At 38.6% G+C, this 144,179-nt stretch overlaps 1 long non-coding RNA gene across 1 annotated transcript in view; it reads left to right on the top strand.

Annotated features, from left to right (window-relative positions):
• Positions 1–3,968, top strand: part of LOC129635938 (uncharacterized) — a 4,822-nt gene extending 854 nt beyond the window's left edge. Inside the window, exon 3 of the long non-coding RNA XR_008706551.1 lies at positions 3,867–3,968. This is a non-coding gene — a long non-coding RNA (uncharacterized LOC129635938). The remainder of the gene's footprint in view (positions 1–3,866) is intronic.
• The last annotated feature ends 140,211 nt before the right edge of the window (positions 3,969–144,179 follow it).

A 144,179-nucleotide genomic window follows, 5' to 3' on the forward strand; every position in this document is an offset into this window, starting at 1 on the left:
TGCAAATGTACATCTATGAATACAATTTAAGTAAAATTAGGCTCCATTGTATTTTCCACTGATAATGCCTCATTACATTTCTAAATATATTTTGCTAAGATTACAAATTTCAATTCTGGCTCTACTAAAGATTTTGAATTTTTACTAACCCAGTACATCTTTGTATTTTTTTTTCTGCTCATATTCTCCCCTTTGGTAGATATAGGGCCTTTGCATTTATGTGAAGAATTTTCTCTGATTCTATTAAGGAATCACTTGAAAACAAATAAAACAACATGTATAAAAAATGTCTGCTTCTTACTTTCAAATGGTTCAAAAGAAAAAATGTATACATAGATGATTGATGGAAATAAAGCAAAATTTTAAAAAAAATAGCTATTATACTTAACATAGAGTACAAACTGATGTTATTTATAAAACTTTCAAAGAAAAATAAAGTGATAAATTTTATTGATATTTTGATTTAAATTTCTGCTTTATTCTACTTGTATATTTATGTTTATTCTATTATAAATTATATAATACCAACCATTAATAGGGTTGGGATATATATGAGTGTATGCATACATATCTATATGCAGGTTAGGATGTTAAAAAGCTTATTGATAGCAATACAAAAAATAATTAAATGACTATAGTAATTTCTAAAAATGATTTATTTCTTTGCTTCCTTGGTGCTAGTATTAAAAAAAGGAGTGACCCTGGTCTCGATGGGTTTCAGGGAAAAGAAGCAAACTTTACTTTTGGCAATAAATTCCAAAAAGGATTTATTACATACATCCTAAAGTTTAAAAATAAAATAAAATTAAAAAAAAAATGAAAGTATGGCACAACCCTATTAAAATCCCAGTAAACTACTTTGTAGATATTGGCAATCTGATTCTGAAATGTACTTGGAAAGGCAAAAGCCTAGAATAGCCAACCTTATATGAAAGGTGAACAAAGTTGAAGGATTCATGCTATCTGATTTCCAGAATTATTATAAAGCTACAGTAATCACACAGCATGATATTGGTCAAAGAATAGCACATAGATCAGTGAGACAGAACAGAGAACCCAGAAATGCACCCACACAAATATATTCAACTGATTTTTGACAAAGGACATTGGGTACAGAAAGGACAGTCTTTTCAACAAATAACACTGGAACAACTGGATGTCCATATGCAAAAAATAAACCTAGACCCACACTCCACACTTTCCACAAAAGTCACTCAAAGCAAATCTGTATCTAAATGTAGCATTGAAAAATTTCCAGGAGAAAATCTATGTGACCCCGAGATTAACAATAAGTCTTTAGATAAAACACACACAAAAAATCATGCTACATAAAGTAAAAAAGATGATTATTTGGAAGTTATTAAAGTTAAAAAGCTCAGCTTTCTGAAACACCCTGTTAAGAGAATGAAAACTCAAGGCACAGACTGGTTGACAACACTATCAAAAAATATCTGGCAAAGCATTTGTCCCAGAAATACGCAAAGCACATTTAAAACCCAGTGATAAAAAACAAGCAGCCCAATTAAAAATGGGCCAAAATCTAAACAGACATTTCACCAGAGAAGATATAGAGAATACAGAGAACACATGAAAAGATGTTTGATAGCGTCTGTCACCAGGGAAAGCAAATAACAGTGATGAGTTACTACTATATACCTCCTAGCGTGGCCCCCATTGAAAAACTGACAGTACCGATCGCTGGTGAGGTGTAGGGTAGAAGGAACGTCATGTATTACTGGTGGGTGTGCAAACGGCGTAGGAACTTGGAAAGCAGCTGGGCAATTTCACATGAAGCTGAATTCAATCATGGAGCACTATCCAACAGTCACGCTTCTGAGCATTTACCCTACTGATATGAAAAATCTAGATCCACACCGAAACCTATTTGCAAATGTGTACAGTAATTTTATTCACAATTGGCAAGAAAATGGGAAGCAACCAAGATGTTCTGCAATAGATGAATGGAGAAGTAAACTTTAGGATATCCCTAAAATACAACACCACTCAACAATAAAAAGGTGTGGGCTATGAAGCCATGTTTTTGTAGACATGGATTTATCTTAAATGCATGATGCTAAGGGAAAGAAGCCAGTCTGAAAAGGCTGCATGAATTTATTTATATGACATTCTGGAAAAGGCAAAAACATAGAGATGGTAAACAGACCTGGGTACAAGATATTCTGGGTTTAAGAGGATGCTGCAGACTAGATAAAACACGGAATTTTTTCAAGACCAGTGAAACTATTTTGTAGTCTACTGTAGGGCTTCCCAGGTGGTGCTAGTGGTAAAGAACTTGCCTGCCAATGCAGGAGACATAAGAGATGTGGGTTTGATGCCTGGATCAGGCAGATCCTCTGGAAAAGGGAAGGGCAACCCACTCCAGTATTCCTGCCTAGAGAACTACATGGACAGAGGGGTCTAGTGGGCTGCAGTCCACAGGGTTGCAAAGAGTCGGACACGACTAAAGCAACTTAGCACACACAGTCTACTAGAATGGTCTATACATGACATCATGCCTCTCTGGAACTTAGAAAGAATGAATCTTGACATATACAAGTAATAACAGATATTAAGAAAACCTGTAGGAAGTTGGAGAATCTCTTGATAGAATGCAGAATGTGTCAGAATAATTTTACTGGATTAAAAATGTCTGAAACAATCTTCTCACTAAATGGGGTGGGGGAAAGAGCTGTTACCTAACTACCATTGTGGAATCTGTAAGGCTAAATGCAAAAGAACCTTTAGTCAAGCACTAAGTTATAGAATATAGTTATTTCCCGGGTTGGGGGAGGGGGGGTTCAGGCTAAAACTGCTCCTGAAAGTGAACCATGAACTCAGCGGCCGGCAGAAGGTGGTGGCCAGGTGTCTTCCTGTAGGGTGAGAGGTAACAGGTATTGGGGTAGATACAAGCAGTCTACATTTTTAAGGGATAATAATGATGAAAAGAAGAAGAAGAACAAGCATAAGTAGAAGCAGCACTGCCACCAGGCTGTGTGGTCACAAAATCTAACATATTTATTATCTGACCTTTAACAGAAAATGTTTGCAGATTCCCAACCTGAAGATATGGTTTTGTGGTTTCACTTTTCTCTTGTTGTTAAATTATGACAACTCTGTCTATGAAGGCAGGATTGTGGTTTCAGGAAAACTGAAAATAAAAACAGATAGAACTGAAGTTGATAAATTGATGAGTAATACACATTAGAAAACTACAACATGAAAAAAAATACAGCAAAGACGTCTTAATTACAATGGGGAGAAATTATGCTTGAAGCTTAGAAACTGTAAAGTTAGTCACTATCAAGAGAACCATTTAAGGAAGTATCAACTTTTGGGGAGTTATTTCCCTGAGATGTCCTATAGATATATATAGATTCAAAAATGTCTTGCATCTTCCGTACTTAGAAAAACACTAAAATCATAACTGAGATATCCGTTCTAGCAACCTGTTACTTAGATGTGTGCTTGACTGCACACACCTTTTTGCCAAAATCATATATATACTGACCCCCAACCCTCTTCTCCAGGGTAGAGCTCCTCAGAACTATCTGCGAGGTGTTCTCCTGGGCTATAGTCCTCAATAAGACAGTGAAAAAGCTAACTTCAGAGCTCTTTACATTTTGCTTGTTTTTCTTTTTTTCCCCAAGTTGCCTTGGAGATACCATGTCTCTATTCCTATGGATGTTACTGCTGATGGTAAAGTCTGTTATTTATGATATGTAGGGAGGAAAAAATAAACTTCATTCTATCCTTCTAAGTTCTCAGCTGATACTCCTTTGAAATAAAAGAGAAATTAACAGGAAAAAAAAAAAAAAAACAGAAGTGTAATCACATGTTCACCTCCATTATACATGGGAGATCACCAGGAAAACTGACCAACACCCTGATGACCCAAGCCATCACCTTAAATATTGTCACTGGATATAAGAAGATGTTGGAGTCGGGGCAAGCCAGGGGAGGGAGGGGACCAGGAAAAGCCTAATGAACACAGGTAAGGTTGTAACGCAGATTTAAATCCTTGCTTGCTGCATGGATTCGCGTCTCTAGAGATATGGTCCTCCTCCTCTTCCTTTTGGTGCAGAGGAAGACATCCTTCCAGATGGAATTCTCTTGATAAATGTCAATTTCTCTTACAAACGGATAACTTCTACTCAACTTTCAGAGATTCTCTGTGTTTACTGTTTCTTAAAAATAATGAGCCTGAAATACTCCTTCTGCAGCAGAGGTGTATTTTGGGCCATCAAATTCTACTCTCCTTCAGATGGCCTAATGAAACATATTTGAATATGCCAGTTTTAAAAATAATAGATTTTACATAAAATAGGAAAAGCTACTCTCAACACATTCTGAAGGGTTAATATGTAAAATTGAAATTTTAAAAAATATCACTTTTTCTTAGTGGAGTTTGGAAATGTATTTTACAAAAATAATCATTAAAAAACATACCATATATTCTGAGCTATTGAAAATTATTTAAGGCTGTGGGGCCCCTCATGACTAATACAATAGAAAGAATAACAGTAATAAAATATTAACATGTTTCTCTATTCCTGGCAATCTTCTTGTTTTGGCTCAGATTTGAGCCTCTCGAACATCCCTGAGCTGTAAAGGAAATGATTTTTGCATGTTTCAAGCCCATCTGAGTAATGTAGATTTCAAACCTAGAAATGAGTTTAAACTCCCAGGGGTTTGAGTTCCATTTACAGTTGGCAAAAATCTACCTTTCAAAAAAAAAAAAAAGGGTACTGTGAGAAAAGCAAATTTCTGCTACCTGAGCTGTTGAAAAATGTGATAACTGCTCTTTTGAAAGACCTGGAGCCCACATCAACCACCTGCTATGCAGCCCAGCACTGCCCTGAGAAATCGGAATAAAAGAACACAGAGGCGAGGAGGAGAGCTGAAAGCTGAAAACTCTCTGCAAATTGAAATCTGGGTAAGAAGGATGGAAGATGTTCTCCGAGATAAAACCCTATGCTTTTATAAGAGCTAATCCCTCGTTCCGAATTACCTTCTAATTTATTTAAAAGTTCAAAATTATCCCCTCTGCCCTCAGTTTATTAGCAGATTGAGGTAGGAGGCACAATTTCTAAGCCAAATATTAAACCTCTGAAAATATCTTGTAAAAAGTTTGAGAAGAGTCAAAAATGAGTTATTCTGCTTTCAAAAATGATTTCATATTCTGGAACAAGTCTAGGAGATGATATTGAAAACACAAGAACCTCAGTATCATAAAAACTTGGGACACAAAAGATGAGTTTCCAATACAATTGTATTTCTGAGGACTCATTACCTAACATGATGATTAAAAATACTGACCCTGGCTATGCTAAGCTATACCAATGAAAGCATACAAGAAAAACATGTTATAAACTCTGTGCAACTACCCTTAGGCAAGGCTGATGTTCAGCTGGGGTTCACTCTGTGGTCTTACCAATTGTTGATATCCACTGTCTACTCTTTAATATATTAGTGAAGTATAGTTGATTTACACTGTTGTGTTAATTTCTGCTGTACAGCAAAGTGACTCAGTTATACATATATATTCTTCTTCATATTCTTCTCCATCATGGTTTACCACCGGATATTGACTATAGTTCCCTGTGCTCTACAGTAGAACATTATTTATCCTTTCTATGTATACTAGTTTGCATCTGCTAATCCCAAGCTCTCAATCCTTCCCTCCTCCACCCCTAAACTGTCTGTTCTTAATTGTTGAGCCCCACATTGCTCCAGTATTTAAACATTTTAAGTATTACCTTTGCTTAATGGTATGTCCGTTACCACCCCTGTCTACTTGAGATTATAAAGTCCTCGATCAGCAAAAGCTTTACTTAATCACTGAGGAATCCTAGTGTGCGTGCTAGTCGCTCAGTTGTGTCTGACTCTTTGCAACCTCATGAACTGTAGTTGGCCAGGCTCCTCTGTCCATGGGATCCTCCAGGCAAGAATACTGGAGTGGGTTGCCATCTCCTCCTCCTCCAGGGAATCTTCCTAGTCCAGGGATTGAGCCCAGATCTCTCGCACTGCAGGCTGATTCTTTACTGCCTGAACCACCACAGTATCCCAAGGAACCCTTATGGTACCGTGAAAAGACTCAAATTTATGGAGTCTGTGAACTGCTTCTGAAGCAAAAAATTTCTCACTGATTCCCATGATTACTTCCCTGAAAAACACTATTAAAACATGTAGAAATGTAAAACTAGGTACAAACACTTTTTCCTAAAATTGGTACTCAGGTGTTCCTAAATGGTATCTCATAGTCCCCCCACCCCGTATTCCTCTCCCGGTCTCCCTCAGACCTGCAGCCCGCCCTGCACCCCCACCCACAGGGCGCTGCAGAGAGCAGTGTCCTTGCTGGCAAGACCCTTGGTGTGTCAGCCTATTGAGGAAGATAGGTTTTGCACAGAAACAAAGCAGCTTACTTTTTTTTTCTTCTTCTTTTAAGGCTAGAAAGAGGTTTCACAGTATGGGAGGTGGAAAGGAGAATGGGCAGAAGGCTTGTCTTTGGATCCTGGAGACTCCTATTCCTCATTCTGGAAGCATTCTGAGAGAGATTGACCCCAAAAATGGAATGGCTTTTTTCTAGGACGCAGAAAGCAAAGAGGATCACATCCTTGGGGGTGGAAAAAAAGACTTTCTCGTAGTTGTACCACAGAAGCAATAAGGCTTTTAAAGCTCACCAAGGAATAATTTCCAAACCATGATTTGTATGTCAATGATCATAGAAGCCTTATGTTTAATAATCCCAATGGGAAGTAGTCCAAATATTTGTCACTAAGTGAATGAATTAAAAAAAAAATGGTGTATTCAAACAATGAAATACTACTCAGCAATAAAAATGAAGTAAATAACAATTAGCACAACATGAACGAATCTCAAAATGATAATAATTTTCTCAGTCAACTATAAAAATATTGCCATCTTTGTTCTTTCAGTACCATGTTATTCGGGTGGTAATTCAGTTTTCCTCTGCTTCCACATTTATAGCATTGTTCACTTGATCTTCATGTGCTGTGAGGTTATCACCTGGATACTAAATGCAGTGCCTTGTTTCTTGATTTGCTAAGAAATAAAACATAGAATCATTTGGCTGCACAGTGATCATAAACACAGGTGCAAAGAAAAGCAGTAGACTCATATCAGCAATAAGACATTTATTTGGTGGTCATTCTCACCATCCACAGTAGGCTTATTCATCGGTTTTATATTATAATCAAAATGAAAGCATATAATTAAAAAAGAAACTTCTCAGAAAGAAAAATGAGCTAGAATACATCCTTGGAACCCAATTTTAGAATCAGTATTATATTGGGAAGAACACACATATAATCTGAAATGCATCTGTATAAATATATAACTCCACAACTAAATAGCTGCATAACCTTGAGAAATTACTTAAATTCTTTGAGTATTGTTATCCTTGTCTGTTGATAAATATAGTATTACCTATCTCATCGGACTTGGTGTGAATTATATTAAACTGCATAGCCTTTAATTATATTAACTAGCTAAGCATTTCTAGATCCAAATACATTCATTAATATGCAAATTAGAACTGAATTATCATTTTCATCTAAGTTAAATACCTATTTTAATAAATTATTATAGCTTGAGACAATTTAAAATGTGGGACTATGGTTCATCTAACACAAAGGCTTTTCTTGGTGTTTCCTTTTTATTTTATTTAAGAAACATTTAAGAAATAATGGAGCATTGAGTTGTAACCTCAAAAGCAGAAATTAGAATTTGCTCAATAAATTTTGGTCCTTAAATTCTAAGCAAGCTTACTTCTTCCTACCTGGGGGAATAGTGATATTGGTGTGGTGGTTTAGTGGTGGGAGTGGTTTAGTCAGTAAGTCGTGTCTGATTCTGGCAACCCCACACACTGTAGCCCACCAGGCTCCTCTGTCCATGGGATTCTCCAGGCAAGAATGCTGGAGTGGGGTGCCATTTCCTTGTGCAGGGGATTCTTCCTGACCCAGGGATTGAACCTGCAAAGCCTGCATTGCAGTGAATTCTTTAATACTGAGCCACCAGGAAAGCCTTCCTAGCGATATTATTAAATGTCAAATATATGTTTTATATTTTTCTAATTTAATTTTATTCACTATATACTTATAATCTAGAAAGTATGAATATTTTTATTAAATAAAATGTTCTTTGAAACTCTTGACTAAACTAAACGAACTTAATAAAATGGAAGTAGTATTTCACTGTTTTGTGTGTATTTGTCAAAAAATACTGAAAATAGGATATGATGTTCAAAGAGAAAAAAACAACCGGTTTCCAGAAAACTGACTATTTCCTGTCATTTGTCCTGTGGCATCTTGTCTTTAAATCCAACTTTGCAACGGACATTGAACAAACACTAGAGGGAAGAAGCATCAGGGTGGAGTCAGCGTCTCACCCCTGGGTGAGGCAGGCTGGACCGAGTGTGTATTTAGTGAGGCTTGTAGTTTGTTGCAATGGTTATTGGAAGTCCAATGCTTAATTTTTTCTTTAATAATGTTAATTTGTAGGAAATTATAAAAATATCCATTTGATAAACATCATCAATGAGAAAATATTTAATGACGAAAGTGCACTGAAATAAATCAAAGAGAGGCCACACGATAGTACATGAAAGTGTTAAAATCAAAGAAGTCTTATTATTTAGGCTCTTTATGAGATGTAATGGAGTCCCATAACAGGCTTCATGAGTTCACGTGCATTATTTTCCTTTGGGTGATGACACTTTAACAATTGGGTTCTTAGGGCTGCTAGAAACAATTCTTAATGCTACTGAAACAATGGTACATTTTCATCTCAGAGGTGATATGGACACAAGTCTGCTTTGGGACACAGTCCACCTTCTGCCTACAGTTGCATTTTGTTAGTACTGGATTTAAAATACAGGAAGGATCGACTGACTTAATTGGTCCCAGATTTTCTCAATAACCATACACGCTTGGAAAATTCATTCAACCTCTGTTGTTATTGTTTAGTCTCTGAGTCATGTCCAAGTCTCTGCGACCCCATGGACTGCAGCTTGCCAGGCCTCCCTGTCCTTTACTCTCTCCTGGAGTTTGCTCAGACTGATGTGCATTGAGCGCTGTCTCATCTTCTGTGGCCTGCTTCTCCTTTTGACTTCAATCTTTCCCAGCATCAGAGTCTTTTCCAGTGTGTCAGCTCTTCGCATCATATGGCCAAAGTATTGGAGCAGGCTTTATTTTTCCCTTTGTCTGTGTGAAATGGAATGATCTCTTAAGATGCCTCATAGATCTAAAAATTCTAAGTTACATAATTTTTCATGAAGTCATCCTGAATGATAAATGTATTAGTCCAGGTTCCCCAACAAGCATGCACCAAGATGGAATTAAATTTGCAATATATGTGGTGGAGGCTTGGTACCCATCTCTAAGATGAATTTGAGAGGACACTGGAAGAGACCAGGAGAGCTATCAGATGCTGCTCTGACCCGTGGGCAAGAGAAGGGAGGCAGATTGCAGTGCAGTCCAGGAAAGTCTTGGCAAGTCCAGTGGAGAGCCATTGAGTCAAAGTTCCCCATCAGTGGGATCTCCTCTCTGCTGATGTGCTGTTTTATTGGCTGGGAGACTTGATCTGAAAGCAGTACTTGCTGGATTTCAGAGCTCTGTAACTGGAGCCCTTAACTGCACTCATCATGGTAGGCACAACCTAGAGGCACATGTTTATAACTGCTATTTCTTTCAGTGAAATTTCTTTTAGTGAAAATAGTACTTTTAAGCAAAATTATAACCTAAATGTACTAATGAATGCATACAGAAACTAAATACATGCAACATAGACATTACTCTATAGTCATAGTCCTCAGTCACTTAGTGAAAATTGTTCATACAGACAATGTGTGTGTGTTCTGTCACTGAGTCGTGTCTGACTCTTGTGACCCCATGGACTGTAACCCAGGGGTCGAACCCAAGTCTCCTGTATCTCCTGCATTGGCAGGCGATTCTTTACCCCTAGTGCCACCTGGGAAGCCCATACAGACAATATTGGACATGATAATGCTTCTCTTAACACTAATGCTCATTTCGGTGAAAATGGAATATAAGATTATTGCTAATTGCAAATGTATAAAATTTTAAACCATTTTTGATTCACACTCAGTAAACACTGAGTAACTAGGCGAAAATAATTTTATGATACATGGTCTCAGGTCATAAATCCCTGGGGAGGACTTGCGTATTTTATTAAATATGCAGTGTCCTTGATATGCAAAGCTATCACCTCAATTATGTTACTCGGTTTCTTTGTCAGGTTGCTAGAAAATCCTTGGACATTGTCCATTACAATTGTTCTCACAGTTTACTTTATTAAGTATGTGATGTTACATTACCCAAAATAATTTGCTTGAATGATCATGGTAAAAATGAGCTTAATTATAAGGATGAGATGATTTTTCTTCAGCAAAATAGTAACTAGAACTTAATGCAATACCCTTTTATATTCATTTTAACAAGTTTTCTAAATGCCATTTCATTGGCATGCAACTAAGCTTCCAAAATCTTGTAAGACATTTTGTATTATTTTCCTCATTAAGCAGCTACCAAAAAAATATGATTTGACCTAGGTCAGACACTAATTGAGACTGGTGTCTATTTGAATAGATCTGCCTTTGGATAGCCTCAGCTAGAATAAAATGTAGGACATTTTTAAACCACATTTTTTTCTCCAGGAAAATAATTGTCCCTCAGAATACTCTAGCAACGATATGTACTTATGAAATAAGTCTTTATAATTGATTTTTTATTCTAGTAACTTTATATGTCCAAATAGATCATAATGTTTTGAGGGCTTTGACTTATATGTCATTGCGAAGTGGTCTGATATAATTAATATGAATTATGTAGCTTTCCTTTCTTCTTCTACTTCTATATTTTTTTCCAAAAAGACTGCATCTATTGAATATCATACAAAAGAATCCTTCACAGATTTTTAAAATTTATATATTAGACTACAGTTTTAACAGATCTTTTCTATGATGTCTAAGGGCATTTCTGTTAACATTGAATAATTTGGGTAACCTAGTTTTTCTCAAGGCATCTTTTTAGGCAGTATAACCAAACTTTTCTAAAGAGTTTGCTGTGATCTGTCTTTTCTCCCTGCTTTTCACATATTCCTCCTCATACTCAAATTGCCAACCATTTCTCTGTCAAAACTACTTCCACTAAGCTGGGAAGGAATTTACCCACAAAAGCCAATAGTCATCGTAATCAGGGTTCTCCAGGGAAACAGAATATATATATATATATATAAAGTATATTATATATATGAACATGTATATATGATTATAGATACAATCATAAATTATGATTCATATATTCATAATATGCACATATATTATGCTTCATATATATACATATATGATTCATATATTCATATTATATTGATAAATTTCATATATTATGATTCATATATATAAATAAAGAGATTTATTATGAGGAGTTGCCCACAAGATAATGGAGGCTGAGAAGTCCCCCTGCAAGAAAAAGCCCAAGAGAGTTGGTGGAGTGATTCCATCTGAGTTTGAAGGCCTGAGAACCAAGGGAGCTGATAGTGAAAACTGGAATTAAACAGCAGGAGAAGAGCCATGAACCTGTTGAGACAGGCAAGCTGGAAACAGAACGGGGCAAATGCCTCCTTCCTCAGCCTTTTCGTTATATTCAGGCATCTGGCATCTGGAGGGGGTGGATACTAGAGGAAACTAGATACTAGGTGATACTAGAGGAAACGAACTAGAAACAGGCAGATGGGAACCCCAGCTGCTCTGTTCCTCTCTTTCCTTGGTCAACTATTCCCTGATGTGGATTTAAGTTCTCCTGGGATTTCAAACAGAGAAGGCAATGGCACTCCACTCCAGTACTCTTGCCTGGAAAATACCATGGCTGGAGGAGCCTGGTAGGCTGCAGTCAATGGGGTCGCTAAGAGTCGGACACGACCGAGCGACTTCCTTTTCAGTTTTCACTTTCATGCATTGGAGAAGGAAATGGCAACCCACCCCAGTGTTCTTGCCTGGAGAATCCTAGGTGCGGGGGAGCCTGGTGGGCTTCCGTCTATGGGGTCACACAGAGTCGGACATAACTGAAGCGACTTAGCAGCAGTAGCAGCAGCAGGATTTCAAAATACATTAAAGGTTACCCTCAAAGCTGCCAGATCTCATGGCTTTTAGTCCAGGCTGGGAAGTGGCCGAGACTGAGGGTGTGTTAGCTACTGGCCTAAATGACAGTCATTCAAATGGGGCCAGCATTCTCTGTATTTCAGATGATAAAGAATCTGCCTGCAATGCAGGAGAACCAGGTTCAGTCCCTGGGTCAAGAATATCTCTTGGAGAAGGGAATAGCTACAGACTCCAGTATTCTTGCCTAGAGAATTCCATGAACAGAGGAGCCCGGTGGGCTAGAGTCCATAGGGTCACAAAGAGTCAGACACAACTGAGTGACTAACACTTTCTTTCCATTTCACTATGGAACAGGTGACTGACAGTTACTTTCCACATTGCCACTGCAGTGCTCTTTGCAAGTGTAAATCTGATTATGACAAAAAGCCTGCTGTAATTCCCACTGCTTTCTGACCGAAGATCAAAAAGTTAAGTGGTCTGCACTGGCTGACAGGGACCTCCTGCTATTCAGTGCTTTCTGACACCACCTGGAATCCGTCCCTTTTGTGCCCCACTGGCCATGGTCTAGAAGTTTCCTTGAATTAGATCACTTCCTGTTTGCCTAGTCACCTCCTGCCCTTCTTTCTACTCATCACTTTCTCTGCAAAATTTCTCCCCAAATTTTTCTTACTTTTAGTCTAAAATGTATCATCATATGGTCTTAGAAAATACAACAACTTTCTGGGATACAATTTTCAAAGTTTAAGCTTTATATTTATTTGTAATATTCTCTGACTGGTTGCTTCTCTGATAGATCTTTCATAAGAAAGGCCAAATACACCTGTTTTAACTCTTCTATTGAACTCAATGTGGTTTCACCACTGCCCAGCACAGTGAAACAGTAAAATTGAATACGTGTCTTTGAATTAATAAGTAACTTAAATTCTCACTTTAGATAGTAAAACTGAGATAAGATATTTGACATTTCTTTAAAAAAAAAATCCTAAGAACAAATAGCTTCTTAATATTTATTTCAACCACCAAATAAACAAAATATGTTTTACATAATTTTTCATATATTTTAATATGTCATAAAAGATAATTAATATCAGGATATAAAGGTGTCAACTATTAAGCCACCAATATCCCAACTACTGGTTTAGATCCAGGTAAGTAATATATTTTGATTTCCTCTCCTTCAGAGAATATATCCAGCTAAGAATTTTAATTGAAGCTGGTAGTTGGTCCAACAACATAAACAAAATACGAGTGTTCTTTTCTTTGACTTAGGAAAGAAAATATCAGAACACAGATGTGATTTTTAATGAAACTATTGTAAAGAGTTGGCTGCCGCCATTGATTTTTCCTAGCAAAATACCAGTATATGGGTTGGTATAATTTGAAGCAATTGTGCTGTATTGTATTCCCCTTAAGAGCTTTTTCTCTGTCTAAATAGAAATTGAGTTTCAACAAGAAAATAATCTTTGAACAAATCATATTTGGAAATATATTCAAAAGAATAAAATTGATAATATTTGGGACCTAATACTGTTTGTCTTGCTTTTGAGTACTACTTCCTATGCCTTTCCATATTTATAGTTATATTCTCTCCCCCTAAATTGGCATTTAACTCACTGGAAATAACAATAGCTTGGAAAATAAACCTTTTTTAAAGAGTATGTTTTCTACAGACAACTATAAACATTTGGAAAAAATTCATGTCTACCCTCTGAAACAAATACAATAAAGAATAAATGTGTTAACTGTATTTCATATGGTTTAAGAATATGTGTTTAGAATTTATATTAAGCCTTAGCTAGACTCAAAATCATAAACTGACTTTTAAGTGAGGTATTTCTTGGTATCTTCCATTTATTTTCTTACTAATAAAACTTAAACCACATGTTAAAAATATTCTGTTCTATAGGAAATCTTTTTGTATGGTCCATTCAAGGTTTACCAAACTTCAGAAGTGTTTTTAGTCATTTTACAGTAATATATCCTTTCATGGAATAAGGCTTGAATACTATGACTAGTATGGGAATTGTGTATAAATGTGATTGTCTCTAATATCTTTCACTATTTAAAACCATAGTTACATGGGCTGTTCTTTCTCTTTCATCTATCTTATAAACTGTTTAATAAGAAGCAAAGAAGTATACTGCTTTAGTTGTATCTACTTTTATTAAAAACACTGCATTTTTAAATGATAGAAAAATTAGAATTAAAACTTTTTGCAATATGGATGGGAAGCAAACCCACAAAGCTATGGGTGTTACTGAAAAGAACACTTTTTGAGTGCTTTTGCTACAGTGAAATTTCAAACTATGGGGGCTACAGTCCTCATCACTACCAGTAATATGCATATGTAAGCATGTTTAGAATTTTAGCTTATCTTATCAAGCTAAGGTCTTCATTTATCTAAAGATCCAGCTATTTTTTCTAATCTTTCAAAACAGAAATGTACTTTTGAAATCTTTGTATTCAAATACAGTCTTGGTATACTTTTACTACTAAGTGAAACGATTTCAAACCACATCTTCATGACTCCCTTTTGCTCCCTGAGTTGGCTGCCTGTAGCCCTGCTACTCCCCAGGGCTCTGCGTGCTGAGCGCAGCTCCACCCTCTGAGATCTTTATACTCCTGGGAGGGCCGCTCTGACCCAAGAGCTCAAGGATTTGATCCGGTGCCACATTGTCCAACCACGGGAATCATTTCTCTTCCTCACTGAGCCGACTGGTCGGGTTCCACTTGTTCACCAAGTTTGGGAATAAGTTAGTTCTTCCATGTTCCTCAGGCCTCTCACCCATCAACACTATCTAACTAGGGCTCTGAGGTTCGAGGCTGGGGCTAGAACAGAGCAATGGGGCTTTTTTCTGTGAGCTCTTATGTGTCGGTTGCTATGCTGGATGCATCGACATGCCCCCTTCCCCTAACCTCTCTGAGCTGATTCGTACTAAGCCCCTCCCTGTCACGGCCGTTGCAGGCTGCCTCACCTTTCAGGAACCCGGCCTCCCCACCACAGTACAGGGCCTCCTCCTGGGGGTTTCTCCATGTGCCCGTCTCCGGAGGCCACCCCTGCCACACCTCCAGGGCTTCCGGTCTCTGCTTAGACCTCCCCTTCCAGCCTGGAGACTTCCATGGACTCTATCGTCCATGGGGTCGCAAAGAGTCGGACACGACAGAAAGACTTTCACCGTCACTTTCCAACCTGTCTTACCTCATGTGCTTATTTGAAGTCCCAAGGTCAACACAAGGCCTGATCCGCGGCTCCTTCGCATCAGCCCTCTCTTAGTCCACTTTTCCCCATGGACAGGCCATTTTCACCATCTAACGTGCAATATAGCCCATGTATTTACTTTCTAAAGATTATTATGTGCTTCCCGCCAACCATAATAATAAAAAGGCTGGGGTTTCTGTTTATTTTGTGAACTGCTGTTTCTCAGACCTGAAGCAGTGACTTAGAACTACAGATGATAAACAGATAGCTGCTGGATAAATGCATTCCTTCCGCAGTGCTAAAACAAACGATTTTGGCATCTAGTTAGCAAGAAAAATCTAGTTAAATAGAAGGACAGATGGTGAGTGTTATTGATTACACTGACCTGTGAGCCACATAATGAGCTGTAAAGCTGTTGAGGGTACGGAATCTAGCATGGTTTGTCCTGAGCATGAGTTCCTGATCTGTGTGGCAGAAAATTACCTCCAAATTGCTGTCCCAAGAAGTGCAGTCTTTCACATCATGACCCCACGACTTTGGCCACTTTTTCTTATTTCACATTTCCCCCTGATATTGTTATGCCTGTATCATATTTTGCCTGGATGATGACAATAAATATTTGACTTTCTATCCATAAGATGGCATATTTGAAAATACTCAGGATAAAAACATGTATTTCAAAGTAGTTAATATACGATTATGTTATATCAATCTATTTTCTAATAACTAAGCATAGATACAGAATAACTGTTTGGCCTTGCTCTTTTATTCTTTTAATGTAGATCTCCATGCTTTATTTTACACAAAGTGACTAGATGACTGGCTTATTAAAAATTGTACAAGAAAATATACAAAATATTTGTACAACAAATATTCAACATAACAAATCTCATAAAAATTTTTAATAAAGAGAAGTCAACACTTATCGGAAAGGGATACAAATGGATATGTATATAAAATATTTGGTTGAAGTATATTAAATAAGCACAATGACAAAGGCAGAACAACAAAAGAGCAGCAACAATTCCCTACAAGCACTTTTATATGACGAAACACATCATAAAAAGTGAAAAAGAAGCTTACAAAGTGGAGAAAGAGTAGTTCCAACATTGTAGTGAGGGGGCACTTTTGCCGGTGGTCCAGTGGTCAAGAGTCTGCCTTGCAATTCAGGGGACACAGGTTGGACCCCTGGTCGGAGAACTACGATCCCACACACCACAGAGCAGCCAAGCCTGTGTATGCAACTACCGAGCCCCTGAGGCACAAAACACAACGAGACAGCCCCCAGCCACAGGGAAAGATCCCCCAGGGTGCAGCTAAGACCCGAAGCAGCCAGACATTAAAAAATATCGTCACAGAAAAGGTGTTCACAACTTTGAAAAATCAGATAGTTGGGTAGAAAGATGTAGATTTAGCAGTAGCCTAAGTCACACACACACACAATGCAGACGTAAATAGAATAAAGGTACAAATGATGAGGAAAAGGAACGCATATTCTAAGGAGCTTGTACAAAAGTTGTTCGACATTCTTAATCTTGTTAATAAATGCAAGTAGAACCATGTTCTTTCTGACATTAGCAAATACATATAATTCCATTGGAATGTTGAGAAACAGTCACTTTGGGGCACTGACAGAGTGCAAACTGACCTGTGAATCCTGAATGGTTTTCTTTCTATGATTTCTATTGATGCATGTTTTCTAGTCATTTCTTTTCAGTAAATAATCTCTGACTTCCCTAAGATTTAGTTAAATTTAATTAAAACAGAGTTGGACATGACTGAGCGACTCTTTCACACACTTTCATTACAACATATTAGAGTAAATGTTTGCTATTAATACTTCACAATCACAGTTCTGAGAACTTTACATTATTAACTAATTTAATCCCCAGAACAAAACTAAGGTATAGGTTTTATTGTTATTATTATTTTATTAAAATGAAGTTAAGGCATAAAGAAGTTTTTATCCTAAAACCTACAGCTAAATAACCAGAATAATGGTGATTCAAATTCTACAAATTTGAATTAGAGCTTGTTCTATGAACTGGATAATGTTAGATCTCAAAGGCAAAAAATGGATAAAATCTTGGTAACCTACTCCAGTATTCTTGCCTGAGAAATCCCATGGACAAAGGAGCTTTGTGGACTACAGTCCGTGGGGTCACAGAAATTATGGGACATGACTTAGTGACTAAATAACAACAACAGCAATGGTACCTTATCAAACATTGATTTGATCATAGGAGTTCTATGTAACTATTGAAGCTGTTTTACATATGAATATGTATAAAATTAAGTAATATTTAAATAAATATTTTTAAACTCATATTTACTAAATTCACTTATATTTAATTAAATTTAACTAAAATTATGTATTGTATTGAGATTAATTGTTCTTATTATTTTTTATATCTATTTTTGCTTTACTCTCTAAAGTTCAGATGGCTTCATTGGGATACAAGTTTTTTAATAAAAGAAAAATTAATTGAAGTTTTTTTTCTAGGTTGTAGATTTATATTCTACTATTTTAAAAATATTCATAAGTCATAAGTTTATTTTGGAATTATAACTAACAGCCCCCTATAGGCTGGTAAACCTAGTAATGATTGTTATAAATAGAAGTTATCAAAGGCCTAAAATCTTTCTTAATTTTGCCTATAATGTTTATTGATTTATTTTTAAAAAATTTAATTGAACTAAACTGGTAATTGCTATTGGTTTTGTAAAATAGAATTCTCATTTAACATACCGGGAAGAATAAAAGTCATTTCAACATAAAACTGGAGTTATTTACAAAACCTGGAGAATCCCATGGACGAAGAAACCTGGCTGACTATAGTCCATGGGGTGGCAAAGAGTCAGACACGACTGAGCAACGAACACATATACACAGAGAGCTTTGATTTAGACTGAATAATATGATCATTTTTTACCTGGGAATATATCCTAAATATGTAAGTAAATTCAAGATTTAAACTACATAAAAATTTATGAATTTATGCAGAATATTTTAAACAAGTGTTTGTTCAGATCAGATTTTAATTCTAATGAAAACATTAAGGAATTTTGACCCACTGGCTCGTTAGCAATATGGAGTAACTAATTCCAGAAAAAAAAAATTTCTTCAAGCAATTAATTCACAGGGGAGATGAATGAGGACAGTGTAAATCATTGACTCAGCTAACAGGATACATCATAAAGTGTTTTTTTTTAATATAAATAATACACTTAATATTTTAAAAAGCACTGACAATATTTTTTAATATTAAGAATTCATGCCTTCAAACTGTGGTGCTGAAGAAGACTCTTAAGAGTTCCTTGGACCACAAGGAGATCAAACCAGTCAATCCCAAAAGATATCAACCCTGAACATTCATTAGAAGGACTGATGCTGAAGCTGAAGCTCAAATACTTTGGCCACCTGATACCAAGAGCAGACTCATTGGCAAAGATCCTGGTGCTGGGAAAGACTGAAGGCAAGAGGAGAAGGGGACAACAGAGGATGAGATGGTTGGATTGCATCTCCGACTCAATAGACAGGAGTTTGAGCAAACTCCAGGTGATGGTGAAGGACAGGGAAGCCTGGTGTGCTGCAGTCCATGAGGTCTCAAAGAGTCAGACAAGACTGAGCAACTGAACAACAAGAACACTCTGTTAAAATTTTGTCTATTAATTAAATTAAAACCAGAACAATGTACACTAATACATCAATCCTTTTGCTTGACTCAGTTTTCATATTTTTAATTTATGGCAGGACTTATTTGAAAGTAAATAAGCATGATTTATTATATGATAAAGTGTTCTTGAATTACTAGATGGGCGGCTTCCCTGGTGGCTCAGTGGTTAAGAATTTGCCTGTCAATGCAGGAGACTCGAGTTCAAACCCTGGGTTGGGAAGATCCCCTGGAGAAGGAAATGGTAACCCACTCCAGTATTCTATTCTTGCCTGGGAAATCCCATGAACAGAGAGCAGTGGGCTACAGTCCACGGGGTCACAAAAGATTTGGAATTCACTTAGCGATTAAACAACAACAAAATTACTACATGAAAACATTTTATTTACATTTATACACGTTAACCTAAATTTAAATTATAGGGGAATAGTAAAATATGTGTCTCTTTTTAAAATATTTATGCCTATTCTCATACATCCCAGAAGAAATAATTGATTTCCATTTGTACCCTGCTATTTGAATTTATATCTACAGGAGTGTTGGGGGAGAACTAACCTACCCTCTTACTACTATTTCTCCTGGTTCTCTATGTGATCTTTCTAGTGGTCTATTTCATGCCATTGTACCTTAAGACTGCTTCCTGAAGAATGATTCTATGATTTCCAGTTCTCTCATTCCTCAATTTTGGCAGTGTTCTCACTTTAATCCTATCCAACCAGAAAGGTTTAAAAATTCCTCCATTTCTTGTATTATACAGAAAACCTAGAAATTCCCTCCTAGAGCAGATTGCTAACCTCTAGTTTTCAAAATTTGCACAATGGTGACCTAAGCAACGGACCAGGCAATAATGGTGATCAGGAGGCATACTGAGAGCAGAAAAATAATTTTAGTGCCACTGTGATTTTTCCATGATCTGAAGCTTTTCTGCACTAAACTCTTTTATTATGAGTAATAAAGAGAGATGATCCAAAGAATATCTTAATGCACCGACTCTGGGTCATTATAGCCACATTTCCACAGAGACATCGTTTCATTATAAGAAAGCACTCAACTTCATATACATTGATTATAATTTCAAGTCCTTTGCTAAATCACATAAGTAAGTATGGGAATTTTATCACTTAAACAGTTTTAGCATTTTTTGAATTATTCAATTTAAAAAATTAAAGAGGATATTTCAAATAACCTGCCCTCTACAAAATATAAATCTTAGCAATGATATTAAAAACACTAGTAGCATCTCCCAGTTATTAAATATTTACTCATTTTAAGCTTAGAGTCATTATATTATGCCTAAGTAAGATTATCGTCCAGCAAAATGATTATCCCTGTTTTTAAGAGTAAAGAAAAAAAAATGAAACTAAAAAAAGTGACACTTGGAAACATTTTGATAAAGTGTTATAGGAAGCATGAACCTGATAACCTGAGCTTTGAATCTGCCTTCTGCGTCATGAATCTCTAAACACCTCAACCGGCTTTGACACATCCTCCAATTACTGGTCCAAGAATGTTTGGATGCTATGGAACAATGCATCAGAGACAGTGACACGCTTTTACTCAACTCCCTATTCTTCCTTCATCTCAATCTTTTCTTCGGCTTGTTGGAAGCCTTACCACTCTAAGTCTTTACTAGCAGGGCGGTTCATACTTCCCCAAGGACTCAGCATTTCTCTCAAACAATTCAGTCCATGGGAGAACAGTACCGCTGAGGAAACTGAGGCACTGAGTTGTCATTTGTCCAGGGTCACCCAGCCAGGGAACGCCGGACCTGCAATTAGAACCTGGGTGGTGTGAACTCAAAACTCGTGTCCTTAATCTCTCTGTCCTAGTTTTATCTCACCCCGTGCATGTCCATCTCCTTGCTGGGGAGATTTAGTGGCCGCTCTCACTAGTCTTTACTAGTGGGGCAGTTCACACTGCCCCAGGGACTCAGCATTTCCCTCAAACAAATTAGGCCAAAGGAGCAAGTAATAAAAGTAGAACAAAAAAATATTTTCTATCTTGACTCTTTTCTTTTCCTACATATCAGTAGGCAATCCTTTCCCATAGTTATAAAAGTGATTATTTAAACTTAGTTTCAAAATGTTTTCTTTCTGTCTAAAAGCGTCCACTAATATTTTCCAGCTCTTAAGGGGATGATAGGAGGTGCGCACTGTAATCTTTGTCTGAGAACGGCGCTCTGGGGGGAGGGTGAGCATATTTTTCACTGGCACTCTTACAAATTATGATTGTTTCTTTCTGTGTCAGTACTCAAAAGCAAGCCTGGACATGATAGCTTTACAGATTTAGAAAATAATGAATAAAGTCTCCCAGAGGAGACACCCATGGGGGCTGTTTGCTCACTTTAATGATGACATTTGACAGCAGTTTTGGTTTAGCACGAGGTTCCCTTGGCAACTGTTTTATTGGAAAACTGGAAACTTGCACTGAAAAAAAAAAAACTGGGAAAAAGAAAGCACTGAAATATGCATTTTTATTTTAATAACATTGTTGATTTTTTTCTCTCTCTCTCTTATTTTTTGCTCCTTTTTACTGTGGTGTAATAACTTAGGAAGATTGACCATTAATCTACCTTAATTTCGGCAAAGCATAGCTATATTGTTAAGGAATGAAGAGAGGCAGGAAGTGCTTTGCTGTCCACAGATTTACCTGGTGCGTGTGGTTCTTCTTTAGGGCTGCAGCTGTCATGATAAAAATGGTGCGAGGTCATGAGGTTCCCCACTTCCCATTCCAAGTATGGTCGTGCGGATTTTTTTTTTCATTGAGCGGATGCGTGCTGTAAATAATCACTATGAAAGCCATACACGTCAGGGAGGAGCCAGTCTTTTCTTTGAAATTTGGATCACTGCAAGAAATTACTTCTTGTGTTTAAAAGAAAACGGTGAAATGATTAATGAAAAGTAGAAACAAGCGTTGCACCATAAAACCCAAGCCGAAGTTTTAATGCGGGTATTAAGTCTCTGTGTAATGAGACTGCGAGCCAGAGTATAATAGAACATTTCTTAATTATAGTCAGTTTAAATTGCTTGCTGGTTTTATCTTCGGTCTGTATGTAAAATATGCTTGCCGATGCCCTAGGAAAATAAACTTCTTACAGCAGGTAGATGACTCTCTAGAACGAGGGTATATACTCCTGAATCTAACACTTGAATTACATGCCTAACATTCATTCGTGTTTGTTCAAAACCTGCCTGTGTCAGCTGAGTTCGTTATTTCTAATATTAACTGAATTAAATATTTTATAATATTATGAACTATACATTCAATAAGAGATCACTATTTTCCATGAAAATTAAGTAGAATCTGTTGGAAAAGAATCAGTTAATGTAAAACTCTCAAAAAGGCAGTTCTCAAAATAGATTTTGAAGGCACAGCCTTGGTAAAATCACTGGTAGGATGTAAAGTGGTGTAACAGAAACTATCCAGGAACCAGAGCTGCAGTGGGGATACCTGAACTTTAATGGATGAATTGCTATAGGCTCAGTATGGAAAAATTTGAGAGTTAAACATTCCTGGGGACCCAGGTATAGGGAGGGCTCCACAGTGTCTTGAGGTTTAAGGCTAGACCTTGACCAGTTTCCCATATAAATATCAGAGAAAAATCCCCTTGGGCTTCCTGAAGGAGGAGGAGAAAAGGAATCGTTTTGAAGACACCAGAGCATTCTGTTATTACAATGCCTTAATGTGAGCATTATCAAGTTGTCATTTCTTCTATAATTTTTGAAGAATTTTATATCATTGAGAAACAATTTACAATAAACTATATATGTTTAGAGTAAGTGAAAGTCGCTCAGTCATGTCTGACTCTTTGCGACCCCATGAACTATACAATCCATGGAATTATCCAGGCCACAATACTGGAATGGGTAGCTGTTCCCTTCTCCAGGGGATCTTCCCAACCCAGGAATAGATCCAGGGTCTCCTGAATTGCAGGTAGATTCTTTAGCAGCTGAGCTACCAGAGAAGCCCATATATATATTTAAGGTGTATGATTTCATACATTTTAACATACACACCCATGTGTTCACCAATGAAAATGAGCATGATCAAGCAAATGGTAATATTAATCATTCATAAATGTTTTCTCATGCCAGCCCCTTTAGGTAATATCTCCCTCTCCTCTTTCCCCCTCCCATCTCAAAAAATAAATATATGAAATAAAGGATATTTTACGTCTTAAAGGTTTGATTTAAATGAAATTGTGGAACTCTTGTTCTTTCTGTCATGTTTCCTTCATGGAGCCTAAATTTTTTGAAATTTATTTATGCTGTGTGTGGTAAAGATTCATTCATTTTCAATTATAAGTAGGTTCTGTTACATAGGTAAAGCATGACCCCGTGTTCACTGACTTGTTGGTAGGTATTTAGCTTGCTTCCAGGTTTGCTTGTTACAAATAGAGTCACAACGGACATGCAAGAGCAGGTTATTGTGTGGTCTGTGCTTTCATTATTTTCAGGCCCATAGGAAGAAAGTGTTTGGTTTATGTGTGTTTACCTTTTTAAGAAGTTGCTAAACTGTTTTCCAAAGAGGTCCTCCCACTTTACATTTCACTAGCTGCGTTTGAATTTCAGTTTTTCCACATCCTCACCAAGGTTGACATGGTCTGTCTTTTCAATTTTAGCTACTCTAATGCAGGTTCATTGGCATCTTATTGTTGTTTTAACTTTTATTTCCTTCCTGATTAATGATCTTGGTATGTATTTTCATGTGCTTATTCGCCATCCTTCAGTTCAGCACAGTTCAGTCGCTTAGTCGTGTCTGACTCTTTACGACCCCATGGACTGCAGCATGCCAGGCCTCCCTGTCTATCACCAGTTCCCGGAGTCCACCCAAACTCATGTCCATTGAGTTGGTGATGCCATCCAGCCATCTCATCCTCTGTTGTCCCCTTCTCCTCCTGCCCCTAATCCCTCCCAGCATCAGGGTCTTTTCCAATGAGTCAGCTCTTCGCATGAGGTGGCCAAAGTATTGGAGTTTCAGCTTCAGCATCAGTCTTTCCAGTGAACACCCAGGACTGATCTCCTTTAAGATGGACTGGTTGGATTATGTATCTGATAAAAGGGCTATTCAAATGTCTTACTTGTTTTTTAATTGGGTTGTTTGCTCTCTTCTTATTAAACTTTTTTATTATAAATTTATTTATTTTAATTGGAGGCTAATTACTTTACAAAATTCTATTGGTTTTGCCATACATCAACATGAATCCACCACGGATATACACGTGTTCCCCATCCTGAACACCCCTCCCACCTCCCTCCCCATACCATTCCTCTGGGTCATCCCAGTGCACCAGCCCCAAGCATCCTGTATCCTGCATCAAACCTGGACTGGCGATTCATTTCTTATATGATATTATACATGTTTCAATGCCATTCTCCCAAATCATCCCACCCTCTCCCTCTCCCACAGAGTCCAACAGACTGTTCTATACATCTGTGTCTCTTTTGCTGTCTTGCATACTGGGTTATCATTACCATCTTTCTAAATTCCATATATATGTGTTAGTATACTGTATTGGTGATTTTCTTTCTGGCTTACTTCACTCTATTATATTATTATAATATAATATTATATTATAGTCTCCAGTTTCATCCACCTCATTAGAACTGATTCAAATGTATTCTTTTTAATGGCTGAGTAATACTCCATTGTGTATATGTACCACAGCTTTCTTATCCATTCATCTGCTGATGGACATCTAGGTTGCTTCCACACTCTCCAACATAAATCACAGCAGGATCCTCCATGACCCACCTCCAAGAATATTGGAAATAAAAGCAAAAATAAACAAATGGGACCTAATTAAAATTAAAAGCTTCTGCACAACAAAGGAAACTATAAGCAAGGTGAAAAGACATCCTTCAGAATGGGAGAAAATAATAGCAAATGAAGCAACTGACAAACAACTAATCTCAAAAATATACAAGCAACTCCTGCAGCTCAATTCCAGAAAAATAAATGACCCAATCAAAAAATGGGCCAAAGAACTAAATAGACATTTCTCCAAAGAAGACATACAGATGGCTAACAAACACATGAAAAGATGCTCAACATCACTCATTATCAGAGAAATGCAAATCAAAACCACTATGAGGTACCATTTCATGCCAGTCAGAATGGCTGCGATCCAAAAGTCTACAAGCAATAAATGCTGGAGAGGGTATGGAGAAAAGGGAACCCTCTTACAATGTTGGTGGGAATGCAAACTAGTACAGCCACTATGGAGAACAGTGTGGAGATTCCTTAAAAAACTGGAAATAGAACTGCCTTATGACCCAGCAATCCCACTGCTGGGCATACACACCGAGGAAACCAGAATTGAAAGAGACACGTGTACCCCAATGTTCATCTTCTTATTAAACTTTACACATTATGGATACAAATCTTTTATCCTATATATGATTTCCAAATATTTCTTCCAGACTCTGACAGGTCTTCTCATTCTCTTAGTAGTATCTTTTGAAGAGCACAAATTTTTAGTTTTCATGATGTCCAATTTACAATATCTTTTCTATTTGACATTTTTACCTTAAATGTATATGCCTAGCCCAAGGTCCTATGTCTTCTTTTAAAATGCTTGTTATCTTAAGTTCTACATTTCGGATTATGATCCTCTTTAATTTCTGCATGTATGGTATAAAGGTTAATGTTTGTATTTATACATAAAGAAGTCCAGTTTTTCAGCAAAGTGTGGCTTGAAGAGACAAACTCTGTCTTGAAAGAGGCATATGGATGGGCATGTGGTCGGGGGGACAAAGCATAAGCATCTTCATATCACATGACACAGCCCACTGGAGCACACCCACGAGAGAGGTTGATGGAAGTAATGCCCCAGTGATGCCCGTCAGTCTACATCATCCACTCTGGGATTTTCTAAAGGGCCTCCTGGGTGTAGAAATCACACGGCCAGCAACAGGACCAACATGTAGGCCCAAAAACTCATGGCCCCCACTCACATAGGCTGACTTAGCCGCTGCTGCTGAGGAACGTCCATGCTTCCAGCCATTTAACCCAATGCTAAGCCCTTATGTGACACTATCCCATGGGGAAACCAAACCACTCTCTGGTGGCAAGTTGATAATGCCAGGCCCCTTTCATCGTGCCAAAGGACAATGATTCACTCTGACTTGGATATGGCACCAGATCAATACAAGAACTTGTATTTCCTTCCTCTAGAGTCTCAGCCAACTAGGCTGAGGACGTACAGAATGTTTGGTCCACTGAGTGTCAGGCTTGTATGTCACACTGCCTTTGGACCAAGGGATTCCCCTTTACAGCACAATAGGGACACTAGTTCTCTAGATAACACACCACTTAGTGATGATGGCCTGTTGCAGGCAAAGCACTAGCCTTTGAATGCTGAAGCTGAGACATCAGGTGGAAGATCAGTTCAGTTCAGTTCAGTTGCTCAGTTGTGTCCAACTCTTTGCAACCCCATGGACTGCAGCACTCCAGCCTTCCTTGTCCATTAACAACTCCCAGAGTTTATTTAAACTCATGCCCATTGAGTTGGTGATGCCATCCAACCATCTCCTCCTCTGCCGTCCCCTTCTCCTCCTGCCTTCACTCTTTCCCAGAATCAGGGTCTTTTCAAATGAGTCAGTTCTTTGCATCAGGTGGCCGAAGTATTGGAGTTTCAGCTTCAGCATCAGTCCTTCCAATGAACACCCAGGACTGATCTCCTTTAGAATGGACTGGTTGGATCTCCTTGTAGTCCAAGGAACTCTCAGGAGTCTTCTGCAACACCACAGTTCAAAAGCATCAATTCTTTGGGGCTCAGCTTTCTTCACAGTCCGACTCTCACATCCATACATGACTACTGGAAAAACCATAGCTTTGACAGATGGAACTTTGTCAGTAATGTAATGTCTCTGCTTTTTAATATGCTGTATAGGTTGGTTGTAACTTTTCTTCCAAGGAGTAAGCATCTTTTAATTTCATGGCTGCAGTCACCATCTGCAGTGATTTTGGAGCCCCCGCAAAAAAAGTCTGACACTGTTTTCACTGTTTCCCCATCTATTTGCCATGAAGTGATGGGACCAGATGCCATAATCTTAATTTTCTGAATGTTGAGTTTTAAGTCAACTTTTCACTTTCCTCTTTCACTTTCATCAAGAGGCTCTTTAATTCCTCTTCACTTTCTGCCATAAAGGTGTAGTCATCTGCGTATCTGAGGTTATTGATATTTCTTCCAGGAATCTTGATTCAAGCTTGTACTTCATCCAGCCTGGTGTTTCGCATGATGTACTCTGCATATAAGTTAAGTAAGCAGGGTGACAATATACAGCCTTGATGTACTCCTTTTCCTATTTGGAACCAGACTGTTGTTCCATGTCAGGTTCTAACTGTTGCTTCTATACCTGCAAACTGATTTCTCAGGAGTCAGGTCAGGTGGTCTGGTATTTCTATCACTTGAAGAATTTCCCACAGTTTGTTTAAATCCACACAGTCAAAGGCTTTGGCATAGTTAATAAAGCAGAATTAGATGTTTTTCTGGAACTCTCTTGCTTTTTCCATGATCCAATGGATGTTGGCAATTTGATTCCTGATTCCTCTCCCTTTTCTAAATCCAGCTTGAACATCTGGAAGTTCATGGTTCATGTACTGTTGAAGCCGGGCTTGGAGAATTTTGAGCATTACTTTACTAGTGTGTGAGATTAATGCAATTGTGCGGTAGCTTGAACATTCTTTGGCATTGCCTTTCTTTGGGATTGGAATGAAAACTGACCTTTTCTAGTCCTATGGCCACTGCTGAGTTTTCCAGATTTGCTGGCATATTGAGTGCAGCACTTTCACAGCATCATCTTTTAGGATTTGAAATAGCTCAACTGAAATTCCATCACCTCCACTAGCTTTCTTTGTATTGATGCTTCCTAAAAAGTCCCACTTGACTTCACATTCCAGGATGTCTGGCTCTAGGTGAGTGATCACACCATTAGGATTATCTGGGTCATGCAGATCTTTTTTGTATAGTTCTTCTGTTTATTCTTGCCACCTCTTCTTAATATCTTCTGCTTCTGTTAGGTCCATACCATTTCTGTCCTTTATTGTGCTCATCTTTGCATGAAATTTTCCCTTGGTATCTCGACTTTCCCATTCTATTGTTTTCCTCTATTTCTTTGCATTGATTGCTGGGGAAGGCTTTCTTATCTCTCCTTGCTATTCTTTGGAACTCTGCATTCAAATGGGTATATCTTTCCTTTTCTCCTTTGCCTTTCACTTCTCTTCTATTCACAGCTATTTGTAAGGTCTCCTGAGACAACCATTTTACCTTTTTGCATTTATTTTCTTTGGGGATGGTCTTGATCCCTGCTTCCTGTACAATGTCACAAACCTCTGTCCATAGTCCTTCAGGCACTCTGTCTATCAGATGTAATCCCTTGTATTTATTTGTCACTTCCACTGTATCATTGTAAGGGATTTGATTTAGGTTATACCTGAATGGTCTAGTAGTTTTCCCTACTTTCTTCAATTCAAGTCTGAATTTGGCAATAAGGAGTTCATGATCTGAGCCACGGTCAGCTCCTGGCCCTGTTTTTGCTGACTGTATCGAGTTTCTCCATCCTTGGCTGCAAATAATATAATCAATCTGATTTCAGTTTTGACCATCTGGTGATGTCCATGTGTAGAGTCTTCTCTTGTGCTTCTTGCTAGAGGGATGGTCATAGGACCTTAAGACTATGTAAAGCCTTTTGTCTAATCTTGATGGAAGTGTTTACTTTAGTCTGTGTCTTAGACCCGGTCACCTGTGGATAGAATAAAAATATGACGTTGCCCCAAATTCCATGGCCCGTAATAAATGGGGAAGACTGACAGAGAGCAGAGAGTAGCTTCAAATCTTTTGTCTATTAACTACAGGACTAAATTTGCAGTCAATCATTTTACATTAGGAACAAACAGATTTCAGCAGGTGTACAGTACTGTTGTCGACCATGATTTTATTTTCTACCACTGCTTGAAGAAATGCGATAAAGATAACTTAGCAAGAATTGTTTCTCCTATTGATTTTTAAATGCCCTTCGATTTTGGACAGATTCTGACTATGGGCCAAGTAATGTCAAAATTACTTGGACTTTTCACTTAATAATGCTTTTGGAAATTAAGCTTTTACTACCATCAAGGATCAATGAAAAGAGGTCTGCTCTTGTGCAGATAGAGAGATCAATAGATAAAATACATTTTAAAGCATCCTACATACCATTCCAAATATTATGTTAAATATTTTAAAACACTTTAGAAGAGTCGGACACATTCCCATCAAGAAAAGATAAAAGAAAGATAAACTTTGTCCTTCAATATAATGCTATCCTTTTATTAATGTACAGCCAGCAGTGCAGCAAGGAAAAAGGTTGTCCTCAGTATTTTAGGCATGAAAGAAATCGCCAAAGATAAAGATATGACTCTCAAGTATGACATCCCTAATTCAGAATTCAGTTGATGGATGGGATTAATTGTACCCAGTTAATTAGTGTCATCACTTACACTGTGCTGTCTTTTCCAGCTACTTGCCTCCGTTGGCAAGCCAGAAACAGAGTGGCTGGGATGGTCTGTGGAAGCACTGCTGGGCTGGCCTGGACCATGAAAAACGGGATGCGGCTGACACCTGCTTTGATCTCTTTCCAGGCTTAAGTTCTCTCCCTCCTGCTGAACGGGTGCAACACGGGGGACTCAATCAGCGTTTGTGTAAGAGCTAGTGCAGCACACACGACTCCCGAGCAGACTTCTCACCCTGCTGTCCCTGAAAGCCCGTGGCGACGCCTCTACACCAGGGCAGTCTTTCCATTTTGGAAAGAAAAATAATGCTCAGGCTCGAGATAGATGTCAATCTTACCACTTGCTCATTTGCTCTTCCAAGGGTAAAAGCCGTCACTAATTATTAATAGCAACACAGAACACCGGGGAGTTGTTTTATCAAAAGTATTCAATTGCTAACTCTAGGGATGTTATTTTATAATAAAGTATGCAGACTAGAATAATGACTTTATTTTTGGATCCCACAATCCTAGGAGTCCTAAGTTATGGAGAATTTCATGATGAAGAAAAAAATATTCTTTATAAAAACTGTGCTTTCTTTTATAGGACCTACTTCTACAAGTAACTGAGGATTCCATTAAAAGAGATAGTTGATCAGAAAATGAAAGCAAACATGTTAGTCTCTCAGTCGGGTCCAACTCTCTGTGATCCCCATGGATTGTAGCCCACCAACTTCCTCTGTCCATGGAATTCTCCATGCAAAGATTCTGGAATGGGTAGTCATTCTCTTCTTCCATTCCTAGGGATAGAACACAGTTCCCCTGTATTGCAGACAGATTCTTTACCATCTGAGCCATCAGAAGGAAATCACATATTCTCTTCCAGAGTAAAGTGTTGGTCCTAGGCTTCACAATTGCCTCAAATTTCATCAACCTGGTTCTTTTGGCAATAATGGAGAATTATTGCCAATTACTTAATTTCTCTGCACGTACAAATGATGAATAACATAAACTTGCTTCAACAAAACATTTAATTTTTTAACCAAAGACCTCAAATAACCTGGGTTGCACTAATTTTTTTTATGAATTTGCCATTACACTTTATTTTAATTTAGTATTTAAATTTAAAATAATTACTCAGAAAATAATATATTATTAAAAAAGCACAACTGAGCTTCACCACACATGCAAAAACATACAATACCCTTTGGCTCCATGTGGCAGTAACTTTACATGCCGTCTCCTGCTGATACAGAAAAAGGATGAAATAATGGCTTTAATTTGCATCTTTTGCTGCTGGCGTCTTGAGCTCCAAACATGATATTAGTTAGTCATTGCTTTCAGTGTTTCATAATGAATTATTACATGCACATTGGATCAAATGTTATCATTTCTCCAGGAGAAGAATGTAAAAGTTAGGAGTGTGCCTGTCATTAAAAGACCTGAAGGACTCTTATGCAAATTATGTGATCCACAGTATTAAATGGATGCATATACAGCATTAACGCTTTTCCTTGTTCTTCTCAAGTGATTATTAATATAAAAATAAAGCATCAAAATTAGCATTGTATTGCCACACCATCTTAGGCAAGCTTTGCCATTGGTAAAATCATGCATTACTAATCCTATTTTAAAATAGTTACATTATTTTTTAAACTAATTTAAAACCAAAGAATTATGACTATGATTAGATTTTTACATTCAAAAATACATTTGACTCCTTATCTCTTTCCACTATTAACTGGTTCTGGAGAGCCTTCTAGCCTTTTCAAATTGGTTTATTTGCCTGTGAAACAATGAGAATAATAACTGATTTTTCCCTCATTAAATGTGTGTTTAACATTTCCCATGGGCAACTTGATAGTCACCAATACGGTGGAACAATAAGACATATTTCCTTTATAGCCACTCAGCTTAAAATCTGGGAATACTGGTCAGTAATGTACTATACAAGGCTTATAAACATGCACAAAATGTGAATTAATATTATATGTAATTATGTTGAGCCATCAGTAAATAGATACCTGTAGAGTAGTTGCTATGTGTTAATGAAACATCAATAAGCTGCTGCTGTGAAACAAATAGGGTACCAGATATTTTTCCAGCAAAAGTTGATATATTCAGGATCAGCAGAGAATGGCTATTCTGGGGTCTGCAGCCATGGAGAGCCACATGCAAGTCCCCTCATGGGCAGGGAAGGAAGATACTTTACATAAAGGACAAGGACATTGGGAGCGTCCCAGCAAACAGAGTCCAGGATTCTTCATTGGCTGAGTCCTTGCCAGGAAAGAGGAGTCTTTCTTCTTCCTATTGGGCTCACTTATCCTTATAGGATGGGAGAGCTCCCCTTTCTGGCAGAAAGCTCTATTTAATTGAGGTTTCTACTTATTCATTTTTCTCAAAACAAAACAAAGATTATCCCTCTTGTGGCTGTTAACATTCTAGCAGAGAAAGGTAAAAAATTATCAATAGCCACTGTAATAAATAAAGTGTGGGCTTTCCCACTGACTCAGTGGGAAAGAATCTGCCTGCAATGCAGGGAATGTGAGTTCAATCCCTGGGTCAGGAAGATCCCCTGGAGAAGGAAATGGCAACCCACTCCAGTATTCTTGCCTGGAGAATCCCATGGAGAGGAGCCTGGTGGACTATGGTCCGTGGGCCCACAAGAGTCAGACACGACTTAGCGACCAAACCAACACCACCATAAATAAAGTATGTATTATGCTGGAGGGTGATGAATGCCATATGACAAGACAAAGTAGATGGAAAAGAATTGAGACTGCAGAGGTTACGGCAGTTGACAGTGTTCAACAAAGCAGTCAGGGAAGTGCTCACTGAGAAGGCGATATTTGAATGAAATACTGGAAGGAGGTGGGAGAGTTATTCAAAGGATGGTTGAGTGAAGGGGGCTGGAGGGAGGGGAGAGCCTGGGAAAAAACTCTCAGGCAAGATTCTCACCTATGTGTCTTGGGAACCACCTGGGGGTCCGGGTAGCTGAGAAAGTAAGCAAAGTTCTGAGTAGTCGAGGTTGAAACTAGAGAGGTAGCTTGGAACCAGGTTGTGTGGGACCTAGAAGAGCATTGCCAAGGCTTTGACTCCTCTCTGAATAGAAACAGGGGCCCACTGTTGGATTTTGCTCAGAGGAGTAAGATCTGCATACATTTTGGACCGCAACGCAGCAAGGGGAGAAGCAGGGAGAACTATTACCTCCTAAAAACCCAAGGACTGTTTCTTGAGATAAATTTGGGAAAGTCAGAAGATCCACATTGTGGCTGAGTCATCATGGTCTCCCCAGGTGGCGCTAGTGGTCCAAAGAATCCAGTTGCCAACGCAGGAAACACGAGACACAGGGTCAGTCCCTGGATCAGGAAGATCCTATGAAGTAGAAAATGGCAACCGTCTCCTGTATTCTTGCCTGGAGAATCCCATGGAGAGAGGAACCTGGCGGGCTACAGTCCATGGGGTCACAAAAGAGTCGGACGCAACTGAGCAGCTGAGCGCGCACATAAAATGGATATGTGTGTGTGTGTGTGTGTGCGCGCGCACGCGTGTGTGCGCACGCACACACACACACACATATCCATTTTATGATCTCTGAAGAGAACACCAAAGTGATTGGCTTCTTAAATATGTGTCAAATACACGGTCACAAGAAAAAAGATCCTCATTGAAGTAGTATATAATGTAAACTTATTTTGGGAAAGATGAGAAAATCATAAAAATGGAAACGTGTTTTCAACTAGCGGGAAATAATTCTAAATGTGTCCTTTATATATAACTCAATAAATAGAAGGTTACAACAGTATTCTTGCCTGGCACATCCCATGGACAGAGGAGCCTGGCAGGCTCACAAGAGAGTCAGATGCTACCTAGAGCCTAAAGGAACACATACTGTTCTTCAGACATTGATTTAGGTAAAAGTCTCAGGGACAGTTTTCATTAGCTTTCCTTTAGATAATATAAAATAAAACACATTAAACAGACTGATATGCGTTTATATAAATTTACTTAAGTTAATTCCAAACTCATTTTCTAAACATTTTGAAAGTCAGGTCGATTCAAATAGCACTCAGTGCCCAGAAACGAGCCACATGAACGGAATAGTACTTGACCTCAAGGCCAACTTGAGAGACTCTGTACAGAGTTCTAATTTACTCCAAAGCTGGTAGCCTCATAGATTCAATTTTTCCATGCTTTTCAAAGAAGTCCTACATTCCACATCTTTTTTTTTTTTTTTTGGTTCTTGAAGCTTTATTTATTTATTTAAAATTTAAATTTATTTATTTTAATTGGAGGTTAATTACTTTACAATATTGTATTGGTTTTGCCATACATCAACATGAATCCACCACGGGTATACACGTGTTCCCCATCCTGAACCCCCCTCCCACTTCCCTCCCCGTACCATCCCTCTGGGTCATCCCAGTGCACCAGCCCCAAGCATCCTATATCCTGCATCAAACCTGGACTGGCGATTCATTTCTTATATGATATTATACATGTTTCAATGCCATTTTCCCAAATCATCCCACCCTCTCCTTCTCCCACAGAGTCCAACAGACTGTTCTATACATCTGTGTCTCTTTTGCTGTCTCACATACAGGGTTATCATTACCATCTTTCTAAATTCCATATATATGCATTAGTATACTGTATTGGTGATTTTCTTTCTGGCTTACTTCACTTTATTATATTATTATAATATATTATATTATAGGCTCCAGTTTCATCCACCTCATTAGAATTGATTCAAATGTATTCTTTTTAATGGCTGAGTAATACTCCATTGTGTATATGTACCACAGCTTTCTTATCCATTCATCTGCTGATGGACATCTAGGTTGTTTCCATGTCCTGGCTATTATAAACAGTGCTGCGATGAACATTGGGGTACACGTGTCTGTTTCAATTCTGGTTTCCTCAGTGTGTATGCCCAGTAGTTGGATTGCTGGGTCATAAGGCAGTTCTATTTCCAGTTTTTAAGGAATCTCCACACTGTTCTCCATAGTGGCTGTACTAGTTTGCATTCCCACCAACATTGTAAGAGGGTTCCCTTTTCTCCACACCCTCTCCAGCATTTATTGCTTATAGACTTTTGGATCGCAGCCATTCTGACTGGCGTGAAATGGTACCTCATTGTGGCTTTAATTTGCATTTCTTTGATAATGAGTGATGTTGAGCATCTTTTCATGTGTTTGTTAGCCATCTGTATGTCTTCTTTGGAGAAATGTCTATTTAGTTCTTTGGCCCATTTTTTGATTGGGTCATTTATTTTTCTGGAATTGAGCTGCAGGAGTTGCTTGTATATTTTTGAGATTCATTGTTTGTCAGTTTTGAACAAAGGAAATGAGGTTTTCATTTCAAGAAGGACAATTTTTCTTTTTTTTAAAGAGGGGGAAGATATTAACTTTAGGATGTATTTCTGAGCACAATGTGCAAAAATTTTTTTTTTTTTTGGTTGATGCACATTTCAATTGTTAAAAAAATTAATAAACAAAAAAGTGAAAAGTGTTAGTAGTTCAATTGTGTCTGACTCTTTGCCACTCCATGGACTGTAGCCCACCAGGCTCCTTTGTCCATGGGATTCTCCAGGCAAGAATACTGGAGTGAGTCGCCATCGCCTTCTCCAGGGGATCTTCCTGACCAGGGATGGAACCTGAGTATCTTTCATTTCAGGTGGATTCTTTACCCTCTGAGCCACCAGAAAGTGAAAGTGAAAGTTGTTCAGTCGTGTCCAACTCTTTTCAACCCCATGGACAATACAGTCTATGGAATTCTCCAGGCCACAATACTGGAGTGGGTAGCCATTCCCTTCTCCAGGGGATCTTCTCAACACAGGGATCGAACCCAGGTCTCCCCCATTACAGGTGGATTCTTTACCAGCTGAGCCATGAGGGAAGCGAATATTAGTGTTAGTTGCTCATTTGTGTCCAACTCTTTGATGGCTCAGCTGGTAAAGAATCTACCTGCAATGCAGGAGACCCAGGTTTGATCCCCTGGAGAAGGGAATGGCTCCCCACTCCAGTCTTGCCTGGAGAGTTTATGGACAGAGGAGCCTGGTGGGAGAGTCAGACATGACTGAATGACTAAACACTAATGAGACACCAGAGAAGTCATTAATTAAATTATCAGATCAGATCAGATCAGATCAGTCGCTCAGTCGTGTCCGACTCTTTGCGACCCCATGAATCACAGCACGCCAGGCCTCCCTGTCCATTACCAACTCCTGGAGTTCACTGAGACTCATGTCCATCGAGTCAGTGATGCCATCCAGCCATCTCATCCTCTGTTGTCCGCTTCTCCTCTTGCCCCCAATCCCTCCCAGCATCAGAGTCTTTTCCAATGAGTCAACTCTTCGCACGAGGTGGCCAAAGTACTGGAGTTTCAGCTTTAGTATCATTCCTTCCAAAGAAATCCCAGGGCTGATCTCCTTCAGAATGGACTGGTTGCATCTCCTTGCAGTCCAAGGGACCCTCAAGAGTCTTCTCCAACACCACAGTTCAAAAGCATCAGTTCTTCAGCACTCAGCCTTCTTCACAGACCAACTCTCACATCCATACATGACCACAGGAAAAACCATAGCCTTCACTAGATGAACCTTTGTTGGCAAAGTAATGTCTCTGCTTTTGAATATGCTATCTAGGTTGGTCATAACTTTCTTTCCAAGGAGTAAGCGTCTTTTAATTTCATGGCTGCAGTCACCATCTCTAGTGATTTTGGAGCCCGGAAAAATAAAGTCTGACACTGTTTCCACTGTTTCCCCATCTATTTCTCATGAAGTGATGGGACCGGATGCCCACTTTGAAACCTTAATAAACAGACTCTTGAGAGTCCCTTGAACAGCAAGGAGATCAAACCAGTCAATCCTAAAGGAAATCAACCCTGAATATTCATTGGAAGGACTGATGCTGAAGCTGAAACTCCAATACGTTGGCCACCTGATGTGAAGAGTTGACTCACTGGAAAAGACCCTGGTGCTGAAAAAGATTGAGAGCAGGAGGAGAAGTGGGTGAAAGAGGATGAGATTGTTGGATGGCATCACCAACTCAATGGACATGAGTTTGAGCAAACTCCAGGAGATAGTGGAGGCCAGGGAATCCTGGCGTGCTATAGCCCATGAAGTGGGAAAGAGTCAGACAAGACTGAGCAACTGAACAACAACAATAAACAGAAACGTGAATTAAATAGAGTGGGGAGACTACTTTCTTACCCTGTGAGGGAAGCAGAGCTCAGCAGTTGGAAGAAAAACTCCTTTCCTGGCAAGGACTCAGCCAGTGAAGAACCAAAGACTCTCGTCACGGTATCCCTCCCAAATCCCTTCATGAAAGTGTCCTTCTTCCCTTGCCATGAGGGGACTTACATGTAAGTTTCCATGGTTGCAGACCCCAGAATTGCAATTTTCTGCTGATTCTGAAAACACCCATTTTTACTGGAGATATACCTGACAGTCTATTTGCTTTAGATCAACAGTCTTGGAAGGAGTGAAATATCGGGATGGAGAGAATAAGGGGCTGTACTGAGGTCTTGCTGGTCCCTATTATTTTTACAATAATCTTTCATTAGAGAAGTGAATCATTGCAGACTTTTTTGTAGCATTCAAGGCATGAGTAAAGGCCTCTATAAGATTTGACAAGGACTCTCAACACTTTTAATAAAAGAATTAGCTGGCAGTTACTTGTGGATTTGTTAGTTAACTACTGGTTTAAGGCACATGACAATAAAAATGATGAAAATACATAGCAAGTCACTTTCAGATATGAAATGTACAGTTCTTATAGGAGGTAAATAGATTTCAGAGCTTATAAAATGACTCTTCTGAAATGGGAGCACCCTTCTTTCATCTACTGTGTTTATGGTAAATGGCTCCTTTTTTTTTTTCCCTTCTTTCTCTTGACTAATGTGAAATAATGTTACTTTCCCCTGTTTTTCATATGATGTCCCTTTTATTTTTTCCTCTGTTCAAACACTCTTAACAATTTCCCCTCCTCTTTTGCTCTGGGCAGGAGAAAGAAAAAGATAGAGAAACTGGGTAACTGACAGAGGAACAGAGTTGATTAATAAAACAAGTACATAAATTAAATGCAATATTTTTTATTCCTATCACTCTTGACTATTTCGGCTTTGCTGTCAACCTGTGGACATGACTATAAGCTTCTTTGAAAAAACTCAGGACGATCAGGATCAGAGTAGGTTCTGGTGTCCATGTTGTGTATAGGTGAGGGGTGTGTATTTGGGCACTTGTGTATCTGAGGTAGGCCAGCTTTAACCAGAAACTCTGAGTGCATTTTCCTGACAACTTTGTTTGCAGACTTACCAATAACTTCAAGCTATGTCATTAAGCTGTGTTTATCATGGGTTCAGTGTTTCCAGAGAATGATCTGAAAGCCAGAGTGTCAAAAGACATTTCACTCAGGGATTCTACAGTATTTCAGCTCCTTATTCGAAGTCCACTTTATTTTTCAGAGCTGCAAGTTCAGCATCTTTAACCAGGCCCAATTAAGAGAAAGCCTAAGGAAACCCTAAGGAAAACAGAGAACAATGATGTAAGTAGAAGAAAGTTGTTCCCTTGGCAAGTTTCAAAACTGATCATAATTTAAGTTTGGAAAGAATTTTTACAAGTGACAATTTTTGTTGTAGTTTCTCAGATTTTTATAGATAGCTTGCAGTTACAGTTTTCAGATAATAGACTGCAAAATAATATGTACTTGATATTTACAGGAACTGTATCATCCATTTGCAAAATAGCTTTATTGAGATATGATGAATATGCCATAAAAGTCATCATTTTAAGTGTAAAATTTAGTGCTTTTAGTACATTCACAAAGTGGGCTAGCCACTGTCACTATCTTATTCCAGAAGCTATCAAACTCCAAAACAACCCCACGCGCACCAGCTGTCATTTCTGTGCCCCAGATTTCAGCAGCCTTCACGTCGTTTTTGTGTCTGTGGATGTTTGCCCCCAGAGGTTCATATGAATCCTGCTTCTGTAGGTTGTCTTTTTACTGTGTGATGTCTGAGGAAAGAAACTTTATATCCAATGTCTTGGTAGTTCCCTAGATCAACTGCCGTCTACTAGGTGCTCAATAAATGTGAAATGGACAATATAAATGCAAATCATACATAGAAATACAACAGGATGACAACTATTATTGTAAAAATATCACATTTGCTTTGTTTAAGTGTGCATATAGCTAGATTACATATTGCCATGAATATCTTTCCAATATGACTGGACTATTTTTCATTTGCAGAAATTTTAATTCACTATAACCAATAAAGGCACATCCTGTTTCTTTTTTTTGAAGGAGACATTGTAAACATTTGGCGTAAGTCTGTGCCATCCCCTATCGGTGCAGACCTGCCTACCCTTTAAAAAGGTAGGTCATTTGGGGGTAATTTCATAGAAGTAAATTGTCTTTTCATACTGTTCATGGGGTTCTCAAGACTCTGGGAGTTGCTGATGGACAGGGCGGCCTGGCCTGCTGTGATTCATGGGGTCGCAAAGAGTCAGACACGCCCTGAGCAACGGAACTGAACTGAACTGATATGTGTGTCTTTCTGTGTGTGTCTGATTTTAAATACTTGCATAACTATAATTTGACAAAGCCTTCAAAGAAGCACCTGCCTGACACAGTTCAGCATATTCCTAATGATCCGCTTCTCGGGGAAGGCATCATGATTCACTACTTCTGTCAGCTGGAGAGAGCTTCTTCCACGGCCACCAACACAGTGCAACTCCATAGCACGCCCAGAAATGCCATCACACGCAAACGTCTGTCTTTCAGCACTAAAACATTTCTGTGTAAGTTCCCCACAGTGCTCTTTTTGAAGCTGTCTGAGAAAGTGTAGTGGGAATTACTGAAGAGAAGAATAAACGCTTCTCTTATCCTTGCGGCTGGAGAGAAGAAAGAACCGAATTGCTGGAAGATGGGTCTAGGAGAGCAAATGGGAAATCGCCTTCATTTATAACTTGCATTTTTCCAGATGCCCTCAGCTGGATTTACTTGGCATGTTTGCCTTTCCTGGTTTTCAAAGCATCTCATTTCTCTGTTATCAACACACGTGGAGTTCTTGTGAGAGCAGGAATTGTTATTTTTTAAAGACCAGATACATGTCGTTTGTCAGCTTTGTATGTGGAATGCTTATGTAAAGTGAGATCTCGGATGGTGGTGTTGACTGTCAATGAAAGGCCTCCTTTGCTGCCGTAGTCTCAGGCTTAGTAAAGTGGAGTTTCAAGTATTTATTGTTACATGTGGCTGCTGTTATATAAAGACAAATATGAGAGAAGATGCATGTAGCTGCCCTGGGCCATTGCTAATGCCTGTGATTTGCATTTGTGTGTGTGTGTGTACACTCAGTCGTGTCCAATTCTTGGCGGCCCCATGGACTGTGGCCCGCCAGGATCCTCGGTCCATGGGATTCTCCAGGCAAGAATAGTGGAGTGGCTTGCCATGCCCTCCTCCAGGGGATCTTCCCCACCCAGGGATCAAACTTGCTTTTCCTGCATGACAGTCAGATTTGTTACCACTGAGTCAGCTGGGAAGTGCTTTGCATTGGCATTGGTCACATTGTGCATCACCCATGGCGGTTTCTGTTCTGTGAAGAGATGTGTACATTGTTGGATGGAGGAGACAAGAATGTCAGGAGTGAATGTGCTCATTGAATCAAATGCCTTCAATGTTCACGTGACCTTCATCCCTGCTTTTTTGCTTCTCCCCATAAATGGCACCTGAAGAAAAAAAAAACAGTTTTGTGTACTAAAAATCTAGTCTGAGTCCACTTTAAAGTTTAAATCTTGTCTTTGATCCAAGTGTCTCCTTTTTCCCACCTCAGAAAAATTAGTAAAAGCAGAAAATAACCGGATGGAAAAGGAAAATGTTGTTGTTTAGTCGACTCTTTTGTGACCCCATGGACTGTGGCCTGGCAAACTCCTCTGTCCATGGAATTCTCCAGGCAAGAAGACTGGAGTGGATTGCCAATTTCTTCTCCAGGGCAACTTCCTGACTCAGGGATCAAACCTGCATCTCTTGCGTTGGCAGGCAAAGTCTTTACCACTGAGCCTTCTGGGGAGCCCTGAGTAGGAAAGTAGTCACATAATAAGTAGAATGTTTCATTTCTAAAATATGGGGATAATCTGGCTAAGGGGAAATGGTCAATTTTAGATTCTTACAATGAAGGATCATTTCAGTGGTCTTCCAGTCCAAATTCCTTAATGTATCAGATCAGATCAGATCAGTGGCTCAGTCGTGTCCGACTCTTTGTGACCCCATGAATCGCAGCATGCCAGGCCTCCCTGTCCATCACCAACTCCCGGAGTTCACTGAGACTCACGTCCATCGAGTCAGTGATGCCATCCAGCCATCTCATCCTCTGTCATCCCCTTCTCCTCTCGCCCCCAATCCCTCCCAACATCAGAGTCTTTTCCAATGAGTCAACTCTTCACATGAGGTGGCCAAAGTACTGGAGTTTCAGCTTTAGTATCATTCCTTCCAAAGAAATCCCAGGGCTGATCTCCTTCAGAATGGACTGGTTGGATCTGCTTGCAGTCCAAGGGACCCTCAAGAGTCTTTGCCAACACCACAGTTCAAAAGCATCAATTCTTCGGCGCTCAGCCTTCTTCACAGTCCAACTCTCACATCCCTACATGACCACAGGAAAAACCATAGTCTTGGCTAGATGGACCTTTGTTGGCAAAGTAATGTCTCTGCTTTTGAATATGCTATCTAGGTTGGTCATAACTTTCTTTCCAAGGAGTGAGCGTCTTTTAATTTCATGGCTGCAGTCACCATCTGTAGGGATTTTGGAGCCAGAGGAAATAACACCCAGGGGGATGAAGTATGTCTCACCCAGATCCTACACTGAGTTAGAGGCAAAGCTTTGGTGGTGGTTTAGTCGTTAAGTCATGTCCGACTCTTGCAGCCCCATGGATTGTAGCCTACCAAGGCTCCTCTGTCCATGGGATTCTCCAGGCAAGAACACTGCAGTGGGTTGCCACTTCCTTCTCCAAAAGGCAATGATAAAGGCATTTGAGTGGAACTCTGGGTCTTCATAGTCCTCAGGACTATGTTTCAGATTCATGCTTTTTCCAGTGTTTTTATCCAATTTGTCTCTATTCCTCTATATGTTTCCCAGTTCTCAAATTCACAAGGAAATAATACTAGATGGGCGATCACAATGGCCCTGTTTGCCAAGCGTTGTGTGTATGGTTAGTGACTGAAAAGAGAAGTTTACATTTGTCCTTTTCTTATTAGTTTCCTTATTAGAATCTGCCTGCAATGCAGGAGACCCTGGTTTGATTACTGGATGGGGAAGATCCACTGGAGAAGGGATAGGCTACCCACCCCAGTACTCTTGGGCTTCCCTGGTGGCTCAGATAGTAAAGAATCCACCTGCAATGTGGTAGACCTGGGTTCGATCCCTGGATTGGGAAGATCACCTGGAGAAGGGACTAGCTACCCACTCCAGTATTCTGGCCTGAAGAATTCCACAGACAGAAGAGCCTGGCAGGCTACAGTCCATGGGGTTGAAAAGAGTCGTACATGACTGAGCAACTTTCACTTTCACTTTATTAGTTTCTTAGTTATGATTGAGGATAAGCTGTTAATAGAGCGCCGTTTATGTAAAAGCATAGCTGTACAATATGTGATCTCTTCTGAAAGATGAAGGATGGCCAATGTTCCTTTGATGCCCTCTCCCCAAGGACAGAGAGGTGCCCCTATGGCCTTCTTCCTTCAATCTGGTTGGCCTGTGTTGGTTTGGTCAATCTAGTGAATTTCTTCCACTTTCTGGACTGTTTTGTGAACATACTAGGAGCTGCCTTCCCCTCTCCCTGAAAACTCTCACCCTTGGAACTCTGATCCATTGTGCAAGAAGTCCAGCAACTTCAGTGGAAGGATGGGAGTGGAGGAGAGCAGTCCCTCTGAGCTCAGGCACCTGCCACTTCCACCAGGCACCAGACATGACTGAAGCCATCTTGGCGTCCACTCTCCATCCACCAGCTGTGTTCCATCAGTGCCCTATGATGGCACTGAAGAATTGCTCACTCTGTCCCTGGCCAAGTTCCCGGCCTCTGTATTTGTCATGTATTTGCTTCCCAGGTGGCACTAGTGGTAAAGAATCCACTCGGTATTGCAAGAGACATAGGGGACGCAGGTTTGATCCCTGGGTCAAGACAATCCCCTGGAAGAGGAAATGGCAACCTGCTCCAGTTTTCTTGCCTGGAGAATCCCATGGACAGAGGAGCCTGGCGGGCTACAGTCCATGGGGTTGCAGAGAGTTGGACACAACTGAAGCAACTTAGCACTCCTCATATTTGTCATGTAGGGAAAAATAACTTTATTTTAAGCAACAAATGTCCAAGGTGGTTGTGATGCAGCATGGACGCCTAGAACAGCATATCCTGAATCATGAGGCTCTGGCTTCTGGGACGGGGAACACACAGAAGCTAAAGGGCTCTGAGGAGATTGTCTGTAAAGCACTGTTATTTCTTCTACCTGGAATATTCCCCCAGATTTCTGGATGACTAATGCCTGCAGATGTTTCCCTCAGTTATGTCCTCCTCTGTGTGATCTATTTCATTTATCACAATGCCCTCCAGGTTTATTCTTGCTGTCACAGATGTCAGGGCTTTTTTTCTAATGCCTGTATAATGCACTCCGTTGTATACATACCACGATTTCCTTCTGCATCCCTCCAGCAGTGGGCACTTGGGCCGTTTCTATATCTTGGCTATTTTGACTCATGCCGCAGTGAACACGGGAGTACAAATATCTCTTTCAGATACCGACTTTGTTATTTTTGGACTTTGTACCCAAAAGTAGGCATGCTGGTAAGGTGGTTCTACTTTTGATTTGTTGTGGAAATTCCATACTGTTTTCCACAGTGGCTGAACCAACTAGCACTCCCACCAACAGTGCACGGGGGTCCCCTCTGCACATCCTCACCAACACTTGTTATCTGTAATCTTTTTGAGAACAGTCATCCTTACAGGTGTGAGGTGATGTCACCTTGAGGTTTTGATTTGCATTTCCCTGTTGTTTATTGTTTACTTTATCTAGGCTCCAATGGCTTTATCCCAGAACTCCTGTGGCTCAAAATACTCCACATTCTTCTGTCTTTGATTTCCTGAGCAGCCAGTGTTCTTGTGACTGTCTCCACATGAAGCCGCTTTAATTGATTCTCAAAATATATCTGAGATTCATGTAAATAATTATTTTATCATGAGTGGGGAAAATAGAACCAAAACACCTGAGATAACATAATTTTTAACTAGAAAGTGTTAATGTCTAAGAACGAAGCTATACTTATACATTCATAATTCAGTGTCTTGTTCTTGTTACTCATTCAGTCGTGTCTGACTCTTTAGTGACCCCACGGGCTGTAGACCTCCAGGCTTCTCTGTCCATGAAATTTCCCAGGCAAGAATACTGGAGTGGGTTGCCATTTTCTTCTCCAGAGGATCTTCCCAACCCAAGGATTGAATCCCGGTATGCTGCTTTTCCAGCGCATTCTTTGCTGCTAAACCACCAGGGAAAAATTCAGAGTCCTAAGCTTTTACCAGAAGAGATGGTTTGCTCTAATTATTTCCATTAATATATTATGAATATACTTTAAAACATATTATTTTAGTTGATATTAAGTTAAAAATGAGAAATTAACTCACTATTATAACTAGGTCAAGCAGTTTATTTTCCCTAAAATGTATTTCCCTTCATTCTATATAGACACTGAGACCTTCCACCACAGGCATGTATTTCATCCTCTATATGCTTGATAAGAAGTTCTGCTAGGGTTGGGAAGATCCCCTGGAGAAGGAAATAGCAACCCACTCCAGTATTCTTGCTTGGGAAACCCAATGGACAGAGGAGCCTGGTGGGCTGCAGTCCATGGGGTCACAAAGAGTCAGACACCACTGAGGGACTGGCACAGCGGCTCATTCTATATGTCTTATCGAAACCTTCAAACTGATTTAGAAGAGATCTACTTTAAATCCAGTCCAGTATCTATATTACAGTATCTGGGTTTTTTTGTTTGTTTGCTTTTTTTTTTTCATTCCTATCCCTCTGAGTGTGTGCTCATCAATCATACTGCGAAGCTGACTTATATTCTCCACACTTCGCCACTAACTGAGTTACAGAGCTGAAAAACTTACTCAAAGTTTAAAATGTGATAACCATAATCAAATTGCTCTAGTCAAATTCTAACAGTGCTGAATAGATGACACTAATTACCTTTTCTTATTATGCTACAAATGTGGTTTACTCCATCTTTATTCATGAAGAAATATCTTGCCTGCCACTAAGGGGATTGTAGCAGGATGCAATATTGGCTTATTTGTTTCCTTAGTTTTACTTCTTTCTTTTACCAGCATCCAAGAGATGTAATTTTAAGCTGTAATATATTTATATGCAGTATTTTTTTTTTTACCCGCTTTGGAAGATAATTGTTACTCACTGCAAAGATTCACAGTTCTAAAGAGACAAGTGCTTTCAAAACTCCAGTAAAGCCATAACTTTGTGTGTGTGTGGAAGCTTATTTTTGTTTTGGAGGGAGTGAGATTGTTTCCAATCAGTTAACACAGAAAACAAATGCGGCCTTGGCAAGGAAAATGCATCACGATGAGAGAAATGGTACCATTCTTTTCAGATAAAAATGTAAATATACTACTTTTCAAATGTATCCTATATTGTTACATGGGGAAATTTCTCAGTAATTCACCTTGAAAATAGTTCACGGAAAATATCTAGTCAAACTTGCTTACATGCAATTTGGCTTAAATAATTTACATCCTTATTTCCAGTGGTCAAAATCGAAGTGCTTTCACAGACTTGTCACTTGGTGATTATACACCCCTTCTGCGCGTCAAATGCTAGACAAATGAAATGTTTCTGCGAATGCTTATTTCTATTTGTCAGACAGCCAACCTCTGGTCTGATTGTTTGCTTACAAGGTGAAACCACCTGAAATTTCCTCAGGAGTCTCCAAAACTTAATATTAAAACAATAAATATAATAACAAAAATACAGTGTACTGAATTTTGGAATCTTGGAATTTTGAACATGCCAGTGGGAAGTTCATTTGCAGTTCAGTGAAGAATATTTAAATAAAGAGGGAAATTTGGAAGTTGTTAACACTTAGAAACTAAATGGGTGTGAGTGATTTGTGATTCCCCTAGAAATAACTCACATAGGGATACAAAATAAGAACTAAAAATTAAACAAAACTTACAAAATGACTTGCAGGGTAGAGAAAATATACAACCAAAACACACAGGGAAACCTGGTTTTACAGTTTTATACCTGTAGTTCCAGCTTATTACCAACACTTCCTTTCAGTTTTAAAAGTGACTTGGTTGAGATGTTAAATTTGGCAGACACTCTGCCTACAGACAACTACAATGGAATCATATTTTGTACTCAGAGGGAAAGAAGCCTTATTATGGTTCTTAAAAGGAAGTGACTTAATATTACCCATACTGGAAATCCACTTGACCCTGGGTAGATGATAGAGTGGATGAAGCAGAGAACAGAATCAGGCCAAGAGTGAGAGTGACTCTAACACGGGGGGGATGGGGTTAAGGTGTTAAGGGACCCTGGTCTTGTCATTCTTGATAAACCACGATAGGAAGTTTGAGGTTTTTTTTTTTTTTTCCACTTTATATAATGCAAAGGTTTAGTTAAGGATTAAGTAGATTAATAATAATATCAAAGCCATGTTTCTTTAAAGAATGATTTTGGTTTCTGTGTGGAGATGAATTGTAGTGTGTGGTTGACAATGATTGTGATGCTCCAACCAGAAGCAGTGGGGCTTGGACTGGGACCATAATCACGGAAAGCTGTGGATGGGTATGACGCGTGTGTTGGAGACAGAGTGGACAGGACACGCTAATAGGGCAATAAGGCCGGTAAGGAGGCAGTCTCAAGGATACTCCTGGATGAGATGGGTGTTCTTTAGACGATGGTGTAGGAATGTATAAGATTTAGAGATAAAAATGTGATCTGGTTGTAATGATAACTGGTTAAGCAATGAGCTGGGTGGTGCCCACACATTACCCCAAACCTCCAGACAGGAGGTTTCTGAGAACAGACCGCAAAAATGTCAGCCACTTTGCAGAAGAAATGAACAAATACTTGGAGGACACGTGGGTCCAAATGCTTTTCTCCTCCAGCCACCAGCAGGTGAGTCCTGATATTCCTTTCAGGAGCAGCCAATCTAAAGAAGCAAGCAAACTGTGTTAATGCCAGAGACATGGGTTCAATCCCTGGGTTAGGAAGATCCCCCTGGAGAAGGAAATGGCAACCCACTCCAGTATTCTTGCCTGGGAAAATCCCATGGACAGAGGAGCCTGGTGGGCTACAATACATGGAGTTTCAAAGAGTCAGACATGGCTTAGCGACTAAACAAAAACAACAGAAACCTTATCACACACAATACCAATTCCTGGTGGAGATACTTGGTGGTCTTCTCAGCATGGAAAACTGAATCTGTCCCCATAGTGCTGGACTCTTCCAAGATCAACTCATCTTTTCCACATCATCTCGGCAACACACCTTCCCATTCAGCATGTATTTCTTTATTAGTATTTCCATCCTGTCCATCACCCAACACAAAGAAGATCATTACCACAGACCACTCACCCCATCCATCAGTTGGATTGGTTTCAAGTCCACTCTTGTCTGTCTCCTTTCCACTCTCCCTAAAGCCAAAGCCAGGCCTCAAGGTCTCATCATAGCTTGAGTAAATTATCCCAAGTCCCCTTGATGTGACAATCTTCCCTAGGCCATGACAAAGCCCTCTGCTTACAATGTATGTCTATATGTAAATTCTGAGCTACAAGTAAACTGCACTGGGTCACACAAGAATATTCCCAATCAAGGACAACATAAGAAATAGTCTACTGATCCTATTAACTTCCAGGTTCTTTAGTCCAAGCATACACTGAAAAATATGGCAAAAAAATGTATTTGGCAAAAATGTGAAAGAAGACTTCAGGGAGTAATAAAGGCTAAACAATACTGAATTGCCTATTTTCACTTTCATTTTGATAGAAAAATACAGATATACTGGAAAGCTTATGTTATACAAGCACATTTTTGTGCAAATACCCTTTGTTCCCCTTAACAGTCTTATCTATAAAATATATGAAAGTAGAAACATGAGACACTTGCCCTCTTCATAGACAGTAGAGCTGACAAAGAGAATCACCTGGACAAAATGCAAATCGGATTCGCAAACATCACAAATGCAGTTCTACTCTTAAAAGCAGCGCTTTTCTTAACTTAGACACAAATACTTAAAGATTCCTCAAAATATAAAGATATCCATTCATCTTTAACTCTACTTTATTAAAAAAAAAAAACACCAATCGTTTCTTAATGCAAATGGGGAAAATAGACCCCATAGATATTGAATCTTAACCAGGGTTTCTCATACGAGTGTCTTTCATAACAACATCTGGCCTTGAGCAGGTAGTGGGAAAAGAACCCGCTTAGGCGCAAAGTATACTTTAATTAACTGTGAACACTTCTCAAGGCCATCTTTAAACACTTGTACTTCATTGCAAGACAGAGACACAGTAATTAATAAAAGAGTCTCTCTAGAAAAGAAATTAGTCAGAAAGAATTCTTTGTTAAAATTCTGGGGCTGATGACATCCAGTGCGACAGGTGTTGGCCGCCTCCATCTGCTGTTGGGCCCCGTCTCTGTTCCCAGGATGCTGCTCCAAGATTGCCCGTTGCCCTCCTTCTATCCAGGTACAAAAGCAACAACCAACAACTCCATCGAGTGAATGGAGGTGCAGCTAGCATCCGATAGGCATGAATAGCTGGGTAAAATCACTGCTTGCATCTGCTCTTTTTTTCCCTTTCTTTTGTATTTGAGAATATATATGTTAGACACAGAAATCACCTTCCCCCAGCAACTGCTACATTGGATTCCAGTGGCTTTTTCTGTTTCATTAGAAGTGGAAAAATGTGTTCACACTTAATGACTGACCACCTAATTCACTAATTTAATCAATGAATATAAAATCTTGTTGACATGATTAGTAAGTTATTGCTTACGACACACAAACCCTGAAAGTCACACTAAATATAATTTGCCCTAAGTTCCAAGAACACAAAGATGTTTCAGCATGTTCTGAATTGGTTTTAAATTTATTTTATATTGAAGAAAAGTTGATCCTTCTAAAGTGAGTAGACGACTCCTCCTGTCTTCCTAAAATTATTCTATTAAGATGTTCTTCTAATATGCCTCAACTACAAAAAGAAAAAAACAGAACACTGAATATAGATAAATTTAGTCCAAAATGAATTTGAAGTGTTTCACAAACTTAAAAGCCTGCAGAGACCCTAACATAAAAATCTTCAATACATATAAGTTAGTTGTAAGGGGAAAAAAAGGCATGGTAACCAGAAAGTTGTATTTTACCATAAACTTGAATGTCAAAAAAAACTTCTTTTAAAATTCTCACTTCTAAGAGTGTTTAAAATAACAGGTGCTGTGAGAATTAATATGAAAATTAGACATTCTAAAGAGGGTTGAGTATCCATTTTGAAACATCTGTTTTTACCTTATGGTGGCCATGCAGTAAAGGTAGGAAAGCCCTATGGACTTTGCCATCATGATGTAATTTCAGTTCAGTTCAGTTCAGTTGCTCAGTTGTGCCCGACTCTTTGTGACCCCGTGGACTGCAGCACATCAGGCTTCCCTGTGAGTTATCAACTCCCAGGGCTTACTCAAACTCATGTCCATCACATCGGTGATGCCATCCAATCATCTCATCCTCTGTCGTCCCCTTCTCCTCCCACCTTCAATCTTTCCCAGCATCAAAGTCTTTTCAAATAAGTTGAATCTTCATTGTAATCCACACAAAGGCTTTGTCATAGTCAATAAAGCAGAGGTGGATGTTTTCCTGAAACTCTCCTGCTTTTTCAATGATCCAATGGATGTTGGCAATTTGATGTCTGGGTGGCCGTGTGGCACTGTAGCGGCTGTGAGGAGATACCCCACGTCCAAGGGAGAAGCCCCAGCAAGACGGTAGGTGGGGCAAAATCACATTTAGAATCAAACTCCATACCCGCCAGAGGTGCTCAGGGGGCTCAAACAAACCTTGTGCACACCAGGACCCAGAGGCCCCACAGGCCCCACAGAGACTGAGACAGAACTGTGAGTATCTCCTGTGGAGGTGTGGGTCAGCAGTTGCCTGCTGCAGGGGCAGGGGGTCTGGGTGCAGCAGACCTGGGTGTGGCATAAGCCCTCTTGGAGGTGGTCGCCATTAACCCCACCATAGAGCCGCCAGAACTTACACAGGACTGGGAAACAGACTCTTGGAGGGCACAAGAGAACCTTGTGTGCACCAGGACCAGGGGGAAGGAGCAGCGACCCCACAGGAGCCCACCCTGGACGTGCCTGCGAGTGTCCAGGAGTCTCCGGTGGAGGTGTGGGCCGGCGGTGGCCTGCTGCAGGGTCTGGGGGCACCCACTGTAGTAGTGCGTGCCTGGGACCTTTTGAGGGAGGTCACCGTTACCTTCATTACCTCCACCATGGTTTGGCCCCAGGTAAATAACAGGAAGGGAACACAGTCCCACCCATCAACAGAAAATTGGACTAAAGATTTACTGAGCATGGCCCCGCCCATCAGAACAAGACCCAGTTTTCCCCCTCAGTCAGTCTCTCCCATCAGGAAGCTTCCATAAGCCTCTTATCCTAATCCATCAGAGGGCAGACAGAGCGAAAACCACAATCACAGGAAACTAACCAATCTGATCACATGGACCACAGCCTTGTCTAACTCAATGAAACTATGAGCCGGGTCATGGTGGAGAGTTCTGACAAAAGGTCGTCCACTGGGGAAGGGAATGGCAAACCATTTCAGTATTCTTGCCTTGAGAACCCCATGAACAGTATGAAAAACTAATAATTTACTGAGGGCTAATTGAGTGCCAGTCACCCTTCAGGACGCTCAGGATTGCAAACTGAGGATTATGGGAAACAAAGTTTCTACCTTCACAGAACTGGATCAAGTGACGTAGAGACAAGTGAATACAGAGCCAGCCAGTTGTGGCGGGGAGTTGGGGGGGGGGGGATGGGGGGTGGTAGAGAATGACTCTTGGACACTGTGTGGAGGACAGGGTATGAAGGACAGTGGCCAGGAAAGTTTCTCCAGTGATGGGGTGCTGAGCTAAGCAGAAAGACTAGGCGGGGAAAACATGGAAGGGAAAGAAACAATCTGTATACAATCCCCAATGAGAAAGTCAGTTTAAATTTTCAATAAGTAGAAAAGCAAACTAATGCATCCCTAAGTAAATGTCCCTGATTATTTACATATCAACTTTACATACTGATACCTGAGTATCAATAGAAATGACCCATCCAATGAGGGGCCTCTGCTTTTTGAACACTTCCTACCTACTGCACATACTAGATTTCTTAACCTCCAACCTCCATAATCATACCATTTAAACAGATCATCACTCATTAATACTCCAGCTCCAGATTTTCAAATTATGCATTCAAGCATTCGACTCCATCCCACCTTCCTCCAGAGCTTCTCTCATAGCTCAGTTGGTAAAGAATCCACCTGCAATGCAAGAGACCCCAGTTCGATTCCTGGGTCAAGAAGATCCGCTGGAGAAGGGATAGGTTACCCTCTCCAGTATTCTTGGGCTTTCCTTGTGGCTCAGCTGGTAAAGAGTCCACCTGCAATGCGGGAGACCTGGGTTCGATCCCTGAGTTGGGAAAATCCCCTGGAGAAGGGAAAGGCTACCCACTCCAGTATTGTTGCCTGGAGAATTCCATGGACTATGTAGTCCATGGGGTCGCAAAGAGTCAGACACGATGAGCAACTGAACAACAATACACATGTAAACATACCCATCACATCTTAATCCATTCATTTGGGGACAGATAATCAGTTTTATGCAATTTTGTTATAGTAGATCAACCAGTGCATTACTTTCCTCAAATCTCATTGATAAACAGGGCACATTCTCAGGTAGAATATTTACTGTGGCAATACACTGGAGGTGTAGTGGCTTCCCCAGTGGCTCAGTGGTAAAGAATCTGCCTGCCAATGCAGAAGCCACAATAGACACAGGTTCAATCCCTGGGTGAGGAAGATGCTGTGGAAATGACAAGCCACTCCAATATTTTTGCCTGGAGAATTCCATAGACAGAGGAGCCTAGGAGGCTACAGTCCATAGGGTCAAGAAGAGTTGGACGTGACTAAAGCAACTTAGCACATGGAGTCATTCATTGATCTGTTGATAATTTTATAGCTTTACATCATGCTTACAACAAACTGTGGAAAATTCTTAAAGAGACGGGAATACCAGACCACCTGACCTGTCTCCTGGGAAATCTGTATGCAGGTAAAGAAGCAACAGTTAGAATTGGGCATGGAACAACAGACTGGTTCCAAATTGGGAAAGGAACACATCAAGGCTGTATATTGTCACCCTGCTTATTTAACTGATATGCAGAGTACATCATGAGAAACACTGGACTGGATGAAGAACAAGTTGGTATCAAGATAGCCAGGAGAAATATCAATAACCTCAGATATGCAGATGACATGACCTTTATGGCAGAAAGTGAAGAGGAACTAAAGAGCCTCTTGATGAAAGTGAAAGAGGAGAGAGAAAAAGTTGGCTTAAAGCTCAACATTCAGAAAACGAAGATCATGGCATCTGGTCCCATCACTTCATGGCAAAGAGATGTGGAAACAGTAGAAACAGTGAAAGACTATTTTTTGGGGCTCCAAGATCACTGCAGGTGGTGATTGCAGCCATGAGATTAAAAGATGCTTGCTCCTTGGAAGAAAAGCTATGACCAACCTCGATAGCATATTAAAAAGCAGAGACATTACTTTACCAACTAAAGTCCATCTGTCAAAGCTATGGTTTTTTCCAGTAGTCATGTATGGATGTAAGAGTTGGACTATAAAGAAAGCTGAGTGCCAAAGAATTGATGCTCTTGAACTGTGGTGTTGGAGAAGACTCTTGAGAGTCCCTTGAACTGCAAGGAGATAAAACCAGTCCATCCTAAAGGAAATCAGTCCTGAATAGTCATTGGAAGGACTGATGCTGAAGCTGAAACTCCAATACTTTGGCCACCTGATGTGAAGAAATGACTTCTTTGAAAAGACCCTAATGCTGGCAAAGAATGAAGGCAGGAGGAGAAGGGGATGACAGAGGATGAGATGGTTGGATGGCATCACTGACTCGATGGGCATGAGTTTTTGTAGGCTCTGGCAGTTGGTGATGTACAGGGAGGCCTGGCGTGCTGCAGTCCATGGGGTTGTAAAAAGTCAGAGACGAATGAACAACTGAACTAAACTGAACTGAAATTCTTAATTTAAAAAAGTTTAAAAAATCCACTAATCAAAAATGGATAGCAACATATTAGTTGTGCAATAAATGCACAGAAAACAAAAAACCAGGAGGTTAGAAGAAAATGATCGTGGAAATTGCAAAATATAAGCATATAAAGATGTGTGAAAAAAAAATAAAGCTCTTTCAAACAGCTTCTCCCCATTGACTGTCCATATCCAGATGGTTTTATGGGTGAATTCTTGTAAATTTACTGGAATAGATAATTCATCCTCCTTTTTATACCTTTTGGCAGCTCACCAGGATAAAAGATAACTTCTCAATATATTTACAAAACAGTGCTAGGCTGACAAGGATGGCACATGGATATCTTGCTTATAAATATTGATTCAAAGTCATAAATAAAACAATAACACAGAGAATCAAATAAAACAACACATGAATAATACACTCAAACAAATAGGATTTATTTTGGTGAAGTAGGAATTATTCAGGACTAGGAAATTAGCTAAATATATTTCACAATATTAACTGATCAAGATAAGAAAGAAAAATTTTTACTGATGCTGAATAGGCTTCTCTGATGAAATAGTCAACTGGAATATGAAAAGAAGAATACTTTCTTAGCACAACAAAAAGTGTAGACAAAAATGCAGAGAGCTTAACAGTAAGACATGGGAAGCATGCTAATTAAGAAATAGGAGAAAGATGAAACTTACTCTATTTTTAAAAATTTTATGGTGTTCTGAAATTTCTAACAAATTTAATTGGACAGATAAATAATACAAAAAATATATATATATTTTATTTTATTTATTTATTTTTAAAGATCTTTTTATTTTTATTTTTATTTTTTTTAGCTTTTGATATTTTATTTTATTTTTTTTAATTTTATTTTATTTTTAAACTTTACATAAATTGTATTAGTTTTGCCAAATATCAAAATGAATCCGCCACAGGTATACATGTGTTCCCCATCCTGAACCCAAAAATATATATATTTTAAAATGACTAAAAAGCCAATAAAAAATGAAAACATGAAAGAATTCAGTAAGTATTCTATTTACAAAATAACCCACATCAAATAAACTTCTAATATACAGAAAATATTAGGTCAGCGGGGAAAATTCCATTTACAATTGTAAATACAATATAAATGGAAATAATCTTGGCAAAATATGCTCAGTATACATAATTATATGCAAAAGTACAGGGGGGTGAAAAATTATATACATGGATAAATACAAATTTGAATGATAAAATATTTTGTGTTAACTTTCTTAAATTTATTTGAATATCTGTGAAAACCACACAACTAAAAATAATTGAATAAATCCTTAATTTTGAAGTATAATTTAAGCAGGAAATTAAGAAAGGTAAAATATAATATGAGGCATCTTGTTCTACTTAAAACATTTAAAGTTCCAATAATACAAACAAAGGAATAATACATTATGTAGATGAAGGAAATAATAGAAAAACAGACCTAAGAGTATACGAATTTTATATTTCATAGAAGTTAAAGTTTGTATTAGTGGAAAAATAAAAGCAATGCTGGGATGTGTGTCTCAATTTTAGTCATTCCTACAAAACAAACTCAAAATATCAATAACTGATCATGTATGATAATGTATGGAAAATATCTTCAAAGAATATATGCGCAGATACACATGTAATTTTGAGTTGAGGAAAACATTTTAATGATTACTAAGCAACCATAGTTGATTTATTTCAATATTCCAAATAATATTGATAGCAAAAGTTAAATATTTGCCTAATTGACAACACAAACTTATAAGGTCAGAAATGTTCTACTTAAGGTCAACATAGTATGTTGTGGCAAAAAAGATAAATTGCATTTAAAGTACATTTCTGTGTAGAATTATGTTCATACACCAATAAAAGAGAAGCATTTGGGCCTGAAAAAATAAATCCAGCAATTGTGATATACTTAGATTCTGAGATGTGGTACAGAGAGGTGAAAAATACATTCAATGGAGCTCGTAACTGGCCTTTAACTCCAGCTTAAAAAAATAACAGGTTATCTTAAAAACAATCAATTCAGCTCAGTCACTCAGTTGTGTCCGACTCTTTGTGACCCCATGGACGGCAATACACCAGGCCTCCCTGTCCATCACCAACTCCCAGAGCTTGCTCAAACTCATGTCCATCGAGTTAGTAATGCCATCCAACCATCTATCTCATCCTCGTTGTCCCCTTCTCCTCCCACCTTCAATCTTTCCCAGCATCAGGGTCTTTTCAAATGAGTCAGTTCTTCGCATCAGGTGGCCAAAGTATTGGAGTTTCAGCTTCAGCATCAGTCTTTCCAATGAATATTCAGGACTGATTTCCTTTAGGACTGACTCATTTGATCTCCTTGCAGTCCAAGGGACTCTCAAGAGTCTTCTCCAACACCACAGTTCAAAAGCAGCAATTCTAAGGTGCTCAACTTTCTGTATAGTCCAACTCTAATATCCATACATGACTACTGGAAAAACCATAGCTTTGACTAGATGGACCTTTGTCAGTAAAGTAATGTCTCTGCTTTTTAATATGCTGTCTAGGTTGGTCATAGCTTTTCTTGCAAGGAGCAAGCGTCTTTTGATTTCAAGGCTGAAGTCACCATCTGCAGTGATATTGGAGCCCAAGAAAATAAAGTCTGTCCACCTAAAAACAATGGTGGAGCATTAAATCATAATTTTTACCATGTAGGCAACATTACTGGAGAAGGAAATGAAAACCCACTCTAGTATACTTGCCTGGAAAATCCCATGGACAGAGAAGCCTGGTGGGCTGCAGTCCATGGGGTCACAAAAAGTTTAACACAACTTAGTGACTGAGTACACAAAGCAACATTATTAGATCTGTGCTCTTAGAAATATCATGCTGGCACTAGGGTGTTAAATAAATTAGAAAGAAAGGATGGGAGGCAATAAGATCAGTTAGCCTGGGAATGGCACCCCACTCCAGTACTCTTGCCTGGAAAATCCCATGGATGGAGGAGCCTGGTAGGCTGCAGTCCATGGGGTCGCTAAGAGTCGGACACGACTGAGCGACTTCCCTTTCACTTTTCACTTTCCTGCATTGGAGAAGGAAATGGCACCCCACTCCAGTGTTCTTGCCTGGAGAATCCCAGGGACGGGGGAGCCTGGTGGGCTGCCGTCTATGGGGTTGCACAGAGTTGGACACAACTGAAGCAACTTAGCAGCAGCAGCAGCAGCCTGCTGCCAAAGCAATTCAAGTAAAAAATTGATAAAAGGCTACACCTGCGGCAGGAGGAATAGAAAAGTGGATAGGTATAGCCCACACTTGGTATTTTTATTTGGCCCAGCAACTATTTTGCTTCTTTGTTTGTTTCATTTGTTATTGTTCATTCGGGCACAGCTCTTTGTTGATTCTCTGGCTGAAATTGCCAACCAGAGACCTGTTCTCCTTGATATAGAGATGGCTACAGTCTCTACTTTTGACTCATTGAAATCAATCCCTTATGCAATTGTAATTGGTCATAAATGTGCATACATCCCAGGAGGGGTCAATCAGTCACTTTATAATTGTCAGAAATTCATGGAAATAGGGGATAAATGACAGTTAACTTGCAATCTAAACAACAAGGTGATAAGGAGCTTATGTTACTGTCATTATGCAGGTGAATATTTTTATAAACATATATAATCTTGGCATATGAACATATAGGTCAAAAGTAGGAAGAATGAGAATACATTCTCCATATATTTGAAAACACAGCATCAAATGCAAAACAAAGCAAATCATAACAACACCATCAAGAACCCCATACAGTATGCAATGATTGACAGATTTCACTGCATATACAGTTTAAATGTACATATATCTGTTGCTTTATAACATCCACATTGAAATATTAAGAAAGAAAACTCTTTGGAAATCGTGAAAGGAAGATGATAGGTGGGCATAATGTATCCTTGAAACATTTTTAAAATCTCTTAGATCCTAATCAGAAAAGATAAAAGTCTTCACAGGAAAATGACCAGATGACACGGTCATTCACAAAGAAGAAATGCAAGTGTAAATGACAAGACAAAAAAAAGCCTCATTAATAATGAAAATATTAAGTAAATGTAAAATTTAATGAATAGTTTTTGTACAAAAAGGTAAAAAGTAAAAATGGAAAAATTATAACATCCATTCATAATTGAAAAGTAGATGAATAGAAACGTGGGAATATAATTTGCTTAAGTATTTGGATTAAAGAACTATTATTAACCCAACAGTACCTCTCAAAAACTCAATATTCAGTATGTCTTTTAAGCCATAAATCTAATTTACCAAAAGGAAACACCTATGTGTAAAAATTACAAAAAGATTTTCATTATAGAGAATTATATTATCTCAGTTAATAATTGTCAGCTTATTTACAGTCATCAACAAGGCTAAATATTGTTTCTTCCATGCATTGAGATTTATTTCATTAATTAAAAATGATACAGTGGTAGAGTTTATGTATAACATTAAAAATGGAAATACTTTTTCTTGAAACGTTGGCTTCCTGGTATTATTCATTTGAAAATATCTTCATCAGGGGAAAACATTTCATAATACAGAAATACATAGGTTACGTCAATAGTTTCACCATATAAAGACTGAAAAAATCCAGTAATTAAAGTAGCTAAAATATGTCAGCAGTGACATACAAAAGCATCACTAATGCTGATTTTCATTATTCAACCTAAAATGTTGTCAAAGATGATTCAGTTGATTTGATATTAAGTTTTTGTGTTATCATATTTTTCACTCAGTGCTCGGTTTCATGTGACAAAACTTGCTGCCTTTCTCAACCTTCTCTCTATGTCACACATGCTTCCTAAGAACTTTTATCTTTGTAAAAATTGGATTTTTATCATCCTTCTACACACATATTCTCATTCTTTGTACTTTTCCTTCAAACACTCCTGGAAAGTAAAATTGACCCAATGACAGTCATCTTTTTGGCAGAGCACTTGTACTGTAGCTAAATCATGTGCATTCAAAAACCATGATGACTTACACTCAAAGAGCCACTGTTCAGTGATTTGCTATGTAAGCATTAACTCACTGGTATCAAGATAAAGAGTCACAGAGAATGAGTATCTCTGTGCATAATGATGCTATTGATGTAGATGAGAGCTGCTGCTGCTGCTGCTGCTGCTAAGTCACCTCAGTCGTGTCCGACTCTGTGCGACCCCATAGACGGCAGCCCACCAGGCTCCCCCATCCCTGGGATTCTCCAGGCAAGAACACTGGAGTGGGTTGCCATTTCCTTCTCCAATGCATGAAAGTGAAAAGTCAAAGTGAAATCGCTCAGTTGTGTCCGACTCTTAGTGACCCCATGGACTGCAGCCTACCAGGCTCCTCCATCCATGGGATTTTCCAGGCAAGAGTACTGGAGTGGGGGTGCCATTGCCTTCTCCATAGATGAGAGCTAGAAAGGACCAAATCAATTAATGATTCAGACTCTTCTTCAGTTTCCTACTTTGAAGGCTATATTGTTGTTCAGTTGCTAAGTCATGTTCGACCCTTTGCAATCCCATGAACTGCAGCACACCAACCTTCCCCGTCCTTCACTATCTCCCAGAGTTTGCTCAAACTCATGGCCTTTGAGTCAACGATGCCATCAACCACCTTATTCTCTGTCGCACCCTTCTCTTCCTGCCTTTAATCTTTCCCAGCATCAGGGTCTTTCCCAAAGAGTCAGCTCTTCACGTGAGGTGGTCAAAGTATTGGAGCTTCAGCTTCAGCATCAGTCCTTCCAGTGGATATTCAGGGTTGATTTCCTTTAGGATTGACTTCTTTGATCTCCTTGCAGTCCAAGGGACTCTCAAGAGTCTTCTCCAGGATCACAGTTAAAAAGCATCAAATCTTTGGCACTCAGCCTTCTTTATGATCCAACTCTCACATCTGTACATGACTACTGGAAAAGCGATAGCTTTGACTGTACAGACCTTTGTCAGCAAAGTGATGTCTCTGCCTTTTAATATGTGTCTAGGTTTGTCATAGCTTTTCTTTCAAGGAGTGAAGGTTATATTATACATAAATAATCATTATGTGGTTATTCAAAGTTATATATATATATAACTTATAGTTCACAGATGTATTTTCTAACTCTAAGTTCAGTATGTAGTGAAAAATTAAGACCAGGTGACCTAATCCCCAGTTAGGCCATAGATATTTGGTTAAACATACTTGGTTAAACTTTTGGCATACATATTTGGTTAAACAATAGATGGAGAGGAAAGAATACTTGCTAGGCACAAAAGTATGGTAATCAATGTGGTAAGAGATCCAGGGTAAATTATAATGGGTACTGAGCTTAGAGATATAATAGTATAGCTCCAGTATTCTTGCCTGGAAAATTCCAGAGACAGAGGAGCCTGACAGGCAAGAGTCCACAGGGTCACAAAGAGTGGGACACAACTGAGCACACACACACACACACACACCCCTCATCTTAGATCAAGAAGAGCACTTATACAGACCTTGGTTGGCACGATCAACACATCACTGGCATCTACTGCTGTTAATTCCACAGGCAGAATGCGTCATTCAGAAACACTACTGAGCAGCATCAAGTTAAGGAAAATGAAAAATGAAAAATCCACTATGGAGAAGGTACTTACAGTGTCTGTTAAGCAGTGTGGTACTCAGAAGTCTACGATGTCCACATTATTCCAGGATCTTTGTATCAAGGCCCTTTTACACTTATTCCTCTTCTTGAGTGTGGTGTAGAAATAAATGAAAACCCATCAAGTAAGTTTTTTTTTTTTAATCTGAGCTTCTATAGCAAGAATCTCATAGCTCAGTTGGCAAAGAATCCACCTGCAATGCAGGAGACCCACTTTGATTCTTGAGTAAGGACGATCCACTGGAGAAGGGATAGGCTACCACTCCAGTATTCTTGGGCTTCCCTTGTAGGTCAGCTGGTAAAGAATCTGCCTGCAGACCTGGGTTAGATCCCTGGGTTGGGAAGATCCCCAGGAGAAGGGAAAGGCTACCCACTCTAGTATTCTGGCCTGGACAATTCCATGGACTATATAGTCCATGGGGTCGCAAACAGTCGGACACAACTGAGTGATTTTGACTTTCTTTTTTTCTGTAGCAAGGGCATGCATTCTTCTTGTTGTTCAGCCACTCAGTTGTGTCCAACTCTCTGCGACCCCATGGACTACAGCATACCAGGCTTCCCTGTCCTTCACCATCTACCAGAGCTTGCTCAAACTCCTGTCCATTGAGTTAGTAATGCCATCCAACCGTCTCACCGTCTGTCACCCTCTTCTTCTTGCCCTCAATCTTTCCCAGAATCAGGGTCTCTTCTAATGAGTCAGTTCTTCACATCAGGTGGCCGAAGTATAGGAGCTTCAGCTTCAGCATCAGTCCTTCCAATGAATATTCAGGACTGATCTCCTTTAGGATGGACTGGTTTAATCTCCTTGAGATTTGAGAAGACCCTCAAGCGTGTTCTCCAGCACCACAGTTCAAAAGCATCAATTCTTTGGCTCTCAGCTTTCTTTATAGTCCAATTCTCATATCCATACATAACTACTGGAAAAATCATAGCTTTGACTTGATGGACCTTTGTTGGCAAAGTAATGTGGCACGAATGCATGCATGCTAAGTCATTTCAGCCGTGTCCGATTCTGTGCTACCCTATTGACTGTAGCCCTCCAGGACCCTCTGCCCATGGAGTTTTCTAGGCAAAAATACTGGAGTAGGGTGCCATTTCCTACTCCAGGGGATCTTCCCAACTCGAGATCAAACTTGAGTTTCTTGTGTCTCCTGCTTTGTCAGGCAGATTCTTCACGACTGTGCCATCTGGGAAGCCCAATATGTGGCACAGCAGTAGATAATAATACAAGTATTAGCCTTTCAGAGCTTGAGATTTTCAGGTTCCAACTTGAAACTTCCCTTACTGTGAAAGTATTAAAGTTAAGTATGTATGTATCTGAAGTCAATAATGCACTTTGAATATTTTTAGCCTGCCAATAAATACTCAATTTCTTTTCTTCTCATCTTATGACTTTGCAGTGCAGAGTCAGGTCAGTCTAAGAGTAGGAAATATGCAGATCATTACAGATCATAAGAGAAATGAGCATTTCTCATTATTCTAGTTAGAGATATCTCAGAGTGAATCAGTAAATAATGTTTGATTTTGACTTTTTCCCTACTAGCTTACCAAAAGAAGTGAATGAATTGTTTCTTGTAAATAATTTCAATCCATGCAACTGTTGCATTTGTCTTTGTTAACAATAAGCTGTGACTTTGATGTCAAGCCCTGTTGGTGTGCTTTTTAATTAATTTTAATTTTCCTTTGGGCTCAGTCATCTGTAGACCCCAGCAAAAACATGTCTCTCTAGGCCTTTGAAGCAAAAGCCATGATAAAAATATGGCTTGATGGAGTTATTCTGAAAGCCTGAGCCCACCATGCACCCCATCTTTCCCTGGTCCCATGATACTTGGTAAGTGCTTGGAATCCTGCCGCAGAAGAAGAACAAAGCGGGGAAACATACATATGATGGATTTCACACCTCAACTAGCGAGCAACCCCGGTACAGGAAGAAGGAATTTGAAAAGAAAATTCTAGCTGATAGCTCTAATAGAAATGCAAATGTCATTTTACTTTGAGGGCCTGACGGATGTAATGAAGTTTCCCTATGGTTAGGGTGGGTTCAGGAATAAGAGCCAGCATCTAAAGAAGGTTGTGGGGGTTTTATGGGGTTTTCAGTAGCCCCCCACAAGAGATGTGTGACATTTTTAGCTGATAATTTCAGCTGCCAGTGGAATTGGTCCATTCCTGTTCATGTTTACATGTGTTACGTTACTTTGTGAAAGGGAACTTGGAAAAAGAAAGAGGTAATTAGGAATCAGTAGCTAAAGAGGAAATATCAATTAAGAAAGAAAAATGGTCTCCAAGAGATGGGAAATAGAAGGGAGGAGCTCTGTGATTACTGTGGATTATGCCAGGGAATTTTCCTGGCTGTGTGTGTGGCAGGGGCTGTGGAAACCAGGCAGAACCCTGCAGTATCCCTGATTTCAGGAGATGATGCTGGAGAACCCAGGCGGCCAAGGGGACCAGAGATTGCAGGGTCTACAGTGTCTCCTTAGGGTAGTCAATTGAGTACTCATGAGCACACTTGCAGGAGGAAACTACCTGAACAGGGCAAAGCATCACTCGAAACACCCAAAGACTACATAGGACCTGAAGGAGCATATGATCCCCAAACACAGCATGGACATTTCCATAACCCAGAACTCTCATAATTCAGGAGCATCAGTTGCAATCCTGATCAATCAAACTTTGGGAGATGATCAATATATTATTATCTCATTTTGGTGACTGTTTCATGAGTATACTCATGTGTCAATACTTACCCAGCTGTATGGTGAAGTGTATATAAATTACACCTCATAATTTAAATAAAGCTCTTTATATAAAGACCAGAAGAAAGTTTGTCTTGCTATTAATAGCACTTAAGAAATATTTACTCACATAACAATATGAATATATTTTACAGAAATAATATTGAGCAAGTTTTCATTTATATGAAGTCAAAGGGAAAAAAAAAAAAGCAAAACTAACTCATAACTTTACTGGTGGCTCAGATGGTAAAGAACCCACTTGCAATGCGGGAGACCTGGGTTCGATCCCGGGTTGGGAACAACCCCTGGATAAAGGCATGGCAACCCACTCCAGTATTCTTGCCTAGAGAATTCCCATGGACAGAGGAGCCTGGTGGGCTACAGTCCATGGGGTTGCAAAGAATCGGACATGACTCAGAGACCAAGCACACAACACACAAAATAATATATATCCAGGTCTGATCCCTGGGTTGGGAAGATCCCCTAGAGAAGGGAATGGCTACCCACTCCAGTATTCTTGAATGGAGAAGTCCATGGACAGAGGAGATAAGTACAGTTTAACTAAAAATTTAGACTTAAGACTTGTACCTTTATATATATATATATATATATATATATATACAATATTTCAATTGAAAAAATCATCATCTTTATTTATTTGGTCTTTATTACAAATTGAAGATATTTCTTCTTAACCAAATAAACAATTACTATAATAAGACTGTATACAGTTATATTTGTTCAGTGCTAATATTAGATCTTTAAAAGTTAACTGCTTTTTCACCAAATTTAGAAGATATAGTAAATGCTTTTAAAATAAAGAATATAATAGTAAGTAGAATTGGCTATATAAAGATTAATTAATTTGAGAGATCAAATTTTTTTTATTGCATTCCTTTGTGAACTATCATGAAAGTTCCAATCTTATGAATTCATTGGAACTTATGATTTATTTTATTCTCAAAATGGTTAAGATAATCACATATGCAAGTAAAATCTTTGGGTATCTCTAATTGATTTGAAAACTCTGTAAGATATTTGGTGACATTGATTATGGACTTAAAGTTATAGTGAAATAAAGAACTCACTCAAAAAGTATTCCCAGTTAAATTTGGTATGTTAAGCAAACTGCACAGGCAGTGAACCAAAAACTTCCTTTATTCCAGGAAGGCTTTGTTCATTCCCATACTTTGTACATTTTTTCCTTTTCATTTAAGGTCAGAGAGTTCACCATCATTGTTACTTTTATTTTTTAACTTTTGACTTGTATTTTTTCTTACTCTTTCTCTTCCTCCTTTTGCTGTATTTGCCAGATTTTCTATTGAAAAGTCTGAATAGAGCTGTGGAGGAATAGCAGGAAAAATGTCTGGGATCTCCTCGCTTGTCAGATAAATTCCAGGGTGCCTCTGCTATGTAACCAACATATTGATTGATTCCTTTACTCCTGAAAGTTAGACATTATTGCACCATTTAAGCTCCAAAATGAAAAGTTTTTGCCTTGAAGGTGCAATGTATTACAAGTACATTTCAATAGAATCCATGACTGAATATCACTTTGCAATTTGAAATATCACTCAACAAATATCACCCAAAGGGAAACATTGGCCAACAGCTTATTTGGATATATCCCATCTATCAAGTGGATATTAATCACCTAGTAATTAAATGACCAACTTTTTTTTTTTCCTCCTTTGTACACATTTTTATGTCTTTGGATTAACTAATGGTCATAAAACAAATGGGAACATTATTTTCCATTTAGTGTGGCTGATATCTTAGAAAATATATTTTCCTAAGTAGATTTTAATAGAGTAAATCTATCAAATGTTTTCCATTTAGTATGATTTTACTTCTTTAATACAAGGTTTTGTGCCATTCATTGTTACAAACTTGAATAAGAAATCAATATCATATAGTTTAAAAATAAACTGAAAGAAATTAATCTATCCATTTATTAAAGTGGTGCATAACACACACACAAATTTGTTCAAATCACTTTACAATGTAGCATTCTCCCTGGGGGATTTCTAAGTACACAAAGAACAAAACAGAAATTTTAAACTTTAAAATTATTTCCAGAGGTTTATTTTTACTCTGAAATTATTATTTTATATAGTGTGGGTGTTTACATGCATGTGTGCTCAGTCATGTTTGATTCTTTGCAACCCCCTGGACTGTAGCCTTCCAGGATCCTCTGTTCATGGGTTTTCCCATGCAAAAATACTGGAGTGGGTAGCCATGCCCTCCTCCATGGGATCTTCCTGCACCCAGGGATCAAACTTGAGTCTCCTGCATTGGCAGGCAAATTCATTACCACTGAGCTATCTGGGAAGCCCAATACATGTATTAGGAACACATAAATATATAAAAACTATATAATCCTTAAAAACTTTAAGATTATAATATTAATGACATTTTACATATATTATCTTTTTAAAATTTACATCTCTTAAAACTAAAAAGAAAAATGTCTCAGAATTTCAGGAAATGTAAGGAATTTCAAAATGTACATGCTGCAATAGTATTCTCCAAATTTAACAACTCATTTAAAAACTGTTCATTAATAAGTATTTAAATAATAATAAGGATTAAAAAGTAATTCAAGGCAACCAATTATCATGCCTTCCTCTAACAATTGTTATATTATGGTTTCTCTTTCCATTCACAATCAATTAAATTAAACTTTGATAATTTTAATTTATGTATGTTGTTCTTTGTGCTTTTCATATTAAACTACAATTGTACAATATGAGTAATTTCGAGGTGGCTCAGTCAGTAAAGGATCCACTTGCAATGCAGGAAACCACCTGCAGCACAGGAGACCGAGGTTCGATCCCTGGCTCTGGAAGATCCCCTGGAAAAGGAAGTGGCAACCCACTCCAGCAGCCTTGCCTGGAAAATCCTAAGGTCAGAGGAACCTGTGGGCTTCAGTCTATGGGGTTGCAACAATCGGACATGACTTAGCAACTAAACCACACCCACAACCATAAAATATGAAGCTCACGTTCCATCTAATAAGAGTCAAACATTGAGCTAACACGACATGAAATGGTAAAGCTACATAAATATATACCAGTTATATATTTTTATAATGTGATAAAACATGCATAATGTAAAATGTATCTATCTAAACTTTTTTAAGGGTACAGTTCAACGGTATTAAGTCCATTCACATTGCTGTGCAATTGTTACCACCATCTGGATCCAGAATATTTTAATCTTGCAAAATTATAACTCTGGACCCACTTAATAATAATTCACCATTCCGGTCCCCCCACAGTCCCTGGCATGCCCCCGCTACTTTCTGCCTCTATGAACTGCATTATTGCAGGTGGCATCTCATGTGCATGGCACTCTGCAGCATTTGCTGTTCTGTAATGGCTTGTTTCAAGTAGCATAATGTCCTCAAGTCTCACCCATGCTGTAACGTAGGTCAGTATTATCTTCTTTTCAAGACTGGATAATATTCCATGTACATGTGTCCCACATTTGTTTATCCATTTATCTGATGAAGAACACTTGAGTTACTTGTGCTTTCTGGCTACTGTGAATAATGCTGATATGAATACGGGCGTAGAAATAGTGTTTCCCTCCCAACAGCTCTAAATTCTTTGGGGAATGTATGCCTTTTAACCATTCCTTTCTACTCATTTCTCATCAGAATTTAATATTTATTGGAATATAACTAGGGCCTCGAAAATATATATATTGAGTACATGCACTTTTTATGCTGGTCATTTGGAAATTCTTCCAAATTGATGACATAATTTTCTGGGCCCACTTAGTCTTTTATGTGCATTAGCTTGGACTCATCCCAAGGACATTCTATCAATGCAGTATTTCCCTATAGCAATACAATGACAAATGATCTTATTGGTATTTTAAATTTTAAAATAGTCTGAAACCTCAATTAAGATATTCATATAAGCATAAGTTACTAGCATGTTTTCCAGTTATTTGAAAACCCTACAGCTTCCTCCTCAAAATGTACATATACTGAAATAGTTGCATAAACATTAATTCCTTTTAGATTTTAGCTGCTTATAATCAAAACTTCCTGATTTATATACTAAAATTATTTTTTACCTATTTGTTCAATGATTATAGCTTATATGTTCTTTAACAGCAAATTATTTTATTTTCTCTTTATTATAATTTAAATAAATTTTAAATAAATGTAATGATTTACTGATATTATATTCTTTAATAGCAAATTATTTTATTTTCTCTTTACTATAATTTAAATAAATTTTAAATAAATGTAATGATTTACTGATATTATTGATAATCTGTTCTATTTATTTAGAGGCTTACTTTTTAAAATTTGTCCATTTTTACTTTACCAGTTTCTTTAATATCATTAATAAAGATTAACTCCTTGTAGTTTCTTCGCAGATGTCATATTTTGAAAATAATTCTATTAAACTGAAATTAAAAAAAAAACTAGTGTTGTCGCCTTTAAAAAGCATAAATTGGTAATATTTTTCAGTCAAATATATTCTTTTTCCTCCAGCTTTTTATCATAATTAAGGAAATTAGACATTTAGCATCTTTTTAATATGTTGAGTTTTTTTTTTCAATTTAGAGACTAGGAGGAAGGAGTTATTAAATAGTGGTGTTCCAATTTACATCTACTACATTCTAATATGCTTCAAATTTGCTCCTTAAATAGGCTGACATGTGGCAAATGAAATTTAATGTTGACAAATATAGATAAATGAAAATTAGCCTCAGATATAATCAGCAACAGATAAAAAATTATAGATAATTGAAGTGATTCACAAAGTCCTTGTAAAGACCTTCAATTGTTTACAAACTTTTAGGCATCTTTCTAATCGAAAAAAACTGTGCTCTTTCTTGAAATGTCAGAAATTAAATGCAAAAGTCCAAATGCAGCCAGCTACATACCAAGTAGTGTTTAATCAAGTTACATTGTTACAAGTTGAAAAATAGTTGCATTATTTTTCTGGCCAAGTTACACATCTTTCAGAAAGTCAAGACAACTCTCTCCCTGTAATGCCTTCTAAAATATCTGAACACAGAGTTAAGACATTTCTCATACTATCTGTTAACATCTGGGATGCAACTGTAGAGCTAAAGACAAGAACCATATTGCAAGGGTGTTCTGGCATCTCAGTCCAACTCGTATCTCTGCCAGAGAGAAAGCAACTGCAAAATCAGTGTCTGGTTGTCAAGGCCCTGGTTCCCAGGTCCTCTGTTTAAGACATCTTGTGGTCTTAACCAGGTCAGAAGCTGGGTGTCTCTTTAGTTCACTGTCTTGGGCAAAAACATTCGATTAAAAGGTGCTGTAACTCCTTTCACCTACAGAGCTCTTCAAGGAGCAATCAAAACCCACTGACCCATCATAAAAGAATGGAGTAGATACTGGAACATCAAATGCTCTTCTATTTTTGCCAGTTTCTTTAATCCTCACGATCACAGAAACCTGGAGAATATTTTCTTTCAATTATCTCTAGTCCTTAAACTCAAAGACTTGGTCCAAAATCCTATTCACAGAACATATATGTGTGTGTGTGTGTGTGTGTGTGTGTGTGTGTGAAAACAATAGTCAAAGGTTTTGTTTCTCCAGTAGTCACATATGGCTGTGACTGTTGGACCACAAATAAGTTTGATCAATTAAGAGTTGATGCCTTTGAACTGTGGTGTTGGAGAAGACTTTTAAAAGTCCCTTGCACTGCTAGGAGATCAAACTAGTCAATCCTGAAGGAAATCAGTCCTAAATATTTATTGGAAGGACTGATGCTGAAGCTGAAGCTCCAATTTTTGGCCACCTGATGAGAATAACTGATTTACTGGAGAATATCCTAATGCTGGGAAAGATTAAAGGCAGGAGAAGGGGATGACAGAGGATGAGATGGTTGGACGGCATCACTGACTCAATGGACATGAGTTTGAGCAAGCTCCAGCAGGTGGTGATGGACAGGGAAGCCTGGCGTGCTGCAGTCCATGGGGTCGCAAAGAGTCGGTCACGACTGAGTGACTGAACTGAACTTGTATATATACAAGTGTGTGTGTGTATTTATTTATTTATTTATTAGAGATATATATTTATATCACACAATATAAATTAATTAGAATTACTTATTTGATATTGTAATACTAAAATTAAACAGACTGTGCACTTGTACAATTTTATAGATAAGTGCATGTAACATAATTGTGGTTTTTTGGTCACTCTGTCATGTCTATCTCTTTTGTGACCCCATGGGCTGTAACCCTCCAAGCTCTTCTGTCTATGGGATTTCTTGGGTAGAATACTGGAGTGAGTTGCCATTTTCTTCTCCAGGGAATCTTCTTGACCTGGGCATTAAACCCACATCTCTTGCACTGAAGGTGGATTGTTTACCACTGAGCTACGTGGGAAGACCTATAATTGTGGTAATATGTACTAAATGCTTTTACTTGTTTAACTGCTTCCTTTGTTTTTAAAAACAAATGCAATTATTGTGTTACGCATACAATTTAAAACATTACGGATATACTCTGAGTTTACGTCTTTGGCACACTATCATATGTCTTTATAAAAGCATTAAAAAAACAGAAATTACAAAGTCTCCTGGCTTCCTGAGTTATAAGCAAATTCAAAAATAGAAGAAATTAACCTTTAAAGAATAAAGTTGCAAGTGACTTTCAATAATTTCTGTGTCAACCCACCTACAACTCTTGGAAATTATAGACCTCAGGTGGTTAAGAACTGCCCTTGTCTAAGTCTTCTCCATGACACTTAACATATAATTATGTAGCTCAGTATAAATATTTACATATAGTTAGGAAAGAGTGAAAGGCAAAGGAGAAAAGGAAAGATAACCATCTGAAAGTAGAGATCCAAAGAATAGCAAGGAGAGATAAGAAAGCTTTCCTAGCTGAACAATGCAAAGAAACAGAGGAAAACAATAGAATGGGAAATGCTAGAGATCACTTCTGGGATACTATAGATACCAAGGGAACATTTCATGCAAAGATGGGCACAATAAAAGACAGAAAGGGTATGGACCTAACAGAAGCAGAAGATAGTAAGAAGAGGCGGCAAGAATACACAGAACTAAAGAAAAAAAGAACTTCATGACCCAGAAAGCCACGATGGTGTGATCACTAACCTAGAACCAGACATCCTGGAGTGTGAAGTCAAGTGGGCCTTAGGAAGCATCACTATGAACAAAGCTAGTGGAGGTGATGAAATTCCAGCTGATCTATTTCAAGTCTTAAAAGATGATGCTGTAAAAGTGCTGCACTCAATATGCCAGCAAATTTGGAAAACTCAGCAGGGGTCACAGGACTGGAAAAGGTCAGTTTTCATTCCAATCCCAAAGAAGGGCAATGCCAAAGAAGGTTCAAGCCACTGCACAATTGCACTCATCTCACACGTTAGCAAAGTAATGCTCAAAATTCTCCAACCCAGGCTTCAACAATATGTGAACTGTAAACTTCCAGATGTTCAAGCTGGATTTAGAAAAGGCAGAGGAACCAGAGATCCAATTGTCAACATCTGTTGGATCATCACAAAAGCAGGAAAGTTTCAGAAATACATTTACTTTTGCTTTCTTGACTACACCAAAGCCTTTGATTGTGTGGGTCACAACAAACTGTGGAAAATTCTTAGAGATGGGAATACCAGCCCACCTGACCTGCCTCCTGAGAAATCTGTATGCAGGTCAAGAAGCAACGGTTAGAACCAGACATGGAACAATGGACTGGTTCCAAATTGGGAAAGGAGTACATCAAGGCTGATTATTTAACTTCTATGCAGAGTACATCATGAGAAATGCCGGGCAGGATGAAGCACAAGCTCAAATCAAGATTGCTGAGAGAAATATGAACAACCTCAGACATGCAGATGACACCATCGTTATGGCAGAAAGTGAAGAAGAACTAAAGAACGTCTTGATGAAAGTGAAAGAGAAGAGTGAAAAAGTTGGCTTAAAACTCAACATTCAGAAAACTAAGAGCATGGCATCTGGTCCCATCACTTCATGGGAAACAGATGGGGAAACAGTGCAAACAGTGTGAGACTATTTTTTTGGGCTCCAAAATCACTGCAGATGGTGACTGAAGCCATGAAATTAAAAGACACTTACTCCTTGGAAGGAAAGTTATGACCAATCTAGATAGCATATTCAAAAGCAGAGACATTACTTTGCCAACAAATGTCCGTCTAGTCAAGGCTATGGTTTTTCCAGTGGTTATGTATGGATGTGAGAGTTGGACTGTGAAGACAGCTGAGCGCCAAAGAATTGATGCTTTTGAACTGTGGTGTTGGAGAAGACTCTTGAGAGTCCCTTGCACTGCTAGAAGATCAAACCAGTCAATCCTAAAGGAAATCACTTCTGAATATTCATTGGAAGGACTAATGCTGAAGCTGAAACTCTGATATTTTGGCCACCTGATGCAAAGAGCTGACTCATTAAAAAAGATCCTGATTCTGGGAAAGATTGAAGGCGGGAGGAGAAGGGGATGACAGAGGACAAAATGGTTGGGTGGCATCACTAACTCAATGGACATGAGTTTGACAAGCTCCAGTGAAGGACAGGAAAACCTGGCATGTTGTGGTCCATGGAGTTGCATAGAGTCGGATACAGCTGACCTACTGAACAACAGAAAGGTAGCTCAATGTACTTAGTAAATGTTGTTGATCAAAATGGCATGCTTACAGAAATCTTCGGTTTATTACCAGAGACAAAATAGTCAAATATTTAGGATTACGTATTTCACAATATACACATTGGATATCCCATTTAATCTTAAAGAACCAGATAGCTAAATCATATATTACTGTTCTGTTTTACAGTACATCACATATGAATACGGAGCAGGCTGAATTTCAATCTGAACACAATTACAACTGTATAATTAAATATGTAACTCCATTCAGGGATTTAAAAGAGGAGCTGTTTGTAACTGTTTGTAAGTCATACACATGTAAATGTGCATCAGTGTTTACAAACCATGATAACTGAAAAACAAACACAGTATCAGGATGTATAGATATTTTTGCAATCATGACTAACATAAATCACATTATTAATTATATAATTAAAATTATAACTGAAGTGTAGACCTTTATCTACACTATTACAGATGAAGGCCCTCATGAATATAATATACTCATTAAATATACAAGAGAGAACCAATATCCAAACTATATTCAGAGAGTTTAGTTCAAAAACTGTGTTTTTTGCCTTTGTAAAGCCTTCATTAGGTTGAATTTTATGTCCATTTACAGTAGAATAACGTTCTTCCCAACAGACTTGAACAGAGGAGTGCTAATCTTTATTCATAAGGCCAATAAATTTGTTCAAAGAACACATCTGCTAAAGGCTGAAATGACTCTGAGCAAGATGAATGGTGACTGCTTGGCTGTCTGGTGGCAGGTATTACACAAGGTGTAGGTTACTTGTTTTTGGCTTGCTGCTAAAGACTGCGGTACAGCAGGTGAAACACCAGATAAAAATGCTTCCAGGGTTGGCCTTATAATTATATCCTCAAGAGGAAAAAATGAACTGTACATATACATACACACAATTTCAGTTCAGCAAGGGAAACATTTTAAGTTTTATATAAGTCCATGTGCAATATTATGATTTCTTTTGGGAATGGCAACCAACCAATCACAGTTTATATTGTTTTACTTTATTACTAATGTTTCTAATACTTTAATTACCTGGGTTTTATGATGTATTATCCTGAAAGAAGTTACTGTGTTACCCAGCAAGAATAGAAAACTTTTTTACTTTACTTCTAACAAGTCAATGGAGACCCAAAAGATTAAGTAGCATTAAAATAAAAGAGATATTTTCATGAATGGATTATGGGAAAGTATTTTCACCCTTAGAGAAAATAAAGTTGCTTACTGTTTGTGATACTTGTATATAATTGTTTATGTTTCTTTTTGTGTGTCCATTGTTTATGGACAATGTCTTTGTGTCCACTGTTTCCATTTATGGACAAAGAATCAGACACAACTGAGCAACTGAGCAACAATGTTTATGATTCTTGTGGCTTGCCTAATAGAAAGGCAACATATACCTTCATTGAAATAGGTAAACAACTTAATCCCCCCTGCAAAAAATTTTCGTTTTATTTTGCTTTGGCTTTAGTAAATGGGAGTTCCTTATTAGCTATTAATTTTGCATAATATGCTTTAAGCTAGAGTTAAAGTTGGAATCTAGGCATTTTCTCCCTGTTATATAATTCAGGTTTCATAATAAAGTTTTGTAAAGGTATGGTTTATAATTCAATATAAATGCAGAAATATATCCCAAAGTAATAAGTACATACTGGATTATAAACTGTTACAAATTCCCTTTATAATAGTTAATATTAAAATATCACTTAAGCAAAACATTCAAATTGTGACAATAATACAGGGCGATTAGGTACTGGGTACTTTCTGATCTGCACTCGGGTTGCTTGCAGTCATGACTCATATTTGCTCTCCTATTTAAAGGAATAGCATCTCGTTTTTACATGCTGAGCTTTTTGTGTAACAACATATCATCTTGAATCATGGTGCTGAACTATCATTCTGGTCTCTTTTGTTGATATCTGATTCAGGATCCGATTATTGCCGATCAAGAACTCCATCTAGTCACCACTAAATCATCTTAGCTTCAGTTGAACTATTACATTTTCTAAAATCCAGCTATAGCCTGATCAATAAAAGTGTGTGGAGATTGAAATCATCATTAAATTATTTTCTCCCTTTTTTGTACTTTGGGAAAAATCAGTATGTTTCATAGGAGTATCGTTAGATCAGAGGAAAGAAGGAAGAGGGGTGTGCAGGAAAGGAGGAGAAGCAAAAAGGGAAAGGGGGTTTGAGGAAGGGGAAAGAGAGAGGAAGTCGGGAGACAGGGTGGAGGGAGACGGGGTGGAGGGAGAAAATTTGCTCTAATTTTCCATTCAAGAGAAGGAAGAGTCAGAGGCAGAGTAAGCTCATGCATTAATGAATGCTCCTGGAGCTGTCTTTTTTGATTTATAAAGCATATAAAAATATGATTGCCTTAAAAGATATGTGACAAAGAGAAGGCCCCAAAACCTCCACAGGCAATTCAGATATCGGCGCCACAAAGTGAATGGTTAAGAAACTTTTCCATTGAAACAAATGATTTGTACTCCCCTGCATAGTCATCTTATGCCATTTAGGTGAGACCATGCTGCAGAAGTTGCCAGGCCAAATGAGAAAGAGAGAAAGAGAGAGAGCCCTTAAGCACACTCTTACATGCTTCTATTTGTAGGAAATACTGGTATAGCTTAGTCAAAAACATCGACATCACACATCACCTTTCCTTTGTGGGCTCTCCAAAAGAAATAATTGCTGCAACTTTTGTATTCATCTGTATCTTCCTGTGGGCAAATGATTGCTATTTACTCATTTAACAACTATTTATTGAGCTTCTGTCTTTCCAGGTACAGTGTACATAGCTATCAATAAAATACACTAAAATTTTCATTCTCTTTGAATGAATATTATGACAGAAACACGCGATAAACACATAATTTTAAAAGAAGCTAGATGTTAAGTGATAAGAGGAGAATATGGAGGGTGAGAGGGAATGTCATATGGGGGTAGGGATTTTCACTGATGATCAGGAAGGTCTCATTGAATTGGCACAATCTGAAGAAAGAGTGACTAGTAGGAGCATGACATCATGGACACATCTGATAGAATGAATCCAGCAGATACATTAAATGCAGAGCCTGATGGCTCAGACAGAAAAGAATCTGCCTGCAGTGCAGGAGACTCAGCTTCCAAATCCCTGGAGAAGGGAATGACTTCAGTATTCTTGCCTGGAGAATTCCCTGAACAGAGGAGCCTGGCTGGTTACAGTCCATGGGGTCACAAAGAGTTGGACATTGTAGTGGGAAGTCCTAATAATGTACTTTCACAGCCTTGAGAAATTCTACAGAAATAGCACCTGGAAAGACAGCATATATTAAGAAACTGTGTTAATGATTACCTTTCATGTTTTTCTTAAGAATAATCTCCTTGTTACAAACCCCACGGCCAGACCCAGAAGGGAGTATGACTAGGATCATGAAAGCGTGGGTCTCGGAACACCGGGTGGGCATCAGGCATGGACACTGCCTTTGCACTTGCTGGCTGTTCCCGAGACGAGCCAAGAGGGAACAGCCCGGGGTAAAAGCAAGGAGATCTGGGCCGTGTCAGTGTAGTGTCTTGGCAAAGATGAGATCAAAGAAAGTCTTGTAGTCTGCAACTAGGGGTAAAAGCTGGACTCAGAGTGGACTCTGCACCTCAGTCCAACAGAGGCTGGCGGTCCCCTGATCACTGCCCCAGATTTCGTGTTCTGTCTTCATTCTCATCGCTCGCTCCCAGACCATTAGGATAACAGGAGATGACTGAGCTTTCATTTCACTCTTGGAACAGGAAAATGGTCATTCCAAGCATAACCGGGAAGCATGGAGTGGCTGAAGAGTCAGCGCGGGGAGAACAGACAGAGATGCACGGGATTTGGGACATTTCTGTAGGAACTCAGGGAGCACTGCATATATTGTGGCTTTGTTCTCAGTGAACACAGGGGGATTTGCAGGCATGACTGACTTGGTGATGGGATGTGAAAATGACAAGCAACAAGTGTGATCTCTTGATATGGGCTTTGAGCACTGGACACAGAGAACCATCGCTGAATGAGATGAGACAATCCTTGTGACATCTACTGAACATCTGAGTGAAGAGACTGCCTATGAAACTGGATACATGAGTAATTTCCAAGCTAGAGATACAATTTGCATGTATTTGGCAAGTTCCATTTTTAAAGAATGTGCAATATCCATGGAAACCAGTTACTTCTGGTGTCTTATTTGCAAACATTGAATTTCACCAGATACTTTGAAGAAATTTCTCATTTCATTCAAATATTATGCTGCTTCTAAAAATTAGAGTTTTTTTAAACCTTTCATTTAAATAATGAAGTAGACTTATTTGTTGCTGGAGGGCAAATTCAGCCATTAGAGAATATTTGCTCTCATATAATATGTCTCTTATGAGAGGTGGAAATGTAGAATAGCACATACCATGCTTACAACCTCTATCCTTTATCCACTCACCAAATACATTTGGACTAATAAGACAGTAAGAAAAAAACAATGGCTGTCATTGCCGATGTCAGATTTCCATAATTGTGTCTGTGAGCCTTTCCACTCCTATGTAAAATGTAAATGCTTTTTAATGAAGGGTTTCAATAATTTTCAAAAAGATCTAGAGAATTCATAGATGCTATTTTTAACATCAGAAAATTCACTTCCTTTATATGATGATAATAACCTACAAGGCTCTGGTCTTCCCAGTGGTCAGATACAGTTGTGAGAGCTGGACCATAAATAAGGAAGAGTGTCAAAGAATCGATGCCTTTGAACTGTGGTGCTGGAGGAGACTCCTGACAGTCCCTTGGACAGCAAGGAGATCAAACCAGTCAATCTTAAGGGAAATCAACCCTGAATACTCTTTGGAAGGACTGATGCCAGATGCCAATTTTGATCATCTGATGCAAACAGCTGACTCACTGGAAAAGTCCCTGATGATCTGAAAGATTGAAGGCAGAAGGAGAAGAGGGCATCAGAGGGTGAGATGGCTGAATAGCATCACCGATGCAATGGACATGAACTTGGCAAACTTCAGGAGATGGTGAGGGACAGGGAGGCCTGGCTGCTGCAGTCCATTGGGTCGCAGAGTCAGACTCAACTGGGCGACTGAACAACAACATAACTTACTGTATGTCTCTTTATTAAAGATTATGATTGCTAAAGGTTTTTGAGTTTTGAGTGGCCATCATGTCCCAGAGATGAATCTAATAGCCTTAGAACCTTATCTTATGGATTATTCGATAAACACATAACCTAAGTAACATTTTACCAATGGACGAGTCTGGGTTAAGAAAGTTTAAATAACTTGCTGCCAGGTAAAAATGACTAACTGTTGAAAGTAAATCTTAAACTAAGAAAGTAAGGATTCAGAGCATGTTCACTAAAGTTGGTTTGCTACAATCTACTAGATGGAATTGATTTAGGACTTATTTGAAGGAGAAGTGTCCGGAAATAAAGACCACAAAAGAAGAGCATCAAAGGGTCTATTCACTAATAGGAGCTGGATTCGTCTGAAAGTCAGCAGAGGTTTTAATGTCACAGACATTTGGATTGGTTAAAAAAAAAAAAAAAGAATGTAAGAATATGATGTAGGAAGTACAGAAAAGGTTCCATTATCAGTTCTTACAAATGGATGGCTTTAGGACAAAGCAGTCTAGAAAGTGCATTCTATATGTTTGATTTTCACAAGAAAAAGGGCATATGTAAACAAGTGTGGGACAGTACAGTCCACTGATTCAGGTTCAGGGAAAAAAAGATTCCTTTCACTATTGATGAAACTCTAAGTACAGAAGTTTGAAAAAAGAAAAATAAAGCTTGTATCTGTATTATTCAGAGTATATTGTTACTCAATGCCCAACAAGGACAGTAAATAAATTGCTTCCATTTGTATCCATTTCCACTTGCTCAGATCATATGCAATAGTTATGGAAACTGTATCCAAAGCTTCTTAAAATCTTTAGCCTCAGACTGTGAAATATAATTTTAGTTCAATGATCTTGAGCTCTGAAGTAACTAAATAACACTGTCAAATTAACCTGTTTTAAATATAAAAGCAATATCTCTAAGTCCCTAAGACAGAATTTGAGAGACTATTGATTAAAGACAAAGTATCACTTATTTCATCTAGTTATCAATTTCAATTATCAATTTCTAATATCCTTTGTTTGGGTCATTTTAGTTTACTCTTTCTCAAGGAAACTTGTAGACATTTTTTTTAATATAGAAAATTTACTGTCTTTAATCAATGAAGTTCTAATCTGTTTTCTAGCAGTAATGGCATATTTTATTCAAATCAGAAACATGCATTGATTCCCTACTGTTGAAAGAACTGACTTTAGCCACTGTGTGGCATACTATGATGAATGAGAAATAGAAGCTCAAATTCAAATAGATACACACAGATTTTATTTATGTGAATGGAACAGTAAATGTTGTTTTATTACACAGCATGGATCCATAAATTCCATTTAGTCTGTGTAAATTCTTGAGTATGAAAAAACATCATTATTAGTAATAAGAAGAGATATGTGAACATATGAGGCACAGTTTAAAAACTGTAGTTCTAATTCCGGAGTCCAAGCATGTCATTTACCTTAATAATATCTCCCTGCCCTGAAGTGCCTACACGTTCAAACAAGTACATGAATTCAAGATTGCCAAGATCCTCATGTAGAACTTTCATATGGGCCACAGGCAAATTTAAGTTATCCTATACACATAATTTCATCAATGTAACAGGAAACATTTTCAGAAGCAAAAGGAATAAAGCTTTCTCTTGGTAAAGGTAATGCTTTTCTGTAGCTTCTTACTTCTTAGGATTTCTATGTGGCTAATATTTTTAAAACAGCTCATAGCTACCTTCCACTTTTAATTTCTTGGAAGACAAAAGTAAAATTCAAGAGAGAAAGCATGAAATACACAGTTCACGGGAAGTCCAAGTTTGCCTTCCCAGAAAAGTGGGTTTCTCTTCAAGTACCTTCTCAAGTTTGGAAGGATAAGATATAGATATTCTACAACTGTTTTTTTTTAATCTACCCATGGAATGAAGCTGAGAAGACAAGCCCATTAGAAGAGACAGTAGGGGTTAGAGCCAAAGTTCAGGATTCAAATAAGCAACTCCATTTTCCCAGTTTATCTTCATTTTCTATTGTCTCGAGACTCAGTGGTAGGGAATCAAATTTGATCAACATTTTATACATACATCATCCTATTTCTCATCTCAATATTTTGAGATAATCAGATCAGATCAGATCAGTCACTCAGTCAAGTCCGACTCTTTGCGACACCATGAATCGCAGCACGCCAGGCCTCCCTGTCCATCACCAACTCCCGGAGTTCACTCAGACTCACGTCCATCCAGTCAGTGATGCCATCCAGCCATCTCATCCTCTGTTGTCCCCTTCTCCTCTTGCCCCCAATCCCTCCCAGCATCAGAGTCTTTTCCAATGAGTCAATTCTTCGCATGAGGTGGCCAAAGTACTGGAGTTTCAGCTTTAGCATCATTCCTTCCAAAGAAATCCCAGGGCTGATCTCCTTCAGGTTGGACTGGTTGGATCTCCTTGCAGTCCAAGGGACTCTCAAGAGTCTTCTCCAACACCACAGTTCAAAAGCATCAATTCTTCGGTGCTCAGCCTTCTTCACATTTGAGATAATAGTAGTACTCTATTTAGGAAAATTTTATTATCTTTTCATTCCAATCCCAAAGAAAGGCAATGCCAAAGAATGCTCATAATACCACACAATTGCACTCATCTCACATGGTAGTAAAGTAATGCTCAAAATTCTCCAAGCCAGGCTTCAGCAATACGTGAACCGTGAACTTCCTGATGTTCAAGCTGGTTTTAGAAAAGGCAAAGGAACCAGAGATCAAATTGCCAACATCCGCTGGATCATGGAAAAAGCAAGAGAGTTCCAAAAAAACATCTATTTCTGCTTTCTTGACTATGCCAAAGCCTTTGACTGTGTGGATCACAATAAACTGTGGAAAATTCTGAAAGAGATGGGAATACCAGACCACCTGATCTGCCTCTTGAGAAATCTGTATGCAGGTCAGGAAGCAACAGTTAGAACTGGACATGGAACAGCAGACTGGTTCCAAATAGGAAAAGGAGTACGTCAAGGCTGTATATTGTCACCCTGCTTGTTTAACTTCTATGCAGAGTACATCATGAGAAATGCTGGACTGGAAGAAACACAAGCTGGAATCAAGATTGCTGGGAGAAATATAAATAGGCTCAGATATGCAGATGACACCACCCTTATGGCAGAAAGTGAAGAGGAACTCAAAAGCCTCTTGATGAAAGTGAAAGTGGAGAGTGAAAAAGTTCGCTTAAAGCTCAACATTCAGAAAACGAAGATCATGGTTTCTGGTCCCATCACTTCATGGGAAATAGATGGGGAAACCGTGAAAACAGTGTCAGACTTTATGTTTTTGGGCTCCAAAATCACTGCAGATGGTGACTGCAGCCATGAAATTAAAAGACGCTTACTCCTTGGAAGGAAAGTTATGTCCAATCTAGATAGCATATTCAAAAGCAGAGACATTACTTTGCCAACAAAGGTCATGGTTTTTCCTGTGGTCATGTATGGATGTGAGTGTTGGACTCTGAAGAAGGCTGAGTGATGAAGAATTGATGCTTTTGAAGTGTGGTGTTGGAGAAGACTCTTGAGAGTCCCTTGGACTGCAAGGAGATCCAACCAGTCCATTCTGAAGGAGATCAGCCCTGGGATTTCTTTGGAAGGTATGATGCTAAAGCTGAAACTCCAGTACTTTGGCCACCTCATGCGAAGAGTTGACTCACTGGAAAAGACTCTGATGCTGGGAGGGATTGGGGGCAGGAGGAGAAGGGGATGACAGAGGATGAGATGGCTGGATGGCATCACTGACTCAATGGACGTGAGTCTGAGTGAACGCCGGAAACTGGTGATGGACAGGGAGTCCTGGTGTGCTGCAATTCATGGGGTCGCAAAGAGTCAGACATGACTGAATGACTGAACTGAACTAAACTATTATCTTTTAAAATATTATTTGGTAAGTTAATTATAGTAAATAGAGATTTGAATTATGTTTTAATTACATACTATATATAAAATCAAAGCTTTTCAATAATTATTAATGTTAAATAATATTATTTAATGTATTAAAAATAAACTAAGAACAAAAAAAGGCCATAAAACACATACATTGTTATTAAAAAAATATATGGTATTTAAATATGTATGTATACACATTAAAATGGGGAGGGAAATGACAAGCTACTCCAGTATTTTTCCTTGGAGAACTCCATGGACAGAGGAGCCTGGTGGGCTACAGTCCAAGGAGTCACAAAGAGTCAGACATGACTGAAGCAACCAAGCACACATATACGTTAAAAATATACTATACACAGAAGAATGAAGGGTGGTTACAGTTCCTTTCCTAATAATCTGAAAACTTATTGAGTGCTTTAAAAAGCACTCTTCTAAGACAGACAACAGAATCCAAACGATCCACCATGTATCATTCACAAAGGACCATTTTCTGATAAAAGCAAATAAATAATAAAAGCACTAGACAAATCATCAAACAGGAAAACATGCTCTATAGACAGTAAAAGTAACAGCTGATTAAAAGTGAACACAAGATGGCCTGGATGTGGGACTAAGGAGACCAACATTTGAAAGAAATTCAAAGAATTAAAAGAAAATGTGTTCAGATAAGTAAATAAAATATAATCTTAATAGGGAAAGACTCAATAAATCTTTGCAAAGGGGTTGAATTTTGAAAAAGTATTAGAACCAAGGGGACTATGCAGCTTATGGTCAGGAAAATGTCATTAGGGCAGGAATTTTTTCCCACTATTAACAGCTGGAAAACTCGACAGATATGAGTCAAGAGCTTTAAGACATTGAGTCACTATGAGGACAACACGATACTCCCTGAAAGAAGGAAAAGAAATGTGGTGATCTCTTTGATCGCTGTGGCTTTTGGCCTGGAGTGCCTCTCTAGATCATGGTTCCAGGAGGGCTATCATGAAACAGAGCACAGCCTCTTCCTGAGTTGGGGGGACAGAGATCATAGTTCAGGAACCATAGCAGCTGGAATTTGCAAAGAGCTGCAGAAATCTGCACAGAGTCCCCTTGATTCTGATAGTTAAGCCATGCATGTATGATTTGAAAATCTACAAAAAATGGATGAAAAATAACCAGACTGCTGTTACCTCAACAGTTCAGAGATGACACCTGACAGAGATACTTGGGAGGTCCAACCAGTCCAATGGACCCACTTCTTACGGCTCTGAGTATGATTCCTACTGAAGCAACCCTGCCAACCTTGCCAGGGGTGATAACATATCATCACTTGGTCACTGTAACCCCAGGATTCTATCATTCGTGCAGAATTCCAGCAACCTCCTTGGATGTCATTATCCTTTCACATCTATCTTGGAGGTTCTCAAGGTCCCTGGGCCCCTTGTTAAGAATGTATTTCTCCAGCTCTCCTGAAGGGAATGTCACCAGAACAATAGTAAGGGGCAAATTCAGGGCATTGGTAAGTCTTACAAGATATGTCTACCTTAACATTCTAATCTTCATAAATCTTTGGACCCTTTTCTTTATAATAAACCAAGCCTGGCATTTTAACTTAGTTTAGTGTAGACCATTTTTAGATTCACATTTCATTCCATGGAACAATCAACCATCATAGCCACAGTCAGATTTGTAAATAAACCCAGTGAACCAAGAATCCCTGCTTAGTAAACTTGTATAGAGATAATTTCTTCCTGATAAACCACTGCATTCCCGTAACACTGATCCGATGCACTCAGGATCCACTTTCAAACGATTTAACCAGTTTTCTGTCAATAAATCAGCAGATGGGCCTTCAGTTGTTTCTCACACTTAGTTAGACTCTCACATTATAGAATCTCACATTGACCCTCTGGGATACACTGGGAAACAAATTTATTCATAGGACTAGGAGTAATGGGAAATTGTAAGAATAGGTCCAGAGGAAACTCAGGTTTTTTTTGCAAGAAGCACCTACTGCAGGGGAGGTGACTGCAACTTGAGGCAAGATTAGACAGCTTCCTCAACCAAAGAAGGCTGCGGGCTCTTCTGTTGATAAAGGGGAGCTGGTAGCACTGGGGCTTCAAAGGCTCCCAAATTCAACAGAATCTACCCAGCTCCTACCTGCTCTGTATTAAGGGTCTCACACCTTCCAAATCAATAGTCTTATGTCCTAACACAACAGATCCCATGAGATCGAGGATTAAATTTTTGTTTAATTCAGCCACCAATAGGATTCAATTTTGCATCATGTTTATGCAAATCATGGCCACGAGGATAGAGAAGATAAGGTGTTCTTTTTAGTGAAACAATAGAAGTTGCTGGTCTCTTACCTGGATGTGGAATTGCTGATGGATGGTCTTATTTTTCTATCGGTTTCTCTAATACATCTGGAAACAATTAAACATATTACATTGCTTGTTTTTATTAAAGAGTTTCATTACGGCAACTATTTTGTCACCCAAAGGAATTTCTTTTTCATCGTTTGATGTCAGTGTATCTACAGGTGACAATGTAAGTAACGATTTTATTACCATATTTTGTATACGTAGGATAGTAGTAGTAATGTTGGTCGCTCAGTCACATCCAACTCTTTGTGACCCCTTGGACTATAACTTGCCAGGCTCCTCTGTCCATGGGATTCTCCAGGCAATAAAACTGGAGTGGGTTGCCATGCCCTTCTCCAGGTGATCTTCCCACCTCAGGATCAAACTCACGTCTCCTGCATTGGCAGGTGGATTTTTTACCTGTGAGCTGCCAGGGAAGGTTGGAGGAGATACTGGACTACTAATATGCTGAAAGGTAGACTTCTGGCTTTAATTGCAGACTTTTAACGAAGATTGATCCCTTTCATCCTGTCACTGTATTTGTCTGCAGCATTCCTCACTCCTCTAACTCCCAGATGCCTGAGCCATTTACTAATCAAGATCTTGAGAATGAAGGTTCCTTCAAGCCGAGAAAGTTCCTGGAGAGGGACTCAGCTGAGGACAGTCCTTTGCCCTTTGAACTTTGCCCTCTGAACTTTTCTTTTCAAACTTGCCCTTTGAAGACTTGCATGAGAGCCTCAGGCTTATAAAAGACATGGGCTTCGGTGCAGAGCACAGACTTGTTTCAGAAAATCTATAAGAAGGAACACTTTCCAAGGAGTCACTGGGCCTGAAAATGTGGTCACAAGAAATAGAAATTACAGACTGATATCTATCATGAATTCTTAACAAATATTACCAAATCAAGTCTAACAATATGTAAGACTAGATGCACTGTAACTGGGGAGCAGGCAGTATGGCAGTTTGCTTTAATATCCAAAAATTAGACAATCACCATGTTCAAAGAATAAAGGAGATGATTCAGATGCTCTTTTCAATAGATACCAAGAACATTTTTGCCACAGTTCAACACAAATACATAAATAAAGATGCATGGAAAACTAGAATCAGGAAAAAGTAATCTCCTCCCAATGAGTTACCTGTGTGAAACCTACAGCAAATATTATACATAAATGTGAACTATTAAGCAATTTATCCCTTGTGATTAGAAACCGGGTTAATGGTGTCTGCTCTCACCACTTCTGTTCAACACTCTGCACTGGTGGTTCAAGAGGGGACAGACAAAAACAGTGTATACGGTCTTGAGACTGGAAGAGAAGGAGAAAGCCGTACTTCATCACAGATGCCATGAGTTATTTCCAGGAAATGAGTCTACCATATCAAAAAATTACTCAATCTAATAAATAAGTTTAGCAAGGTTACTGTATATAAAGTAACATTGATACATGAATCTTATTTCTATATGAAATCCACAAACAATTAATAAATGAAATTAAAGCAATTACCTTTAAAATAGGAGCTGACTCACTGGAAATGACCCTGATGCTAGGAAAGGTTGAAGGCAAAAGCAAAAGAAGGGGACAGAGGGTGAGATCATTAGATAGCATCACCAACTCAATGGGAGCAAATTCTGGGAGATAGTGAAGGACAGGGAAGCCTGGTGTGCTGCAGTCCATGAGGTGACAAAGAGTCGGACACAACTTACCAAATGAAAAACAACACAACCTTTAAAATAGTATCAAAATGATAATAGCATTGATAGCTATTAACAATTCCATACTATAAACTTAAATAATATCACCGACATGAATAACATAAGACATATAAGTAAAATATATTTTATAAAATTATACAACCATTCATGAGATTTAAATATAGTCATTAATATCAGTGGGTTTTATACAATAAGTGTACAGGTATTATTTACTTTAAATATTGTTATTTTACTTTATTTTACATGAACATTATGAACCTTTTTTCAGGCAATACAATCAATGGAGAATTTCTTCTTGGTTATCCTTTCTTTCTCCTTCACTGTTTTCCCGTACACAATCCCTTCTTCTTCACCATATTGCTGCTGCTGCTGCTGCTAAGTCGCTTCAGTCGTGTCTGACTCTGTGCGGCCCCATAGACGGCAGCCCACCAGGCTCCCCCGTCCCTGGGATTCTCCAGGCAAGAACACTGGAGTGGGTTGCCATTTCCTTCTCCAATGCATGAAAGTGAAAACTGAAAAGGAAGTCGCTTAGTCGTGTCCGACTTAGCAACGCCATGGACTGCAGCCCACCAGGCTCCTCCAGCCATGGGATTTTCCAGGCAAGAACACTGGAGTGGGTTGCCATTTCCTTCTCCAATCTTCATATAAATCATTACCTATATTTTATATTTAGATATCATTCAACAAGTTCCTAATTACCTATATACTTTACACTCACTAATTCAATATCTACCAAAAAATCTATTATATAAAATATCATATCAAATTTCTAGATTTGAAAGCAGGAAAAGAATTTATAAATATAATGAAGACAGCTAAGCTGGTAAGTGGAAAAATGAAAATATAATTGTGTGCTTCTGTTACTTTGAAAGCTGGACTAATCTGTGCACCATTTTATATGTAGGCTGAAATTCTTTAAGCTATTATAATGTATATCCAGAATATGTCATAAAAACAATGAAGACAGAAGGAATACATATGTTACTAGACCATAAGTGTCATAATTTGAAGCATTCATAGACATATTTTACACACATTAAAAATGGTTTGTCTTAAAATTTATTTTCCTGTTGTCATGATAATATCAAGTTACTTGATAATGTCCACATTAGCTCCTTGCCTAGTTATGAAAGCACAGGTATTTTGATTAATCCAGCTGTTCCATAAGTTTTGAAGTAGATATTTAACATGTATGGAGCAAGGTTAATTTTTCTTCAGTTTTTTAACAGTGCCTGTGATAGTCATTCAATACCCTAACATACTAAACAAAGTTCTTTTCCAAAATAGAATGCCATTTTAGATTATAGAATACGCTGAAAATGGTAAAGTTTTAAGTTAACATTTTAGAATTTGTCAGGAAATCTGTAACCGAATCCAATTTTTATGCTAACTTCAAACAGCAATTGTAATGAACATAGGTCCTTTTTATCTTAAAGGGTTATATAATCTCTTGTTTGTTTACATTAATTATCTTGAAATCTATATTATGAATTTATGCTGACAAAATCCAAGAAGGAATTAAGGAAGGAGCATTTTCTTAAGTAGGACCAGACAGATTTCTAAACAGTTTGAGAGGGGATCACACTGAAGTTAGAACTCCAGTCATTTGCAATAGGAATCAACATTAACAGATTGTGATACTTTTTCATGTAAAGACTATCATGAATATTCTATGCTGCCTTAATTTTAAATTACTTATGTGTGCAATTTATATTAAATGGCATTAAATCGAGATGTTCTCTTTTTTATACTCATGTTGTATCTTAGCCCAGTTTCTCTTCTGTTTTATTAATTCATAATGTATGACTGCATTCTGCAAGTCTAGGAGTGCTGCAGACAATTATTTGTGTTCCCCCACGTCTGCCCTGTGGGCATGGTTTCATTTACTTCCTATCTTACTGCAGTGTTTTCTGAATAAATGGCAGGCTAATAAATGATAAAAATAAGAGTCTATTAGTTAGTAAACTGCTCCCCCTTTTCATGGATTAGGCATCATGTGGTATTAACTTTTTACATCCTAACTGAAAAAACTGTTTACCTTGAACTTTCTTGGAACCACTGATCATGCCAAACTGGCAAAATCTCATTTTGTTCAGTTCAGTTCAGTCACTCAGTCGTGTCCGACTCTTTGAAACCCCATGAGTGCAGCACGCCAGGCCTCCCTGTCCATCACCAACTCCCGGAGTCCACCCAAACCCATGTCCATCGAGTCGGTGATGCCATCCAACCATCTCATCCTCTGTCGTCCCCTTCTCCTCCTGCCTTCACTCTTTCCCAGCATCAGGGTCTTTTCCAAAGAGTCAGCTCTTTGCATAAGGTGGCCAAAGTATTGGAGTTTCAGCTTCAACATCAGTCCTTCCAATGAACACCCAGGACTGATCTCCTTTAGAATGGACCGGTTGAATCTCCTTGCAGTCCAAGGGACTCTCAAGAGTCTTCTCCAACACCACAGTTCAAAAGCATCAATTCTTTGGCGCTCAGCTTTCTTTATAGTCCAACTCTCACATCCATACATAACCCTGGAAAGTAATAAAAACAACTTCAAGAGCTTCCAGGGGGAATCCCTTTCCTTCCTACAAATTTAGAGCATTGTGAGATTGCCATAGTGGGTCAGCTAGGAAAAAAATGTGTGGTCCCAGCATAAAAGCTCTAAAAAGATGGTCTATTTGTGACTTAGCTGTTGAAGGTGTGAATAGTGGAAACAAAATAGAAAGAGAAAACTTCTCTGAAAAACAAAACAAAACATGGCAACCCTACTTATGAGAATGTCAACAGTGAAGATCTGGCAAGAATGAAGCTGAGTCATTTCTGAAAATAGAAAATGGCACTATCAAGCCAAATATTGTGATAAGGACAGAGGAGTAGCTATAGAATACCTGTGTAGGGGAACAGAATTTGCCAGCCTAATATATCACTGTGGCATGCAGATTTCTTTGAGCTGAAATCAGTCAAGACTCAAAAGTCTCAGAAAGAAACCCTAACCACCCCCCTCACTGCTGCTAGAGTGTACACAGTGGACTTGCTCCTGGAAGGGGGCCATCACCATAACCTCTAGTATGACCTAGGTGTGGAGACAAGGGGGAATCTAACCAAGTCTGCTCCTTAAAGTTCCTCTGTGTCCCAGGGCCTCTGCCCGGCCCTTTTGTTTATCAAACATTTGCTTTCCCATCTTCACTGAATTGTCTTCCGGACCCTCTGAAATGCCAAATCATTACATCCACATCTTCTTTTGTCCTTAGCTGAATATAGTATTTATGGTGAGAGTTTCAGCCATTCTGATGGGCTAATTCAAGTTTTCCCGGGTCTCTCTCATGTATAAATGCTGATTTTGCCTGATTTTCTCCTGTTAATCTACCCAGGGTCAATTTAATACTTAGACCAGTCAGAAGAACCTAGAAGGGCACACAGGAAGTCTACCTTCCTGACTGTAGGCTGAAGGCCTGTGCTGTGAAACTCATGAAGGAGTGAACACACCAACACAGACGACAGACCACGCCTTCCAGTCTCTCCCCCAGACATGATCTGTCTTTCCTGACCCACTCAGCCCTTCTACCGTGCTCTGTTCTCCTGCAGGTCTGTAGTCACAGATGACAGCACGGAGTTCAATTGCGCTACCGCCATTTGGATTCAGACACCTGTGAGGCACTGACAGACAGGAAAAGACAGCCAGAAGACACAGTCAAGGGAGTTCAGTCTCCCGTGACCCTTCTGGCACAGTCCTCACAGTCTTGGGAGGGGCATTTGCCTCATAAGGAGATACTAACATTCCTCAAAATCTACCCCTATCGCTTGTTGACCCCTGAGTCACAACTTGAGTTAGATCCCAAGTTTGCTAGACAGTGAAATACAGTGTCTGATACTAGAGAAGAAAAAAACATTCAGTCTTATATTTCTATGTTATATGTATAATAACCAGTTTACACATACAATTTTAATATACTGTTTTCATGCATTCATTCATTCATTCATTCATGTATGTGTGTGTGTGTAAAACAATTATATGGTAACAGAGTTGCTTGTGGATATGTATACTCCTCTTGGTCATGTGTGAAAGTTTAAATGGACCAGAATTGATGTTTTAGCCATCCCTGAAGAGTATGCATAATACAGCATATTTAGTGCACAGTTTTGCAGTAAATTCTTATAGAAAAAAAGACATTAATGTGAGTTATTATAGCTCTCAACCAGATTCAATTCTAATTATTCTTTTCTTGTCAAGCACTGTTATGAAGAATAATATTAATGGTAATACCAAATTCAGTTTGGACAGCATCTTTTAACTTAAACTATTCACTTTAAATATAATTCAACTAAATTGATCACTTAGTTTATATGAACACATGGTTAAGTTAAGAGTGAAAACTCATCTTGTCATCTAATACGGCTGGAGGCCAGTAGCAGGCACTCAGTAAGCACAGTTCTTTCTGCCCATAACCACTTCCCACTCTGTACTGTGTGATCTGCCGGGCACAGCCAACCACTGCCCCTGCTATGTTCTGGATTTTCTCATACATAAACAGGCTCTTTTTGAAAGCAAAACTCTACCCTTTTCATAAAAACAGAATAGAAATAAGATCTATGTGGCCACAAAAAAGTAGTACACTGTTGAATTAGCATTCCCACCATGCTAAGCGTGTAGGTGTTTGAACAAACTTTGAACTCTGGTGACTTTATATTTAACCTACGTGTGGAAAAGAAAAGTTATACAACCAGCCCAGCTGTGTAGTGGTATGAGCATTAGTTCATGTCACAAATTATTTTTCCTTGTATGTTAATTTTTCTCAGCTATGTACTTAGTTCTAGTAGTTAGAGTCAGTCATGTCAATGTATTATTAAAAAGTGCAAGATAATTAGGATATAAACAGATGCATGGTAATAAAACAATGAAAAATCCTTTGCCAAATAAGTTTATTATGAATAAAGAGAAATAGAAAAACAGAAAGATATTTTATTATGATGCTGTAAAATATCAAGAGGCTAAATAATCTTAATTGGGTCATCGTTATACTGCTAATCTCCATCTGAGAATTTCACAGTTTTGAGGGTGCAGACTCCTAGTGTTATATATGAAGGCTGATACCAATTGGTCTGTTTTCTTCATAATTCATAATCCATACTGAGTAGTTTAGAGAAGGATGTATGCATGTCGTAGTCCCTGGAATATTACATAGGCCATCTTTGTTCACTCTCTCTATAATTGAAGGATGACCTGGAGCTACATAGACATTTCGGGACCATGCTTTTCCTAGCAACTCTGCACCTCCTCTGCCACTCTATCTGGTGCTGAGGTTTTAAACAGATAATTATGAAGCTGTCTTCCACAGTCTTTTTCCAAGTCATGATTTACATTTAAACATCTACTGAAGCCAATCTTTTAAAACAGTTGTTTCAATATAGCAATACTAGAAAAACAGAATTTTCTGTGGTCAGTTTTAACCTAAAATAATCATAAAAAATTCTTCTCCATCCTCCTGAATTTCTTCAGTATTCCTTTACATCACTGATTATGGCTGAAATATTAATAATGTATATGCTTATAGAAAGCTTTCACTCTGCACCAAGGTAAACAGTATATTTATTACATTTATTCCCACTATCTAACACCTTTAAAAAGAGTAGGCACTCAATACACATATATTTGGAAAAAATGTAAAATTTCACTGTTCACATAGAGAGCTATTGATTATTTTCTGTGTATTCATAAACCACATATCCTGGTTTGAATATGCTCCCAGTACAGAAAGAATACTGTCTCACCAAATATGACAAGAGAAAGGCTCTTTAGCTTTACATGCTATGAGAACAGCAAGATACAGACAAAGTGTGTACACCATTAAGACCTCCTTTTCCTGATCAATTTCCTGTAAAGTAAAATAGAAAGATAAATTTTTATCTACACTGTCATTAGGAAGACCAGACTAATGTGACCATATCACTATAATCTAAAATAAGACAAAGCATTGTGAGGGAATTCAGAGTGCAACTGGATGCCCTGTTAATTTCTACGTCAATTTTAAGCAAGAAAAGGAATACAGGCGAAATACAAATAGAGAATCAAACCAGCTGATGAAGTCCAAAGTGTCTGAAAGAATTTTGCCTATGTTTCTGCTCAACTATAGAGACTTAAGAGACGACTTCCCTAGGAATCTCAGTTCAGAATGGACTCAGGACGTAGCACACTGCAGATCTTCCCGTGCAAGCTTCTCCACCGTTCAGTGTAAGCTTCACTAGACTGCGGACTTTGCACTCATGTGTTCTCAGAGCCTCTCACTGTGTTTGGAAGTTGGTAGTTGTTATTTCATACATGCCTTGAAACTAATGAATACATTGTGGAAAGTATCAGATAAAGTGACATTGTTATGTTATTGGTGATAACTTGGAAATAGCTTCTTCACAACTAAAAGCATACAAATTAAAACAAGTAGTGAAATGCATCAACCAAGACTGTGTAGTGACTAAGGTGATTACAATTAACTATATTTATAAATCACATTTATTATCTATTCAAGAATTGTTGAAGAAAGTGGAATTATTTTGCCAAGAATATTGTTCTTAAAATTGACAAAGAATATTACTTTTCTGAATTATATAAAACGCACAAATATTTTTCTGTGTGTAAAATATATTTTCTACAAAAGATTCTTATAAAAACATTTGAGAAAAATTTTATCCAATGTCCTAATCAATAGGAACAAAGTTCACAGCTTTAAATATGCCAAGAATGATTGAAAGTGAAAGTGAAAGTCACTCAGTCATGTCCGACTCTTTGCAACCCCAAGGATGTACAGTCCATGGGATTCTCCAGACCAGAATACTGAAATGGGTAGCTGTTCCCTTCACCAAGGGATCTTCCCAACTCAGGGGTTGAACCCAGGTCTCCCTCATTGCAGGGGGATTCTTTATTACCTGAGTCATCAGGGAAGCCCAAGGATAGTGGGGTGGGCACCCTATCCCTTCTTCAGCGGATCTTGTCAACCTAAGAACTGAACCAGGGTCTCCTGCATTGCAGGCAGGTTCTTTACCAGCTGAGCTAACAGGGAAGCCCTCAAGAATGTTTAAAAGCATTCAAATACATCAAATGCTTCATTAACTTAGAAGGGAGTAAATATCTGAACTGACCAGTACATGAAAAGTAAACAATATAATTGCCTAGGACACAAGCCATTCAGAGATTTAAAGTAAAGCAAAAATTATTTTTGTATGGGCTAAGTAGCAGAAATGCAAAAAAGCAAAATGGCTGCTGAGGAGGCCCTACAAATAGCTGTGAAAAGAAGAGAAGGGAAAAGCAAAAGAGAAAAGGAAAGATATAAGCATCTGAATGCAGAGTTCCAAAGAATAGCAAGGAGAGATAAGAAAGCCTTCCTCAGCGATCAGTGCAAAGAAATAGAGGAAAACAATAGAATGGGAAAGACTAGAGATCTTTTCAAGAAAATGAGAGATACTAAGAGAACATTTCATGCAAAGATGGGCTCAATAAAGCATAGAAATGGTAAGGACCTAACAGAAGCAGTAGATATTAAGAAGAGATGGCAAGAATACACAGAAGAACTGTACAAAAAAGATCTTCATGACCAAATAATCACGATGGTGTGATCACTCACCTAGAGCCAGACATCCTGGAATGTGAAGTCAAGTGGGCCTTAGAAAGCATCACTACGAACAAAGCTAGTGGAGGTGATGGAATTCCAGTTGAGCTCTTTTAAATCCTGAAAGATGATGCTGTGAAAGTGCTGCACTCAATATGCCAACAAATCTGGAAAACTCAGCAGTGGCCACAGGACTGGAAAAGGTCAGTTTTCACTCCAATCCCAAAGAAAGGCCATGCCAAAGAATGCTCCAACTACCGCACAATTGCTAGTAAAGTAATGCTCAAAATTCTCCAAGCCAGGCTTCAGCAATATGTGAACTGTGAACTTCCAGATGTTCAAGCTGATTTTAGGAAAGGCAGAGGAACCAGAGATCAAATTGCCAACATCTGCTGGATCATCAAAAAAGCAAGAGAGTTCCAGAAAAACATCTATTTCTGATTTATTGACTATGCCAAAGCCTTTGATTGTGTGGATCACAATACACTGTGGAAAATTCTGAAAGAGATGGGAATACCAGACCACCTGACCTGCCTCTTGAGAAGCCTATATGCAGGTCAGGCAGCAACAATTAGAACTGGACCGAACAACAGACTGGTTCCAAATAGGAAAAGGAGTTCATCAAGGCTGTATATTGTCACCCTGCTTATTTAACTTCTATGCAGAGTACATCATGAGAAATGCTGGGCTAGAAGAAGCACAAACTGGAATCAAGATTGCTGGGAGAAATATCAATAACCTCGGATATGCAGATGACACCACCCTTATGGCAGAAAGTGAAGAGGGGCTAAAGAGCCTTTTGATGAAAATAAAAGAGGAGAGTGAAAAAGTTGTCTTAAAGCTCAACATTCAGAAAACTATGATCATGGTTTCTGGTCCCATCACTTCATGGGAAATAGATGGGGAAACAGTGGAAACAGTGTCAGACTTTATTTTTTGGGGCTCCAAAATCACTGCAGATGGTGATTGCTGCCATGAAATTAAAAGACGCTTACTCCTTGGAAGGAAAGTTATGACCAACCTAGATAGCATATTGAAAAGCAGAGACATTACTTTGCCAACAAAGGTCTGTCTAGTCAAGGCTATGGTTTTTCCAGTGGTCATGTATGGATGTGAGAGTTGGACTGTGAAGAAAGCTGAGTGCCGAAGAATTGATGCTTTTGAACTGTGGTGTTGGAGAAGACTCTTGAGAGTCCCTTGGACTGCAAAGAGATCCAACCAGCCCATCCTAAAGGAGATCAGTCCTGGGTGTTCATTGCAAGGACTGATGCTGAAGCTGAAACTCCAATACTTTGGCCACCTCACGCGAAGAGTTGACTCATTGGAAAAGACTCTAGTGCTTGGAGGGATTGGGGGCAGGAGGAGAAGGGGACAACAGAGGATGAGATGGCTGCATGGCATCACTGACCTGATGGACATGAGTTTGGGTAAACTCCGGGAGTTGGTGATGGACAGGGAGGCCTGGCGTGCTGCGATTCATGGGGTCGCCAAGAGTCAGACATGACTGAGTGACTGAACTGAACTGAACTGAAGTTTATCTGGGTAATGGGCCAGTTGAGTTTTACAAGTAATAATGACTACAATTATTTGACAATTAGTAATGTCTACATGGCTCCCCTGGAGCTTCCCTGGTGGCTCAGATGGTAAACAATCTGCCTGCAATGCAGGAAACCCAGGTTTGATCCCTGGGTCAGGAAGATCCCATAAAGAAAGGAATGGCAACCCATTTCAGTATTTTTGCATGGAAAATTCCATGGACAGAGGTGCTGGTGGGCTACAATCCATTGGGTCAGAGTCAGACATGACTGAACAACTTACATTTTCACTTTTCACAGGGCTTCCCTGGTGGCTCAGTGGTAAAAGAATCCACCTGCCAATGCAGGAGACACGGATTTGACCCCTGGATCAGGAAGATCCCCACATCAGGAACATCCCCTGGAGAAGGAAATGGCAATCCACTTCAGTATTCTTGCCTGGGAAATTTCATGGAGAGAGTAGCCTGGCAGGCTACAGTCCATAGGGTCCCAAAGAGTCGGACACGACTTAGCAACTGACCAATCATTAACCAACAGGGCGTTTATATTATTATTCCTTGAGTATTCTAAGTAAATGTGTATTTCCTATCTATTTTTCATAGTCTCAAATTTTATCATCATTGTTATTTGTCCAAATTCTGGAAAACAAACAAACAAACAAACTTAAAATGTATTCTTAAAAACAATCTTGGACTAGCTTGGTGAAGTGGCTAGTTTCATGCAAGTTCCATTTCTCCATTGTTTTCAATAAGAGAATCCCTACTTTTAACAGGCCTTGGTCAGAGGAACCTGGTAGGCTACAGTCTCAGTTCAGTTCAGTTCAGTCGCTCAGTCATGTTGACTCTTTGCGACCCCATGAATTGCAGCACGCCAGGCCTCCCTGTCAGTCACCAACTGCTGGAGTTCACTCAAACTCACATCCATTGAGTCGGTGATGCCATCCAGCCATCTCATCCTCTGTCGTCCCCTTCTCCTCCTGCCCCCAATCCCTCCCAGCATCAGAGTCTTTTCCAATGAGTCAACTCTTCACATGAGGTGGCCAAAGTACTGGAGTTTCAGCTTTAGCATCATTCCTTCCAAAGAACACCCAGGACCGATCTCCTTGAGAATGGACTGGTTGGATCTCCTTGCAGTCCAAGGGACTCTCAAGAGTCTTCTCCAACACCACACTTCAAAAGCATCAATTCTTCGGCACTCAGCTTTCTTCACAGTCCAATTCTCACATCCATACATGACCACAGGAAAAACCATAGCCTTGACTAGATGGACCTTTGTTGGCAAAGTAATGTCTCTGCTTTTCAATATGCTATCTAGGTTGGTCATAACTTCCCTTCCAAGGAGTAAGCATCTTTTAATTTCATGGCAGCAATCACCATCTGCAGTGATTTTGGAGCCCAAAAAAATAAAGTCTGACACTGTTTCCATTGTTTCCCCATCTATTTCCCATGAAGTGATGGGACCAGATGCCATGATCATAGTTTTCTGAATGCTGAGCTATAAGCCAACTTTTTCACTCTCCACTTTCACTTTCATCAAGAGGCTTTTAGTTCCTCTTCACTTTCTGCCATAAGGATGGTGTCATCTGCATATCTGAGGTTATTGATATTTCTCCTGGCAATCTTGATTCCAGCTTGTGCTTCTTCTAGCCCAGCGTTTCTCATGATGTACTCTGCATAGAAGTTAAATAAGCAGGGTGACAATATACAGTCTTGATGTACTCCTTTTCCTATTTGGAACCAGTCTGTTGTTCCATGTCCAGTTCTAACTGTTCCTTCCTGACCTGCATATAGGTTTCTCAAGAGGCAGGTCAGGTGGTCTGGTATTCCCATCTCTTTCAGAATTTTCCACATGGGGTTGCAAAGAGTTGGACAAGATTGAGAAACCGTGCAGCACTTTTAATAGGACACATGGTGGCCTCACTGTCTCCATTGCAGCCACCTTTGAGGCTCTGTTGACCATCTGGTTAATTCTAACATACCCAGAGTTGCCTCGGGAACTCTCTGCTTGTGCCCCTAGAGATGAGTGGACCCTACATTTAGCCTCTCTGTCAGCTCAAAGAAGGACAGTTATGATGAGGAATGAGGTGGTGTGCCAGCTAAGCCCACATAGGCCTGTTTAGAGGTTTGGTCCAGAGCATGAAAACAGAAGGGGACTGGATGCCTGATTCCAGGTAGCTGATAATATTATGCTGAAGGCAAAATGAGAGAAAATACAACTTTATGACATCACTTTGCAGACAAAGGTTCATATAGTAAAAGCTATACTTTTTCCAGTAGCCATGTATACATATGAGAGATGGAGGATAAAGGAGGAAAGGAGGCAGAGGACCAAAAAATTGATGCTTTCAGATTGTGGTGCTGGAGAAGACTCCTGAGGCCCGTGGACTACAAGGAGATCCAACCAGTCCATCCTAAAGGAGATCAGACCTGAATATTCATTGGAAGGACTGATGCTGAAGCCAAAGCTCCAATGGTTTGGTCGCCTGATGCCAAGAGCCTACTCATTGGAAAAGATGGTGATGCTGAGAGAGATTGAGGGCAGGAGGAGAAGGGGTGACAGAGGATGAGATGGTTGAATGGCATCACTGATTCAATGGACATGAGTTTGAGCAGACTTCAGGAGATAGTGAAGGACAGGGAAGCCTGGCATGCTGCAATCCATGGGGTTGCAAAGAGTCTGAAAACAACTTAGTGACTGAACAACAACAACAAGTTAAAGTCACTGTGGTCTTTTGCTTCAGTTACAGGTGATGATGGGTACAAGGCTCAAATAATTAAACAAAATAAATATATAAATAAATGAAAGATTTTCCCATCAACTATCTATTTCACCTCAACTTATCTGTGCAGTTTAGGATGAAGTCATGGCCACTCTTCCTCTGAAATCTTTTCAAGGAGATTGCTATTTTTTGGTATACTCTCTGAGACCTACTAGTGCTTAATTTTGCTTAAATAATTTATAACAGACAATAAGTGCAATGCGCTGTTTAAATCACGCAGTCTTATTTTGTAAAAGCATCTATATGCAGGTATGTGCATTTTTACCTGTGTTGTAATCCTGAGGCAGCATGCTTCAGAAAAACTAAGAGGATGCTATTGGAAACTTTCCTGTTTGAGTGCATCCGGGTTCTCATTCTCACACTGGATTTGGTTTGATACCCACTCACCCACATTCAATCCTAAAGGGAATCAACATTGTACGTTCATCAGAAGGACCAACGTTGACACTGAGGCTCCAATACTTTGGCCACCTGATGCAAAGGGCTGACTCATTAGAAAATGAGTCTGATGCTGGGAAAGACTGAAAATGGGAGGAGAAGGGAGAGACAGAGGATGAGATGGTTGGATGGCATCACCAACTCAATCGACATGAGTTTGAGCAAGCTCTGGGAGATAGTGGAGGACAGGGAAGCCTGGTGTGCTGCAGTCCATGGGGTCACAAAGAGTCGGATATGACTTTGCGACTGAACAACAATGACAAACCCCACATTCTCCTCCTCCATCCACAGACAGAACTGAACACTTTCAGGGGCTGTGCTCAGTAGCTCAGCCTCTATCAACACCCAGGGGCACATCCTGCTTCCGCCGGTTGTTCTCACACACGGACACTGGGAGCTAGGTTCTCACATTCCCTGACCCTGCACATGGCCAGCGGGGATGCGGCCCAGGAGAGCTGAGTGGTCAGAACGCGAACAGGCAAAGTGCGGCTGGGGCATCCTCACGGGACCTACCCTGCTGACAGGAGTCTTCACCACCTGAGCTCCCAGGCTCCAGACGACCAGCTGTTAAATTGATCTTTTTCTCCACAACCACTCCTGCCCCGTGCCCTGGAATGCACAGGTGGTTATTAGATTTGCATGCTTCCCTTTTGTCCCATGGCCCTGAACTCTGGCATTATTACTTATTAGGTTAGATGATACAAAAACTGCTACCAGAGACAGCTGGCTTCATACAGGCCTTGATGCCACCATCCTGGATAATAGGACCCTGGACAGCGGCAGAGTTTGCTTCAGGTACACAGGATTAGGACAGGCTACCTTCTTGGCCTAGAAAAACAATAAATCCGTCCCTGGTGAAAATCAACTGTTTTATTCTCTTCAAATATGTTACCTCTATTTTAACATTTTTTAGTGATATATTAAACAACATTTTTTTTTTCTGAATTTTCTGTTGTGCTTAGAAACACCTCTTTGGTGTGATGTTATGACATATTCTTTGTGTGTGTGTTTACAGATCTTATAGATCTTAGAACCTGAGCTTTTAATAATCTTTACTAGAAAAGGTTGACTATCTCTCTGAGCCATAAATTATGTTCATATTTAATTTTCCCTGTAATTTTGGAAATTTGCCATTTAATATTCTTCAGGGAAAAACAAGTGTTACAAAACTCATGTAGTAAAGATAGCTGATTTGATGTGCTTTCTTTTATTAACTCATGTGAACTTATGAATTCAACTATCATTTAACTGAGGCATTTATCCAAGGCATTTAACTCATTCAACTGCTTTACACTTATTACTTTACTCATCATATATGACACCTGCTATTTCATAGGGTCTTGTTCTAAACGTAAAATTTCTCAGGTTTCAACAGTTTCTATCTAGATGTTTATGATTTTCCTCCACACAGCTCTTAAAAGATAATTATTCTCTACTAATCGAGATTAATGTAGGCAAAAACCTATGGTTATTCCCATTTTGTCAGTGTAATGAGTATTCATGGACTCATCTGCATGTGCAAGGATGTGAACTTTCCAAGGTCCAGGTCCAGAGAATTTTTCTTTCTTAATTTTGATGTTTAGTTGAGGAGGTTCTAGAAAACCTAAGGAGGTCAGCCACTGAGGTATAAGGAAAGCAGCTAGTAGCAGGTGGATTTGAGGACAGTCCTTGGAAGGTGGTAGGTTACTCAGCCTCAATGGCAGAGATGTAGGAGCAGTTCTATGCTGACTCACACCTAGAGACACACGGAGGTGGCCTGAAGGTCAGTTCTGAGCACAGCTGTCCTGAACTCCTTCAGTTACACAGGGTTATTCTGATGAGTATCTTGAAGTCTCACATGTGTTTCTGAGGAGGTGCCTCTGTGGTTGTCCCCATTTTTCATATGTCACTATTTTAGTTTGAAACACTCAGCCCTTATCTTCCCTGGTGGCTCAGTGGTAAAGAATCCACTTTTCAATGCAGGAGATCAAGGTTTGATTTTTGGATCGTGAAGATCCCCTGGAGAATGCACTCTAGGATTCTTGTCTGGGAAATTCCATGGACAGAGTAGTCTGACGGGCTACACTCCATGGGGTTGCAAAAGAGTTGGACAAGACTTAGTGATTAAACAGCAACAACAAAACAGCTCTTACCTACTTACTAGAAAACAGTATCATATCCCTATAAAACTTTCCCTTAGATTCACAGAAATTGCTATGTTATTCTTTCAAAGGTCTCATTTGGGTGTGTTGTATTCAATAAGAAGGGTAGGTGGCTACTTTGTGCATCTGGATCCAAACTTCTTCGGCTGACTTGGAAAGTAAAACTTCACCTCTTTCACCTTCCTGCAGAGCATATTGACATTTAAGAGTGTCATTCTCATCCTGGTTTCAATTTCTGTATATTACTTGGGGATGAACAGGAGTAGTATTCTTTCAGAAATAATTTACTAAGAGCAAGCAACATACAATTTTATATAACACAGTCTATGAGTTCTTCACTTGGCTATCATAATTTTTATGGGTTTTTCACAGTTATTTCACAGTTATAAATGCCATTTTCAAGTATCTCTGAATAATCTCAAAATTAGATTTATTCCACAAAACCCTATGGTGGGGTTTTTAACAGAAATTCAAAGACATAAGAGAAAAACGCTTGCAACCTGGAAGCTTCATTGGGCTTGGGCTTCTTGTGTCAGCCTGATAACAAATCTCCTGTCCTTAAGCCAGGAAGAGGCATTCATAGGATTCCTTTTTTCATCAATATCAGAGCCTGTATTTGCTCTGCTTTTTGATACCACCCAAGGCATGGGGCAGGGAGGGGGATTCTATGGGCTGATTCAGTTGCCATCATTACAAACACCATCACCTGCCTGCACGCTGTCTCATGGGCACTTTGCCCCAGACAGTTCCTTTCCTGCAGTCAAAGCACATAAAGATATTTAATCTCATGCTACTTTGCACCTGATGCTGACTTTGGTCAGGCTGCTATAAAATATTACCATAGATTGGGACACTTAAAAAATACCGATTTATTCCTTCCTGTAGGAATCTGGGAGGTCCTACACAGACTTGGCAGAGCTCAGTTTCTGGTGAGCACTCTCTTCTGGGCTGCAAGTGATGTCTTCTTCTCTTGCCCTCATGTGGTAGAGACCAAGCGATATAGTCTCTTCAGTGTCTCTTCTTACCTCAATCACGAGGGCTCCACCCTAATGACTTAACCACCTCTCAAGGGCCCTGCCTCCTAGTATGATCACATGGGTGCGTTAGGATTTCAGCCTGTAAGTCTTGTGGGAAAACAAACTTTCAGTCCATAGTTGCTGTTGTTGCTGTTCAGTGTCTAAGTCACGTCCAAGTCTTTTCAGCCACGTGGACTGCAGCATGCCAGGCCTCCCCATCCTCCACTATCTCCTGGAGTTTGCTTAAACTCATGACCATTGAGTCGATGCTGCCATCCAACCGTCTCATCTTCTGCCACCCCCTTCTTCTCCTGCTCTCAATCTTTCCGAGCATCAGGGTCTTTTCCAACTAGTCAGTTCTTTGCATCAGGTAGCCAGTTTAGGAGCTTCAGCTTCAGCATCAGTCCTTCCAATGAATTTTCATGATTGATTTCTTTAGGATTGACTGGTTTTTATCTCCTTGTATATCTCTCCCCCACCCCCCCCGACCCTGTCTCCATTTCAAACTGCTATGAAAGCCCTCTGCAGACTGCCTTCAACTTGTGTGGATCCCAAGATGCATGTCTCCAGATCACATGTCAACTCATGTTCACACATGTTACAGGATCCAAGTTAATTGATGTCACAATTGGTTTAGCTCTGGATGTAACAGTGGGTTTTCACTGAAAGTATGCTTTTGAGAACAGTTCTCATTATGCAAAGGCTAACGAGCTGACAGCTTAAGATGGAAAACTCCAATATGTCTGGTCCTTCCACTTACCTGTGTTTGTACGAGAGATACAGGTGGTCACATCAATCTATAAGGATGCAGCTAGCTATATCAATTTCAAAAGAAATATAGACATATGAGATAGCAAACCATTTGTGTAGCATATTCAGCTATTTTTTTTTTCCTTTGCAGAGCCCTTATTTCTTCCAGAAGAACCTGATCTTTGCCATGAGAATGCTTTCGTAATGGAAGAGAGTGAAAAAGCATGCCTAATATTTCATAGTATATAAAGACTCCATCCTCTGCATGGATCACACTTGTCCTAGCAAAGGGGCTTGCATAATTCAATGAAGATCTGAGTCATGCCATGCAGGGCCATCCAAGACATAGTGAAGAGTTCTGACAAAACGTGGTCCACCGGAGGAGGAAATGGCAACCACTTCAGTATTCTTGCTTCAAGAACCCCATGAACAGTATGAAAGGCAAAAAGACAGATGCTGGAAGATGAGCCCTCCAGGTCAGAAGGTGTCCAAAACACTACTGAGGAAGAGTGGAGGGCAATTACTAACATCTCCAGAAAGAATGAAACGGCTGGGCCAAAGCAGAAATGATGCTCAGTTGTGCACGTGTCTGGTGGTAAAAGAAAAGTTCGATACTGTAAACAACAATATTGCATAGGAACCTGGAATTTTAGGTCCGTGAATCAAGGTAAATTGCACGTTGTCAAGCAAGACATGGAAAGAGTGAACATCCACATCTTAGGAATCAGTGAACTAAAATGATGGTCAGTGGTGATAGTAAGAATACGGTTTACAAAATAGTGGGAGCGAATGGCAGAAGTCCATTGAACAGAGACACTGAAGAGAGGTTACAGACAAGCAGCTGAAGTGGGGATGGCTGGAATGAGAGTGTTTCTCTTTTAGGTGATGGAGCTTAATTTTTCCCCAGTGAGACATGGGCTAGACTTAGTTCATGTTTTGAAATAATAGATTCTGTAAAGGATAATGGGTAGTTTTAAAAGAAATGTGGCAATATCTTGGCCATGTGACTGCTATTAACATCACTTGGGGTAAGTAGGGATGACTTATGTATCCCCATAAAGGATGTGATAAGAAAAGATATTTTCACCTCTGTGGTATTCTTCCCCAAAATATATAACTGCAGTATATCCTCATAAAAAATCCTGCTCATCTTTAAAGACGCTAGACAAATGAGAACAAATTAAGAAAAGAAATAATAAATGTTAGACCAGAATTCAGTGAAATAAAATATAGAAAAACAATTTTTAAAAAATCAATCATGTCAAAATAGTTAGAATATCAATAAATAAACACTGGCATACAGATAAAACAGGGAAGGAAAAAATAACAATATATGGAATGAGAAAGATATATTATTACAGATATTACATTTTTAAAAGATAAAAAATGTATAGTATGAATAATTTATGGCAATAAAGTCAACAGTTTATATAATCTGGACAAATTCCTTTAAAGAAGACTAACCAAAATTCATTCATGAAAAAAGTGAAAAACATGAGAAAATCTATACCTACTTTAAAAATAAAATTTTAGTTACACAACTTCACACAAAGAAAACTCTAGGACCACGTACGTTTACTGCAGAATTTTATTAAATATTTACTATTTTGCAGTGTTTCATAATATTGTTAATGTTTGCTAATATTTAAGAAACAATACCAGTTCTATACACATGTGCAAAAGGAGAGAATATTTCTTCTTTTTATATTATAAACACACATATAGATTATAAGCACATAGAGATTATATGGGCTTCCCAGGTGGCCCTACTAGTAAAGAACCTGCAGGCCAGTGCAGGAGTCTTAAGAGAGACTTGTTTGATCCCTGGGTCAGCAAGATCCCCTGGAGGAGGAAATGGCACCCTACTCCAGTATTCTTGCCTAGAGAATTCCATGGACAGAGGAGCCTGGCAGGCTACAGCCCATGGGGTCACAAAGAGTTGGACACAACTGAAGCGACTTAGCACAACACACACATACACATACACCCAGGAAAGACATTACAAGAAAATACTTATCCTCAAATTCAGAGATAAATGTTGCATTTCATATCTATTTGAAAGGAGTCTTATACACAGAAGAACTGTACAAAAAAGATCTTCATGACCTAGATAATCACGATGGTGTGATCACTGACCTAGAGCCAGACATCCTGGAATGTGAAGTCAAGTGGGCCTTAGAAAGCATCACTACGAACAAAGCTAGTGGAGGTGATGGAATTCCAGTTGAGCTATTTCAAATCCTGAAAGATGATGCTGTGAAAGTGCTGCACTCAATATGCCAGCAAATTTGGAAAACTCAGCAGTGGCCACAGGACTGGAAAAGGTCAGTTTTCACTCCAATCCCAAAGAAAGGCAATGCCAAAGAATGCTCCAAATACCGCACAATTGCACTCATCTCACACGCTAGTAAAGTAATGCTCAAAATTCTCCAAGCCAGGCTTCAGCAATATGTGAACCGTAAACTTCCTGATGTTCAAGCGGGTTTTAGAAAAGGCAGAGGAACCAGAGATCAAACTGCCAACATCCGCTGGATCATAGAAAAAGCAAGAGAGTTCCAGAAAAACATCTATTTCTGCTTTATTGACTATGCCAAAGCCTTTGACTGTGTGGATCATAATAAACTGTGGAAAATTCTTCAAGAGATGGGAATACCAGACCACCTGATCTGCCTCTTGAGAAATTTGTATGCAGGTCAGGAAGCAACAGTTAGAACTGGACATGGAACAACAGACTGGTTCCAAATAGGAAAAGGAGTTCGTCAAGGCTGTATATTGTCACCCTGTTTATTTAACTTATAGGCAGAGTACATCATGAGAAACACTGGACTGGAAGAAACACAAACTGGAATCAAGATTGCCGGGAGAAATATCAATAACCTCAGATATGCAGATGACACCATCCTTATGGCAGAAAGTGAAGAGGAACTCAAAAGCCTCTTGATGAAAGTGAAAGAGGAGAGTGAAAAAGTTGGCTTAAAGCTCAACATTCAGAAAACAAAGATCATGGCATCCGGTCCCACCACTTCATGGGAAATAGATGGGGAAACAGTGGAAACAGTGTCAGACTTTATTTTTCTGGGCTCCAGAATCACTGCAGATGGTGACTGCAGCCATGAAATTAAAAGACGCTTACTCCTTGGAAGGCAAATTACGACCAACCTAAATAGCATGTTCAAGAGCAGAGACATTACTTTGCCAACAAAGGTTTGTCTAGTTAAGGCTATGGTTTTTCCTGTGGTCATGTATGGATGTGAGAGTTGGACTGTGAAGAAGGCTGAGCACCGGAGAATTGATGCTTTTGAACTGTGGTGTTGGAGAAGACTCTTGAGAGTGCCTTAGACTGCAAGGACATCCAACCAGTCCATTCTGAAGGAGATCAGCCCTGGGATTTCTTTGGAAGGAATGATGCTAAAGCTGAAACTCCAGTACTTTGGCCACCTCATGCGAAGAGTTGACTCATTGGAAAAGACTCTGATGCTGGGAGGGATTGGGGGCAGGAGGAGAAAGGGACGACAGTGGATGAGATGGCTGTATGGCATCACTGACTCGATGGACGTGAGTCTGAGTAAACTCCGGGAGTTGGTTATGGACAGGGAGGCCTGGTGTGCTGCGATTCATGGGGTCGCAAAGAGTCGAATACGACTGAGCGACTGATCTGATCTATATTTTCAAGTCTATAAATAATCATATATTAATGGGTATATTGTGGCTTATTTTATATACATTTTAAGGAATGTCTATTGATGATGTGGTCTATAAACTTTAATATCAGATGTGAAAATAATATTAGCTCTATTTAAACATTTAAAAAGTATCAAGTGGCAAACTATTAATAGCTTTCTGGCTAGTGAGATCTGGGCATTTTTGTTCATCATCTTTTTAAATTTTCTGCAGTTAGCATATATAATCTTTATAACAAAAAATAATGTTAAAGTAACTACTTTACTTATAAATTATATCTATTTAATATAGAGCTCTACAGAGGATGCACACATATACCCACACATACACAAATCATTAGCATGTCAAATAAGGTAAGAAATATGAGAACATTAGGACACACGCTTGTGCAGCTTAAAATTTAGCAGAGTTTATGAAATAAGTTCATCCTAGTTGATTATCCAATTTAAAGCTAAATAAGAGCTCCAGATAAAGCACTCTTGGGGTTTAACCGAACCCCACAGGAAAAGCAACATTTGGTAGGAAAGATTTTGAAAAGGCTTTTTGTAGGTGATAGTATTTGATGAGCCTTTTAAAGACTCTATAAAATTTTGATGTGCAAAAATGGGATTAAGAGCATTCTGAGCAGTTAAAGATCATGTGGAAAAGCGCAACTGTGGGAACTAAGGAACACATTAAGAACAGCTGAGTAATGTCCCCATAGGGAAGTCGTGTATCACCATGCGTCATACACAAAATCGGTGGTCATTCTGTGGGTGACCTTGGTTGCCAGAAAGGGAAAATTGCACTTACTTTGGTCGGCACTGGAGAGAGTTTAAATGCATTAGAACAGATAAAAGGAATCTGTCATTTACGTACTATTACATGTCAGGATGTTCCTTTGGGTTTACCTGCAGATGGAGTCTGAGACAAGGGTTTGTATGCATGTAGTTTATCTGAGAGGAGGCAAGTGGTGGCTAGTGGTAAAGAGCCTGCCTGCCAATGCAGGAGACATATGACACGTGGGTTCGATCCCTGGGTTGGGAAGATCCCCTGGAGGTGGGCCTGGCAACCCACTCCAGTATTCTTGGCAGGAGAATCCCATTGACAGGAGCCTGGCAGGCTGCTGCACATGGGGTCACAAAGAGTTGGACACGACTGAAGTGACTTAGCACACGCACACCCCGGAGGACAGTGTGGGAGGGGAAGCCTGAGACAGAGAGGGAAGAAAGGGTGTATATGAGTGTGACTCATACATGTGGTACTGACTGATTTCTGGAACACACACAGAACGCTTCCCAGGCTGTGCGCCTGGAGGAAGTGAGGATGGGGCAGCTAGTCACTGGTGCTCTGACACAGCGTTTAGGGGCGTTAACTAGCTCACGCACAGTTCCATGGAAGTTGCTTGTGTGCAAAGCGTTCAGAGGAGGGGCTTATCCTGGCACAGATGATAGAAATTCATCTGGTGCTTAGAATGGATGTTTTCTTCTTGAGTCTGGGAACCAAAGGAGCTTTCTATCATGGTTGTGAGTGAAAATGGAAGTGTGTTGAGGGTGGTGATCTCCACTTGAGGTTTTACAGGACTTATCTCATTTGATGCTTACCTTGTGAAATAGCATTATGTCAACTAACGCTGAATATTTTAGGTTATCCAAGTCAAAGCAATCTTTTAGTCTCACTATATAGCTTCCACCGAAAACACCCTAAATTCTCACCAGTACTTAAAAACATCATTTTATTTTATATCTTTGCATATACAATGCCAGTATTTAAAACATCCTTCTACACCCAGGAGGAGATTCTTTGTTTCATTCATTTTTTAGTGCCGTAATAGCTATTACAATGCCTGGCTTATAATGCTCAGTCTTCTTTGCCTTCTAGCACAAACCCTGCCAAATTTGCACATTGGTAATATTTTAAAAGGAAAGTTAAGTGTGACCTTAGCTATAGGCTCTGTAGTTACTATTCACAGATTTTTTGGTAAATGCACCACATTCTTGATCAATTAGCAGTTAGGATAATCATAATTAAAATTCACTTTAAGGATTGAAATATTATTAATTTTGTCTTCATCTGATTAATATTTTATTCTAATGTGCTGGTGTGATAATATTACATCCTTTATATTTGCACTCATCTCATTCTGCTTTTCCTACTACTTGATTAATTACTAACATCCTTTTTATTTAGTTCTGAATGTTTATGCCATTGAAATATTTTATTCTTTTCCTAGGAACATGTATATAACAGGGTAAGACAGTAAAACACCCATGGCAGAACGCAGCAAATAGCATATTCTTACCTTTCCTGACCTTTCTATACTACAAGTATTCTATGGGGCCAGCAGAGATCTTTATCTGCAAAGTCTTCACGTGCATTTTTGTTAATGGCCTAAGTCATTTCCAATGAGAATTTCCCAGTGAGTGTTTATCTCCAGTAAAATGTTACTTACAAAGTAATATTTCCAATAAAATAAGTATACTATGAAGACTACAGGAAGAAATCAATATAAAGCAAAATCAGTAAAGTTCATGTTGTGTCTCTGGGATGTTATTTTTATCTATTCCTCCTTTTTGACTCACAGTTAAAAGTACAGTATTTACCACCTCTTATAAACATACCATATCAGAGTTGGGGGATAATTTGTGTGTCCAATTGGATAATTCATTTCTCATCATAAATGTACTTTCTTATGACAGTGTTTATTATGAAATGGTCTCTGATGCCATCAGAAGCATAGTCCTTTTATTGGAACCCTGTAATTGTGAATTTTGTTATTTTATCTGACTACATTGGTCTTATAACCAAGGCAATGCACTTGGTTGAGAGTCTGGTTTTAGGAAGAAAAACTATTTCAAATTGTTAGCAAATTTACTGGATTCGCTACAGAAGAAAGTAGTTCTGAAGAAACAGTGCAAATATAAAAAGTTGGGCTTTCCTGATGGCTTAGCAGATAAAGAATCTCCTTCCCAATGCAAGATACACAGGAAATGGGGGTTTGATCCCTGGATCAGGAAGATCCCCTGGAGTAGGAAATGACAACTCACTCCAGTATTCTTGCCTGGGAAATCCCTTGGACAGAGGAGCCTGATGGGCTACACTCCATGGGATTGCAAAGAGTCAAAACACGACTGAGCAACTAAGCACATAAAAGCTCATGTTAGTATTTTACCAGTCTATTCGCTGGAATGAGAAGAGCTGATGAAACACTTACAGTATTAATGAGACCTTTGCAAGCATTGAGTGTCTATACTGGTTCAAATATTATGGAACATTTGATCCCGTGTCCTAAATTCATCCAAATCAAAGGTATTTTCCATGTAGTCCCAGACTCCCCTGTTCGACACGTTCTACCTTCAGCCTCATCGAGCTGCCTCCAGTTTCAACTAGACTCTTCTAGTAGCCTTCTTTCTGAAGACTGATTGCAAGTTCCCTCCTCATCCGTCCATCCTAATGGCATTTCCAGGATCATTGCTTTAAAGCACAACCACAACTTGCCATTTTCTTCTTCTAATCCTGCAATGGAACTTCATTATCTAGCAATTTGCAAACAAATTTCTCAGTGTGGCATGTCCCAGCTCCTCCTGGCATGGCCTCAGCTTCCTGTTCTAATATCATGAAGTGATCAGCCTGGACCCCAGAAACACCCACATCAGAACCCTAGTTATGTCACTTATAACACTGGGAATCTACTTATTTTGGATTGTATATTTATGTCCCTCAGTTCATATGTTAAAACCCTAATATCCAATGTGATGGCACTTGGGAGTGGGGTTTTTTTGGGGGGGGAGTAACAAGGTCATAATGGTGAAATCTTCATGATCAGATGTTTGTGCCCCCCAAAATATTTATGTCGAAGTTTTGATCTCCAAGATGACAGTGTTGGAAGGTGAAGCTTTTTGGGGTGATGAGGTCATGATAGAAAAGGACCCACAGAACCCCCTTAGCTCCTTTCACCATGTGATGGTAAAGCTAGAAGACAGCATCCATGAACCAGGAAGCATGTTCTCAACAGACGCTGAATCTGTTCATGCCATTATCTTGGACATTCCAGCCTTCAGAACTGTGAGGAATAAAGATTTCTTTTATGCCATCTGATCAATGACATTTCATTATAGCAGCCCTTTGTTACTGATAATGGCATACTAAAATTATATATTAAAGCAATGGTGAAAATGACAAGAAACAAGAGTCTAGATGTATGTCAAACTATTAAATAATGTTAGGGAATTATGAATCATATGCATGTTCTTTTAGTTTCTTAAATACTCTGAAAAAATGTATTATTTTCCACACAAAGCTACCTGTGAGTTTGAACACATTCTATACTTTCCTTTAGGAAAGGAAAAAAAAAAAAAAAAGCTTCTTGTATCCTTACATAGAAAAACAAATGAGGTGGCTCAACCCCATGGAATTCCTATGATTTAACAAATGCATCTGAATATAAGGTTTGCACTCCCACAAGGACTGAAGTCAGCACAGAAAGGTATTCCCATATGGTTTGTTATAGGAAGCTTCCCTCCAAGTTACATTAATTATTTTACAAGCTGAGAAAACATATTGGCAACTAACTCTACCAAGCAGGCTGTACAAGTCAAAAGAAATAGTTTGTTCTATGGGAAGGGATACAAATGGTTACGTATCACAAATCCCCATTCTGAACATTTGTATGAGATATGTTAACACAAAAAATGATTCATGCATTTGTCCTCTACCATGCGGAGAGAAAGAATATAACTGTCTTTGAGAATTTTGGTGTTTGTATTTATATTAAGAACCCAGTTGCTGAGTATCCGTTTCCAGGTCCAATTTAATTTCTCAGAGCATTTTAACAATGACTTTTGCTAATACAGGAATTATACAATTGTCCTGTGGCTTCTGTGCTAGTTTCCCAGGGATGCTATAATAAAGTACCAAAACTTGGTGGCTTCAAACGATGGAAATTTGTTGTTGCTGTTCAGTTGCTAAGTTGTGTCCAACTCTTGCCAACCCCATGGACTGCAGCACACCATGCTTCCCTGTCCTTCACCATCTCCCGCAGCTTGCTCAAACTCATGTCCATTGAGTCAGTGATGTCATCCAACCATCTCATCCTCTGTTGCCCCTTCTTCTCTTGCACTACGTCTTTCTCAGAATCTTTTATTATCTCATAAATCTAGAGGGTGGAAGTCCAGAATCAAGATGTCACAGAGCTGAACTCTCTGTGTAGGCTCCAGTGGGGAATTTATTCCCTGCCTCTTCCAGCTGCAGGTAGCTGCCAGGTGCCCTGGTTTGTGGCCGTATCACTCCAGCTCTGTGTCTTCACATTGCCTTCTCTGCATCAAATCCCCTTCCGCCTCACGTTAATGAGGACACCTATTGTTGGACTCAGGGTCATCCTGGATAACCTAAGCTTCTCCTCTCAGCATCCTTATTTTAGTCATATATTTTGCCATATGAGGTAATAGCCACAGGTTCAGGATATGGACATATATTTCTGAACCATCATTCATAAATGTGAGTTCTTACTCAACAAATACAGTGTGTGGAAGCATAAATGGTACAATGTTTGAGAAAATGTTCTGTTTTTCTGATACGGTTGCTTTAAGGAAATGTTCGCTTTCAACTGAAAATAAACAAACAAGCAAACCAAAACTTTCCTTGGGATTTCACTGAACTAGGATGGTGTTCTCAAAATCTTGTGAAAGTGAAAATGTGAGGCTCTGTGCCTTTTCTTCCCAGCAGTGGAGTCCCAGTTCTATTTATAACAAATTGATTTATTTAAAATGAAGCCTGAAGTGATCTCTTGTTTTTCTTCTCTTTTTCTAGCTTTCAAATATAGATTCTTGGCTGATTTTTTTTTCCTTTAGTGCAGAAATATATCTTAAAGGAAAAAATCATGAAGGTTCAGACGATCATGGTAGCATCGATATACATTCAAGTCTGCCCCCGTGGGGCTCTTTGATCACATTTAAGGTGACTGCACCTTGGTGCAGTGTGCGGTCAGTTTTGGAATTTACATTTCACTCTTCTTTTTGGCACACATATTAACGTGTCTATAGAAACAGATTGCTCATTCTCTTTATAAAATTTGAAACCCTCCAGCTCCTCTTGAATTGTTTTAATACTTTTTCCATAAACAAATACCATAGGATAGGGCTATCAGAGGACTCAATATAGACATTTTTTCTGCCTTGAAAATAAACATGGTGACATTGAGGCATGTATATAAGGCAGTAATTGTAGATAGATTTGCTTTCCAAATTTGAGATTTTCCCAGAGGGTTTTCTGCAGTGTTTCAATTTATTATAGATTAGTCAATGCAGTCGAGAACAGAAGTTAAAATAAAACAAACTCTCAGAATAAGTATAAATGAATATTCAAGAAAGATGATACGTGTTTCCTACTATTTGCAAATAATCTCAAAAATACAGCATATGAATTTATGTCTTTTTCTAACTATGAAACACTTTCTTGTATTAATTATGTGCAATTAAATATCTATGTGAGCGAAGAGCTAATTTTATTGCATTTCTGCCTTACATATTCTATGCTTTAGAATACTATTTCCTGTTTGAATATCTCTTCTGAAGTAATTCTTACAACAAATATCTTCCAAATCTAAAATGGGGATCTGTAATCTATTTTTCTCATCACACATATTAAAGTTACAAGAATTAATGAAACACTCAAGAAACTACTGGGTAAATAACAAAGTTCCAAAGAAGGGATGATTTCATTATTTTTCATTTCCTGGAATAATTTTGAGCTATTTAGAAAGCCAATTCACCTTTTTTAAAAAGTGCCTTACTTTTAAATAGGAACATTTTAGCACTTAAGAAGGAATGCAATACAAACACATCTTTGAGTATCCAGGGATTTAGATTATATTTCAACATTCTCAGTATTTATAACATCACAATATTCTCTCAGCATCCAGCTGATACTGGTATCATAAATAGAAATGGTTATCAACAGGAAAATTGAGTTGCGATCGAATGACCTTTCCAGGTTTACACAATTGTCGGTTTACAGAATTGTCTGTTGATTTGGGGGACTGAAGGTGATACCAGTAGACACACTGCTTCCTTTCTCCAGGCCGCAATGCCCCGTTTCCCCCAAACTCACAGTCTCTGTAATGCTTAGTATGGTGTCTTTTCTATATTGAGTTCTGAAAAATGAATTAGCACTGATTTAGAAAGTTCATGACTCCTGCTGCAAAATAGAAACTTCATATCTGTCATCTGTAATAACCATATCTTTGGTGTTTTCTAAGCTTAGCAGAATATTATATGAAATTTTGTAAAAACATTTATACATTGAACTGTGTATATATATATATATGACAAAAGTCTTTAGTAGAAAAAAGTGTGGTTTAATATTTCATAAACTTCTGAAATAATTTTATGTGAGCATAAAAATTATTAAGCAATTATGTATTTATGTTATTTCTAAGAGATGATTTTCCATAACATTTAAATTATCTCTTCCTCACCCTTTATTATGGATGGAGGTTCCTGACATTGTACATGAGACAGGGATCAAGACCATCCCCAAGAAAAAGAAATGCAAAAAAGCAAAATGGCTGTCTGAGGAGGCCTTACAAATAGCTGTGAAAAGAAGAGAAGCAAAAAGCAAAGGAGAAGAGGAAAGATATACCCATTTGAAAGCAGAGTTCCAAAGAATAGCAAGGAGAGATAAGAAAGCCTTCCTCATAGAAAAAAGAGGAAAACAATACAATGGGAAAGACTAGAGATCTCTTCAAGAAAATTAGAGATATCAAGGGGACATTTCATGCAAAGATGGGCTCAGTAAAGGACAGAAATGGTATGCATCTAACAGAAGCAGAAGATATTAAGAAGAGGTGGAAAGAATACATGGAAGAACTATACAAAAAAGATCTTCATGACCCAGATAATCACTATGGTGTGATTATTCACACTCACCTAGAGCCAGACGTCCTGGAATGTGAAGTCAAGAGGGCCTTAGGAAGCATCATTACGAAAAAAGCTAGTGGAGGTGATGAAATTGCAGTTGAGCTCTTTCAAATCCTGAAAGATGCTGCTGTGAAAGTGCTGCACTCAATATGTCAGCAAATTTGGAAAACTCAACATGGCCACAGGACTGAAAAAGGTCAGTTTTCATTCCAATCCCAAAGAAAGGCAATGCCAAAGAATGCTCAGACTACCACACAATTGCCCTCATCTCACACACTAGTAAAGTAATGCTCAAAATCCTCCAAGCCGGGCTTCAGCAATACATGAACCGTGAACTTCCACATGTTCAAGCTGGTTTTAGAAAAGGCAGAGGAACCAGAGATCAAATTTACAACATCCAATGGATCATCAAAAAAGCAAAAGAGTTCCAGAAAAACATCTATTTCTGCTTTATTGACTATGCCAAAGCCTTTGACAGTGTGGATCACAATAAACTGTGGAAAATTCTGAAAGACATAGGAATACCAGACCACCTGACCTACCTCTTGAGAAACCTGTATACAGGTCAGGAAGCAACGGTTAGAACTGGACACGGAACAACAGACTGGTTCCAAATAGGAAAAGGTGTATGTCAAGGCTGTATATTGTCACCCTGCTTGTTTAACTTATATGCAGAGTACATCATGAGAAATGCTAGAATGGATGAAGCACAAGCTGGAATCAAGATTGCTAGGAGAAATATCATTAACCTCAGATATGTAGATGACACCACCCTTATGGCAGAAAGTGAAGAAGAACTAAACAGCCTCTTGATGAAAGTGAAAAGAGGAGAGTGAAAAAGTTGGCTTATAGCTCAACATTCAGAAAACTATGTTCATGGCATCTGGTCCCATAACTTCATTGCAAATAGATGGGGTAACAGCGGAAACAGTGGCTGACTTTATTTTTTGGGGCTCCAAAATCACTGAAGATGGTGATTGCAGCCATAAAATTAAAAGATGCCTACTCCTTGGAAGCAAAGTTCTGACCAACTTAGACAGCATATTCAAAAGCAGAGATATTACTTTGCCAACAAAGGTCCATCTAGTAAAGGCTATGTTTTTCCAGTACACATGAATGGATGTGAGAGTTGGAGTTTAAAGAAAGCTGAGCACCGAAGAATTGGTGCTTTTGAACTGTGGTGTTGGAGAAGACTCTTGAGAGTTCCTTGGACTGCAAGGAGATCCAACCAGTCCATCCTAAAGGAGACCAGTCCTGGGTGTGCATTGGAAGGACTGATGCTGAGGCTGAAACTCCAATACTTTGGCCACCTGATGCTAAGAGCTGACTTATTTGAAAAGAACCTGATGCTGGGAAAGATTGAGGGCAGGAGAAGACGGGGATGACAGAGGATGAGATGGTTAGATGGCATCACTGACTTGATAGAAATGGGTTTGGGTAGACTCCAGCAGTTGGTGATGGACAGGAAGGCTTTGGGTGCTGCAGTTCATGGGGTCACAAAGAGTCGGACATGACTGAGCGACTGAACTGAACTAAACAGCCTTTATTGCATTGGAAAATCATTCACATTGCTTGTCTTCTCCACTAAAAAGAAAAATATTCAGAGCTAGGAATATATTGATTTTATTTCTGTATACCCTACATTTGGTACTTTGCATGTAGCACAGAACACATTGCAGATATTTTTTTAAAGAAATCTCAAATGAAGACAAATACATCATTAGCTTCCATGAAAAAAATATTATGATATTATTTCATAAATGTATAATAAGAAGTCTTGTCTTTTTGTCTTCAAATACGAACAATTTATCTTAGTGCTCTTTAGGAAAAAATGATAACAGAAAACTAGCACTCAAAGGGCTTCTAAATTTGTCTATCTAATCAGCCCTCATTTCAATTTAAGGGAAGAGATGCTCTATGAAATTAAGTGACCTTTTCAAGTATTTGATTAGTGACACAGAGAGGAACATCTACTGATTCTTTGCTCTGTGTATTTTAACTCCATATAACCTGCCAAGTCACTCCCTATTTTGTGGCTGTATAAACAACCTTCTTATATTAAAAGGTGTACTTAATTTTTTCAAAACATTCATTTAGTGTCTATAAGCATATTGGTCCTTGATGAGACATAAAAAATATGGGGTACAAAAATTAAGCTATGATAAATGTGTCAGGGTTTAGTTGTGAGGTTATTCATGCCCTGTAGAAACCATGAGTATGCACTTTTTACAAGTTGTTTCCATCAACAGCACATTCTTCCATCAAGAAACATGAGGATATAATGTATCAAGTAATCCCATAAGGTTTGGTACATTATTTTAAATGTTTGCAGTTATGGTCATGTTATACCACTTAAGGATTAACAAGATTGTTTAAAAGGTGGCATATGTATAACAGAAGAAAAGGGATAAAATACGTTGAATGAGTAAATGGAAACTGTAGCATTGTGGATAAAGGAATTCAAATTGTAATGATACTTTAAAGATGTATATGGTACAGTATTATCAGAAAAGTGTTTATGTGTTAACTCCATGTTTTTATCGTATTAATTCCAAGCTTTATATTTTCTGTTTTATTTTCTGAGTCTAGTGTAAATGTTATCTAAATTTTGAGGCAAATATTTTAACTTCAGAAATCATTTAAAATATAGATATTTATACAGTGAAGTTGTAATAACATTTTTCCTAGAAGACACTTTAATTACAATTTTTATTAAGAGCATTTCATTAAGATTTATTAAAATGAAAAATAATATGTATTTTTTAAATAATATGTATTGAGAATAGAAAAATAATACAATCAGGAGACTACAAACCATGTGAAGGGTACTGTATAATGCCAGAGTTGGAAAGGGTTATTTCTAGAAATAACTAGATAATGAAACATATTCTTCTGTCTCAAAAGGATAAATATTTTCAAACTGCAGTAAGGATTTGAAAATAGAATCTGCTTGTAGCTACTGTAATTATATATGTTAATAGATCCAAGTGTGTTAGTCATTCAGTCATGTCTGACTCTTTGTGACCCATGGACTGTAGCCCGCCAGGCTCCTCTATCCAGGAAATTCTCCAGGCAAGAATACAGGAGTGGGTAGCCATTCCCCTCTCCAGGGGATCTTCCCCAAACAGGGATCAAACCCAGCTCTCCTGCATTGCAGGCAGATTCTTCACCATCTGAGCCACCAAAGAAGCCCCAATAGCCCAAACTCGGAGTTTGATTTAATTTTACTCTAATACTACAAACTGTACTTCCACAAGATGGAAGTAATTAATGCAATCCCCAAAATGCTTATATGTAGAAAGAGTATGAGCTTCTATCAGATGACTGAATTTGAATCTTGTATTTCCACTGCATAGAAAATTGAGGATGTGATGTCATCTTTCTTTGCCTTGGGCCTCATATCTAACACAAGATTAATAATTCCAAACTTACTTGAGTACCAATATTACTGAACAATAAAATATATAATAAATGCTTGTCACAGAACAAGAGTTCAGCAAATAATATCCATGAGTAACTGAATAAGTAGTAATTTTTAAAATCTAAATGTATGAGAAAATGTACAGAAAATGATATACCAGTGACTTGTCCTCTTGAATCTGAGATGTTTACCTTTTCCCCCACATTTGTTTCAGATGACACTTCTCTTAGGAAACAATAAAGTTATCAAATGATGAATTCATTTAAAGCCATCTCACATTTTCCCTTGATTTCTTATACTCAATAGATGACCATTCTTCTAAAGAGTTGATATCATTCTGATGTGTATTTTATACTTTGTATATTTCATAGACAGTTAACATTAGTTTTATTGATTTCATTTTCTAAAAATTTATCTTATATATATATAATTTTTGCAATCATTTTATGTTTAGATTCCTCCTGAGACAAGGAAAAACCATGGTGTTCTAGAAACCTTGGAGTCTAGGAAATGGTTTTTTTTTTTCCTTAGAAAGGGTATGATATTCAAAGGAAGTTGTATAAAGCAGCATTTTTTTTAAAGGGATGGGGAAAAAATGAATTTCCCTAGACCCTTGAAACTCATAATGAAAGCGAGTCCTCATGATCATTTCAGCAGAGAATCAGCAGGCTCTGCCCCAGTTCCCAGCAAAGTAAATGCTGAGCAAGGAGACCTAGATTCCAACTTCCTCTTTCTCTTACATTTTATGCATTTTCCCCTTTGCCCATTTTATGATGCTCTTTTATGGTGTGTCCCTTTTAACATCAGGGCTGGCAGGGCGGGGGTGGGGGTGGTGGCGGGGGCACGAGGGAAAAAGATAAATCCTCAAAGGTTAATTACTTCCTTGAACTCCTTCAATGATAAATGATGAATCTCTCCAATGATGCCAGGGCTTTCAGACTTCCAGGGTGAGCTGTCCACTTGGTCCCACCCATCCTCCTTCTGCCAGCCTCCTTACGGCCCCCATGGAGGGCCAGGTCAACAGGACACACAGCAGTGAGATTCAACCAGGTACTGGGGCTAGGGTATTTTTCAGGTCAACTATTAATCTCTTGGTGGATGACCTGTTTCTTATCTGGGTCTCAGGGCCAGATGTTCAGTCTTTCCCTGACCAAGTATTTACCATTTAGAGAAGACAAATTTTCATGAGGGTCCAAAATTTGCCAATTGCTGTGTAAGAGGAAAAACTCAGCTTTTAAAAAAATATGCATGACTTTTATGTTTATTGAACTGTGGTGTTGGAGAAGACTCTTGAGAGTCCCGTGGACTGCAAGGAAATCCAACCAGTCCGTTCTAAAGGAGATCAGTCCTGGGTGTTCTTTGGAAGGAATGATGCTAAAGCTGAAACTCCAGTACTTTGGCCACCTCATGTGAAGAGTTGACTCATTGGAAAAGACTCTGATGCTGGGAGGGATTGGGGGCAGGAGGAGAAGGGGACGACAGAGGATGAGATGGCTGGATGGCATCACTGACTCGATGGAAGTGAGTCTGAGTGAACTCCGGGAGTTGGTGATGGACAGGGAGGCCTGACATGCTGTGATTCATAGGGTCTCAAAGAGTCGGACACGACTGAGTGACTGAACTGAACTGAACCTTAATATTATATTTAATCTTGCATAATTATTCTTATCATGATACCCTGAGCCATCTGATGCCTCCAGATCTTAAGGCATAATGAAATAATGCCCTGTTTCTACAGGTTAGGATTTAAATTCCCTGAATCCTCCACAATAATACCCAAATTAGCAGATGGATTTTGAGTCTGGATTTGTATTAAATTATCAGTATGTATTCTTATTAAAAGAAAGATTAAATAAGATAGTTCTTATGATTCATAATTTATTTTACATGTCACTTCCCCTGTTTTTCCTTTACCTATTAATTTATGCGATCTTCTTCATTGGTAGTCATTAAAGTGCAGAGCTAAGCAGTTTGGGTTTTGAAACCTGTTCCTTCATAGAATCTCTGTTCTTTCCTGAGCACCTTGTTCAGCTTTCTGTGCTTTTATTTCTTCCAGTGGAACAGTAAAAGAGGTGATGTGAACATCTACCTCAGAGGGTTGCTGTAAGAACTAAGATAAAACAATATAGTCTTGGTATAGTATAATTGATGCTTTCAAATCATGGTGGTGGTGGTGAACACTCTTGAGAGTCCCTTGGACTGCAAGGAGACCAAACCAGACAATCCTAAAAGAAATCAACCCTGAGTATTCACTGGAAGGACTGACGCTGAAACCCCAATACTTTCGCCACTTGAAGCGAAGAGCCGACTCATTAGAAAAGACCCTGATGCTGGGAAAAATTGAGGGCAGGAGGAGAAGAGGGTGGCAGAGGATAAAATGGTTAGATAGCATCACTGACTCAATGGAGATGAGTTTGAGCAAACTCCGAAAGTTTGTGCAGGACAGGGAAGCCTGGTGGGCTGCAGTCCTTGGGGTTGCAAAGAGTCAAACAGGACTTAGTGATTGAAAAATAGTATAATATGTGGGATGATATTATTATGAGATTTATGAAATAACCAGGAAGGACTTCTACAGACAGATTTCTTGGCTGCCCCTAAGACTGAGAGGTTGAACTAAATTCTTGCAAATCTGTCACTGTCCCAGGAAATCTTGCTATGTTCAGCTGGCCACGGTCAACTGTGGGTGAATATATCCTTGGGTGACTACTTTGGGATTCTGACCACTCTACATCCCATTCAATGCAGTCTTTTTCTATCCCCTCATCTCCACACCAAATGGCAACCCACTCCAGTATTCTTGCCTGGGAAATCCAATGGACAAAAGAACCTGATGGGCTACAGTCCAGGGGGTCACCAAAGAGTCAGGCATGACTTGGCAACTAAACAAACATTTCCACACCTTACCTACATACTCCCATTAGAAGATAAGGGCTTTCATTTTTATTTTTGATAGGGCAGGGGGAAGAGAGGATGGCTTAGGTTTGCAGAGGTGATGAGTTCAAGGTGAAGGATAAGAGGAAGCATGCATTGTATCATAAGCCCATCTGATTCATCTCAGTGCTCTACTGTACTTGCAGGAAGAGATTAGAGAGCTGACCTGTTGTAAGAATTACACAGAGTAGTTGTCCTTAGTACTAGTAGTACCATGACTAACATCCTTCACTCTTCCAGTATTTCCTGGCACATGATACCTCACAATGAGTTACTGATTCTGCAATTATGTATAGTTACAAAATTATCCATTTTATTCATTAAAGCGTTAGATCCCTGAGGCCAGTTCCCATATTATTTCCTTAAAATCTTTGTTTCATTATACAGGTTGTATACTCAAAAATGTTTAGCAAATCAACATATATTTTAATCACCTTGGGAAATATTGGTATTAAATTAGATAATAAATGAATAAAATATATAAATGTGTTAAAATGAAAAATAGAAATGAGTTGCTTGTATATTTTTGAGATTAGTTGTTTGTCAGTTGCTTCATTTGTTATTATTTTCTCCCATTCTGAAGGCTGTCTTTTCACCTTGCTTATAGTTTCCTTTGTTGTGCAGAAGCTTTTAATTTTAATTAGGTCCCATTTGTTTATTTTTGCTTTTATTTCCAATATTCTGGGAGGTAGGTCATAAGAGGATCCTGCTGTGATTTATGTCGGGGAGTGTTTTGCCTATGTTCTCCTCTAGCAGTTTTATGGTTTCTGGTCTTATGTTTACATCTTTAATCAATTTTGAGTTTATTTTCATGTATGGTATTAGAAAAAAACTGGAAATAGAACTGCCTTATGACCCAGCAATCCCACTGCTGGGCATACACACCGAGGAAACCAGAATTGAAAGAGACACGTGTACCCCAATGTTCATCGCAGCACTGTTTATAATAGCCAGGACATGGAAGCAACCTAGATGTCCATCAGGAGATGAATGGATAAGAAAGCTGTGGTACATATACACAATGGAGTATTACTCAGCCATTAAAAAGAATACATTTGAATCAGTTCTAATGAGGTAGATGAAACTGGAGCCTATTATACAGAGTGAAGTAAGCCAGAAAGAAAAACACCAATACAGTATACTAACACATATATATGGAATTTAGAAAGATGGTAACGATAACCCTGTATGTGAGACAGCAAAAGAGACACAGATGTACAGAACAGTCTTTTGGACTCTGTGGGAGAGGGAGAGGGTGGGATGATTTGGGAGAATGGCATTGAAACATGTATAATATCATATAAGAAACAAATCGCCAGTCCAGGTTCAATGCAGGATACAGGATGCTTGGGGCTGGTGCACTGGGATGACCCAGAGGGATGGTATGGGGAGGGGTGTTCAGGATGGGGAACATGTGTATACCCGTGGCAGATTCATGTTGATGTATGGCAAAACCAATACAATATTGTAAAGTAATTAGCCTCCAATTAAAATAAATAAATTTAAATTAAAAAAAAGAAAAATAGAAATGAGATTTTATTGAATGTCAGCATTGAATACATTAGCATTCTTTGGAAAGATGAAGACTTGGGAAAGGAAGTTATTTGCGTGCCTTGGGGCTGGGGGGTGGTGACTGATGAGAGGGTAAAGTTAGGGGAAATAATTAAAAAGTCATTTCCTACCCATAAGACTTCAAGCTCAGGCCTTAACCTACTTTAGTTTAGGAACTAGATTTGGGCCTTTTCTCCTCTTGCTCATGGATCTAAATCCTTGCAGACACCAGTGCTTGAATCCTCCACCATAGCAATGAAAAGAATAACAGTGGACCTAGCAAGTAAAAGAAGCTCTAGATACATTAATAAATGCAGTAAATAATAACAATTTGTTTTTTGCTCCAAACAATGATAGACATCCAGATATTACAATTTAATCCTCCAACTAAATCTTTTTTCTCAGTCCAGAGAGTACTGGGTAAAATATTGAACACCATGACCTTCAATACTCCTTAGCTAAAGAACTATCTTACAAAAACTCATAGTTTTAGAGATGTGTACAAAAAATTTGGGCATTTCATGATTGTGACCAAGTTTGCAAAAGACAGTTTCTGTCCTTCATTCCATGGATTTCTAAATAGTCCAGATTCATAAGCTCTTCTATTTCATTTAGACAATACCTGAAAGCTAGACTTTCTCTAGAAATGGTCTTAATGAAAGTCTAAGGAATCCACAAGAAACTTCATTTTTGCTGATCAAAGACAGAAACTTATTTTATAATATTCTACTTGGACCTAGAGGAAAGGAGAAGATCTAAAAATAGAGAAAATATTCATACAAGTAAATAATTCTGCACATCACAAAAATTCCAAAGATGTAAAAAAATACATAAACATTTCAAAAGAGGGTTCCCAGAGGACATCAGAGTAGGAAGCATCAGGAATCTGTCTCCCACCTGCACCCCAACTGAACTGGCAGCATCTTCTCATGCAACTCTCTTGGAACTCTGGAGTTGTTGAAGACTTGCATAGTAACTTAGGGTCAATTGTGGTCAATTTCAGCTCTTCCTAGTCAACCTTTATAAGGAAAGTATTTAAGAGATAGTTTACCCTACTGACTCTTAAGAGCAACCATTTTGTCCGTTTGTCTAACCCTGGTACATGTCACGAAGTAGCTGAGTTGAGGGAGTGTGATATAATGTCTGAACATATCCCAAGAATTCAATAAAATGAGCTCTTGAATTAACTTCCCAGCAATTGACTGAGTCATCAACAACAAACATTAAGTTGTTTTATTCATTGTATTCTAACACAGGAATGCAGTTCCAAGAAAGTATATTGACTTGATTATAATAATTAATACTTTGTCTGCAGACAGAATTCCAGGTTGGAAAAGTAACCCCTGGAGGATTCTAAAGACACTGTTCTGCTGTGTTTTAGCTTCCATGACGTTACCTAAGATTTCTGATGACTCTGATTACACTGCATACAGACTCACATTTTTATTCCTTTCTGTCTGGTAAAAACTATTAAAAAAACTTCTCTCTAAGGATAAGTTTGTATTATTCACATCATTTTACATAGGGTATTATATGAGGGATTGAATAAATATTGAGAAAAAGCAACATATTAAAATATTGGGAAGTTATTTTATATCCAAAATTTTAAAAATAGTAAAACATTCTATTTTTTAATCAATATGAATTCAACTAATAATTGGTATTTTACAGAGAACAAAGAAAATATTTCTACTAAGAGTAATTGGATATTATAATACTATATAATATATAGTATATATTATAATATATATACCATGCTGCTACTGCTGCTGCTAAGTTGCTTCAGTATGTCCGACTCTGTGCGACCCCACAGATGGCAGCCCATCAGGCTCCACCGTCCTTGGGATTCTCCAGGCAAGAACACTGGAGCGAGTTGCTGTTTCCTTCTCCAATGCACGAAAGTGAAAAGTAAAAGTGAAGTCGCTCAGTCGTGTCCAACTCTCAGCGACCCCATGGACTGCAGCCCATCAGGCTCCTCCGTCCATGGGATTTTCCAGGCAAGAGTACTGGAGTGGGGTGCCAATGCTTTCTCCATATATACCATATACTATATATTATAACATATATACAATATATAATATAATATATACCATATATTATATATATAATATATATAATAAATATGCTGTAGAAATAAACAACACATTTAATCACTGTGATTGGCAAACCACAGGGAAATTTTATTGGGATAAATTTTAATAAAATCTAAATTTTATTTGCTTTATTATCTCAAGGTTTATTTCACAGAGCAATTTATCTTCACAAAGCTCTAATATTGGTTTTAATACATTGGATTACAGAAAAAATAAGGTTTGTATTTTTCATATACTATTATTACTTAAGGGAAACTGTATTAAGCTAATTCAAGAAGACAGTGAAGATGCTGAGTGCTTATTTAAAACACTGTATAGCAGTAGGTGACTGTATTTGTAAAAAAAATAAAAGACAAATTCAGACATTAGATAAACTGGATTTATCAATTTTGACTGTGTATTAAAGGCATTCTTAAATTAATATTTATCATTTTATTTTCTACTCAGTTTACATGACCCAAACATTTGTTTTTCTCACAAAATATTTTTCCCTGTTAGAAGATGGTGCATGATTATTCAATTAATTTTTTATATCTATCATGTGTTATTTGAAGCTTTAAAAGAGATTTGCATAATCAAATTCATAAGCCATGTTACTGTTACTTTTATTCAAATAGTAAATTGGGGGAAAGCGAGACACAGTGACTGAGATAGAATGTTTTGTGTGTTCATTCTTGGTAAATGAAAATTATTTGTGTAGAATTTTAACAGTCACCTTTAATGAAGGCCATATTTTGGTCAGAAAATATTAGTCTTTCATATTTCTCTGTGTGTTTGTTATCATTTTCTTTCTGGTGTGTGTTCCTCAATGAAGTATGTTTGAATGATATCGAAAAAGAATCAATCAAGGTATTTTAAAAATCAGGCAAAAGAATATTTTTACTTAGACTTGACTAAAAGGACTAGACAATTTAATGACATTTTATGTAGTATCTCCTGAAAGACTTGCTATAACAAGACAGCGCCTAGAAAAATGACTGTCACATAAGAGGCAACATAAATAAGGGCTCATTCTTCGTCTTTTCTTTACTCATAAGGTACACACTGAAGATATTTCTCCTGAGATGGCAAAATTATTATGGAGTTTTGTATATTTGCCGACCTCAAGACAATGAGTGCAGCTTGTGCTCAGATTAATATTTGCCTGCAGAATGGCAGTTGACAGGAAAATTACTATCATTAAGTTGGGAAGCACTCTGTCCTAAACAGCATGTATAGCTATCATGACGTTTTGGCTTCACTCCAAAATATAACTCTGTTTAACCCCATTTGAATGTGGATTTTCAAAAATAAAAAAAATATAACTAGAAAAAATATATATATACACACCCACATGCACAGAATGAACTGCAAACTTTGCCATGAGGCTTCCTCGGGCTATTTTAAGTTGCATAATACCTCATCACCCACTGGCTCAGCCCCAAACAGCAAGCAGGCAGTAGGGCACAGGCTTGAAGCCATAGTAAATAACAAGTTCAAAATGCTGACATCAAACTTTGTGTCACGTTTAAAAAGACAAGGAAAAGAAAGACAGCAGGCAAATTCCACCCTCCCCCACCTCCCCGCTTTTTTCCCTTAGAAGGTTAGAAATTGGACTTGCTTTATATTCTTTTAAAAATATGATGGTGGTGGTTCAGTTGCTAAGTTGTGTCTGACTCTTGTGACCCCCATAGACTGTAGCCCACCAGGTTCCTCTGTTCATGGGATTTCCCAGGCAAGAATACTGGAGTGGGTTGCCACTTCCTCTTCCAGAGGATCGTCCCAACCCAGGGATCAAGCCAGTATCTCCTGCACTGCAAGCATATTCTTTACCCCTAAGCCACCATGGGAGCCCATATTTTGTGCAAACGAACTGTTTTCTAATATTCTGTTTCATGGAGCACAATGAAGTGTTATGAGATAGAATTCAATCAGTTCTTAAGGATTTCAGTTTTCCTGGGATCATTTGAATCAAGTTGAAAACTTGCTATATGACATAGGGGGAACTTGAATTTATCACAAACTGTATAAATATTATATGCTTAGTGTGATCCCCTGTCCTCTATTATCCTGAATCTACTTGTCTTGAAAATAATTTGGAAATAAATTCCCAGGATCATTAAATATAATTGATACTTTTGGGGTAAAAACAAGTTTCTGTTTTGACACAAAAATCCTATTGATATTTTGGAGCTTGATCTTCAATATTAGCTAGAAATTCAACCTAAGATGTATATTAATGTTATATATTTATTATTAAACTTGCATGGAAATTCTAAAGTAGTGATGATTCTACTTGACCCTAAAAATCCTCAGTTATTTTAGGGAAATGCAGGCAATAGGAAAATGCCCATTTTATAACATGCGGCCCATTGGATTCACAGGTTCTGACTCAAATATCCTCTCTGTACACTCCCTCCCTCATCTGTGAAATGGGCAGGTTGGAGACCAACTCATAGAAACATACAAATTATTATGTCAGATTCATTCAATTCCAAAGGCATCTGTCACAAAGCAAGTTGATTATCAAAAACGACATTCATGGAAAGATCGAGGGAAAAGCCACTCTGACTTACTTCTCGAGTCTTTACCATTCTGAGGAGGGAGCTCTTTACTTTCCAGGCGTTCATTAAACCTGTAACACAGCAGGCTGACCGGTGGGGCGGAGGGTTCAAACACGGCCTCCTCAGCACCGCATCTGGCGTGTGTGCGCAGGCGGCTTCCCCGTCAGCTGCACGGTGACAGGGAGGCCACATCCCGCCCTTTGTATCTGGGGGGTAAGTGTTTGATCAGGCAGCCTCTGCCGTGTCCTTTCACAGACGAGAGGCCCAAGGGCAGTTAACTGAGGCCACGTGACAGGCAGTCATTCGAGTTTCTCAGGAGTGGCATCACGCATTCTACAGGGCAGAGAAATTGAGCGGAAGTGGAGGTACAATGGCTGAATGACGGGGAAGTGCAGAAACTTAGGGGGAGCAGGGATTCAGTCCTCTTGAGATATGACTAAGCCCCCAACCCCAGAGTATCATAGTCATTATTTGGAGCCAGAATTCTTTCAGTAAGAATTTTCCTGAAATAATTTTAAAATAGATGATTAGAGTAACACAGTCCAAAAATACATTTCCAAAGGAAATGGCTATAATTAAGATGTGCAAAGAAAAGAGAAGGAGAAAAGTTAAACAAGGGCATTCTTATATTTGCCTTTCTATAAAAACAGACTTTATAACTCATGAATATATGGGGTTTCTAGTACCACAGGATATTTCCAAAAGTAGGCTAAATTTTAACATCAAGTGCTTTAACTTTTTTAAAAAATCCTCTTTTCATATGGTTCTAAGTATTTTTATACATGTATATTCCTGACTGTGTGCATTTATTTCTATAATAATTCATTTGAGTAATTGTAATTAACATCATGTTCCTGATGAATTATTAAAAAATAAGACAGTTGGAAGACACAAAGGACTTTATGCTCCATAAGGACAGAGGCCTGAAGTTAAGTCCAATGAAACAGGAGAATCCAGGACCAGGCCACGGGCATGCCAAGAGATGACATCTTTGATGATTCTAGAAGGAAGCACATTTTGGAGGCTAAGAAAGGACACAGGGAGGTGGACAGCTAAGATTGGCAGATAACAGGACAAAGTGCAAACATCACTGGGAAGGTCCATGGAAGAGTTGGCAGCCACAGTGCCTGGTCAGAGCCCCTTTGCAAATGTTCCAGGAGAAAACTCTGTCTACTGTGATTTATGTTCTCTGTATTTTACTTTGCCCTTGGCCTTTCAAGATCCAGCATGAATACTATTCTCCAATGACCATGTCAGCAGATCTGCTAGGATTTTAGAGATGTACCATGCATGTATTTGCAGGAAAGCCCACGAAGGAATTTCGCATGGCAAGAAAGATGCATTTAGCTCGTCTTAAATCAGTGGGTAAGTATCACAGAGAACCACTGCTTTTGATCAGAGTAGCCTGAGTGAATGAGATTGGTCTACAGCTCTCATCCCACTGTTCTGTAAGGGAATTTGTCAGACCCTGATGAGAGAAAATGGAGGAAAATCAAGCTATTCAAATACATATTTATACTTGAAAGCACAAATAAATACTGATATGTTGCCTAAGCCATACAGTTTATAACAAGCTCAGATGAAAGATGCTTCTGTCTACCTAAGAATTTTCTTAAAGTATCGTGGAGTATGAAATGGAGAGTAAGAACATGGTACATTCAGTTAACAGCTTTGCAAGAGTGAAAACTCAAGGAATTAGCCAATCGTGTCTCAATATGAAGCAGGAAAAATTTATGTAAAACAACATATCAGAATTTCACAGTGAGGCTCAACAAGAGAGAAATATTAAGAAGGGATGGGGAATAGGGCATGTTCTGTGGCTAGAAGTCTTATGTTCACAGGTACATACTTGGAGGAAATTGAGATGGTAGAGTATTCTGGAATATGTGTGAGTTAAAAATGGGAATTTATTTACTAAGTCTCATGCCTAAAGCCTGGGATGGAAAGACTTAAATAGTTGGGGACAGGCAGACTTGGTCTTAGATCACATTTTCTTATTTCTATGTCTGAGATGTCAGAGTGCATTAAAAATATATATGATTCAACTATATGCTGCCTAGAAGAAATTCAGTTATACATATGTGAATGAAAATAAAAATGCAATGTATCAAAATATGCAGGCACTGTTACATAGCAATGAAAATGGCAATGAGCAGATTGTAAGAGTAGGTATATTGTATTAATAACAAATAAAGCAACCACTAATAAAGTTATGTAAATGAATACATGGGAAAAGAAATCAGTACTGGGAGAAATATTTAGAAAACTGTGTACATTGAAACTATAAACCTATTTGCAATTTAAAAAATAGAAGAAATTCTTAGATTTAGGCCTGGGCAAAGAGAGATCTGACATCAAATATATTATCCATAAAGGGGAAAAAGAAAAAAAAAAAGATAAACTGAAATTCATTTTTTAAAAAAAAAAACAGGCCTGTTAAGAAGACGTAGAGAAACTGCAGACTAGGAGAACATATTTGCTAGTTGTATATTGGGCAAAGATGTATTATCTTGAATATATAAAGAGCTCTGAAAACACAGGCATTAAAAATCAAAAACAAAATAAACCAATTGGAAAATGGGCAAAAGATTTGAAGAGAATTTACTTAGAACATACAGACAAAAAATAAACACATAAAGATGGTCAATATATTTAGTCCTTAAGGGAATGTGAAATAATAGGATACAGAGATATCACACCTACAAGAACAGCTAAAGTTTTAAAAAATGGAGTCAATTTCAAACGTGGAGAAGAATGTGGAGTAACTGATCTCTTTGCCGCAGGGACTGTAAAATGGTGCAGTCCTTTCGGAAAAGTATATGGAAATTCTTTTCTCACTAGACAATAATGTGTCATGTAATCAAGCAGTTTTATTCTTGCATGTTTATTCTAGAGAAATTAAATCTCATACATCACAAAAACCTGTACTCAAATATAGGCACAAGTTTTATTTGTGTGTGTGTGCTCAGTCACTCAGTCACATCCAGCTCTTTGTGACCCCAGGAACTACAGCCTGCCAGGCTCCTCTGTCGATGGGATTTTCCAGACAAGAATACTGAAGTGGGTCGCCATTTGCTTCTTCCAGGAGATCTTCCTGACCCAGGGATTGAACCCTCGCCCCTTGCATTGGAAGGATTCTTTATTACTAGTGCCAGCTGGGAAGCCCAGTGTTATTTGCAATAGACCCAAATTAGAAACAGCCCAGATGTCTTTCAGTTGAAGGATGCTATAATAAATAGAGTAAATCCATATCATTCAGCAAAAAAAGGAACATATTATGACTCAGCAATTTATAGATTTCAAGGACTTTGAGCTGTGTGAAAATAACCTACTTTCTTGACATGACAGAGGTAGAGGGATGGAGGTCATACTGGTGGTTGCCAGGGAGGGAAGTACCTGTCACTTTAGAATAAATGCCCACGAAACTGATGAAATCCGAATAAGACTGACGGATTGAGTCAATGCCATGTTCCTGATTCTGATACTGCACTACAGTTAGCATGATGGGGCAACCTGAATAAACATCATAGAGGATCACGAGCACCTTATATTCTTCAGGGAAATCTATAAATATGCTAAATTAATACATTTCTAACAATAAAATGAGAGCAACACACTGAGCTGGATACATCGAGGTGATGCAACTGAATGTGAAATTAAAACAAATGCCATTAACAAAAACATTTTGTCTAGGAGTAAGGAAAGCAAAATCATCAGAGCCAGTCAGTAGGAAATATTAGGTTTCTATGCTGAACTGTGATGACAAGTCTGATGAAATTTAAAATCCTGGAATTTCAAATAAAGGCTTGAATTTGAAGATGAAAAAATACATTGTAATTCAAGGGGAAACTGCCCTGGACTTTAACTAGACATCTATGCATTTATTTTCATTTGTGATATTCCCCAAGTCCTTGATATATCAGTATACTTTATTTTTTACCTAAATTCTGGAAAACACTTTTAATATTGAGAGACACTCATTTGGACAGAAGGGGAATGTTAAAACCTAACAGCAATCTGATTTATACATTTGAGGGTGTTTATTGGGTTTTAGAAAATTTCTCATATGTAATTACTCTACCATAGTTAAGAAGAAAATCTTGTTTTGTGAGTATTGAAAATCATGCATGGCCTATTTTATTATGACCATAAATGACCTTTAATAGCTATTAGACTTTTAGATTGCAATTTAAAATTCTGTGAATGATGTGTCTTTTCCCAAATATGCAAGTAAAAACTGATGTTGATGATGATTTTAACAAGTATGCTCTAATTATCCTTACATATAACTTAAAATCTGCTTAAGATAGCATATTTAAGGATTCATTTAGCTAATAGAACTAATTGAAGGAATTCTTGCACATTCCACTCTATTTCAGTTTGTTCTTTCAAAATCCATCATCTGGCTTAATCTCACTGCCCTGGTACTCGTCCCTTTCCCCCATGCCCATATGGTATTTGCTGGAATGTTTATTATTATCTATCTTTGTGTCTGTTCTAGCAACTGCAGAGCAATCCATGGCCATTTCCAAAAGAAGCTTCATTCTACGACTACAGAACTCTGTAATAATTACTGCACATGGCCATTTGATAGTATTTATATTGCCATTGTGATGCAGAAATGCATAAAATTGGTATTACAAAATCATTGGTGGCTTCCTGCATCTGACTGATACACGGAATTCTATTATTCTTTAAAAGATCAATTGCTAATACACGTGCACAAAATTGAGAACAGGAGTTCTTAATTTGTAAAAAAGGAGCAACCATGGATCCATAGCAGATTAGGAGAGAGACATCATATTGAAAAAAAAATGGAAATTTTGACAAGAAAGTTCTCCTGAAGAATGCGTAAATTCATGTTTCTTTTTCTCATCTCTGTATTTCTTATGCTATTTTAAAGTATCTATGCAAACCTGCATGTTTATATGTGTATACAGTCACTCAGTCATGTCTGACTCTTTGCAACTTCATGGACTGTAGCCCACAAGCTCCTCTGTCAGTGGGATTCTCCAGGCAAGAATATTGGGAGTGGGTCCCTTCCTGATCCAGGGATTGAACCTACATCTCCTGCCTTGGCAGGTTGATACTGTACCACAGAGCCACCAAGGATGCCATACTGTACTATTATTTTCTGCTTATTTTCTTGTTTTTCCTATACTCCCTTCTTTAACCTTTCTAATTCTTGATGGAGATTTAACCAATTTATCTGATGGCCATACTGATGGCTATTTAAGAACATGATCCACCTTTCTTAAATAGACTGAATCTGCTCTAACTAGATTCAACACATCCCAAACCTCACCCTCCACTTCAGCATGCCATTCTGATAGAATTAGAGGATTTCTGGGGATATTTTTAGTTTTTGTTTTTCCTTTAAGTCTTGTAACAGTTTTAAAATTAGTGATCCTGAAAGTAATTTTACAAAAGGGGCCAAAAAATTGTCATCTCCTCATTTTTGAAATTCCAAGTGTTGGTTAATGAGAGTCTTTTTAGGCCAATTCTGCCTCATGTGACCTTATGCTCCCTGAACACATGCTCGAAAATTATGAGGACAAAGGCAGAGGAAGCAGGTGCGGGTCTGCAGGCAGCCCCAGCTGACTTCCGCCTTTGTAGAGCATGAGACGACATAATCCCACCATTTATGTGGGCTGAGGGCTGCAGACACAGGATCGTTGATGATGTAACCTAAGTACACCCCCTGCTAAATGCGTATCTCTTCTGATTGCTATTTTACTTGAGATGCCTTAGGATAAGGGAAAGGATCCGATTTGTTATGCTTTGCCTTTAGGGAACAGACCTTACAACCATCACCAAGGGAATAGCTTTACTTTCCCAAATATGCCACCTGAAGTGCCCTCTGAAATCCCATTTCCAAAGTACATGGCAAGAATGAAAAATCATGTCAGACGTTTTCAGTGACAAAAATGAGCAAAAGTCGTAGGTTTATCTGCATCCCCAAACAGTATAAGCACCAAGATTTATACATATCCATGTATGTAGTGAAGTCGCTCAGTCGTGTCCGACTCTTAGCGACCCCATGGACTGCAGCCCACCAGGCTCCTCCATCCATGGGATTTTCCAGGCAAGAGTACTAGAGTGGGGTATGTATAGTCATTATATTTATTAGATAACTACTATGCATGTAGTTGGCAAAGTATTAGTACTTAAAATGGAGAAGGAAATGGCAACCCATTCTTTTTTTTTTAAATTTTCATTTATTCATTTGGTTTTTGCTGTGCTGGACCTTCATTACTGTGCATGGACTTTTCTCCAGTTGCGGTGCACAAGCCTCTCACTGCGGTGGCTTCTCCTGGTGCAGAGCACAGGCTCTCGGGCACACAGGCTTCAGTAGTTGCAGCATGTGGGCTCAGTAGGTGTGGCATCTGGGCCCCCCTAGAGCAAAGCTCAATAGCTGTGGCACACAGGCCTGGTTGCTCTGAGGCATGTGGGATCTTCCTGGACCAGAGATCGAACCCGTTTCTTCTGCACTGGCAGGGGGATTATCTACCACTGAGTCACCAGGGAAGCCCCTACTCCAGTATCTTTCCTGGGAAATCCCACAGACAGCGCAGCCTAGCAGGCTCTAGTCCGTGAGGTTACAACAGAGTTGGACATGACTTAGGGAATAAGCAATTACTTTAAAAAAAATTTGAATTTCTAAGGATAAAGTCACTGAATGATTTATATAAGTAACCAACATAACACATTCAGTTTCTAAAAAGGTAAAATTCAGTTGGTGTTCAAATATCCACTTTTTTTCTTTTTAATTCTAGAACTCAATCCCTCCAGCTTTCTTGAAGAGATTCACATGCTGGCGTTACCCTGCCTGATGACACATGAACAGGTTTGGCTGGAAGGATGTTTGTCTTTTTTCAGTAAACACATCAGTACCCATTATCACACTCTCTCTTGGGAAAACTGGGAGGGAGACTCAGAGCTGGTGTGAACCATATATACCTCCTCCTCATTTCCAGTTGTGCTTTCTTGTTTCCTCTGAATTTTATATCTCTTATCTGTTAAGCACTGGAATAAGAATGAAGGATATACTTCAGAGACTTCCCTGGTGGCTCAGACGGTAAAGCGTCTGCCTAAAATGCAGGGGACCTGGGTTCAATCCCTGGGTTGGGAAGATCCTCTGGAGAAGGAAATGGCAACCCACTCCAGTACTCTTGCCTGGAAAATCCTATGGATGGAGGAGCCTGGGGGGCCACAGTCCATGGGGTCACAAAGAGTCAGACATGACTGAGTGACTTCACTTTCTTTCTTTCACTTATATACTTCAGATGCCTTCATGGCTCAAAGAATCACCTAAACAAATAGCTGTGTGAAGCTCATTGTTACTGATTCAAAGGACAAGGAAACCACAGGAAGCATGGAAGCCCAGGAATGTAACAGGGGAGATCAGGGTTACCTGGGCTGGGCTTCCCAGGTAGAGCTAATGGTAAAGAACCCGCCTGACAACAAAGGAGATGTAAGAGATTCCTGGGTGGGGAAGATCCCCTGGAGGAGAGCATGGCAATCTACTCCAGCATTCTTGCCTGGAGAATCCCATGGACAGAAAAGCCTGGTGGAGTATAGTCTACAGAGCTGGACACGACTGAAGTGACTTAGTACACACCCATACACACACACACGATATAATCAGTTGGAAATATTGACCAGACAATTGGATATTAGAGCCTGGAGCACAGGCATGCATTCTGTATTTAAGACATACATGCACATGTACAGCCAGCAGACTGAATAGGAGTAACCAATAGGAGTGGATATGAATGAATGGAGTCATGCTCTAAGATTTCTGGGGTATCCTAGCTCTTATCAGAGATGACAGAAGGCTAACATGTGGAGCCACTGAAAACTTGCAGCCACAGTTTCTCCTAAGGAAACTAGTGTTTCAATAAAGATCAGCAGAGGTAAAAGCTTCTGTTAAAGTCTCATACCTCCTACATCTTTTACCTTATTTCTAAGTTCACAAGGCCATTCATATCAATTTTACCATCCACTGATACAAAGTAGTCGTGAATTAAGAAAATTCTGTTTTTTTTTCTTGCCAACATTTGTTTTTTATTTATTTTTTAAATTTTATTTTATTTTTAAACCTGAAACACTGTATTAGTGTCGTTTTTCTTCTTGCCTCATTCACCACCCCTCCCCATTTTACTCTGCATGCTTAATGAGCTCCCCACTGCTTTGCTCTGCATGTAATCCTTCTGTTATTTCTTTCTTCTGTGTTCTGTCTTACAGTTCCCATAATTCTGGAATGATCTGTCATCTTCTACCCAAAATTCTGCTCAATCATCACCTCCTCCATGTTAACCCAGGTCCACCCTAGAAATCCCAGAGTACCTTGTCTGTCCACCTGCCATTGACTTTACCATGTACATGCTCAGTTGCTCAGTCCTGTCTGACTCTGCGATCCCATGGACTGCAGCCCACCAGGCGCCTCTGTCCATTGAATTTCCCAGGCAAGAATACTGGAGTGGGTTGCCACTTCCTTCTCCTGACTTTACTACATTGTAGTGTAATTACATGTGCCTCCTAATTGCTTTTCCACATGTTAAAGTACAAAGATACATAAAGTTCATACCAGTGCCCATCACTCAGTAATTGTTAAAGAACTGAAAATGCATCTCCATTTGAAACAATCTAATTCAAATTAAAATTAATTTAATTTCAAAGCTTGAAAGAAATGTACTACAATGTACGTCCTATTCCCTTACTTTGTATCATTATTGTTATGCAAATCACACTCATTTATGTTAGAAATCGATTGAAGGAGTGTTATATTAATGAACATGAAACAGACCATAAAGTGACAAACAGAAACACTTTCATATCGTTTTTCATGCCTCTACAGTTACTATCCTGATGCTTTTTATTCTTCCTGAGGATTGAAGTTACCCTCAAGTGTGCTTTCGTTTCAGGCTGAAGGATTCCCTTTCATATTTCTGGTGAGAAGGGTCAGCCTCACCAGTTAATGGAATAGCTAAGATGCACTCAGCCCCATTTCTTTCTGCTTGAGAATGATCCCTGTCTGACTTTTGTATGTTTTCTGTGTCTGCTGCTGCTTCCTCTTTAGAATAAAAATTATATGCCTTTTTATGATCAGGTCACTTTGGATTGAATTATAAAATGAAAAATCACTCTCCTCTCCTTCAGCTTCCATAATCGTAAAGTGCTTGCCAGAGACTCAATAGCAGAGACATGTCGGTAGTCCTAATTTTTTAAGTCAATTAGTCAGAAATAGTTTGTTCCTTCATATTCTGACTCGATTTTTTGTTCAGGCATCCATTCATTGAGTTTGACCATCACTAGTCTTTACTCAGAAACTTTCTCAATGCGTGGCTGATACTAAAGAAAAAATCAAAAGAACCAGATAGAAATTTTGTGGCTATGAGATACAATAAATGAAATAGAATTCTACTAAAGAGACTCAATAAAATTTGAACATGTGGGAGAAAAAAAATCCGTAAAATTGAAGATAGTGGCATTGAAATTATCCAGTGAGTAGAAGAAAAAGGGGAGAAAAAAAGCAAACCAACAACTATATTGAATAAGGCAAAAAGATATTTCCTCATTATCTTCTAAAATAATTATTTTTATTTTTTCCATTTAGATATATAATCCATCTGCGATTAATTAGTTTGTGAGGTATAAGGTGAGAGTCTAGATGGATTTATTTGTTCATATATAAAACCAATTGAACTAGCAGTATTTGTAAAAATGACTACATATTCTCCAACTATAGTAACACCATGTTATTATAAGGACTATTTTGTACCACTATTTTGTTTCACTGGGCTTTTTATCAAAACTGTATCATATGAGATTATATTAAATGCTACAGCTTTATGACACGTTAGGAACTTCCCTGGTGGCTCAGAGGGTAAAGCATCTGCCTGCAGTGCAGGAGCCCTGGGTTCAATCCCTGGGTTGGGAAGGTACCCTGGAGAAGGAAATGGCACCCCACTCCAGTACTCTTGCCTGGAAAATCCCATGGACAGAGGAGCCTGGTGGGCTGCACTCCATGGGGTTGCAAAGAGTCGGACACAACTGAGCAACTTCACTTTGTAACACATTACTATCTGGTAGAGGAAGTTCTACATCATTTCCATCATTTCCTTTCTCAAGCTTGCATTGATGTTACTGTTTTTATTTTTGAAATATATACTTGAGTATTATTTTCTCTTCAGATTTGATGTAATTGATTTACCTGGAAGGTACTTATCTTGTTTAAATATTTCATGTATTTGCTGATTTCTTGTGTTTTTTAATTTATTTATTTAGTTGTTTGGTTATTTAACAGCCAATGTCAAGGCAGCTTAAAAAGAAACTGTGTTTGAATGCATGGTCTGTATTTCTTCCAAATAACCTGATTTGTTCATCCAATTTCAGACAGTGAATATGGACACTTCTTTAAATAACTGCAGTATTTTGTCACTTGCACATGAAAACAGAAGAAGAATATCAAACTAGAAGTTTATCATCAGGATGAAAGAATGCATTAAGTGCTTATCAGTAGACTAGTCAAAAGTAAATGCAAAACAAATTGTAATTACTACATTAATAGTGCTGCTGGTACTAGTGAGTTTTTGTTATTTGAAACATTGAAGAAAACTTGCCCCTTTTTAATAAATATAGTTTGGATTTTATGTCCCATAGATTTACTGTTTTAAAACGGTAGGAAGTTACGACTGAAAGCCAAGTGTGGGATGATAGCAAGCATCCTGTTGTTTCTGTTCAGTTGTGTCGTGTCTGACTCTCTGCGACCCCATGGACTACAGCACGCCAGAAGGACTCAGCACGCCTGAGCTAAACTCCAGGGTGTTCGTGCCCAGTGGCCTGGCTGAGTTATTACTGACATGTTATTCTGTGGCTTGAAGGTGAATCTGGGGCCTTCAATAAATTTGAGTTATTTGCACTCCGACTGCCTAATCGGAGTTTTGTTGCAGCTGCTGTTCCTATTTGTTATTACACCCGGCAGTTAATTATAAATGATGTTAAAACATTCAGGCATTCTGATTACTAATTTGGCTAAATATTACCTGTCTTATAAATCTAAATAATAGGTGTCATGTGGACTCAAATGGGGTCTAAAACAGATGGTTTCACCAAAGCATGCGTAAATGCAATGTTGGAGAAGGTAGGAAAGGAAATAAGCATCGTACTAAAATGCTTACCTTTCAACTTTAGTGGTGGTAAATGAATTTAATAGATTTTTTTTTAACTAGGCCATCAATTGTATTGATCTGAAGTTGTACCATTCACTTTTAAAAAGTCTGCACAAGTTAAAGTTAAAAATAACTTACTCTTCTACTGAAACCACAGGAAGACAATAGTTAAAGTATTCATAAAAATCTACGTTTGGTTAAAATGAAATATAGATCCCAATCACATATTGAGAATATCATCTATCAAACATACAGCCGTGGAATCTGGATTAATTTGAAAGAGGATTCCAAATACAGAGACACCTCTCTCTGGAGCTCAGGTACCATGTACTGTTTGAGGAGGTAACTCAGTTCAGTTTCAGATCAGTCGCTCAGTCGTGTCCAACTCTTTGCAAGCCCGTGGACTGCAGTACGCTCAAGGACTTCTGAAAAGTCTAGCTGTGCATCTTTAATTCACCCCAGAGGACAACTGAGTTTGAAAGGAGGCCAAGGAAAAGGAGCAAATATTTGTAAAGTCTATTTCCATCACACAGAACATCCAGGAAGAAGCTGCAGAAGGAGGGGACAACACAGATACAACATCGTGATCATCAGTTTATCTTTTCTAGGTTTCTCACTAAATTAAAACAAATCTCTAGGATGGGACTTCTGGGGAGGAGAAGGGAGGAAAAAACTAACAGACAGAAAGCTGTGTGATTGATTTTGTAGCCAGTGATTTAAATTTAGTAACATAAAATAACAAGAAAGAGTGTGGTAATGAACTAGAAGCTCAAGACATCACTACAGGTCATGCTGACCACAGGCTTGGGTGGCCTGCTGACCCACAAAGGGGTGCAGAAATGCAGGGAGATGTGGGTGGTATAAATTCAAAGACAGTATTTTAAACTGAAGCTGATAATTAACTTATAAAAGCATATGATTTCAAAAACACACACATATTTTAATCAGACTAGACGCAGATAAGTGTCCTCTTGTAAAGATGAATAAAGATAACAAAAATCATAGATAACTACCAAAAATGAAGGCAAAATCTGTTGTTGCTTTTGTTGTATTCAATCCCTTAGTAGTGCCCTACTCTCTCTCTCTCTCTCTCTCTATATATATATATATGTATATTGATAGATAGATAGATAGATATAGTTTAGAATATATATTCAAGAAAACAAATTATTTCCAGGTAAATATTTTTATACCCTGAAGATATTTTACAAGTTGCATGATTTGGGAGAAAATACAGTAACCAAAATAGTATGATGTTTATTTAAATATATCTCTATAGTCTTAAAACTGTTAGATATAGTATCATTTAAAATAAACCAAAGAAAGAAAGAAAAAAAAAACTGAAAAAAGAAATAAATGTAATTCATGCACCCAGACTCTTTGAAATTGAATAGCAGATAAAACTTGGCATCTATTTGACCATGGAACTTAAATTAAGGGAAATCTATTCTAAAATAGAATTGTGAGGGGGAAAAAGAGAGATAATATATGTTGGGAGCTCAGTACAGTTTGGTCAACAATAGTCTGATAAAAATTATCTAAAATTACAATCATTGTTTTTAATGTTTCACTATTTGCATTTTTACATGGTATATAAAGTCAATTTAATTATCATTGTAGTTAATTATTTTACCAATATTAAATACATTTTATTTTTTTCATTTTATTATTAATTTAAATATTCACTTACATGTGTTTATTTATATATTTATTATCATTAAATATATGCTATGTATAGGACTTATAAATGGTGGTCTTCATTTAAACTTGCTTGGTATAGTTTGTTTTTGTTTAGCAATTCCCAAACTTTCTTCACTTAAAGAAAATTCTTATCTCTTATAAATTCAAGTATTGTCACTTCTCGTATCTACTCTCTTCTCTCTTCCTTCACTTCCTATTTGAAGTATCTTAAAATGGCTCCATGCCTCTTAAAAGGTTTTCTTTGTTTCTTTCTGGTTGTATCACTCATCTTTGTGAGTTACTTTATGTAAATTATTTGGCTCTACTTTTTATTCACTGATTTGGCTCTATTCACTCTATCTTCTGTTAAACCTCTCCATTCAGTTCTAAAGTTAAGGTTCTATTTTTTTCTACATACTGTTCACTGTTGCTTTTTATTTTTCTACTTTTTAAAAATAGCTTTATGTTCACAGCAAAATGTAGAGGAAAGAACAGAGGTTTCCTGTACAGCTCCTGGCTTCACATTATTATTGTTAATATTATCAACACCCCCAAGCAGAGGGGCACGGTTGTTCCAATTGATGGTGAACATCCTATGGTTTGGGCTAATGTGCAATGACATGTATCTGTCATTATGGTCGAAAAACAATAGGTTTACTTCCCTGAAAATTCTGTGCTCTGCCTGTTCATCCTCTGCTCTCCACACACAAGAATCTCTGACAATAACTGATCTTTTTATTGTCTCCATACTTTTGCCTTTTCCAGAATGTCATATACTTGGAATCACACAGTTTGTAGCCTCTCCACACTGGATTCTTTCAATTACGAATATGCATTTAAGTTTCCTCTATGTCTTTTCATGGACTGATAGCTTATTTCTTTTTAACCTCTAATAATAGTCCATTATCTGACTATAATACAGTTTATGTATCCATTTATCCACTAAAGGACATTTTGGTAGCCTTTAAGTTTGGGCAATTACAAATAAAGCTGCTATAAACATTTGTGGTCAGGTTTTTTATGTGGACATGGATTTTCAACTTCTTTGGGTAAATACCAAGGAATATAATTGCTGGGTTTTATGGTAAGAGTATGTTTAGTTTTGTTAAGAAAGTGTTCAACTCTCTTCCAAGGTAGTTGTACCATTTTGGGTTCCAACCAGTGGGGAATCAGAATTCCTGCTGCTCCTCATCCTGGACAGCATTTGCGGGTGATTATGTTCTGGATTTTTTGTTTAGTGGCTCAGTCATGCCTGACTTTTGTGAGACCATGGACTGTAGCCTGCCAGGTTCCTCTGTCCAGGCAAGAATACTGGAGTGGGTTGCCATTTCCTTCTCCCAGGGATCTTCCCAACCCAGGAATCAAACCCATACCTCCTGCATTGACAGGTGTATTCTTTACCACTGAGCCACCAGGGAAGCCCATTCTGGATTTTGGCCATTCTAAAAGATACTTACTCCTTGGAAAAAAGTTATGACCAACCTAGAGAGAATACTAAAAAGCAGAGACGTTACTGTGCAAACAAAGGTCTGTCTAGTCAAAGCTATGGTTCTTCCAGTAGTTGTATATGGATGTGAGAGTTGGACCCTAAAGAAAGCTGAGCGCCAAAGAATTGATGCTTTTGAACTGTGGTGTTGGAGAAGACTCTTGAGAGTTCCTTGGACTGCAAGGAGATCCAACCAGTCCATCCTAAAGGAGACCAGTCCTGGGTGTGCATTGGAAGGACTGATGCTGAAGCTGAAGCGCCAATACTTTGGCCACCTGATGCGAAGAACTAACTCATTTGAAAATACCCTGATGCCGGGGAAGATTGAAGGCAGGAGGAGAAGGGGATGACAGAAGACGAGATGGTTGAATGGCACCACTGACTCAACGGACATGAGTTTGAGTAAACTCCGGGAGTTGGTGATTGACAGGGAAGCCTGGCATGCTGCAGTCCATGGGGTCGCAAAGTCAGACACTACTGAGCGACTGAACTGAAAAGGTCTTCAGTGGTATCCCATGGCTTTAATAGTTTTGATCTATATTTCCCTGATAACACAATATGAAACATCTTTTTATATGTTTGTCATCTGTGTCTTCTTTGGTAAGGTGTCTGTCAGTCTTTGGCAATTATTTCAATCAGATTATTTGTTTCATTATTGTTAGATTTTAAGTATCGCTTGTATATTTCAAATAATAGTCCTTTATCAGATATGTCTTTTGAAAATACTTTCGCCCAGTCTGTGGCTTGATAAAAGGTTCAAGTATTCATCTAAGAGAATGATGCTGAAGCTCGAATACTTTGACCACCAGACACGAAGAGCCAACACATTGGAAAAGACCCTGATGCTGGCAAAGATTGAGGGCAGGAGGAGAAGTGGGTGACAGAGGATGAGATGGTTGAATGGCATCGCCAACACAATGGACATGGATTTGAGCTAACTCCAGGAGATAATGAAGGACAGAGAAGCCTGGGGTGCTACAGTCCATAGGGTCATAGAGATTCTGACACGACTTAATGACTGAACAGCAACAACAATAAGATGTCCATTCGGGAGCCCACAGAGATATCTGCCAGTAGATGGTGTATAAATGTTCGTGCATCTCATTCCGGCCAAGACGTCTGCCTGCATGGTGAGGAGCTAGAATGTTGTTGTTTTTGCATTCAGCTTACATTAGCATGTGGAACTTCTTTTTCTTATGAACTTCATCAGAGAGACCCATGTCTATGACACTTTTCATGGAATTCGGGCTGAGGAATTAATACCTGGACACATGCATTCGTCCAGGACAAGGACACAAAAAATGAAGGCAGAGTTAATGGAAGAATGAAACAAAGGAACCGTGCACTAATACACCTGGTCTCTTATTTTTCTCTAGACACATTTTCATATGAGATGATAGATTTTTCTTATGCAACATTCCAGTTTCAGAAAGATGCCCCATTCCTTGCAGATGATAGCTTAATTGATACAATTTAATTCTGATTAATTTTTTACTAAAAGATAGTACATTCCTTTATGGGAAAGCACAATAAAATATGACTTTATCATGCCTCCTCTGGAGGGAAATTTAACAAAATACTTACATATTTTTTTATTTCCCTCAGAGATATTTCTTCCTCTATGTCAGTGTAACTTTACAATTAATTAAAACTAAGAGCAAAGGAAAGATGTATTTAAAAAGTGACTTATAAAATTTCTGTTTATTTGGAAAGTATTGCAAAATGTTTTATTTGTTGTTCTTTCATTTTTAATATGGCTGCTGCAGAGTAATCACAAGAATTTTCTGGCTTTATCTTCTTCCTGGGAACAGCATTTAGGTGCTAAGGTCATCTGCTGGTCAAAGGAAAAGTTACTTTTTTTTCAGTCTTCAGAAGCAGCAACTATCATTGAAAGCTTTCCTGGTAGAGTTTAAATGGCCTCAGAACATACAATTTGTTAGCGATTCTGCAGTACAAAAGAGAAAAGGTACTTCAAACGTTATGTGTGTGGTGGTGTATTTGGTGAGAACTATTTCAGACATTAAGCTAGTTTCTTTCTTTTTGTCACATAGTGTTAGTCGCTCAGTCATTTTTGACTCTTTGCCACCCTATGGACTGTAGCCTGCCAGGCTCCTCTGTCCATTGGATTTCCCAGACAGGTATACTGGAGTGGGTTGCCATTCCCTTCTCCAGGGGTCAAATCCAGATCTGCACTCCAGGCAGATTCTTAACCATTCAAGTCATCAGGGGAGCCCATAAGATTTCCATTTTTTAAAGTAAAGTGGTATTTGAACATTGGCATAAAAATACTGCATCTTGGGATTCCAACACATTTATTTTTACACACAAAAAAATATAATTGCCACCCAGGAATTCACTGCTTGTTTTATCCTACTGTTTATATGAAAAGTTAATAGTGTAGAAAAAAAAGCTCAGCGATGAAAATGAGTTCTACAGAGCACCCTCTCCATGAAGAAATAAAAAGCAATTTGAACCAAGTGAGTGTACAGAATATGACTTATGTCATGAATTCTTGGGTAATTTGCAATGTTTCATTAACTTTATTAAAGATCCTTTTTAAGAAGGATCTTTAATAGATCCTTCTTTAATTTAAGAAGGATCTTTAATAAGAAAACAATATTTTCTGAAAATATTTCTCCTGTTCAATTGGAAAAGACTGTACTTAGATACTTTGACTTGATTTTTCACTAGTAGAGTTGATTTTCTCTGTTTTTAATTGGAGATTCCAGCAAGAGCCATTTTGCCACACAAATATATTTGTGTGCAGAGCCTGCCTCAGTAAGAAAGTGATATGTAGTTTTGAGAATATTTGGTAGTATCTGCTTTGTTCTCATTACTCAGCTTTGAGTAAGCCCTCTTGCAATTTGGCATAGTGGTAAAGAATCTGCCTGACAATGCAGGAGACACAGGAGACATGGGTTTGATTCTTGGATTGGGAAGATGCCCTGGAGGAAGAAAGGGCAATCCACTCCAGTATTCTTACTTGGAGAATGCCATGGACAGAGGAGTTTGGTGGGCTACAGTTCATGGAATCACAAGGAATTGGACATTATTGAACATGCATGCAAAAATCTGCATTTTTAATTTTAGTATGTATTCCAAATTAACTTTCTGGTGTGTTTTTTGTTTTTGTAATACTACATGAGTACAGTAGACCCTTGAACAATGAACACTGGTTTGAACTGAGCAGGTCCACTTACATGCAAATCATTTTCAATAAATATAAAGGATAAAAAAATATACATGTAAACCATTGTATGCAGAACTTGTATTCAAGTGGACAGCATTTCCTTACTTAGGGATGGGCATGTGTACGTGCCAAGTCACTTCAGTTGTGTCTGATTCTTTGCTACCCTAGGGACCATAGCCTGCCAGGCTCCTTTCTCCGTGGGATTCTCCAAGACAACAATATTGGAGTGGGTTTCCATGCTCTCTTCTTACCTAGGCTTTCCGTTCAGTTCAGTCGCTTAGTCGTGTCCGACTGTTTGCGACCCCATGAATCACAGCATGCCAGGCCTCCCTGTCTATCACCAACTCCCAGAGTTCACCCAAACTCATATGCATCGAGTCAGTGATGCCATCCAGCCATCTCACCCTCTGTCATCCCCTTGTCCTCCTGCCTCCAATCCCTCCCAGCATCAGGGCCTTTTCCAATGATTCAACTCTTCGCATGAGGTGGCCAAAGTATTGGAGTTTCAGCCTCAGCATCAGTACTTCCAATGAACACCCAGGACTGGTCTCCTTTAGGATGGACTGATTGGATCTCCTTGCAGTCCAAGGGACTCTCAAGAGTCTTCTCCAACACCACAGTTCAAAAGCATCAATTCTTCGGCACTCAGCTTTCTTCACAGTCCAACCCTCACATCCATACATGACCACTGGAAAAACCATAGCCTTGACTATATGGGCCTTTGTTGGCAAAGTAATGTCTCTGCTTTTGAATATGCTATCTAGGTTGGTCATAACTTTTCTTCCAAGGAGTAAGCATCATTTAATTTCATGGCTGCAACCACAATCTGCAGTGACTTTGGAGCCCACCAAAATAAAGTGTGACAGTTTCCACTGTTTCCCTATCTATTTGCCATGAAGTGATGGGACCAGATGCCATGATCTTTGTTTTCTGAATGTTGAGCTTTAAGCCAACTTTTTCACTCTCCTCTTTCACTTTCAGCAAGTGGTTTTTTAGTTCTTCTTCACTTTCTGCCATAAGGGTGGTGTCATCTGCATATCTGAGCTTACTGATGTTTCTCCTGGCAATCTTGATTCCAGCTTGTGCTTGTTTGAGCCCAGTGGTTCTCATGATGTACTCTGCATAGAAGTTAAATAATCAGGGTGACAATATACAGCCGTTTCCTATTTGGAACCAGTCTGTTGTTCCATGTCCAGTTCTAACTGTTGCTTCCTGACCTGCATATAGGTTTCTCAAGAGGTAGGTCAAGTGGTCTGGTATTCCCATCTCTTTCAGAGTTTTCCACAGTTTATTGTGATCCACACAGTCAAAGGCTTTGGCATAGTCAATAAAGCATAAATAGATGTTTTTTTGGAACTCTCTTGCTTTTATGATGATGCAGCAAATGTTGGCAATCTGATCTCTGGTTCCTCTGCCTTTGCTAAAACCAGCTTGAACATCTGGAAGTTCACTGTTCATGTATTGCTGAAGCCTGGCTTGGAGAATTTTGAGCATTACTTTACTAGCATGTGAGATGAGTGCAATTGTGCGGTAGTTTGAGCATTCTTTGGCATTGCCTTTCTTTGGGATTGGAATGAAAACTGACCTTTTCCAGTCCTGTGGCCACTACTGAGTTTTCCAAATTTGCTGGCATACTGAATGAAAAGCATTTTCACAGCATCATCTTTCAGGATTTGAAATAACTCAATTGGAATTCCATCACCTCCACTAGCTTTGTTCGTAGTGATGCTTTCTAAGGCCCACTTGACTGCACATTCTAGGATGTCTGGCTCTAGGTCAGTGATCACACCATCATGATTATCTGGGTCATGAAGATCTTTTTTGTACAGTTCTTCTGTATATTCTTGCCACCTCTTCTTAATATATTCTGCTTATGTTAGGTCCATACCACTTCTGTCCTTTATAGAGCCCATCTTTGTATGAAATGTTCCCTTGGTATGTCTAATTTTCTTGAAGAGATCTCTAGTCTTTCCCATTCTGTTGTTTTCCTCTATTTCTTTGCATTGATCGCTGAGGAAGGCTTTTATATCTTTCCTTGCTATTCTTTAGAACTCTGCATTCAAATGGGAATATCTTTCCTTTTCTCCTTTGCTTTTCACTTATCTTTTCACAGCTATTTGTAAGGCCTCCCCAGACAGCATTTTGCTTTTTTGCATTTCTTTTCCACGGGGATAGTATTGATCCCTGTCTCCTGTACAATGTCATGAACCTCTGTCCAAAGGTCAACAGGTCCTCTATCAGATCTAGTCCCTTAAATCTATTTCTCACTTCCACTGTATAGTCATCAGATCAGATCAGATTAGTCGCTCAGTCGTGTCCGACTCTTTGCGACCCCATGAATCGCAGCACACCAGGCCTCCCTGTCCATCACCAACTCCCGGAGTTCACTCAGACTCACGTCCATC

Source organism: Bubalus kerabau, chromosome 21 (assembly GCF_029407905.1).
Source record: "Bubalus kerabau isolate K-KA32 ecotype Philippines breed swamp buffalo chromosome 21, PCC_UOA_SB_1v2, whole genome shotgun sequence".
Classification (NCBI taxonomy): Eukaryota; Metazoa; Chordata; class Mammalia; order Artiodactyla; family Bovidae; genus Bubalus; species Bubalus kerabau.